General features: G+C 28.6%; 6 protein-coding genes and 1 long non-coding RNA gene across 8 annotated transcripts; 4 read left to right on the top strand and 3 right to left on the bottom strand.

Annotated features, from left to right (window-relative positions):
* Nucleotides 1-9,311: 9,311 nt before the first annotated feature.
* Nucleotides 9,312-10,631, bottom strand: LOC113554383 (chromobox protein homolog 1-like). The gene is made up of 2 exons (XM_026958203.1): nucleotides 10,332-10,631; nucleotides 9,312-9,540 (listed from the first exon to the last, which is right to left on the bottom strand). Exons 1-2 carry the CDS (start codon nucleotides 10,396-10,398, stop codon nucleotides 9,353-9,355), a joined length of 255 nt encoding a protein of 84 aa, XP_026814004.1. The 5' UTR covers nucleotides 10,399-10,631; the 3' UTR covers nucleotides 9,312-9,352.
* Nucleotides 10,632-11,357: 726 nt separating this feature from the next.
* On the top strand, nucleotides 11,358-14,130 carry LOC113551985. The gene is made up of 2 exons (XM_026954615.1): nucleotides 11,358-13,982; nucleotides 14,072-14,130. Exon 1 carries the CDS (start codon nucleotides 12,090-12,092, stop codon nucleotides 13,329-13,331), a length of 1,242 nt encoding a protein of 413 aa, XP_026810416.1. The 5' UTR covers nucleotides 11,358-12,089; the 3' UTR covers nucleotides 13,332-13,982; nucleotides 14,072-14,130.
* A 4,817-nt stretch (nucleotides 14,131-18,947) lies between these two features.
* LOC113553782 (protein HGH1 homolog) lies at nucleotides 18,948-22,031 on the bottom strand. Its single transcript, XM_026957304.1, has 7 exons — nucleotides 21,662-22,031; nucleotides 21,390-21,592; nucleotides 21,075-21,328; nucleotides 20,899-21,011; nucleotides 20,635-20,825; nucleotides 20,422-20,555; nucleotides 18,948-19,134 (listed from the first exon to the last, which is right to left on the bottom strand). Exons 1-7 carry the CDS (start codon nucleotides 21,765-21,767, stop codon nucleotides 19,035-19,037), a joined length of 1,101 nt encoding a protein of 366 aa, XP_026813105.1. The 5' UTR covers nucleotides 21,768-22,031; the 3' UTR covers nucleotides 18,948-19,034.
* A 154-nt stretch (nucleotides 22,032-22,185) lies between these two features.
* On the top strand, nucleotides 22,186-31,303 carry LOC113552148 (geranylgeranyl pyrophosphate synthase). The gene is made up of 7 exons (XM_026954864.1): nucleotides 22,186-22,365; nucleotides 27,268-27,422; nucleotides 28,501-28,645; nucleotides 28,718-28,838; nucleotides 29,357-29,496; nucleotides 30,571-30,673; nucleotides 30,831-31,303. Exons 1-7 carry the CDS (start codon nucleotides 22,321-22,323, stop codon nucleotides 31,049-31,051), a joined length of 930 nt encoding a protein of 309 aa, XP_026810665.1. The 5' UTR covers nucleotides 22,186-22,320; the 3' UTR covers nucleotides 31,052-31,303.
* Nucleotides 31,304-39,923: 8,620 nt separating this feature from the next.
* LOC113553579 (muscle-specific protein 20) lies at nucleotides 39,924-43,411 on the top strand. Its single transcript, XM_026956968.1, has 4 exons — nucleotides 39,924-40,085; nucleotides 40,261-40,472; nucleotides 42,521-42,641; nucleotides 42,796-43,411. The coding sequence occupies exons 1-4, from the start codon at nucleotides 40,056-40,058 to the stop codon at nucleotides 42,985-42,987; spliced, it is 555 nt and encodes a 184-aa protein (XP_026812769.1). The 5' UTR covers nucleotides 39,924-40,055; the 3' UTR covers nucleotides 42,988-43,411.
* Nucleotides 43,412-58,193: 14,782 nt separating this feature from the next.
* On the bottom strand, nucleotides 58,194-101,932 carry LOC113554503 (paired mesoderm homeobox protein 2B-like). 2 transcript variants are annotated; one of them, XR_003405270.1, is made up of 5 exons: nucleotides 101,560-101,932; nucleotides 87,900-88,105; nucleotides 68,469-68,691; nucleotides 59,169-61,393; nucleotides 58,194-58,871 (listed from the first exon to the last, which is right to left on the bottom strand). XR_003405270.1 is itself a non-coding variant. In XM_026958384.1 (4 exons), exons 1-4 carry the CDS (start codon nucleotides 101,930-101,932, stop codon nucleotides 60,981-60,983), a joined length of 1,215 nt encoding a protein of 404 aa, XP_026814185.1. In that variant the 3' UTR covers nucleotides 58,921-60,980. The 2 variants fall into 2 exon arrangements, 1 of the variants encoding a protein (XP_026814185.1); XM_026958384.1 differs by lacking the exon at nucleotides 58,194-58,871 and having other exon boundaries at nucleotides 58,921-61,393.
* Nucleotides 101,933-109,872: 7,940 nt separating this feature from the next.
* LOC113554516 lies at nucleotides 109,873-111,164 on the top strand. The gene is made up of 5 exons (XR_003405272.1): nucleotides 109,873-109,947; nucleotides 110,436-110,542; nucleotides 110,598-110,722; nucleotides 110,782-111,052; nucleotides 111,109-111,164. It is a non-coding gene; the product is annotated as an uncharacterized LOC113554516 (long non-coding RNA).
* The last annotated feature ends 7,302 nt before the right edge of the window (nucleotides 111,165-118,466 follow it).

Genomic DNA, 118,466 nt, shown 5'->3' with positions numbered 1-118,466 from the left:
ATTACTTTAATTTGATATTCGTTTTTCTTGAAAGACAACGGCTGATCAGAAATGGGATTCTATACATAACAAAGGGTGATTTTTTTTTATGTAATAGCAGATAATAGTAAATTATTTTTTTAGACAATTTTTGTATTGTTGAAAAGTGTATATAGAATTAAAATTATTTGTTTAGTTATAAAAATAACTATTTTTATTTTATTTTAATTGTAAGGTTTTATACTTTTTATATTTTGAAAAAATTTAAGATTTTTATTATATAATTTATTTATTTTAGATTATTGAATCAACTATATCTGAATAAATTATTATTTTAGACTTATTCAAGTTTAGATTAATAGATATATACATATAGTAGGTACCATTACATTTTGTAAAGTATAAAAAATTATAATATTATACAATAAATTATTACGATACTAAATTGTGTTTATCTATACCTTTTATGTCTTCCCAATGTAATCAATAGTATTTCGATCAGATCATTATTACTCAGCTGTGAGCTGTCTGCTAACTGCTAAGTATCTTTTATACACGTATATGCATTTACATAACTGTTTAAACTACGTAAGTACTGAATAGTTATTATACGCGTAGTAGGCGTTTAACAATAATAATATACCCAAAACTTTCAAAAATTGAAAAAAAATAAAACTGATTGGAAAACTAAATGTTTCGTATAAAAAAATCCTCTGTACATAATATTATATATTAAATTTATTAAGCGATAAAATATAAAAAAAAAAAAACACTTTATTTTTATTATGATAAAATGAGTATCTAAAATGTACCTCTTCGAAATGCTCAAATTGTTATAAATTATTAACTACCTATGTTTTTTACTATTGTTATTAATCAATAAACATATAATTATTAGTTGCTGCTCTCGAGTCGTTCGCCAAGTATTTAAAATCGTTCCGAATTGAAGTCACCGTGCTTATACCATAATCGCATCAATAGCCAGTTATAAGTGCCACAAATTGGAGTATTCCTGCCTCCTGCGATACCGGTTATAATGTATTATATATATTTCCCCGTCAGAAAGGTTTGGCGGGAATTCTGCCTGGTGATTTTATGTTCGTAAACTTATTACCGTATTGTTGGGGATTCTAGTCGTTACATAGATTCTATTCGGCGCAAAGATGACTGCGAAAAACTCCTCAAAGTTTTCGGGAATGATTCATGTACTATACACATCTTTCACAGATACTGTTCGTCGAAAAACCATAAAATATATAATTGGATAATGTCAAAAGGCCGAGCGCTCTCGGCTGGTACGATCAACTGAACCAAATCCTTGACCGGATACCGCCGAACGTCTTCAACGTTCTTTATGATTAATTTATAAGATCGACTTGACACTGACAGTGAATTTCTATAACGCATAAATCTACAAAATTGAATACAAAATTAATCGTTTCCTGTGTTGTTAATTGGAAAAATAAAAATTATGTAATATGTACGTTGTAATATGGATGTTTTAATGTTTTATGCGTTGATTGCATATGGATAAATAGATTACTGTTGATCGTATTAATATTATTATTTTAAAACAAAATTTAATATTTTTTCTGAGAAAAAAGTTTTAACACAAACAATTATATAGTATACGGAAACAATGACTAAAAATTAAAAAAAATTAGTACTCACATAAATAGTGGAACGGCGTTTTATCGACTTATATATTTGTATAGGTACATAAGATAAAATGCTTTTCTTTACACATAGGGGCTCATATAATATGCGTAAATTCTGCATAATATAATATAATTTTAGTTCGTATTAAATTGTCACCGTTAATTCGGTCTAAGCAGAATTTGCCAGCACTGTAGCTACTACACATTCGTCCGCAAAACCATTTTCACAGATTTTCATAATTATTATATGACTTTGGGTGTAGGTATATGCGTAGACGTTTTAAACACGTATTATTGGCACATTTAAAATTATCGTGACACCCGATCTGATCACTGTAGACAAAAAATTCAGACCTACACATGAAATGATATCCGTTACGCGTATCAGACTAGATCTGTATAACTTTGTGTTAGACTAAAACAACCGAATGAAACCTGCAATCGTAAATCATAATGTTATATTAAATATTACATTATATGTGCTATTATTAAAAATTATTATTTTTGTTAAATATTATTGGTTTTTAAATAATGTGAATATCTATTTAGAAAGACGCATCGATTGCATATCGTGGTACCGTGGCGCAGGCAAACTTTTGCACGTCGTAGACACTTGTAAATCTTACGAACAGACAAAAGAATGAGTGTTCGTGGTTTACAGACCGGCTGTGTAGTCAGTGCTTAAAATTGGGGGAAGACGTGGAGGGACGGAGTCCATCTTCTTTTTTATTTTTATTTTTTTTAGCATAACCCTTCTATTTATTTGAAACGGAACGCTGGAAACGCAACATTTGCTGTATTGAATTTGTAAATCATCAGTTCTTTCTGATGCAAATATACCTATAACCTATAGCCATAATATTTGTATATTTGTATAGACTATGAAAAAAAAATTGGTTAATAATAATGGGTAATTAATATAACCAATCGTTAGGCTGCGGCGACCACACCTAGACCTTTTTTCTATGCGACCGCTGCGATCCTAGATATTGTGAATATATGACTATTTTTTACTTTTATTATAATAATAAACAAAAGAAAAAGATGTTAAATCTATGAGTGTTTTTTCAACAAATTTTACACTCTCGTTTTTTATAGGAAATGTATAAAAAAAAAATATTCATATCTAGGTGTTTATAAATAATTAACTTAACCAAATGAACGTAGATATAATATGGTTTACTAAAAAAGATCTTGTATAATAGACAATTATTATACGTTACAATTTTACAAACACTACAAAAAAAAAAAAAATTGACGTTTTCGTAATATGTACAATAATGTTTCGAACAGATTTGTATGTCATTCAACGACGTCACAGCCACCGAATAATCGGATCAGAATAGAATTGCACGCGTTGGTCAGATCATTACAGTGGCGCACAAAACGGGCAGCTCAAACGAGAGCGATTGACCCGTAACACGGAACTCTGACGAGTCACTGGAACTGTAGCATATACTCGCTAGATCCGATGTACGCGCGTATAACACGGAGACAGAAAAAATGATATATACTTTAACGCAAATATTTAATACAGATGTGACGATCAGTGTTCGCGCAAATGTATCAAACCAACCACCGACGCACTGCCCGAACGGTGTCAGACTTATATTATAGGCCATGGAACAAGGCCCAAGGTCGAATTTTGTTTGTGCATACCAGAGCTTAAGCTAAGGAAATGTTAGAGCTGCGAATAGGTATGAATAAAATCACTGTTTAATAATACGAGCACAAGCAATATAATGTGCAGGCAATATAATATGTTAAAGATAAAAAAATATAGATACCAGATGCCTTCCCTAATCGCGCAAGTCTGCCCGGGGTGGGTCTTGCTACGACGGAGGACAGACAGTGAATGCTGGTCGTTTCGCCGGGCCTTTTATACTCGGTTCACTAGCGATTATACAGGACCGGTATCGTGTTCTGTGGCAGATAACAAGAACCTGTAGAAGCCCCAATAATGCAATCGCCGATAAACGCATAATTAAAATAAAAGTTATTATAAGAATAATTATAATAATAATAAAAATAGTAATATTAATAATAATAAGATTAGGAATAAGAATAATAAAAATGATAATAATAAAAAGAAAAAGAAGAATCTAGAACCTTATCCGTACATCCCCTCTACACCGAACGGAAAAATCCCCGCTCTCGGACAAAAAATTAAAAGTTAAAATATTAAACAGTTATTTATTATGTACAAACTTTTCACGGGATTTTAAAGCTTTTCCAGAGTTTTTTCCAACCCGTTCTTTTCGTATTCGCGTAGTTTGCGTCTTTTGAAAGCCGTGCGTATATACGATTTTTTCGCTGTTTGCGTTCGTAGTGGTAGCGATCGCGGTAACGAGTATGACCGCCGACGACGGTCCCCCGGACGTTTTTCTTCGTTCTTTTTATTTTCGCACCTAGGATCGCGGAGTCCGCGATAATGGTTTAACTCAATGGCGTCATTTCAGTTTTTGTTTGACTAGAGCAACTACTAACTGATTTGCCGAGTGCCGGCTCAAAATTATTTCCACGCAGTTCACATAGAATAGTGCCATAGTTGGTAAAGAGTGGGGAGGGTAAATTTTCAGGTATATGAACGTCACACACAGGATTTTGAAGTATTAAATATAAACAATTTTGTCAAACGTTTATTAGAATTAGAAAATCAAATATAGAATAATTGAGTAATGTGTGAATAAATAATAAATAGGTAATAGGTACCTTTTAATACTGCAGATTTACAAGTAAGCAGTATTTACATTCACATAATGTAAATACTAAACATCTTGATTAATAATATGTTATACTTCTTTAAAAAATACAACAACAAAACTAATAATAAATCTTTACTTAAAAAATATCAATATTATGATTTATAACAACGGCCTTTAGTATAGTTAAAAATAAGACTTATTATAATTTTAAATGTGCCGACCTAAGGTTGATGTAAAATTGTAAATGTTAGACTAGGGCAAATGCCTAAGTTTCCCCCCCCCTCTCCTCCAAATGACGCCACTGTCGCGGACGCCGATCGATGTACATGATATTTATTCTATTGTTATTGCTTAAATGTATACCGTACACGTATATATTATACGTTTGGTTCGAAGCCCATTTGTCGATGTACAATACTGTTTTTCTTTTTATTAAATAAATTGCATCATATATTTATATAATTTTTGTTGTTCTCGGTAGCTAGCCTTATACGTCATACTTATATCTTCAACCACGGGTTGTGTAAGCGTTTCAGACAGAGCGCGGACGGTGCGCAGCGGTATGTCGCCCTAACACGTTTTCCGGCCACTCGCGGACAGACGGCCGTCGATGCGGGCGCCCGGCAGCTTTCGGTTCGTGTGCGGAACGATGGTGGACGTTGACGACGACGAACGGCTAGCGGTACCGACGTGCGCAACGATGCCGCCCCGGCGGTACATCACTCTGTATATGCATCAGACGGCGGCGGAGACTTTTTGGCACGAGGTGAGTGACGATCTTCTATTGTTTCGAGCCAGGAACACGGACGTCAGCGGCGCCGGACCCGTGGAAACCGTGCGTTACACAGGATCCGGCGGCGCGCCACTCCGGCTACTATCGCGGTTGACAGACGCGGCCGACTGCGGGACGCGCCAGTGGCGAGAGGGAGGGCCATAACTCTCTTTTTCGTCGCGAGGCGAACCGAAGCCGGCCGGGTCGCATCCAACCGGTGGCCGCCGATTCCGCAGGCTCAGATCTTCTTCGCTCGCCCCGTGCCGTTATGGTCTCCGTCACTCGTCCAAGAGTCGCTGTGTGACGCGCGCACGACATCGCGCATTAGCCGCTCGCCGTTAACCATCGCTCCCGCAACCGAAGCTGTCGGGCCTCGCCTTGCCGTCTAGTGGTCGTTGTATATCGTGCGGCCGAGCGAAACTATCTTGTGTCACTCGTCTGTTCGTGGGCCGGTCGGAAAACGTTGCGGAAGTGACCAGTGGCCTGTAACACATTGCATTTTGGCACCGAATCGCCATCTCGTATCCCCCCTGCCTAGTTTCGTGTCGTCCTGTCGATTTTTTTCTTTCCCTTTTTTTGTTATTATCGTTTTCTTGTTATTCTTGTTCAAAATTTCATTTTTTTTCTTCATTTATACAATGTATACAAACTGTTAGCCCATATGGCAATTTTTTCCGGATTAATTTTTTATCTCATTATTTCATTGCGTGTTACTTACCAAAATTTTTTATTCCATTTTATACACTGTTTGATTTATCAAAATGAATTATATTTACTGTTAGCCCATATGGCAAATTTTTTTTCTGAAAATAATTTTTTGTTTCATACATTACACCGTTTTTTCTTAACAAAATGTTTTACATTATTGATAGCTCTTAGGGCAAGTTTTTTTCTATAGTTAATTTTTGTTTTATTTGTTTAAACTTTTTTTATAATCTAAATTTATAATATTGTAAGCCTTTTAGGCAAGCTTTTTATTTGTTATTAAAAATGAATAAATTGAAAATCATATTTACACAATGAATTACTGTTTTATTTGTTATTTATAAGCATATAAATCAATTATTGAAAATTAGCGACTTATAAAATCGTTTAAAAATGTCCTAAGCTTACTGCAAAAGATATTTAAAAGAAGAGGCAGCAAAATAGGTTCAACAATAACTAGTATAGTTAGAACCATCGAAAAGAACACTACTTATAAGAATACACCGAGAAGACTGAGAAAAATAAGCAACTAGATATAGGTACTAACGAATGTTGTAACACCCCACATTTTAAAGGTCTAGTTGCGCCTATGACCTAACTACTATATATAGGCACTTAACTCGCATATACAAGAATTAAATTATAGAAAATCAAAATTATTGCTGAATTTATTGTAACAATTCATATTAATAATATGTATAGATCTTTAAAAATGTTTGATTATTATAAAGATATTTTTAATGGTATGATGTTTGTTTGTTTTTATTTCTAAAATATCAAAACAATTATTATTATTACGAACGTCTCTACGACTCAAATTGTTCGTGAATAAATGTGTGCGTGGTTTCTCAGTTGTCAAGCTTTACTTTATTGAATGATTAAATCAAACAAAACTATTATGTTTAACAGATTTTCTTCATCACAATGCTCGGACAGTTCTCCAATGTCGTATATTGCATTAACAGCGGCACACGATAAAGGCTCGTTTTGGCTCGAAACTGTCCACATATAGCGAATTCCTTCCGTGTTATTATGCCTGTTCACAATTCACAATGCATAAACTATTACTTACTATATTAAGGCTATTGCTATATTGTGTATATAATATATAGACAGGAGTTCACAACATTATATTTCAATTAGGTATTATAGGCGTTAAAGTGAGCATATTACATATAAATATACTATATAGATATTATTATAATTATTGAAAAATATTTATTATGAATGTTTAAGTACGTAAAACCAATAGTTATTCCTGTGTATTACGTTTAAACACGATTTAAAATAAATAAATAAATGTTGTTAGATGATAGAGAATCGATAAACATTTCTTACCAAAAGAGGATGATGATTTTTTTTAATCGAGTTTGTTTTTTGAAGAGAGACAGAGATTCACCACCATACATTAATTGGAAGGGATAACATCTACCATTTCGAATGTGTCCATAATTTTCCTATCCAAATATAGATATTATTTATTATTTTGAATATTCTTATTATTACTTACTTAATTACTATGCTAATTAGATTAACTGTTGTCTGTTATACAAAATTAATATTAATTAATATTATAAATGTGGAAACTACCTAGCTTAACCACTCGAGCTGTGGTGCCTGGTATAGAGTAGATTTGTACATACGTACCTCGCCACTGAGTTATTCAATACAATATATATTATAAAGGTGTATGATTTTAATTTGAATTCAATGATAAATCACTGTATATAAAAAACAAATCTAAAAAATATTTAGATTATAGTTAAACTATTACATAATTTAATAAACAAAATATTCACTCCACTCTACTTTTTACGGTAAGAAATTGACTCTAAAATTATAAACACTAAAACAGACATTATTTTATACAAATATTTAAAGTATTATAATAACTAATAATATAATAAATGCAATTTTTATTTTAATATTTATTGTTTTTTTGTTAACGGAAATTTTTTAAGAATTGATTATTCAAATTTTAAATCTAAATTACTTCATTAAACGTATGGCATAACAAAAAAAAAATATATCGATGGTTCAGAACTGGTAAAAAGGATTGAAGCATATCGCATACACATTTGTAATAAATTTTTTTCTATAAAAAATAACAAAGAAAATGTCTAAGGAAGTATAATACACTATATTTCTACGTGTGAAAAAAAATGTAGTTTTTTAAGTTACCTCATAACAAATGAATTAGTTCTATTTATAGTACTATAGTAGTGGCCAAACGGCTCTAACGTAAAGCCTAGACACGAATCTTATTTAGGCTCTCTAGCTCTAACGTATGTGCGATCGGCAATTCCGCCTACCTTGATGCGATATTATATAAGATAATTTTAACACATCAACAGCTATTGACATGATATTATAAGCAAATATCTTTATTAATTGTTTTAACGCCTTTTTTCAATTCCATAAGGTAGTATTAAGTATTCACTTAAACGGAGTAAAAAAAAAAATTATTGAATTTAATCATATACATTTGAAATGCGCGCGCCTTTGGTGTGTGAATGTTACTTAAAATACCTGGTTTTAATTTGCTGGTACCTTGGCGGAGTCACAAACCACACATACATCTGACCGCTACTATAGTGATGGGTATTTTACCCATGTGATCAAGAATTAATTCTCAGAATATAAATATTTTTAATAATTACAAATGATTTGATGAAAAGTCATCATATGGTATGTTCCTAATTTTATAAGCTACTCTAAAGATCTATTTAACTATAGGTATATAAAAAGTATGAGCTGTTCAACCAAAGCGTTTTCAAACTGCAGATGAATTAAAAACAAATTCAGAATGAGCAAAGCACTGAAAGCCAAATAAATTTTTCAAATTAAATTGGTATCAATACAAATTATGTAGGTATTAAATGTTAAAAAAAAAGAATAGATATTTTTTTAAATTTTATATTTTGAGTCTTTGAAAAATATTGGTCCTGTGGTCTTAAAAATCTTAATTTGTACCATACAAAATAACTAATTTGAAAATGGTTTGTCCTTATACTCAGATTACCTGTATCTGATAATGGAATACTTTACCTGTTTAGTATAAATAACCTTAATTTAAAACCACATTATTTTATATATTATAATAAATTATGAGGTTTTATTGATTGACGATAATGAGTATAACTTGGTTATGAGGTTAAATATCATTAATAATCTAAAGAATTGAGATAGGTATTTAAATAACTATAAGTTTTTTGCTACTCTTCAATCCTCATGTTTGCATTGGCTTTATAGTTGTGGAATGTATATTATGTAACCATAAAATTAAGGAAAAATTAGGAAAAAACTTATAATTAGGTATCATAATTATAATCATTATATAAAATATCATAAAGATAGATATTTAAATTTTTGTACAATAATATTAACTACCTAATTAATACAACACTCAACCCAGAACAAATTATGTATACATTTTACATTTTGCATATCAATGTTTATTTTAGAAATAAAAAATACAATTGGCAGTAACTAAATAAATGGGATGGCATACTTTTTTCTTCTTTTTTTTTTTTTCATAAACAATTTTCAGTTTTATATTTTAACAAGATTTTCTCGCATTTTTCCAAATTTTCTTCTGGCTCCCATGTACATTGTTCCATACCACAATGTTTCCATTTGATCAGATAAACAGTTGAATGGCTTAAAACTTCATGGAAAATTATTTTGTCCACTTCATACTCTTTAGACTGTCTCTTTTTATCTGAGAAATAAATGATAATATTATGTGATAATTTGTTTTCTAAAATTGTCAATAACTCAACTTATAATTATGTATTTGGGTTAAATTTTAAATTTACTGAACTGAACATATTAGAATGATACTAATAAGAGCCCGAATTTGATTTCAATGGTTAGGTTAGGGTTTTTGTAAAACCTACATGGTGTTGACTTGTAATATAAGTGATAAATATAAAATTAAAAAAAAAAGTATACAAAATATTAGTTGTTTCAAGTCACCTATGTAGTAACCACTATACCTATGGAAATATATATCCCATCTTGTATGCTATCGATTACATACAATAATGAAATGTGAGGCAATTTATTTGATTTCTGATTGTGATTAGTGCCTCTAAAAATTTCACAAAATGTCTAAGCAAATCAAGAAGCAAATGCAGATAAAAAAAATAATAATAATAATTACTAAGTTCTGGGATGTCATTTCAACTTTTTAAAAGGTATGCTAAAAACTTAACAGCCAAAACAACTTTTAGCAGACCAATATATTATATATTATAAAATTATTACAAAAAAATGTTTAAATTTACATCTGATGATCTAATATGTTATGAATATTGTGTCCAATCATACTTTTGTTCTTATTATATTTCAAAACTTTAGTGTTTACTCCACTATTAATTTCATATTATGATAGATTAGTATTTTTTTTAATATTCACATAGAAACATAAAATAACCAAGTACAAGAGGAGGAGGGAAGCCACTTTTTACATCATAACATCTTAATATTCAGAATGAGTACTTCACAAACCTTTGGACTTCTTGGCGCCTTTTTCAGTTTGGCGATACGCCGTCGAGGTTTCGCCTGCTGCCTGCATATTTTGGTAATCGAAATTTGAGGTACGTCAGTGGTCGGTGACACGTTTCAGTAAATCTCCAGCACGAGTATCTCGTAAAGAAGTAGCAGCGACGTTTAGTGGTAAAGATGCAGTTGTCCACTGCGCACAACGTAAAATACGGACGTGCAAAAATCCACGTGGAGCTACTAATGACTAATGAGTAATAATTATTAGTAAACAGCGTGATTGGAAAATATTAAGTAAGAATGATCATGGTGTGATTAATGATTACTAACTGTAACAACGGCCAACACTGAATGCACATGGTATTGCCAAATTTTAAAATTATAAAGACCGTACATGGGTACTGCTGTACACGGTACAATTTTATCAAAAAGTTGAGTTTTTCGCTCAAAATTCAATTACCGTACCCGTATACCGTGGCTAAGAAATAATTGAACGGTATTTGGGAGAAAGGGTTCAAGTCCAAAATCATAGTTTTTCAATAAGCGAAAAAAATGTTGAAATGGTACCCAATCCAAAAATATTCAGGTCTTATATTGAATATAATTATTTTAAGTTATAATTATTGCAATTTTAAATTGTTTTTAAGTAAAAAAGCAATTTCTTATTGTTTACATGGACTTTGTTCATTAATTATATAGTAACGTTTCTATTATAATTACTGATTAAGTGAAGATATAGAAAATAAATGATTATAAAAGTCACAGATAAAATCTCAATTATTGTAAACGCATATACGAAACGAAACACTCGCACACACAAAAAAAAAGTTTTATGCAAGTGCAGATGGAGCACTTGCACTTGGTCCCCAATTTCTGGGGGCCCCCGGGCTCTGTAAGTTGTAGAAAATTGATCTTTTCTTTAAATTAATTCCACAAAAGTGTATTTTATAAAATGTAATACCAACTGTCAATGTTCAGACTTTAATATATTCTTATCATTAAATTGTCAGTTGAATTTTTAGCCCAGTCAAATTAGACCAAAAATCGACAAAGTTTGGAACTAATTCCACGAAAGCTGGAGTTTAATTTTTTTTTTAGATCATACCTTACTTATAAACATACTAAAAGTCCTGACACCTACCCCTTGTGCGTAGCCCCCCACCCCTCTTCAAAGGGTGGCGCACCCCTTTCACTTGTTTCGCTTATAACTCGTTAGATTTTTAACTTACGATAAAAATACCCATGACCAAAATTAAAGACCATACAATTTACCATAGACTTGTGCTACTTTTAATATATATATGTTGCGATAAGTGTTATTTTTTTAAAAAATATAAAAAATAATTTTTTTTTATCTTTTTTTTTATTGTGTTTTAGCCAAAACCGTCAATGATACGCTGAAATGACCTATGACAAAAGTTAACGAGCATATTATTTTACATAATGTAATGTTAAATTATATTAATAATTTTAATTATTGTAAGTCGTACATTTGAAATAGTCGTATAATTTTATAAAATTTACAGTATGAATAATGTCATTGGATTATATTAACGTGTATATTATATTATTTATATTATCGCAATGGTTGTAAAAGATATAATTCGTAGAATCGGAATTGTTGTGGATGGTGAGCCGGCCATAGTACACGTGTACACAAACAGGGTTTCAGTGAACGTTGAATCTTGAGGGGATCTATTGTTGTATTGTTCGGATTGTAGTGGCGTTCCGAAGGGCGTCTGGTATTTCGCCAGGTGGTGTCTGATGCATATACGTAGACGGTCGACAGTCGATGTTTGTGTAGTCAATAGTGAACACTGTAACTGTTACATTACAGTCGATATATTTATGCGAGTAAATATTATTTTTAAATTAACGTTCTCAGTTCAGAAAGTGTTTATAAAAATGGCCAATTTATGTTTTATATGTGATGAAGAACTAAGTGTTGAAAGTGAATGTGTATCTGTAAAGGCTAAGGGCATAGCAAATCTTATAAATTCGAGTAAAGCGCGATTCGATAATAAATGGAAGTCTTTAGTGAATTTAGAAAATGTACTTGTTCACAAAGATTGCCGAAAGAATTACACAAGACCAGACACCATAAGGAAATATGTTAATGAAAAAGAAGGTACGAGTAACATATCACCTGTCAAAGGTAAGCTACGTTCAAATTATATATTTAAATTTAAAGAAAATTGTTTATTCTGCGACAAAGAATGTTCAAAAGAATTGGAAAAAAAATTGAGTAAGGAACGTCGAGATAGTATAGTACAAGTATCTACCCTTCATTTTAAAACCTCAATTATGGACGTAGCGAACAAAAGAAATGATGAATGGGGTAAAGAGGTGCTCAAACGGTTGAATAGTGTGATGTGTTTGGTATCTGAAGAATCGAAGTATCATAAATCGTGTGAACGTAGATTTTGCTCGACAAATCCAGTCGATGAAAATAAGAAAAGAGGGAGACCACAAGATGAAGATCTAGCAAACGCTTTTTCCAATTTATGTGATTTTTTAGAATCTGAAAATGAATGTCAATTTGGTCTAAATTTTTTGCATGAAAAAATGGAAGGAACGTGCGATGAAAAAACTTTAAAAAATAAATTGATTGATAAGTATGGCGACGATATAATTATTACAACGAGCCGTGGAAAAAAGGCAGTAGTGTGTTTTAAAAATACAGGATTTAAAGTATTAACAAATGCGTGGTATAATTCAAAAAAAGCAAATGAAGAAGAAGAACGGTTAAGAATAGTCGAAGCAGCAGCTACTATTATACGAGAGGATATAAGGTCATTTGTTTATGAGATCGATTCATTTCCTCCACCAAATCAATTCATGGATAATGTAAAACAAGACGTACCAAAGAGCTTATTATTTTTTTTGTCTGAAGTTTGTGGTAAAAATAAAAAAACAAAATCTCAAAAATATGATAATAAATTTGTGGCTTTGGCGCATGCCATAATAAATTGTTGTAGGCCTCGCTCGTTCATTTCATCAAAATAAAACACCTGAAAACAGTTCAAAAACACCCGGAATTACACGATTCATTATTAATATTTAATAATGAATCGTCATCGCCCGAAGAAATTGAATGTGCTGGAGAAAAATATCTTTTAGCATTATATAAAGCTCCAGCCCATATTACATCTTTAAATAATTTAAGACATCATATTTTTCACAAAACCGCAGCTTCCAACAAAAAACAAGTACAACTAGCTAGACTTCCGCCTACTATCGATGCGGCACGAGAACATTTACATAGAGTGTATTTGCAAATACAGTTGTGGCGTGGTAATAGATTAAATCCACAGAATTGGGGATGGAAAGAAGATAATGGCAAACTAAATCCAGTTTTCACGAAAAAGCCACCAGCGCCGGATACTCTTTTAAAAGTGATCAGTTGTGCCTGCGCAAAAACATGTGAACAAAATTGTAGCTGTCGAAAAGCAGGATTGCTATGCTCGGTTATATGCAAGCATTGTCACGGAGGTTCATGTTTAAATCAGCAACCGATCATAGATGATGTAGAAGAGGACCATATTGATGACAACTTTGAGGACAATATCGATGAAATATTTTTAATTGGAAATCAAAAAGAAGAAACCAACACACCGACAATAAAAAAAATTAGACCCACATAATATAATTAATAAGGTACTGTATGATTTTAATAATTCAATACATAATATAATTTAAATAATTAAATATGAAAATATTAAGTATATTAATTAATTTTGTTTCAGGACCCAAAACCCAACACTATTTTTATATTTAACTTCATAGCTTATAGTCTGAAAAAATAAAAATAAATGTATAATTTCCAATTTTTGTAAATATTTTATAAATTACTGTATGTAATTAATAGTTTCATAATTAACTTTTTTTTTATTTCAATTTTATAAATATGTATGTAAAATAAAATAATGTATTTTCATTGTAAATTTTATGGTCTTTAATTTTAGTCATAGGTATTTTTATCGTAAGTTGAAAAGCTAACTAGTTATAAGCGAAAACAGTGAAAGGGGCGCGCCACCCTTTGAAGAGGGGTGGAGGGCTACGCACAAGGGGTAGGTGTCAAGACTTTTAGTATGTTCATAAATAAGGTATAAACTGCTCATATACCGAAATTCAGCTTTCGACATTTTTTTTTTAGTATATTGTAATTAGATTTCTGATTCTTATATTTTGTAATTGTCAACAAATTGTTCAATTACATCGTCACTTTTTATATAAAAAACATTTTTACTTATGCTAATTAAAATTGTTAAAATAATTTAACGTTATCTTATGTAAAATAATATGCTCGTTAACTTTTGTCATAGGTCATTTCAGCGTATCATTGACGGTTTTGGCTAAAACACAATAAAAAAAAAGATAAAAAAAAATTATTTTTTATATTTTTTAAAAAAATAACACTTATCGCAACATATATATATTAAAAGTAGCACAAGTCTATGGTAAATTGTATGGTCTTTAATTTTGGTCATGGGTATTTTTATCGTAAGTTAAAAATCTAACGAGTTATAAGCGAAACAAGTGAAAGGGGTGCGCCACCCTTTGAAGAGGGGTGGGGGGCTACGCACAAGGGGTAGGTGTCAGGACTTTTAGTATGTTTATAAGTAAGGTATGATCTAAAAAAAAAATTAAACTCCAGCTTTCGTGGAATTAGTTCCGAACTTTTTCCTAATTTGACTGGGCTATTTGGTTATTTTTGTCATTCTACACACCAGTGCTAATCAGTTACAATCACAAAACATTAAAATAATAGTAATAGAAAATTGTTTGAACATCGGAAATATTTGATACCTAATAACTAATTTTAAATTTTTTATGATAAAATGTTATGAAAATAGAAATTATAGATATTGATAATTTTTTATTCCATTTTAATTATATAAAATAAATTATTAAATTAATAATTTTAATTTTAATTCATCTAATAAAATTCATAAGTTTTTTTTAATATTGTAACATAGTACAATTTTGTTTTGTTATTTAATTTTTTCATTGTCCTTAATATACTAGATTAAGTAACTAAATTGTATTTATAGTACATGAAATAATGTACAAATATTTTGAGTTTTGAGATAGGTATTTTGGTATTTAACACTTTTAACATATAACTATATTTTTATTATCAACATTTCCCCCCCCCCTCTATGTAGATTTTTTCTAGAACATTTTTTTGACTTGAGGACCCCAAAAAAAATTATACACTGGGCCCTAATTTTATTAAATCAGGCCCTGGTTTTTTGTGACTTGTGCTCTTATGCACAAACAATATATTATAAAAATAACTTGTCCGTTTGTTACAATATAACAGTGCGATAATAATACATTATTCGACTTGGGCCGTTTCTCACTACACAAATATTATTTCCGTTACGAGTTGAATCAAAACGCACGTGTCATAGAGCAAAGATATACCTTTAATCGTGTAATAGAGTAATTACACTGAATGGCACATGTAAATAAATTGATAACAAATGATCATGGATGCATTACAGCTTGACCAATCGATGCGGCACAAAATTTCCTACTAAATCGACTATTTACATCAAAATGACCAAAAATGGACTTGAACCCTTTCTATCAAACACCGTCCAATTATAGTGCTCCAATAAAACTATAGGAGCTTCATATTTTATTCTGTGCTTGAAGTGTGATCGCCACGCACATGTACTTCGGCCAGCGGGAGACGAACGCTACTGGGCGACGACAAAATTCGTCATTTCGTCCGTTCTCCCGCATTCCCACCACTTAACATGACAAAACACAAATGTCTACCAGTACCACAGAAATAGATAATGTATATCTATATCTGTGACCAGTACTTACCAGTTGTCACGTGACACGCGATTACGTAGTGGAGTGTGAGGGATTTGCGTACGAAACCGCGGAGCTCTAAGTTCATTCATTTGAATGCGCCAAACTGCCAAAGAGTGGCGTACTCTCGCGGCTGGCCAGAGTGTAGTGGTCGTTTTCGTGGAAACCGAGTTCTTAATATTTTGGTTATTTGTGCGGCGGCGCAATCTTTTTTTCGAAATTAATATTTTTTATTATAGCGATTGCACACATGCGTTGAGACTGTTACAGCTATTTAATGAACAATTTTGAGTACTCTTCGTAGATGGTAGGAAAAAAAATACAATATTTTAAATTTTTCTATTCTGAAACGTATAGTATTACTGACGTATTTTTTTTATAATTATTGGCAATTATATTTTTTAATGTTTGTGTTATATACTTATTAGGTTTATTATTTCTTAATAATTATTATAATATTATAATTATACTAATTTTTTTTTAGAAAACATTTGCGGTTTTACAGAGTAATTGAGAGTACAGAGAATTTGTAAAAATAGCAAAACTATATCTTTTGGTGTTGAACTGTTTAAGAGAAGAGTTAGGTGTTGGAAGTTCTACGGACATTAAATTTCGATTAGGCACCTATAGAAAACGTTTTAGCCGTGGCAAATATTTAATTTTAATTCCAAAAATTTAAATATTTTAAATGTTACTATTATTATTTTAATAAGTTGGATAATATGATAATAAATAAATAATGAATGTGTTAAGTATACGTATACAGAAATATAAAATGTCATGTATTTATGATTATAATAAAGGCCCGTTTCATAGCCGCACTTACAAATGTACGATACGTGCGTAGCGTATAAAACTCGTGCATTGTGTAGGCGTATAGTATTTTACCTTTTTGAAAAATTACATTGTACGTCGCTTATAATTATTGTATTTATCCTTTTATTATAAATATTATTATTATTTACATATTTACCTCCCCTGTTTTATGGATTGGTATTATAATCACGTATAGTCATATATACAAATGATATAAAAATAAGTACTTAATTGATGTCATTATTTTGGATTTGCGGATCCGAAAAATATGAAAACCAGCCCAATAATTTAGTCTATTACATTTATTACAGGCACGTAATTAGGTGCTTATTTTTTGCTAGGGGTGGAGGGATTAACCTTTTTCATAATAATTGAGGCTTAAAAAATGTACAAAAACGGTTTTCATAGTAGTTACTTACGTTCGGTGATCATCATAATTCAATTTTTTTTATTAATATTTAGTTACTACAATATACGATATATTTTTTTTTGGGGGGGGGAGGAGGTTTATCGCCCTAAATGACGTCATTTTTTTTTTAAATTGTCATTTTTGTATAAAAAATGTATATATATTTTTTAAACGCACTGTGTTTTACTATATTTTTAGTGTTGTCATTTTACGCAAAAAATATTGTTTTCAATTAAAATGTATAGATGTTCTCTCCTGCTTTGAGAAAAAAATTATTGTTAGATATAAACACAGAACAAAAATAATTATAATAAGTCACCAACTCGTAAACCTGTTGTTGTGACTTGTAGTTATAAATGATTGATATTTGATATAAATAATTTACACATTTATTAATTTTTATTTTTTTGGTGGTTGGTGAGGATGAACCTTACCTCTGTATAAAATATGTACTAATTGATATGCTTATTAAAATATTTATTTAGAATTATAATGTATTACTTGACAGATATATTCATTTTTCTGTTCACATAACTTTGAATTTGTCAACATATAACTGTCAAAGTAGTAATTACTTTTTAATGATGAACTAAATATAACACAATTTTCTTCATCACTGAAGACTGTAGACCTTGCATTCATCAAACAACTTCTTAATGGTACTTTGTTACCTACCGTGTTCTATCTCATCCCATGATAAATCAATCTTTGTTTTCCATTACAACTCATCTAATTCTATATACAGTTTTATTACTCTAAGATACACAACCAATGTAACACTACTACACCAGTTACCAGCATAACTAAACTAAGTCTTATGACAGTTTCATCTACCTGTTGTTTAATTATAAAATGTTGCTAACCTATGTAATTCATGGCCCTTAGGGCATGTTTTTTTTCTTTCTTTAAAGGAAGAACTCGTAAGCAAAGTATATTGATACTAATAAAGTAATACACTATGTAAATAAAGTTTTATTTATTTTTAATGATTTTTCATTTTTTTTTTTCACTAGTGATTCAGTGAGATTGTGTTTGAATAATGAAGATTCTCATAATAAGGTTAATGTTTTTTTAATAATACCTACTAGCCTATATGCTTAGGATTGTGAAATAATTTTTATTTTTGTCATTTCTTAAAAATTATACATGGTTTGTAGTGAGTTTGTACATTACTTAAGGAGTTATCAGTTTTATATACTTCATCTGAATGTACACAATTCATAGATTGAATCAAATTTTAATTATATTTTATAATTATACAATAATTTTTTTGGTACACTTGTAATTATTTTTTTTTTCATATTTTTTATGTCAATTTTATTTACACTATTATATTAAAAGAAGAGAACTTACTTTATTTTTTCAAAACAGATTTTGTTTATAATTGTGTACATGTTTCCTCAATATAAAATCCTATTAATTCTACTGTTAGATTCCCTTGCTTTTTTTAATTTTACAAAAAATTGGGAATTAATATTTTGATATTGTGAATCTAATCATTTAAAAAATAAAGTATTTATGTTATTTGTATAATGAATAACTTAAAAAATTAAATTAAAAAATATTATGTTTTTCATTACATATATAACCAAATATATCCATTCAAAAAATTACAAATATTAACATACAATATTGAAATGATGTTGGAATAAATGTCAACTTAAATAAGCTTCATCCATTTTCTTAAATTTATCTATTAAATCTTCTGGTACATCTAAGTCATGGAAATTATCAGTTCCTATTTCATCTTCAGTCCTGGAAAAAAACAAAACAAATTAGTAATTCAGTATTTATTTAATGTAAAGTTTTTCAAAAGTCAGTACTTCAGAAAATAAAAACATCAAAAATACACAGTCACAATTTAGAATTTAAATTTTGACAAAAATTAAGAAAATTTTTAAATTGTTAAAAAAATATAAAATTAGATATTTAATCAATTTTGTTATTTTGTTGTAATTCAAAAAATAATATCTGTAGACTTTAATTTTTTTTTGTTAATAATTATAATATTATTTATTAACTATTATACTATACACATTAACATTTCCCAAAATATTTAGATTATTATATAGCTATTGGTTAATTATACCACAAATGTGAACATACCATTCTATGTTAAGTTGGAAATAACTCAAAAGTGAATAGCAGGTATAAATATATATAGGTACTATCATAATATTCATAATATTAATTAATAATATATTATATGCAATTTTTTAGAAAAATTAATTCAATCTACCCTATTGCTAATCAACTGTTAAATACATTACTATAGTAGCAACATAAATATTATATATAAAATAATTAATAATATACTTAATTATATTGGCTGACACAGTCTTTGTTCAGAGCAGTTTTTGGAATGCAATACCATTTTATCATTAAATTCAAATTTAACACATCCATTACATTAACCTATTTCTTCACTTACTAATTATTAAAGTACCATGTTATGTTCCTATATAATTAAAGTATATTTATATTTATTCCCTACCTGATGAATATTTCAAATTATTATAAACAAAATCATAGTTGAAATTAATAAGAAATGAATAATAAAGAATACAATATAAGATTGAATTAGTGTTATGTATTTATTTTAATTATTTTACATTTGTTTAACATGTAGACTACTATGTGATTGCTGGTGATGTTCACACAACATTAGGATATAATATTATTTTTATGGACCCAATATGTTATTATATATATATGCCACAAAGTCGCTGGTGACCATAAATGAATACTATTTTAGCGGTACAATAATAAACTAAAAAAAGCATAGTGGCATTAAGGAAATAATTACATTTTTTTTTTTTTTGATTTAATAAATATATTGTATTTTATACATACATATATATTTTTAAATGCTTTTTCAAATAAAATAGTTTATTCAAATTAGGAATAACATAGAAAAATATGTTTGGTGTGGTGATATGTATGATAATACATATCATATGACTGCCGGCAGTCATATGGAAGTCAATGTGTTAAAGTGGTTGCATATTAGATTTAAGAGAATAAGCAATTAAAAATACTAACTTGATTAAAATGTCCACTAAATTTTCACATACTAATTTCAATTCCATATTAGGTTCCCATTTGTGTAATTCCCTAAGAATGAGATAAGTTCCTTGATCTCTGATTATTTCTCGGCAGTTTCTTTTAGCGCTCAACTTTAAACATAATTATGTCAATAATCAGTTAAATATTTAAATTTTTTGTCATTTCACATTTTTTAATATAATAATTAACCTGAGTCAAAGCTTGTAAGAGTGCTAAGCGTAAATCTGAATCTGGTTCACGTTCTTTATCATCAGGTAGATATTGTAAATCCAATGGTAGTTTTTCATTATCTTCTTCATCAAACTGCTCAGGGCCAGCTAGTGGTAAAAGAAGACGAGGTAACAAATCTAGATCTTCACTTAATAACCATTCATGCTTTTCTAAATAAATTTAAGATAAATTATTTATATTGAATGAGATAAAAAAATATGAACTAAATTAATAAGAAATTACCTAATTCAAAGCAACAGTTTTTTAAAGTCATGATGACACCAGCTCTTCGAAGTGAATTATTTAAGTTTAAAAATGGAAGTAATTTTTGAAAATTATCACTATTCATTAACCACCTACAAACAAATCAATAAAAATATAATTTGAATATATTGATGTAAGATTAGATACCCACTTACATTCTTACTTCATGTAACTGACATAAATTGGATAGTAAATATGAAATATAGTCATAATTTGTTTCATGTTCTACATCTCGGGTGATGAATAACTTCATAAATGATTCTAATATGGTGATTTGATCTCCAAATGCTTCATACACTTGATTTGCGTGTTTTTTGTCACGGGTCAGATTGCACAACAACATCAGTACTGCATTAGCAATCTCTGGTGTTTTTTGATCAATATATCGTATTATTTTTGGTACAATTTCCTAATAATACATTCAAATTAAAAACTTTCAATATAAAATTAAATTTTGAACCAAAATATACCGAGTTATTTGAATTGATGTTACTATTTATAAAGGACATTATTTTTTTCAGACCATTTTCTTTTGACGAAATATTAACCAAACACAAACAGGCATCTTTAGCATTGGCTATATCGGTATCCAAAACATTGAATAGACCTTTCAATAATTCATCAATATTATCAACAATCGCCTTGTTTTCTTTGTATTTATCAGCCGTCAGCACTAGAAAAAAAACCTATTAAAACTCTTCGAACGGTTTTTGTCAAAAAACCCAAATAAATCCACACATACCCAGTAAATGTTGTAGAACGTCATTTTTAAATTTTGGATCGCCACGATCTATCATCAATGAGTGGACCATAACAAGCGTTAAATGATGTGGTATCTCCGAACCCATGACCGATGACGTTTAAAAAAAATATAATATAGGTATCGTTTACCGTGTCAAATCACTAGTTAAATGTGCACACCAGTGACAGACTGAGACCAACAATGTTTGGCCAAATGAATAATAATCGTCCTAGTAAAATTAACAAGCGAAAGAAACCGCAAAGGGGCTTGTATGTTGTGTTTACTATGAATATTCAGTAACGACGCGAAGCGAAACCGGCGAAACCAATAGGCTGCAAGCGACACGATCGCGGAACGACTTCGCAGTTAGCTGCTGTAATTTAACTTCATGATAACTTACACGTGCTCGTTATCAACACATACGAATTATTCCATGAGGTATAGATTCGTTTCCATATAATATTACATTTTTTATTCTTATCGGATGCACGGGAGATAACCGCTATCGATCGATAAAGGTTTTAGCGTTCAACAGTAATCAGTAATAACTACACTTAATAATTGAAAGTTCAAACCAGCCGACGCTACGCTGTTATTCAACATTCAACTCTAGTCTTTTATTCTCGTCCCACCAGTGAACTGCACAATAATACCTTAAGATGGAAAATATGTTTAGTACGTCCGGAGAAAAAGAGACTGATGAAGTGAGTTTAAACATTTTATGCATACCTACAGCATTAATATCCGTCCATCGATTTGTTTATGATTGTTGTCGACTTTAGTGTAATTGAACGACTGGACCGAGCCGCATTAATGTATATAACTTTTCCTTTATATTATCTCTATGTATTATTATTTTATTTTCAACGATTGTCGTCGATTCGTTATAAATACATTTAATGTGAGTGTTTGAATCGTATTTGTAATTCGTTCATTGAGATTTTCGTTGAATTATTATTTGAACGATCGTTGGGCCTTGTGTCTGGTCATACAAAATTCTGAAAAATCGTTATATATTGTTTTTCATTACACAAACAATTGCAAACTAGAAAATATTTTAAAATAAATAATACGCGTTTTTCTTTGTATTTATTTAAACTTTATACTTATAGAGACGTAGGTACCTATTTGACATTTTGACAATACGTGGCCGTCATTATAGCCATAGCCGCTATTACACACATGGCTAATTATTAGAATTATAACTCAATAGAGAAACTTAGAAAACATTTTATTTTTATTTTTAATCTACACTTATAAAGTTATAAAATAAATCCGTATTTAAAAATTGGTTTTAAAATATTTAAATCATATCCGTTATTCCTAAATATTTACACCAAATTAGCTGTATATTTATTTTTTTAGGATCCATTTATAAATTATTAAATAAACACTATACTAGGTACTATATGGATTTGAGCATAAACTAATTATTTATACCTGGACTAGAAACTCAAAACATTTCATATTTAACCAATAGGTATTTTATTTGTATTTGATTAGTATCTAATTATAATCAATTAATTGTGGGGGTTTTTTATAATACGTATGTTACAATGAATTGGGATGTTTACCTTGAAGAATTGATTTAAGTATGCAAGATATTTGGCATTGAAAACTGTTGCATAATAACGTAAAAATCTTCCTTAACAACATAGAATACCTACGTACCCTATATATAGTGTATTAGTGTAAATAGCTATATTATATAGAATTCAAACATTGACATATTCATATATATATAAATACTCCGTTATGATTAACTGTAATGTACTAATGTATATTATATTATTATACTAGTTAAAAAAAGTTCAACGTTTGTAATCGATACAAAATCATAAGAGAATGATAATTGTTTAATTAATTCGTTCTGTTAAATTTTACTAAAAACATATTTAAAAGAGAAATATTAATAACAATATTTAAATATAGGTACCTATATACTATACACCAGATAACTGCCCGTTTTATTGATTAATAGTTGTATAATACATATTTAGAAGAAGCGGAGGGCGGTACTAGATTTGATTTTGTACATTGTATTCTTCACTGTTTAGTGAATTTGTATTATTACCACTGGGCACTGACTTAGACGAATGTTAGCTATAATACAGAATTTGTTGAATTTATAAATATAAGTATATAACTAATAATAAAAAAGAAAAATCGAATCGGCAGAGGTGGTCTAAAACATAGGTAAACATTCGATAGGCCTTAACATAACATTGGTTAGCTTCTATTTGTATGTAATATGTATACAAAACTTAATGGAATTTAAGCAGCCACCGTGGTTGTTTTTATATTTATAATATTTTTGAAAATTTAGTTGGTACCTCTTTTTATTCTGTAGGTTTATTTTGAACTACTTAGAATTTTTTGGTTTAGCTTTTGTTTTGATATAATTCAAAAAGGAAATTGTAAAGGTTATTTATATATTATGCTTTTTAAATAAAAAGTTACTTTAATACATCGAATTATAGGGTCAAATTTTCAGAGGCTTAAAGCTTGTACAATAATTATTACTCGTAATTAAAAAATAATATTGACGGATATTTTTATTAAATGTTTAAAAATCTTTGTTTCTAATGCTCATTCTCCTCTCCCAGATTGCGAACTACTTGAAGATATTCGCGAAAAATATGTCCTAGACGAACATAGTTTCTTAGAAATTTTTCCCATTTTTGAAGTTAAATGATTTTTCCTCCTAAAAGAATTCTAGCATAGCAAATTTTAATGACATATTTGCAATCCTAAAAATTAATTTTAATTATTCTAAAAATATTAGCATTTTTTAATATAAATATGTTTTTAGGTTGTATCATATCTATGGTTCATAGAATTTCCTTACAGGAGAAAAAATATCAAGTAGCGTGCTACATTTTAGATTCTATGCGGAGTAATGAATGTATTGATTTTACAATTATGTGTTTTTTTTATCTGTCATCACTTTTTGGGACATTAAAAATCGAGGTATAAAATAAAAATGCTTCGATTTTAAAAAATGTCGATGATTAATGGGTCAAAATCCTTGAAAATTGAATACAAGATCCCATAACAGTTGTTTTTTTATATACATAAAAATACATAGGTATTTCGTGAAATTCGTCAAAATCGCAAAAAATTGAAAATCCTTTTGTAGTTAAAAATTCATAAAAAACTTTTTGTTTCATATTTAAATTTTGAAAATTTAATTCAAAATTTCTCATAAGTAGATCACACTGGAACCATAAAATCAAAAAAATATCTAAAGGTAATTATTTTTTGTAGAAACTTAAGGTTCAAGTTTGGAAGAAATCACTTATTTAAACAATAAATAACGATGTTAATTATTTTGTTATAATTTAAAAACATTATTCATGGTAACTTCAAAATTTTATAAATTTTATGTTTTATATTATTATGAATTTTACTATACGCAATGTCATTTTTAATTTATTTTAAGATATTATCTATTTATATTATGAATCTGTTCTTACTGTTCTGCGGTATTTTTAAAAAGATGTTATTAATTTTTGTTTTATATAAGTTGATATAATAATATTATATGGTATAAGTACATACATGGTATAAGTATACCCGTATTATAATAATTAAATACCAATTATATAATAAATGCAACATTTTCGAAAAAAATGTATCAATTTGTTGTATTGCTATATCAAAAATCAAATCATAAAATGTACTTAGATTAGTGATATTGATATAGGCTGACAGATTATCTCCACTCAGAATCATTTTTCGTATACAATGATATTATATCATTTAATTCAAAATTAAGACACCCATAATAGTTACCCACTCGATACCTAATGTACTGCAGACGTGTCTACTTAGGTATCACCTTTTTATTTTTTATTTTATTTTGAATCTATTGGATACTGTTGGGGGATGTTTTCGAACACATATAGCGAACCCGGTCATGATTACGACAAATTTACCACAACAATTTATAATAGTTAATAATTAATTCAAGATCTGCCATTGACAATGTCTAATTTAATAATTTATAAATACGTAAGTCATAGATTTATATAGTTTAAAAGTTTGAAATAATTAAATATGATATTATAAAATACGTTAAAAACTATATTATTCATTCAAAATATTTAAATATATTGAACCTATGTGTATTAGTGTATGACAAATATGTCTATAAGAGCACCTTATTGCGGTAGATCTAATAACGAATAAATAATTGTTTAAAATGCCTAATATATATAAATATGATAAACTTATTCATCAATTATGTCTAATAAAATTTTATACACAGGTATAAAGTTTATTTTCTATAACTAATTTATTGTTCTGAATAAGGTTTAGTCTCAATTTTTTGTTGCATAATATTATAATAATATTCAAAAATCAGAACATAAAACAGGTAAATTAGAAAAAAAAATTACTGCAATTATTATGTATTTTTATTTGTATTAATTGTGGTCCATAGATAATATATTATTTAAGATTATTTATTTTAAATAGTTTTTGTTCATAAATTAAATAGTCTCTTTTTTGTATTATGTTGTATTAATATTAAATAAACCGTTTATTTGTCTCTATTGTGATTTCCGTTGTATTAATTACTTTAACAAGTTAAAATGAATCCATTATTTTTAATATTAAGTTATTAATTATTTCATTAAATCAACGGGAGTTGGATATTATATTTGATTACAATTTATAAAATAAACAAATACTTTACATTTGCCTACACATATTATCAGTTAAATGCGATTTTACGATATTTTAATCAAACGAGTTACACCCGTATAAATAATATATGACTGACCTATTCTTAGCCATAAAAAGTCAATTAAGACCGGTGCTATATTCTTCGTTTTTCATCATTGTCGGATTCAATATTTATTTTTTTTTACATGAGTAGATACATTATGAAGGATGTTAATATGTGATCCATCGCATTTTTATTCGTGGCGGAAAACACCGAAGAGCCCGAATAATGTAGGATAATGCTGAATTATAATAACGTTAACTTTTAATTGCTTTCGTTTTAATGCCTTAATTGGGATATGTTTAAACCATAATTTATAATGTATATTATTTTATGAGGTTAAATACGTTAGCAGATATTCTCCTATAGTCTTATAGCTGTACAAGTGAAAAACGAACAAAAATATTGTGCTATAGCTTACAAAAAGTTGTATAGTCTGCGGAAACGCTAATTCGTGATCGATTTTCAATTTAACTATAAATATTATAATACATATATTTTTAAATAATATGTTAATAATTTATTAACATAGTATTTAAAAATAGAAAGGAAAAAAAAATATAGGTATATAGTATATGTACGAATTGTATAATATGTTATATTATTATACATTATTGAAAAATTGGTAACCAAGTCGAATTTTTGTCTGATTTTTTAATACATATTAATATATTTTTATACAAAATGTTTTGTATATATTTTGATTGTTATGTAGTTTTATTATACTAATGCATAATGATATTAAAGTTTAGTATAATTTAATTAGTTTACAACATTTGTGTATGTGTAATATGTTTGTTAATCATAAAGTTATGTTAACCTCTAAATTAAAAATTTGTATAATATGTCAATTCTGATTTAATGTAATTTTTTTTAGAAACTCTTGCAGCCTTTCACATATATTATGCAAGTGCCGGGCAAACAAATCAGAGCTAAACTTGCCCATGCATTTAATTATTGGTTGAAAATACCATCAGACAAATTGGCTGTTATTGGAGACATAGTGCAGATGTTGCATAATTCTAGTCTCTTGTAAGTATACACTGATAAAGTAGAAAAATGTTGTTTAAAACTGTCATTAAAAATAATTTGAATATGTGTGGATGAATTGACTATTGTGTTATATTTGTGTTTATTAGGTATTTAAAAATCAAAACTAAGGCTAAATAATTTTATATGTTACTATATCATTTAAATTTTTAAATTAAAATATGTTTTAACAATATGCCATTTTATTTATTACAATTTAAAAAATATGAATTAAATAAGTTCATGTTAGTTTTAAAGTTGTAAATAGTATTATTTAAATAGTAAAAAAATGAAGTTATTACATATGACACTGTATTTATGTATTATAGTATAATTAATCATTGAACTTGTTATTAATGAATGTTCCTCTATACATTTTGTAATAAATTATTATTATTATACATAAATATATCATATCTTACATAAGAGTTTAAAAATAATTATTACTTATTAATTGTTATACTCAGGTACATACATTTTAAAGTAAATCATGATTTATATAGGCATAAACAAATATTTAGATAACCTACAATATTATATAACTTTTTAATTAACTTGATAAATTGTTCCTGTATTGCTGTATATAGTATCTATTATATAATATGTTATAATAATATAATTCAGTGTAACTTAATAATTGTCTAGACTAAAATATAACATAATTAAGTCTTATTTATGATAGTATACTTATTGATTCATCATTATTTAATAAATATCAAAAGAAAATGTACCGTAAGCATAGAAGTATATATTTTAAATATCTAAGTGTTATGCTTCCTTACATTTATTATTCATTTTGATTTATTAGTACTCTGACTAAAGAATTTAAAAAAGACATGCAATTATTACAGACAATTGGTTATTCAATTCTTAACTAAATTGAGGCATTATTAAAATTACACCCATCAAAATTAATCTTATTTACTATTCAGTTTTTGTTTTTTTTATTCCTTAATTTTCTGCATTTATAGTTGATAAAATACTTTTGAAACACATTCAACATTTTAACATCTTTAAAAATTTATAATAATTATAATAGTTATTAAACCTAATTTATGTTTAATTATGTTTGGTATTTTAGAACTGATGATATCCAAGATAATTCAGTCTTAAGACGTGGGATACCTGTGGCACATTCAATTTATGGTGTTGCTAGTACAATCAATGCTGCAAACTACATGTCGTTTGTAGCATTGGAACGAACTCTGAGCTTAGGGCATCCAATGGTACACATTATTCTTATTATGAACTTAAGAATAGATAGTAATAGTTTATAAATTGTATTAATATAATTGTAGGCTACCACTGTATACACTGAACAGGTGTTAGAACTTCACAGAGGTCAAGGAATGGAAATTTATTGGAGAGATAATTATACATGTCCGACTGAAGATGAATACAAAAAAATGACAATCAGAAGTAATTCAATTTGTATATAAATTATTTTATAATATGTGCTGGATTTTTAGTTTATATCATTTTTTTAAATTAACTTTATTTAGACAGGAGGGGCCTAATGAAAACACCTAAAAGTACATTAAAAACTTTATTCCTTGCAAATTACAAGTCAGAATTATATGCTATTTAGTTGTTATTAAATAAAAACTGAAGTTTTTGTAAACCTTTTTAAAAATTATTCAATTAATTTTTTTCTTCTATTTATTCTTTCAACACTATAAATATACATAGACCATTTAATTGGTTTACACCCATTGTAGGCCGAAGTAAAGTTTTAACCCTTCTCAAAGTACTAAATGATCTTTTGTTTATTAAAATATTTATTTAAATCAAAATAGAGATTAAAATTTTCAACATTATATTTGAATTCCATAGGGGGGGGGGAATTCCTCATTTTACACCCATGCTTAATACATCTTCTTAACACTTAAGGTACTTATAAAATGTATTCTTATATTATTGTATATTTCATGTTTAAGAGACTGGTGGTTTATTTATGCTTGCAATCAGACTCATGCAATTATTCAGTGAGAGTACTAATGACTTCACCAAACTTACTGGAATATTAGGATTGTATTTCCAGATTCGAGATGATTATTGTAACTTATGTTTGCAAGAAGTAAGAAATATTGCGTATTTATTATATTGAATTGATCAGTTTTATTGATTCAATGTGTTTTTGCTTATGTATAATTAAAAATAGTTGGCCAAAACATTGCAATATACAGTAGTTAGATAAAAAATCAGTAATAGTTATAAATACATTTAAAAAATCTTATTATGAGAACGCTACATTCTGATTTATACTGTTTGTTATGTTCATGAAAAACTCAAAACTTAGATTGTCTATTTAATCTATTTAGCGTTATAATTTTTATCATCATAGACTTCTTTAGGTACTATACTAAATTAGGAATTATGAATAAAACAAAATATAAAATTGATTATTTGCCTATGTTGTAAATTTTTTATCATTAATGTTCTATCCATCTAAGATATTCTAAGACTTGTACTCAATGGGGTTTATTATATATTTTGTATTTCTATTCAAACATAATAATAATAATAATAATAAATAAAGTAATTAAAGTTTTCTGTTATATTTTACGTTGGAAAATAATAATATTATAGAAATATATAACATTGTATAGAATAATATTATATACCTACATCATAAGTATTACAGATTCATGTTTGTTTCTTAATTAAGAAAAAAAATTAAATTTTACACAAATTCCTTATCTATCTAGTGTTGTATAGAAGTGAGAAGTATGTATAATTATTATAAAGTTATTAAATTATTGAAAATCAAATAATTATTTTTGGTTTATTATTATTATTATTATTATTATTATTTAATTATTTATCTTGATAACCTCTAAGTATAGTATTAAATTAAATTAAAAGATTAAAAATTTATAAATATTGCATATTTCACTAAATTATTTTGCTTGATAGTTATAAAAAAAAAAAATAGTTTTTAACATTTTCTTTAATTTCATAGTTGTTACATAAAAAAAAACTTTAAGTTAATAAATTCTTAATGTTTAAATAAAAATAGATAATGGTATGTGATGATTTATTAAAACATACATTTGGGATATTATTTTTAGAGTAAATTATACAAATATTAAAATATTATTTTCATTGTTTTATAAATTAATCAAGACTTTACTTTAATATTTTATAATAGTATTCTGAAAACAAAAGTTACTGTGAAGATTTAACAGAAGGAAAGTTCAGTTTCCCAATTATACATGCAATCCATACTCACCCTGAAGACAAACAAGTGATTCGTATCCTTTTTGTATAATTAAGATTAATTATAATATTTTCTTTAAATATTTTAGTATTTTGTCATTCTTCCAAAATATTAACTATTTTTTTTTTAACTTAACATTAAATACAAAACTTTTATAATTGTAATGTTGTACTTAACCATAAAACTATTAGATATTTTGCGACAGCGAACAAGAAATGTTGACGTGAAAAAGTATTGTGTAAAGTTGTTGGATAATTATGGTTCATTTGAACATACAAGGAAGGTATTGACACAATTGGATGGCGACGCTCGTAAAGAAGTGGAAAATCTTGGTGGTAATCCATTGATGATTAAAATATTAGATGGACTTAGAAACTGGTCATATAATTTTGACGAAAAGACAAATAATTAAATGATTTCATTTTATTATTTTAATTTCAATTTCCACCATGACCAATTGTTGAAAAGTAGTTTTATTTATGTGAATTTTCACATGTTTAGTTGCGTATTAAATATTTTGCTGTACCAAAATGTAATGGGGACCCTCTTTTTGTATGTTTACTTATCATCAGTACTATCAGTTTATTATAATTATAGTATTACTATACTCTGTCATACTAAAAGAATTTAAACTTTATAGGTCTTATAATTAATTTTGAAAAAGTTTTTAATTTTTTTTTTTAAATATAATATTATATAGTTATATGGTTATATGGCAATCAATAACTGTAAAATAAAAAATAGGCCATAATAAAACCAATTTTGGCCAGTTTAATATCTAAGTACTTAAATTTAAAACATTGCCATAATAATATATATATGAATAATAATAAAGAATAATGAATATAGTCTTCCAATTGAATATAATATATATTAAAAAAAAAAAAAAAAAATGCAAGTATTGTATTTTTGTACTTTAATGCTATTATTTGATATTTATTATTAATAATTTTTCACTTTTTTAAACCATTATTAAGTTTCTTTTATATTATATTTTGCTTAATCTTATAAACCCAATCTGCTCATGGCCATTTTGTCAAACGTCTTTGCTAATTAGTGTCTTAAGATTTACCAATTGTTTCTAAATTTAATAAGTACTTATAATTTTTAAACATATGTATGAAAATAATAAATAGATATATATTAGTGAGATATTAATTTATACCTAGTTAATACTATGTTATATGTGTTATGTGTAAATTTTGTATACGTATAAAAATTAGTTACAGAAAATAAATGTCACTTGATTGAAATTGATTAGTGAGTTGTTACTTATTACCTAGTTGTTACTAATGATTGCATCCTTTACAATGTATGAATAACAACATGGTTATTATTTTAAAACAACCGTGCTAATTCATTATTAATAAATAATAATACATAGTAAATGATTATACTGGAAAAGTTGAGAACAATTAAAGGAAAGATATGTGAAACAAATAAGTAATAACTAATAACAAAATATTATTATGCTTACTCAATTAAAATAAATAGTGTAATTGTTGTACATTTTCTAGGAAGTATTCATCAATAAAAAAAACCTGGCATGTTTGACTAAGTCTATAATCATAAAAAACAGACGAATTTGTGACATGTATAAACAAAATATATACTAAGTATATCATTGTAGGATAACAAGTTATCTATTTAGACAAAAAATGTGAATTTATAGCTAAATAATTGTTCGTTCTTAGCAAGTTCGAAAAGCGGCAGTCTTATCAAATGTTGCGCGTGGATTTTGAATACAATTTTTTTTTTAAATACATTTTATTACTTTTATATGGTCTGAGAACACAATTTGTTGCTGCATGTATGGTCTACAGAGTACAGAGAGAAAACCTTGCCCAAAACCCAAATTTATTAATTGTATACAAATCCAGTGAAGATATTTTATTATTTAAATCGGAAACTGTACCGTGGATTAGGTACTTCTCGATGAAAATTGGTTTGCGGAATCACGTCTGACGTCATTAAATCTGTGTTCAATGGCGTCATTTGTGTGATGCAAGGGTGTGCAAATACATTTCGTGAATTTTTTTAACACACTTTTTGTGTACATCATTTCATAGAATAATAATAGTATAAAACAAATAACAATAAGATTTTTATGCATTCTATGTTCAATGGTTTTATTGCTATAAATAATAAAATGGTAGGTACTCGAACATCATGCGAGCGACTTTGGTATTAGGTGGGTACTTTAGATTTTCAATATTGGTTTTGTATCCTGTGAAAAATTGTGAAATGACGTCCTTCCACGTGTTTATAATTATAATTTATATATGTGGTTTGGTATACCTATTATGTACCCATTAACTCACTATGTATATATAGACACATATCTAGTATAATATTATAGTATGTTAATATTTTATAATAAATTATATATTATATTTATTTGTATGTAGGTATGTATCGTGTATGTATGTATGTATATTATATTGGCAATTGGAGATTTGGCGTACTGTACCTACTAATAATTCATTTGACAAAAAATAATTTTAAGTGGTAAGTATTTGAAAAAACGAATACAACAAAGTATTATTATGAAACTATTATAGTTATAGTTATAAGTAGAGATTAGAAACTATATTGCTTATTATATTATCATGACGATGATGCTTTAAATTGTGGGTGAAGTTGTACGACACCATGTTACATGTGTGCCTTACTGTATTAGAGTAGTGGCCGTACCATTTTCAAATACGGAGCGGCGCGACTCGAGATACATTTATTTTTACCCAAACCCACCTACCCACCCACGACCCGCATTTGTAAGCAAGTGTTCTCTTAGCTTAACTACTGAAATCGGCCGTGAAAATAACTAATATAATATTAAAACTATTAACAAAGACTACCTACAAAAAAATAATGTGTTATTGCAGTTATCTAGAAGAACTATTTTGACATAAATGTTACCAAATACTATGTACATTGTTATAGTTATAGTATATAGTATTTGATGTTACTTAAAATGTTAATTTTAGCGGTTTCATGGGATGATAACATAATTTTATTTTCATAATAAAAATAATCCACTCAAAAACCATTTTTCATGGAACAAGATAAAAGTTAATTTAATTTTTTTAAAAACTCTATTTTTAGGTTTCGTAATGTATTCGTACACATTATAATATAATAATATTCTTTATTCATGTAAAAAAAATTTCCAATTACCTAAAATAAAATATAAAGACATAACGTAAAAAGTTATAAAAGTTTAAATAAATAAGAGGAACGAGAAAAGAAGAAAATTTACGCCACTGTTTCCATTCAGTACAACTGTGGTGTAATCACATAATCACAACGAATTAGTGAGTTGCGTTTAATAACATTTTAATAGACGAGATTAATGAGTATGCGTTTTTTAATATTTAAATTAGTAATACAGTCAGTCAACTCTCGGTAATTTGGAGTTCTCGATAAAATAAAAAAATTCGACTTATCTGCAAAATCATAATAAATGTATAGTATGATATGTATCTAGGTATGTATTTATTTAAAAAAATGTAAACATTTAGTTTTCATTAAAGAAATGTTTTCTATAGAAATATAGACTATCTGGCTACACGGAGTTATCAAGGTTCGAGTTATCGACGTCGACAATCGACTATAATGGTTGTAAAAGTCTTACGAATTAAGCCATAACTTATAGGTAAGCATTGCTTGTTGGTCGCATAGGTATGTCGCATGTAATATTCATTGGGTTTCTCGTAGTTTAATGTTCTACAGGGGTAATATGTTTAATGTTTATGTACTAAATTTAAATAAGAAAATTTCAGATCTAGATAACTTGTGCAATTCGTTTTAAGTTAATACGATTATTTAAATTTTAAGTGTTATTGTTATTTGGAAGAGAATATCATTTATTCTGAAATATCAAGAATTTTAAGTTATCTAGGTTCGAGTTATCGAAAATTGACTGTATACAGAAATTTATAATAAAAATAATTTAACGTTTTTCTCTGAAAAGTTTTGTTATTATACTATTAGGTTAAAATAAAATATTAGGCATATTATAATAATTTGCATTAGTTCAATAGTTTTTTTTTTAATAAGTGGGGGATAGGGTAGGCATTACTTATCTACTTCCATGCCTACCCCCTTATACTTGTGTCTGATTCAAATTTAGATTATTTGAGTATACCAATGTAACCTATTATTACCGACCTGTAAGAACACTCAATGACTCGAAACAGAAAAAGCTAGAATTTGAGGAAACCGAATGTATTATAAAAATAAAATATATAGTTACTAAAGACAAAATATATATCATAATATTGTTAAACATAATGTATTATTATTTATTGTCTATTTGTATACCTTATTTATTAAAATTTTTAACACACCCACGATTCATCCATCGGCCGGACATCGATGAGTATTCCGTTGACGTTAGGTGTTTCTATATATATACACATCGAAGTCCCTACAGTGGCCGCGCGCCACTGAGCCACTGCAGTGCCATGGGTCTTTTGTACAGTGAACAACATAATATATATAAATAACCTATGATGTCCGTCAAAAACTGTAGGTATGCCATTATAATATTACTCGAGCACGCCACTGGTTGGGCCGTGGCCACTACTTATTATAATATTTGCGTGTTAGCGGTCATCGGGACACGCGTGTCGCAAAAATCGCGCAATATACGACTGGTTTCGCCCAAAAATAGAACGCGACAAACATATTTTTAACCCATCAACATCTCAGTGGCGTTGTTATTATTATTGTGATTGTTATTACTATCTTGAACGTCGGCTTTTAACTTATTATTATAACATAATGTGTATTTTTATTATGGGTGACGCGTGTTGTATACTAAGTGAAAATTACAAAATAGGTACCTAATATTAATAATGATGACTGTTGTAGCAGTTTCCATGACGTGCCCATTTATTACGAGTTTTTTTAAAGAGAATCATAAACATAAAATAAATAAACTACAGATCACTAAATATACAGGCCACAGGGTGATTCATCAAGGCGTCATCCTTATTCCTAATCTTATATTTTTCCAGTAAATAATGCATTTATTCAAATTCTGGTTTTTGATTTTTTCAGTATCCACTAATTAGGTTAATAAAACACTAGATAGATTATATTTTATATATAATATACTTATTAATTTATAATATATTTAAATACCATAATTTTAAATTAACACAGAATAAGTTTTATGGCAATACAAATATTTTTTTTTCAAATGAAAAGCAACCTTATAACTGTAATTTTGTTCTTTACAATTGTCCTTAAAAACAAAATATGCGTTCCATAAGGGTATAAAGCATATATTATCTCACAGAGATAAATTAAATAATTTATTTATCAAATTCATAAATTTTTCTTTTGTAATAATTTAAAAAAAACATTTATATCCAGGATTGCTTCAAGTTCGAGTTGTGATGGTGAACATTGAGACCTATATAGACATTGAGTTTGTTAATTATATTATTTTGAGCCTATTTTAGGTAACTCAAAATTTAGATTTATGATTTTTATATTAGTTATATAAAATTTGTGATCAACTATGAATATAGGCTGTTGTTAGTTGAGCAGGGGTGTCCCAATGATTAATGTTATCAATTTTTTAAGTTTAGTTATACTGACGGTGGCCATTATATCATAGATAAGTATGTACCATAGCTTTACGATAAACTAACTTAAATGGCTTAAACATTTTTCTTTATAAAGCTTAAAGCTTAGTATATATATATATATATACTATAATAGAGAGAAGTTTTATTAGAACGTCTACGTGTATAATATGCCCAAACTCATATAAAAACTAGTAAAAATGATTTCGCGGACGAATGCAGCTGCACTGCTGCAGTGAAAGCGAATATATTATTATGTATTATATTCCACTCGAGTTGGACCAACGTCAACGAAATGATATAATATATTATTGTTTTTCAGATTAATGCACATTATACAACTTACTACTACTGAAGAAAACATTGTATCTTAATAATACCTTTTTTTTCAGTTTTAAATCGACGATGCTGTGGGAACCGCTTGCGCATTACTTCCACGGATCTTAATAAAAGCTACATAAATAAATAGGTACCTAAGTCAAAATATAGCCATTTGCCTTTTATACAAGTACCTACTTGATATATTTATGTTTAATCGTTGTTTGCGTGTACCTCTATACAAAAATATTTTTATTTCGGATGTAGGTAATCATAGATTTCCTTATACATATATTGTAATACTATGATTATCGGTAATATAATTTATTATAATTTACCTATAAAGGCTATAAGCCTATAACCAATGCAAAATCATTCGCACGACAATAATTAACGGGATTTATTTTTCAATTGTATAACACAGAAAATTTAATATTACGTTTTGTATTTAATTTTATATTTTTTTTTACATTTTAGAAACTTGCATCTAACGCCTATGTTTATATTAAATTAAAATTTATGTATTTCGAATATTTTTAAAGGTCATGTGTATTGTATTATGCAATTGGCGACTGTAGCGACTCGTGGTGTCTTTCGGTGATCAGCAAACCAGTTCGATTGATCAAAAATCAAAATAGAGTGCTGACTTGATAGTTAGGGCTCCGATGTAGTCCAGACGATAGACATTGATTATCCGCGAAAGCCTACAATATGTCTTCAATAATTATTTTCGGCAGTCCACGGAGGAGACCTCATCATAAATGCAAAGTCTTGTCTCGCTGTCGATTTCCCTGCAGGTTTGTACATTTGAATTGGTATCCTCAATTGTGTGACGAGACGCATATAGCCATATAATATACTGCAGGGGCATATTTATGAGGGGCTGAGGGGGCTTCAGAAATAATATGAAATCTTTCGTTTTGTTATGAATTGTTTAATTTTTAAACATTTAAAAAATGCAATGCGAACAGTGTTTCATTTGATAACAACGATAAGAAAAATAATTTCAATGTAACTTAATATTGACATTATACTTAGTTAGGTTAGGTTAGACGCCTATTATTTAGTACTATTTGTCAACATTAATTGCTGTCTATTATAAACGACGTTCGAATAAAGGAAAAATAGATAAAAGATAATATGGTAAAAGTTGATTAGTGAGTTACGATACTTTGGTTAGTCTCACCTAAAATGTTATGAAATTTAGTATATCGTTGAAATCACAGTTTTGACCAATAAAAGGGTTACGAAAATTATAAATAAATAATAAATTTTAACCACCGATATATCCTATATACCTTACCTATATTAATCGAACACTGAATGACCGATGTGGCGATGTCCCCGTTAGTTGAGGTCCTTCCTGCTGCAGAAGATCACTAGAGTGGTATACGTATTTGATCGTGCAGAAAAGATTTTTAACATATATATATATATATATATTGTAAACATAGGTAGGTACGCTGGATTTAATAGTTTCGCGGGGATGGCGGGCGAGCAGTATTTGGACGGACCATAAATATTCATTTAAAACCGAACTCTGTACACGCGGGCGCTTAACTGCCGCGCTATTATATTATCCGCGTATGTACATATAATATATATTTGTGCAGTGTATCGCCCGTATTCAATTTTGTTTTTACACCCTCACGCGATTTCCCCCTTGTCGGGCCTGTAATGTCCACAGGGACTAGGTTTACGCAGACCCGTAAGCACAGGACACGCACACAATGCCGTTTTATCCACGCACCCACCACTCACGAGTACATGTATATAATAATAATAATGTGTATATACACGTTGAGATCGCATATTATGTAATACAATGTCACCGTGCAGTACATAATATTATTATATGTGTCCTTATATATATATATATATATATATATATTATATCAATTATATTATACGAATGATTTTTCTATCAACTGTACCTAAACTATAAACAACAACAACAAATAATAATAATAAAGAAGAACAATTATTGTTATTTTTTTTCGTGATTAATTATTATTATACATACTTACGCTTACTGTTTACTTCCGTCACAATAATGTACAGCTTCCGTTTATATACGTTTCCAAACGTTGGTACATCGTGTGATTGAAACGTATAGTAATCCTAAATTACCATTACATAGGCGATAGATGCAAATAGATGAAATTTTAGAGGAAGAAAGGGCAAAATAAAAAGTTTCTTAAAATTTTAGATGAATAAAAATTTTCCACAAATGTAACATACTATTATGCTGAGTATTTATGATTGATATTTATAAATTCTTAAAAAATATAATACAAAAATACAAACACAATAATTAGGTACAATGTATAGTCATTTTATGATTCTTAATTCTGGAGATATTTTTGTCGTTAACATAAAAAATTGGAAACAGATCCGACGAATGATTAAAAACCGATAAAAATTCAATATCGATTGGTATTCCTCCTATTACATGCTACATTAAAATACATTAAATATAATATGTACAAAATTAAGAAAGCAAGTCATGATTGAAAATCATAAAATTGTTTATATCATAATTTTCATAAGTATTTGTTTTTTTTTTTTAAATATAAATATAAAAAAATGTAAATGCCATATTTTTATTACTAATTATAAATAGTATTATAATCTGTAACCAATGTTAACCATTAAAAAACAAAAATCTATTGATATAACTATATAACTTTTATTGAAAACGATCAAGTCGTTCAGAAGATACATGAATTATAACAGACGCACAGAAGAGTTATGTTTATATATAATATAATAATTTGTATTTTTGTGTCGTTTACTATAGTTGGAAGGCGTGGGGCTACGCTCTATGTTTTTTTAAATCGCTATTAAATGAATAACTGTTCAAGTCCACCGAAAAGTGTATGCTATTTGTGCCTATATGTATTTTATGTACATTATATCTGTTTATTATAATATATAGTATAATATATATCTTTATGTATATCTTTATATAATATAAAGATAAAGTGACGAAAAAAGTATTCGCTAAGACATGACTCATCTGCGATATTAAATGTTATACCGCGCGTTCGAAAAGCACTCGCCAACAAAGTATGGTCGGTCTCGTTCAGCCAAGTCTCTTTTTCCCGTAAAAATTCACTTTTAATGTAAAAAACACACACACGTTTCAAGAAAACGGGTCATTCCGAGTGGGACGGACTGTCGTGCGATTCATTACGTATAGCACAATATAGCGAAGGAGACTGTGTATACCAATATGACCGTGGCCACGCATTATTTTTAGACGTGTGTCATATTCTATAAACGTATTAATATACGCATACAGTATGGTCAGTATGGATCTATTTCCGAGTTAGATATCTCCAGTTGCCGCCGCACCCGTGAGCGTATATAAAGCGACTACGGTTTCGAGCGACTTTCAATTTTCGTCCGTCAGCCAAAGCTCGAACAGACGTCCACCTGTTCCTCCGCGATAACGCATATTTTCTTTGTTATTGCAACGTGTGTATCCTCGTAATACTCATGTCTTTGGAACGTGCCGTTCGCGCTAAAGTAAGTCGTTCTAAATATTTTACAATATCGTCGTTATAGCGTAATTACATACAATATTATATCATATATATGTATATATTAGTATATTGTCGTGAATGTCAATGGCGATATTTAAGTTAAAATAGATATATTATAATGTGTAAAACGATTTTCATTTTTTTTTTACCCGACATAGCTCGCTTCCAAGCGAGACCCCCAACAAGAAAAGGAAGCCCAGGAATGGATGGAAGCAGTATTGGGATATAAATTTCCCAAAGGCTTTCCATTGGAAGAATACATTAAAGATGGCCAAGTACTATGCAAACTCATCAACACCATTAGCCCTGGAAGTGTACCCAAATACAACACTACCGGTGGACAATTCAAAATGATGGAAAACATTAACCTGTGAGTCATTATGCATCACAATTTTTAAACAGAATATTTTTCATTTAAAATTTTTTTTTCACGAGACTGTTTGCTATCGAATATAAAAATAGTGTAGATATGTATCCGGTTAAAGTGGTTTGACGTGTTTAGTTTATATTCTTGCATCGAAAAAACTACTCTAGGACAATTTTTTGATTCGATTACTGTAATTGAATATCAACAATATAGATTTACGTGGATCAAAAATTAAGTTCTTAGATCGATTCATCATTACAGCATACGATTTCATTTCGCGGTGAATATAATAATCAAATTCGAACAGTGTCCCACGGGTTTTGATTTTTTCACCGCATAAAGCTAGTAACATTATGGTAAATCCACCCCATCCGTATACAATATAAATAATATTATTATGTATACTGTAAATACGTCAATTAATCGAAAATCTTGTACTTTGGATATGAGTAAACACAATATATTACAAGCAAACTTTTGCAGAGCATTTTTGTTGTACACATTATTGTACTTAAATACGTATCATATTCGAAAACAGCTATGTATAAAGTATACACGTTTCGGGCGACAATGGCGACCATCAATAACAATTAAACGGCTTGTAGACTATTCGTTTAACTTTTGGCGTCGTGTCGGTTCTGTGTGTCCCTACCCCGAATCAGAGGTAATCGCGGGAGGTGGTTAGATGAAGGGAGCGGTAAGAACTTATTTGAGCCATCTCCTCCACGAACTTTTCGCTGTAGAAAACAATACTATATTATTATTATATTATTAAGTGTGCACGTGTTTATACACGTGTTTGGAATCGTGACCGATAGATACAACAGACAATAAACGGTCGAAAATTAAATATTATTTGTATTTTGAGTATAGACAGCTTATATAAATGTATAATGAACAAATCTCGACTAATCTTACGCCGTTGCTGTAGCGCGAAATTATGTATGCGAGTGTAAAATTTTATCGCAACTCCAACACGAATGTCGCTATATAAACATCTCAATATATTTTTGAAGAGTTTTCGGTGAGAGAACTCGCGTTCTTACATACCCATAAACGTTTCGAACGGGCATTTTCTGACATCAAATTATATTTATTTTCCCCTCTTCGCGAGTAATATAAAATATTTAAATATTTATCCATATTCCATATAAAATTATTGTATGTATACACACGTACTGAATACGAACCAACCACCAAACTGCCTGGACGGTTGAAACAATAATTTTACGAGGCGTTATTTATTCTGGGACCGCGCGTGCATTTATAATTTCAGGATCGTATATAGTGTATAGTGTCACGTTAAGTAAATTTTAATGTTTAGAGTTCTCGCGGCAGCGCAAACTTTTATACACGTTTATATACACGCGGTGAGATAAACTTTTAAGCGCGTCTCTACAGAGTGACGTTACGCGTGAAAGTTTTTCGAGTCATAAATCATAAAGTGCAGCGCGTACATAATAATAATATATAACGTTATACAATATGGGAATTGTGCTCGGGTGCGGCGGGCAAGAAGTTTCTATACTTCAAGTCTTACAAGTTATAGGTGCGAAGTCTGTCGTATATTATATATGTATATATACCAACGAACGCGCACCGCGTGTACATCTATATATAATATTATAGCAAAGTGTATTATATATATATATATCGATGTCGACATCGTATTATAATCATTTATCGATAATATATAATATTATATAAGTATGGCATCTGAACGTCGCGTACTTTACACATCGACATCATATACTTATACGATATATATGTTATAAGTTTTTATGTGTCTGTATAAAGAGTTACAACTTACGTTAACCGCAACGACGACGGTGTATGGTGTTGCTGTTGTGACGGCCGAAAAGAGGCGTAAACAATAATTTGCTAGCGGGAGGGTGTGTTCGCTGTATAATACAATCGACGGTGAGGGTGACAGATTTTTGATCGAAATACTATGTAATACGCAGTGTTTTATTTTTAGCCAGCGTGTAACCATATTATAACACTATATACGCGATATCGTAATTATTTATAATGTGTTTTCGCACTTGCAGTTTCCAGAAGGCCATCAAAGCATACGGAGTCGCCGACATTGACGTTTTTCAGACCGTCGACCTGTGGGAGTGCAAGGACTTCTCCCAAGTCATAATGACGTTGTACGCTCTGGGCCGTGAGGTGAGAAAGCCGATCATTAAATAATATTACTCTCGACATTGTCACATGAATAGTATTCTAAAACGGACTAGACTATATACATAGTATTATATATTATGCGCGTTGAATGACCATTATGTACTTATATGATACTGTTGATTGTGTGATCGTGTAGACGTACAGACACGCGGAATGGAAAGGACCTTACTTGGGACCAAAACCTTCCGAGGAAGCTAAACGCGAATTCTCCGAGGAAACACTAAAGGCTGGCCAAACCATCATCGGGTTGCAGGCTGGACAAAACAAGGGCGCCACGCAAGCGGGCCAAAACATAGGCGCTGGCAGGAAAATCATCATCGGCAAATAATTACACTACACGAGTACCATTTAATATAATATAATATTATAATAATAATTTATATGATATATTATTTATGTTCACACATTTATAAATAGAGTAATGCGTTGCGATTTATCATCTGGAAGTCGAGCTTACAGTCGAGGTGTAGGTCGTTGTAAGCGGTTATTATACTACTATTGTTATTATGGTGTGTGTGTCGTATTATCGTAATTATTATTAAAATAATATTATCTGAGCGGTATGTGTGTAAATGGTTTTAAAATAACGCATGAATTATGTCCCATTATATATTATATTGTTTCCACGCGGCATTATTATTAAATATCCTACTTGTTTTTTTTCGATAACCGTTTTTTACCTATATATTATATATATTATATTTATCTTGAATTAAAAAATATATATATAATAAAACAAAAGACGATCATTATACATTTTAATTTTATTATACTTTTATACCCATTAAGATTCTATGCCGTGAAATTCTTCATGTGCACTACGTTATTAAAATAAGTGAAAAAATACATTACATGATCAAAGTAAACCATCGTATATATATAATAATAATAATAATAGTCAATCTAATATCATTTTAATTATAATCGAGACACATCACATTACTCATATTGATGTATAGAGCATTAAACTATTTTTGTAGTATAACAATAATAATTTTGTACAATGTTTTATGATTTATGTAAAATGTAATATGTATGTCATATCGCACGTCAGTGGTGGTGAGCGCGTGTCAACAATTTCATTCACGCTTAAATTTAGAACCATCTGGGCGTCTGGCGAAGTAAACGCGGTGAAAAAGTCGACGAAAGCCGACAGGATTGCTACTATACTGCTACAGCTGGCATCTGAACGAGAATTGTCGATTTTCTGGCAATCGTCGAATAAATAATGTTTACGCCACCTACTCTTTTCACTCCCATATTATAGTAAATAAACTCAACAAAGACATTAAAAATGTATATATATAATTATTACTTTTATAAACATAATTTATTATAATAAAAATAAACATCATGCACAGTAATAAATAATAATGTCGATTGAGTGAATGTTATTTATACGCTAAAAATCAAAATAATACAATAGAAATGCAAAATTCACAGAAATTACATTTAACATATTAATACTAATATTACTATGTTACTAAGTTAATATTATTATTGATGTCAATTTAGTTTTTCGCCGAGGAGTGGAACAGGTTTAAACTGGAATAATTCACGCACATTGGCTATTGGGCCATTTGCAACTAGCATATAGCTAACATACTACCTATGTGTATGTACATAAATTACTATGCGTTATGATTTATGACCGCAGTTTAATCGTAAAAGAGGCAGGCAAAAGTATAGTCCTGTGAGCCGTCACATGAAATGCCTTTAATAATAATAGGCACCCATTAATCAGTGCCATGTACATGTTTTGTGCGAGCAAAATTCTAGAAAATGTTTGAGATAAACGCCGACATGTTTAGTTGGTGAGATTGAATAATATTGTAAACAATACGATTTTTTATAACTATTAAGCATATAATATTATATACTTATTAAAATAATGAAAATGATTGTTAATAGAATATTCATTACAATTTACAATACTGATTAGTGATTTGTTTACAAGCATAGAACAGGTCACCGATACGTATTAGTAGCACAATAATCATAGCAATGTTATATACTATATACTAGCTACATAGCTAGGTATAGGAGCTTTTTACAATATTTATTTATCCCTAAAAATATTGCTCTAGTTATGCCTATGGTTCCGGTATAAATGAATGAAAAATATACCAATGAGTCTGCGATCGAGAAACGGTAAAAAAAGTATACTAAATACTAATCTTGTCCACGCTCTCGATAGGAGTAAAATGCATCATCCTAGTCTCGTAGATTTTTTTATTTTGTATTACGCATTTCTATAGTTATAGTTCAAGTAAAACTATTAAAAACATGAACAGTCCATGGCTCAATTTATTTGGATATATCCATGGATCCACGTGACCATCTTGTTAAGAAAACATTTACTCACGTCTCACACGTATTATAATATACTGTTATATCCACCTTACAAACGTAGAACATAGCAAATTGTACGTTCAGAATATTTCATTTTACTCTGTTATTTTTCATATTATAGTACGTATTTGACATAAAATACAATTTAAAAGTAAGGATTTATTAAATCTTTTGGGCCTCAATATAGGTATTTTTTGATATTTTAATTTTACAGAAAGTTATGGGCGTTTTAAAATTGTTAATTTCTATCGTAAATCACAATTTTATATTTTATTTAATATATATAATTATTTTATTAAACTACATTTTAATGAAAACATCTTATTAAGTTAACATTTCAATGATGGGAAGCCATAATCCCACACTATTTTGAATACGGCACAACTGTTAATGTTTGCACGCAAGTAAGTACTTATTTATACACAACCATAATCATATCTAGATATGTACTTTTTGTATTCAATATTTATTAAAGTGGTTGAATATTTTGCTATACCTACGGTTTCATTTTATTATTTTTTTATTTTAGCTATTGCCGAGGGAAATATATATCTATATATGCGCTACGCGTACCTGTACCATTATAATATAGAGGTACGGTAATAATTTATTATTGCATATATAAAACTAACGAAGGCTAACGAAAAATAAAAAAAACCACCCGAACAACGTGTTAATCGTACGATATATTCCCATTCTCTCGCGGTCTGAATATAAATGTTAATTATACACACAAATACAGACTAATACACACACAAGCGTGAGTGCGACTCGTGTTTTTACCGACGAAAATATGGAGTGGAGGTGGCCTGCTACAGAAATTAAGGATGGGTAAATTAAAATTTTTGATTTATACGTTATATATACATATATGTATATACGCTATATTATATTGTATGTGTACACCTCTACAACAGGCGTGCATCGTTCTCAAAGGGATCGTATTTATACCTGTTTAGTACCTAGATATACCGCCCGTCGATCACTCATTATATTATAATGATATTGTAACGACCAATTTTCCTCAACTTGATCGTCGTGCACAGGTATCAATGATTAATATAGGTAATAATATAATATATTAATACTTGTACGCGAATGTATGACATAATATTATTTATAAATAGGGCTAGACACTTCATGCCCTTAAAAACCTTAAAATATGCATACATTTATGCCCTAAAAAATCAAAAAATATGTTATTAAAATATGAATTAAAAAAAAATTATATTTGTAATAAATAATTAAACTAGTAATAACTAATAATAATATTTTTAGATATGATAGATATTTGAGATAATTATTTTCTTTTTTCAGATTTGTTTTCATCTTATATTGAGTTTTTGTCTAAAACAAAAAATTTAAATTGTTTTGAAAACAAATTAAATTGAATACATTTTTTCTATTTTTAATATAGTACTAATTACCTTGAACATTACATTGGACTATAAGATATTTTCTTAAGTTGAAAATTTTAATGACCATCTGTTATCAACCAAAATATTTTTATATTTAGAAAAGGAACTTCCACGTTTACGAAACTTATTGGTATATGGTGCAAACTTAAAAAATGGTAAGTCACTTCTACTAATATTTGCAGGCAATCCGTCCATAGATTAATTTTGTCTATTTAAAATACTCGGTGTAATTTTTTTTATTTTCGTATCATTATAGGGAATCACGTGTGTGGTATATTGTATATAAGTAACAATACAATTATAGTGATTGGCGAGAAAAAACAAAAACTAATTTTAAAATATTTATATCCGGTTTAGGAAATCTATTTAAAATTAAGTTTTTTTTTCATAAAATTAAAAAACTTACTTCTTCATATAAAATATAATTGTCAAATATTCACTTATAAAATGAAAAATGGTCAAATATGCAAAATATGCAGCTATATAAATTTTAAATATAAACTTGTATTGTTATAAAACAAATTTCTATGTTACTATTAGCTATGTTTTTAATGATTATTTAAAAACATGCAAACTTCTAGAAGTCCCGAGCCCTATTTATGAATATAAATTCATAATATACTGCACTGCAGAAAGAGCCAATAATATTTTGATGAATAACTTATCCACCCAAGTGTTTTATACACCCCGAAAAAAGAATTTTTTAAGCAAGTGAAAATGTAGTACCATTGGAAAAAATAGGTTGACTTCGCATAATATAATATTTTATTATTCTCAGTTTAAAACTAAAAAGTCTAAGAAAACTTTTTAGGTATAATTGATTAATTATATGCACTTTAAATTATATCATTTAATATTCTAATAAGATAAAACCTATTATATGATTAATTATTGTTAAAAAAGTGTACATAGTTTAATCAAAAAGACATATTTGGAAAGCACATTTATATTATAAATTTCAAAAAATTTTCATTAAACTTTGTTCAACCAAAAAGTTTTGTCTTAATTTGTTATTTTAGTTTTTTATATATATAATATAGAAGACACACAAATGAGGTCATAAAACTTAGTCGTATTACACTATTTGAGACAAGAAATTCACTATTGTATATTACCTAGGTACGTAATAAATTAGTTTTTAAACAAATCACGTTTAATATGAATATCACGATAGTTGAAAAATGTGGAAATTGTCACCAGTCATTATTTATGTAGGCATAGAGCAATATTGTAAGTTCCACATATTTTTTGATAATCGATTTTAAGGCTACCGAACGATTATACTTTTTTGGTCGATTGATTGAGAATATTAAAAATATTAATAATATTCCCCACTAACCCAAAAATAACGAATATAATTGAAACAAATTTACATATATTTGTAGTCATATACTCATAGTTATAATTTATAGTTAGTAATTATCAACTTATAACAAAATATAGCTGTATACATAATAGGTTAACAAATAATACGGTATAATAAGTTACTTATATTCCAATTTTTGAATAACGTTAGGAAATATATTCTAAATACTTTTATAAATTAACTATATTTTGTATCACGTATCATAATTATTTTTAATGTTTTATATTTTGTTTTTTATTTGTTTGGTAATTTTTTTTTGTTTTTTACAAAATTCTACTCAATCATTGATTCGAATGCATTTTCGAATTATTCATAACTTTAAAATTCTATTTCGCAAACAACATAAAATATCGAAAGAACGTTTATAACGACGTTATACACAGTAAAAATGTGTTGTGTTTAAAAGTTATGTGAATGTTATAATTGAATTAAATAAATAAGGAGCTTAATTACTTATAATAGCTTAAAACAGATAAAAGAATTATAAAATTCGTATATAATTTTCAAAAAAAAAAAAAATTAACTGTAAGACAAGTATTCATTATTAATACAATATAAGTATATTGATTGATAATGACATTTATTGGTATAAAAGTATACATTTCTTTTTTGGAATAATGTATTTTAGCTGATAAGATTTATTCTTCTTCTAAAGTTTATAAAAATCCGTTTAGGACTACACTTTCTACACTCTCTTCCACCTCAATTTATCCAACGCTTCTTTCATAACCAGTAATGGGTTGGTTTTCTTCAAATCTCTCTCAACTACATCGTACCATCTCTGCCTCTTGGTCTTTTCCCCACTTCCTCGTTTTTGGCGATTTTCTTAATGAGTGATCCCTTTGCTCACCAGAGAATATTTATTGAAGTTCAGCAAATCATCGATTACCATACTTCAGATTACATTCATAGTCAATCGGTACAGGACAAAATATAAACATGAGGGTTACAATTTTAAATTTTTATTAATTTTATTGTATTTATTTATTAATTATTGATTACAATATTGTTGTATAGATACAAGTATTATAATAGATATTATTGATATAAAATGAAAATGACTGTGTCGTTAGTAACGACATCATAAATTTCTAGGTGATACTAATAAAAATGATGTGTATAACAAATAAAAACTATTAATAGGTACAAAATATAATATATTGTTTTACATACTAATATCATGTGCATAAATATTGTTGCCGGCGTTTAGTATAGGCAAAATAGGTACTGCAGTGTTCAATATTTTTATTTATTACATTTTAGCTTTTCACGTGTACGTTCGTATGTATACTCATACTCGCATTCCGGTACCTATACTGTATATTAGTGTATTACCTGCATTACGATACACTCAACTGGTTTCTCACATAGGTACTAGTAATTAGAATTATTCTCTAAATTCAAAATATTGAAGACATAATTATTTATTATATTAAAACAAATAATATAATATGTGTATATTACAGATTATAGTAGGAATATCGTACATGAAATTTTTAATCTAAATTCTAGGGGCCCCTTAAAACCGAGGGCCTCTGTGAATTGCACACTCAACACTCCCGATAATTGCGCCACATGCGGTTCGCTGAGAGATTGTGGTTCCCCATTCATCATAACGCGCCGTTCACCCATTCCCTATTAACGAATCTCCACTATTCAGCTCCAGTCATAGCGTGAATTACATTCTCTCGATGAATGGATTATAGTATTCATCCTATTTTGCATATACAGTCGAATACGGGATTATCTGAACAATATGAAAGATAGATAAGACAATAAATTGCAATTTTATCAAAATGCTTTGAATTAAAACAAAATATATGATAAATCGTCAAATAATTCCAAAAATACCATTATAGTTATGAATAAACTATTAGTTACTTATTATTTTTTATAATTAGGATCAGAGTAAACAAAATTTATAAATTTGAATATTATAATTATATACATTAGTTTTATTGTTTAATCAGTAGATCTATTTAACATTACTTTTTCAAGGGTGTTATATTTTTAATACAATAAAAATATAAATTATAGTAAGTAATTATCATCTTATAAAAAAAAATATGATTGTCTAAGTGCGTCTTGACAGTAACTTGAATGAGAAAATTTCTTCTACTGTGAAGCAAAATATATTCACCACATTTAGTCTCATCATAATTTGAATGTAGCGTGGCAACCATTAATAAAAAATAAACAATATTAAACTAATATAACATTTACTTTTAAAATATCATAAAGATATATTTAATTTAAAGTTAATTATAAATCAAAAACTAGTAGGACTTGTGCGCCCTAAGCGTAACAATAATTCATTATACAAACATGTTAAGAGCCGGTACCGGGAAAAAAATAGGATTGAGAAACAACAACAAGGTAAACCGAAATATGAATATCTAACGAGAATTAAAAAAATAGATTCAAATGACACATTAAAAAACACATAATTCAATATCCAGAAGATAAGAAATGATCGCGTACAATGGATTTCACTGGCTGATAAATTTTACATTGAGCTGTTGGATTACGATACGTATTTCAATTTTATAAATTTAATCTTCTACCTGGACGATAGACGACAGAAAAAATACAAAAAGTACAAATGTGGTCCCTCTATCATATCAGAATCTTCACTACTATCAAATCTACACGATTTATCGAAGTTCATTGAATCGCCGGTTGATATGCTTCAGGTCGCATTCATAGTCAACCGGTACAGGACAAAACCTAGCATAAAAGACATGATGAATCAATGGTTTATTTTACCGGAGTATAATTGGTTATGGGTGGCCGAAGTGATTATGCTTGGTGCTCTTGCATTTGACAGTAAAACCCAGAACGGTAACGATGACAGCGACACAATAGGCCAGAATCTGCTGTGTTCTGGTACGCGGGCGGCGTATTTTATTGCTGCAATGGATCTACGAAAATTGCTATGGAGTACCTTGAGAAGGCAAGAACCATTGCCAAGGCCCTAATAAATTGATATTTCCATCATATTGAAATGAAAGTTGGAAAATATGAACAGTTTGTTAAAGAGCCATACAGCGTGTGGACGTTGGCATGTCTGCATCTAAGTTATATACTAAAAAAAAACCGCTATCCGTCAAGAGTCAGAGAAGGCGCTGAAGACATTATATTACGCTCTAAAATTGCTAAAAGCGTCGAGTGAACCCGATAGTAAACTAAGGGTTTTAATTGCGGAAGTGTATTACGAAATAGGACTTAAATACAAAGAGATAGGGGTTCAACCAAGCTTTCAGTACACGCTTTTCATAAATGCGTCATATATTCTGGAAATGTTCATCATGAATTGGATCTTATGACGAAGTTCATGGTAATGAGGGCCAGTGAAAACCCACCGAAAAATTAGTCTTATTTGGAGTTGAAAGAGGAAGCAAAAAATAGGCTAAACCTTTGTGTGCTTGTCGAAGCGATTGTTGCGCTTGGGATCGTAGCACAGAAAAAAGAACGGTTTGAAGGTTTTCACCATTTTGGAGTGGCTAAATGGTTGAGCAAAAAAAAGATAATCGAGTGAAATTTTGATTATTTAGATATAGAAATTGCTATATTCAATATGGCTATCTGTTGAACGCAAAGATTATTTCAATTGTTTCCTGGAGTGAATGAATATGAAGCACGATTCCGGATGAATGAACGTGATCAGTGGACATATCCCGAAGAAAAAATGATGTATTGTAAAGTCAAAAAGGAAGTACGAGAGTTGCATGAGTTGTTTGAATTCCACTTCGACGATTCGGACGACTACGAGGAGTTTTTGAAAGAAGAAGGCGAGGAGTTTAATGAAAATGATGATGACGATCAGTTATCTATTTCTTTAAACTTCTCTATTTTTTTTTTTATTTAATTCTGATTTTTACATAGTTTCAAGTTGTTAAAAAAAACGTTTTTATTAAAAAATTATGTTTTTAAACATTATTATATTAATATAATAAATTAATTAATATATATTAATATTATTATTATATTATATTTTTTTAAATATTTTTTTTAATAAAAACGTTGTTTTTTAATAACTTGAAACTATGTAAAAAATCAGAATTTGAATATATATGTGTATATAATTTAAGCATAAAAATGGGGGTAAGCATGTTTTAAAAATCCCCTTGTATAATGAATCTTCCAGTATAGGCACATTACCACTGGGTTTTTAGTCAACTTCTTTTGATTTTTCAACCTGCTTGCAGCCACCAGCATATTTTTTTATTCACTTTAAGATCTACTTATAAATTTTGAGCTTCAGTCTGTAATTCAATACTATTAGCTACTCTAGAAATTATAGAGATAAATATAATTTTATAGTTTAATTATTATAAACTTACCTGTAATTTCTATTTGTCCGGAAAATAAAAAATAATTTATATGAATAAATATATATATATATATATATATATATAATAAATATGGTTAATATATGAGTATATAAATAACGTATAGTTTAGTAATAGTATGGTATAGTACGTTGTACTATTATAACGTAAATATTTTATTCTATTTTTTAAATTTTTTTATTAAAGTGAAACTTTTTTACAGAGGGTACAAAAAAAACGGCGGTCGGGTATGGTCGGGCCGTCACGATCGAAAATTCATACAAATCGATCCAACCGTTTAGGAGCTATTTTGTAATTAAAAAATACAGTTCTGTTGAAAATAAAATTGTAAAGTGTATTATTTTTTTTTTATTCCAATACACACCTAATATCAGTTGCATGACTATGACTGAAAGAAGTTTCACTTCATCCGCGCGTACTTGTTATTACTCGCACATTTTATTTTTATTGTGATATTATTATATAATATTTACATTGAAACATAGAAATATCTATCTTATTTTACCTTTATACTTTTGTGGTGGTGGTAGGGAGTTAAAATAACATATGAATAATTTAACTAGAAAATATAAAAACATATAATAATCTATAACATAGATTCTATATACCTAGACAAAAAAAATATTTTTAAGTATATTACTTATTTAAGAAATACTTTTTAATATAGATAGCCATGTCTGTATTTTTTTATGCTTGTAGTTATATGATTTCCAGACGTGTGGAATATATTTTGTTTTTTATATGTGTAGGAATTAAGTTTTAGTTATATTTATTGCATTTTTTATTTTGTATTAAATTTTGCAGTATTATTATAAATATAATAAGTATAAAATTATGCAATGTATATTGATAGTAAATTTGCGAATCAAAAAAACGTACAATAAGAAAAAAATTATTATTGAAAAGCATAGTGGTTTTTTTTATCAATATTTCATAAATACTAATTTATATAGCTAATTTAACATCATCAACTTTTTTTTTTATACGAATAAACCTAACCTATACGTGAAAATAGCAGCTTTCTTTTCTCGTTATTTATTTTAAATTAAATTAACTGTTGTTTTACAATAAGAGAACACCGCGACAACACGTCGCAATGATTTATAGTCTTTCTTCTCTTGCTGCAAAGAAAAAAAATTACTGCGTATACGTATTATATGTATATTTTTTATTTCAACGATAAAACTTTAGGACTGCGCTGCATATGCCCGTTGGAATTTACAAAGAAGCTGCCAAATCCTTGACACGATTTACGTAGAAAAACAATTTAAAGGGTTTCTGCGCCCATCTATTTTCGACGATTTCAAAACAAAAATATACTTTTTTTTAACACAATTTAATTATGTATAATAACAATGTATCATATTAACACTTATTTATTTACTTAATAGTTAATTTTTATATAATATTGGTTATACATTTTAAAATTGTACTATAAATAAGAGAAAAAAAAACTTAATATATTATTTTAAGAATAACATAGTTTGTAAAGATATAATTATATTAATTTTAAGTAAAAAAAAAGAAAACTTAGGTATAAATTCGTTTCTTTTTTAATGATAAAACATATTTTTTATATTTATTTATTTATGTACTCGTATTATTTTTTGTATTTCTTATTCTTATTTTTTTATACCTCATGTGGGGGAGGGACGGTAAACGCGGTAAGAGCCGCTAGGTGAGCACTACTTATTTGTAATGATTGAAAACACTCGAAATTAAATAAATTATATATTATTATATTATAAATTGGTAATATTACCTCTCCGATCCTTGTAGCGACTTCCCTGTTGAAACCGTGATCAGCGTCTGAGGTATAGATGAGGTAACCGATTTGTATTTTTAAAAAATTAGACCTTTTTCTCTGGATCACCAATGTTCATTTTATTTAACTTTTTAATATACGTCAACACACGTATTTTAAATTATTATGACAATCGTTTACAACTAATTTTTACGATTACGTCTCTCTGCATAACACAATCTACGTAGTCTTTTACGCTTGCCTTTGAACGTCTTGACAAAAAGACAATATAATAACACGTATGTGATCGTGACTAAAAACTGGGCTCTTTATATCTAATGTTGTGTGTGTGTGTGTGTGTGTGTGTGTGTGTGTGTGTGTGTGTGTGTGTGTGTGTGTGTGTAATATCTTATCGTTATATATTTTTTTCCTATTCAATAATTGTAACTTATTCTCAGAGCTTAAAGCCGTAAATTTTAAAAACCCTTAACCGGTTATGTAATATTTATTCGAGGTTTGGATAGCGGATATCGCGGGTAATCGATTAACAAAAGTTTATAAAGTCGTATACCAAAAACCATTTATCAACATTTCTGAAAATCGTTCTTTTAACGATACCCGGTAACCAGTACAACAAGGAAAACAATTTTTGTTCCAATTACCAATTATTTATTTTTATTTTAGTTTAATTTAGTGTTTGTACTTTATTTAGTAGAAAAATATTCTAGTCGTTAGTAATATTGAAATAATGGATTTATGATATAATTATAAAGAAAATACGTACATGCCACACGGGTAATGCCGTAATACTATAAATACCGTTTACGTTAATTATAAAATATATTGTACCTATATTATAAAATTTTATATTTTAAATTAAAAATCATAAATTTATATCTGAACTAATTATTTTATATAACCGGTATTCCCTTATTTGGCCATTTGTATAAAAAGTCTAAAAATATTTGGAAATTAATGCTACCATTATATTATATATATATTATTATAAAAAGCAATTAATTGCTATTAATGATTAATGGTAAGTATTACATACTGTTAAGTTATGAAATATGAATTGATTATGAAAAAAAAATAATATATTTATAAGTAAAAACTTTTTATAGTGGTGATGATGCATAAATATTGAATATCTCATATTGAAGAATTAGTTTAATAATCTAATAAATAATAATTATTATCATTTTTAAAAATGTAAAAGAGCTAATTGCTAAGTAGTGTAAAATATGAAGTTCTAAACCTAAGTTATACCAAAGAAGACGAGATAAAACCGAAAAAGATTAGAATGATAGATTTTCATTTTTCTTATTAGATATTTTAGATATTTAGATTGTATAACCAAGGCCTTAATTGGAAATTAATTTCGGGAGGGGTTTTAATCAAAAAAATTGTTTTCTAATTTTATTATAATATTGTATAGATTATAATTTTACTACCACATAATATAACATGAAAAAAATTGGAGAGAGGGCTTTGAGGTACGGCCTTGAGTATAACTCATTTTATATAAAGTGTAAACACATCGTTATAAATAATTCATATTTGATAAAAATATATAATGTGAAAAGCGATATTTAAATCGTTTAAAATTGATAAATGGTTATTTAAATTTTTTGGAAATCGTTAAAAATTGGTAACTGGCTACCACTTTTTATTGTGGTGTTGGGTAATCGGTTACTGGTAAACGAAGAAAAAGAAGAAAACAGGTAACCGGTTCTAAAAATTTTCGGCTCCTAACGGAGCAGATTACCAATAATTTTAGAAATGGTTTTAAGCCTTACAGTTATTCTTATCCATAATGGATAACAATTATTATAATTATTTTATTACACATTATAAATTTAAAAAGGATATGATGGCTTAGGTCCACATCAGCACATTCCTATGTCATTATTTAGTATACGATTTGTATGAATCTATCGACTTCTGTTTTGTGCCAATCACGATAACTAAAAATTCATGTTTCAGTGTTATAGTTTATAGTATTGTACGTCAATTTTACGAATTTGTACGATCCTTGTTCGGCGCCTACTATGTTTACTTAAAAAATGTTTGTCACTTATTCCTTAAAACCATACACAACTCGAGTAATTGAATTTGTCAGTTTTTTCATTTTTTCAATTGTCATTCTTTAGTAAATAATTTTTTTATAATATTATTAAGGCCTTTTTTTAAATTTACGTGACCGTCATAATTAGTATACGTACTAACGTTTATGTATTTCAGCATAAATAATAGGTTAAGCAAAAAAACATATTTAGAATAATTGTTTTTTTTTTCATGTGAGTTTTCTATAACATTAATATTAATTATCCAAATAATAATATAATAAGTATTACCGATAATTCTGAACAAAATACTAAACATTAATAAACATTACTTACATTGAACAGTTTTCATTTGATATTTTTTTCATTATTTTAAATACACAATATATATATGCTGTAAGGCAAGACTTCATATTATGATTTAAAAGGCTGATTAGGTAAATTTTTTTCTAAAAGTAATCTTCTTTGAGGTTATAATGTCTTCCATTCATCAGCAGAAAATGCAATTACAAATTTTTACTTGTAAAATTGTCATTACTATTCAACTCATCAGTAGAATCACAATAGCGTATAAGTTTTTTTTAACTAAGATATTATAAGTTTACAAATTAAATTTGAATAAATATCTAGCTAACCACCATTATCGTCTAAATTAACGAGTATATGAGTATATTAGTTTTGAGCGATACTATCTGGAGATGTAATATTGGTCAATTCAAGTTTTTCTTTTTTTTTTGTTGTATCCTTTGTAAACAAATACATGCAGATAATTGTTGAACATGCTACATACGATTATTTAATTCAGAACTTATAATTTGTCATACATGGTTTTAAGCAGTGGTGTAAGAAGAATCGTTAGGTTTATTTTTTTTCATTGAGGATAGTTTATTTCCACATAAATTGTTTGTGTGCCAATTTTGAAATTTTCTTTTTGAATACAAAAATAATTATGGATATATGTTATTGATGGTATTATAATATTATAACGAAATATAGTTCAAAATGACTATAATTTAAAAAATAATTCTAAAATTGTATCAATGTATAGGTATTGTACAGTAAAGTAAGTATACTACCATAATGATTAATGAAAAACATTTAAATGAGATTAACATTTATTTCTACTGTTACTATGACTGTCAGATGTCACTAAAATATTATTTAAAAATTGAATAAAAAATAAAATGTATCATTCTTATATTGATAACATTGTCAATTTCATAATGTATTTAATTTTAATACAAATAATTACCAGTATTTGAAAATTAAAGTTTTATCTAACAAGATATGTTTTTAAGTTACTACAATAGCCACTAAACGGTGATCGTAAAAATGTTAAAAACAGTCGAACAAATTCATATACATTTTGTACTAAATTATGGTGTAGTTAAAATTTAAAAATATATACTTTGTTATCATGGGTTGGGCTAAAATCACATCATCTTAACACCTATTATTATATCTACGATAATTGGAATACTAAGATCGTATACAAATTCTGAAAATTTTTATATTAACTCATATAAATTACATATTTAATATTGGTGAAGAAAATTTTCAAAAATAGTAAATGGGCGGACCAGATGTGATGTATGTGAAACAGCTTCTTTGTAAATTCCAACGGGCATACTTCAGTAGATTCTTTAAGTTGTATCGTTGAAATAAAAAAATATACACATTATACGTATACCCAGTAGTTTTTTCTTCTCAAGTTAGGCGGACTAATAAAAACTATAAATCATAGCGACGTGTTTTCGTTGTAGTGGTGGTCTCTTGTAAAACAACAGTTAATTTAATTTAAAAATGTATATTATACAAACAATGACATAAGAAAGATGCTGTATTCACGTATAGGTTAGGTTTATTTGTATAAAAAAAAGTTAATATTATTACATTAGCATATAATGGTATACATGATATATTAATAAAAAACCACAACAATTTTCAATAATAATTTTTTTTTTTATTGTACATTATTTGGTTCACAAATTTATTATCAATACATATTATATAATTTTATATTTATTATATTTACAATAATCCTGCAAAAGTAAACACAAAATAAAAAATGTAATTAACATAATACACGTTATAATATTATTACCTATATACTCATATATTAAACATATTTATATATTTATTTATTCGTCAAAATTATTTTCTATTTTCCGGACGAATAGAAATTACAATAATAATAATAATAATTATTATTATATATTATATACTATGCGTTCGATATAATATAATATCACTATATTATTAATTATTTTACCTAAGAAAAATTGTTAATAAAAAAAAAAAATTGTTACAACTACTACGATAATATTAGCGTTGTAATGACGAGGAGATACGATAAAGTTAATTAGTTTTAATTTTTACCTGTATGGCCTGTATGGGATAATTATATTAGTGATTAATTATTAGTCTCGTTTATTTGAATAATTGTATATAATAATATTTTATGATCGGTTATTATTTTTTCGCATATTACGGGTTGAAGTTTTAAACGTGTAATATCATGTGTATTCATTACTGCCTAGCATTTTCCTAAACATATTCGTTTTCCAATCAATCGTGTTCTTCACTCCGAGTTTCCACCCCACGGTAGTTACATACACTTTATGTTATAATATGATACGCCTATATTTGTGGTAATATGACGCTGGTCATTATAATAAGAAAAATTCAGGCCCGGATTTGGTGGTTGTAGGCTGTGATTTATGAATAATTTGTTGTCCTTATAATTTATTATAGCATTTAAAATAATATTAATGTTTTTTAACATGTTATTTGTGAGTATACATTTATTGTACAAGTTTTTACATTTCAAAACAATAAATATAAGCCCAAAATTATTCGTCTTGATAAATAATAAAATAATATTTTCAACTATTTTCGTTTACGTTTCACATACCTATAAAAAGTAAAACCATATAAATTAATTGTATTAATTAACATAGATATATTATAATAAATTTAAATATTCTATGATTCAAATGACATAAAAAATTTTAATTGAATGACACTATGCCAAATTGCCAAGTACGATAACAACATGATTTTAGGTATGGATGCAATGATATCATACAATAATACGATACAATAATTACGACCATTTTTTTTAAATATGATTTTATAATATTATATTTATAATATTATTATTTTATAAAAATAAAACATTGTGGATAATAGCAGCCTATACTGCTTATACCTTAATCCGAGCCTGATAAAAGCATTATCGTTCAACACCACCGCTGATGAATGATGAAAGATTGTCGCCCACCACAGTAGCTGTTCCGCTAAAAACTATCTGTTTGGATACCTTTATCGCGTAGTATATACGGCTACTTTGTACGTATTTTTAGATGTTTCCTAATCCTGTCGTATAATAATAATAATATTTATTATTATTATATGACGACACGATAGCAGTTCGTTGTACCCGTATGATATTGGGTATTAATAAAAAGATGAGTAAAAAAAGAAAAAGAAGAATTCCAAAAATATCCAACAAACCTATGAATACTCTTGCTACGATTTGGCAACAACACTATTATTCTACTACAGTGGATAAATGCAACGGACAATAATGGTGTTCTATAGAAGTCTTATAACAAATTTTTTTACGCGTATGATGAAGTTTTTTACTTTAATAAATAATAAATAGTAAACAACACCTTCTCTGTTAGTCGATGCACCCAAAAAATTGTCCATTTGAGGCAATTGCCTTTTTTTTTACCTTTTCTCCCTCGCTTTACGTGACACTGCAGAGAGCGGCCGAGAAGATGATACTGCAGTTATGTATTATATTGTATATACACTCGAACGATTAACCCCTCAAAACATTGCATGGGTGACGTATATCGGCCACTGAAGTGTACTTTGATGTGCTTAGTTTTCTTCTAAACAGATCGAAACACACACACACACACACACACATACACACACGCACATATACATACACATAAATATATATAACAGGAAATTTGAGAGGCGTGTTTAGGCATATACTTTTTTGGGGTGGACCACCATAGTATACCCGCCCCGTGTCTATGTAATATATTATACATTACATATTATAGCATATATATATATATAGATACAGATTTATTGTAAATCGTTGTCGCGCTGTACAAGACCAACTGAAAATAGTTCTGACTACAATTATTATAAACGTGTTTATATAAGCACTTGGTGCTGTGATCATACAATACATTATATCATAATATTATTAAGGTCGTTATTATTTTTGAATATTACACACTATATGCGTGATAATATGGAACAAAATTATAAGCCCGGCAAAACCGCTTTATATAGTAAACACGTAATGACTTTTCGGCTACATCAGGCAGGTATGGATATGAAAATTTGAAATCGAGAGGGAGCAATAAAACACCCTCCTGGACCCATCTTAGTGCAGCAACTGTAGCCTCGTCATTTTTTGCGGTGATGGCCACGATTATATAACTATATTCTTATGCGCACCCAACCACACGGCTTTTAACGATTTACATTGATATGATATCGCATCCTTTCCCGCTATTTATTGTTATGTATTTGGTATTTAAAATTATTTATACCGAATCGCATATTATACCATTTATACCTACTTGAATTATTATTATATTTGACGAAAGAAAATTAAAATATACATAAAACAAAAAAAAAATTGAAATAAAAGAAAAGTTACGATATATACTTTATGGTTTATCCTCACAACGCGAAAGACAATATTTTTCTTATATTATTACCTATTAACAACACTGTTTACAATATATAATTTTTTTCGTATATTATATATATATATATATATATTTTATAATAATATTAATATGTACAAAACGGTGAAATGCGATCGTCGATAATCGTGTACGACGTGTATTATAGGTACCAGCTATTATTGTGGCGAAATAATATTCTGATGTGTACCGTCACTCGTATAATTGTCATGGTTTAATATGCCTAATATTATTATTTTAATATAGTGACCAAGTTTGCCCGCGGTTCATTGCAGCGTAGTTCAGAACAAGACGTGATTGGACCCGGCCGGTCCGCCGCCCGCACCGCCACCGGTGACCTTGAGCGAGTCGGAGCCGAGCAGGTAGCTAGCCGGTCCAGCGGCGCCCAATAAACTGAACGGGTGGTGGGCGAACTGTTGGTGATGCGACGTTGGCGAGTGGTGATGATGATGGTGATTGTGATTGTGCGTACCGCCGCCGCCGCCGCCGCCGTTCATCTTGTGAGCCGGTGAATTGTTTCCTGGTGACCCGTTTCCTCCACCACCACCGCCACCACCGCCCCCACTGCCACCACCACCACTTCCACCACCACACTGTTGCTGAAGCTGGTGGTGGAGCTGCGTGTAGTTCTGGCCCTGGCCCAACAGCCATTTGTTGTTGTTCACCCCTTCCGATTGCTCAGACATTTTTATCGCTGCAAAACAAAAACAAAAATATTTCTATAGAAAAGCAAAATATGGTTATTGGTTATTTAAAAATGAATAACTTATAAGTTATAGATAATAGGTAGGTAGGTAGATATTGCTACCGCAAAGTGCAAACAATCTTTAGAATAGCGCGCCCTATTTCTATTATTCAGGTATGGCATAAGATAATATATCATCAGACAACGCATATACGATATACCCAATTCACCTCTAATGAAATTAATATCGTATCACCCAACCCTCCGATAGATATTGTAGCGATATAGCATATTAATATCAAACTTCCTGGAGAGATATAAGTCACTATAATTATCCCTTTAATTATAACAATTGAATCACTAACACCCACAGAATGCATTCAGCTAAAACTTTCTAAAACTTCCATAATCTGTACAGATACCTATTAGTTAGTAAAATACTAAGATAGTAAAATGGAGTAATATAAAATGTTGAATACTCTGTATTATAAATTATGTACAATATGCATAAATGCATACACAATAATTTAATGCATCGTTAAACTTAATTTTACGGAAATCAAAAGTATCATGCTACAAATTAATTGTAAATTGTTCTGTTTAAAGTGTATACATATTTCATAATTCTATAATAGTACAATATGGATCTTGTCGCGTGCGTAATAACTATTATTGTAATAAATTATTAAATACTATGTTCGTAGATGAACTACATGGCGCCTATACAAGAATAGAACAATAAATATAAATTAAAATAGCATACTTAAGATTTAAAAAAAAAAATATTTGTATAAATATTATTTTAGTTAAATTTGTATTAATCTTTTTAATAATCAATTATGCGTATTGCATACCTACTCTTTAATTTATAATAACTATAGTATTTTTTTTCGAGTATCATAAAATGATTAAAATTTTTCCCGTGTCATGTTACGTGCAAATATTCATATAAAATGAATTATTAAATAGAGAAATAACTTTAAATCATATATAAAATAAATACTACAATGTAAATGAAATATAATATAATAATGTAATATATATATTAAACATGAAATATACAGCATATTAAGTATTTAAAAAAAGTTTAGCCTCGCAAAAAGGGCGACCTCACCTATGTTGTATACAATATGCACATTATGTAGCTACATTGCTACAAGCTATATAGCCGTCCGATAAAAATCATGAAAGCGTACAATTTATAAAACATAAATTACAATGTTTTTTGTTATAACAAGCCAATGAAACTTTTTGAATTTTTAATTTTGATAAAAACGCGCTCGTATAAAAAATATACACATATATGCACTCGACTTTTTCGATTAAAACATGATGTGATGACTTTATTTGGCCGTGCAATGTGTAAAATATATTTCATCGTTTTTATACCACACCAATAATAACGTAACTTATTACTATTATTAAATTGAGTTGAATAATAAAACTATTGATTTACTTTTCAGCGGTGCGTTAAATTATAGAGAAAAAAAAACTCTGACGAATTAATATAATAAGATGAACAAATATAGGTATTGCTAAGAATACTTCGTCAAACGGTCAAACATAAAATTAATAGTTAGGTATATAAGTTTATATTTTTATAACAGTTTGCAGATGATTTTATCAACATTTGAAACCCACTTTTAATATAAATAAGTCTCCTTTGTCCTATACTCCATATAATACTTACAGATACACAGTATCCTATATATAATATTATTTAACAAATTAATGAGACTAAAGGTGATATATTTTTCTGGCACCATCATAATTAAATTTTGGATTTAAACCAAGGACTTTTGTTTGTGTCTAACGCTTTTTATTTATCTTTTATTTTGATGCACATATAATATATTATTACGTTTATGTTATCTTATGTTTGTTCTGTATTATCACTACGGAGTCCCACAATCCTATTACACCAAACTATTTTTCATTATTTAATTAAATTTACAATAATAATAATGTTTTGATTTGTAACAGAGTAACACGAAGCAGTCAGGCCTCAATGACACTAGACCGTTTATTGCTATCACGTCATCAGTAAAGTAAAATATTATATTGTTTACATTTTATTTTAATATAATTATATACCTGCGTTAAATAATTGTACTCAGTAAAATGTAGTGTCTTGTCGAATCGAATAATGAAATCCTCTCGTATTCCCTTATTTTGTATTCATCAGTGACCAAGGGATAAATTTAATATACTAAACTACATTTGACTGTTTTCTATCATACTATTACCGAACGATACACGAGTACTCACGTCTAACATATTTTTACCTCACACACCTTTTTCCCATGCCATAATTAGGGGAATAAGTAGGCTGTGGATTTTTCTTTTCTAGACATTTAAACTAAATAAAAAATATATGCGTCGCCACCAGCCACCAGGCGCGTAATTCTGCAGTGCACGGCAATGACAACACAATGAAGTGTAAAATGCCACTAAACCAGTAAACCATAAAGGTACCTTACATATTCGTATTGATAAAACGAATATGATTATTATTATTTTTCATATTATTTACAAACATTAATTTTATAATGTAATATAATAATTATAGTCGATATACGATATACGAGATATATAGATTACGAGTAATAATATACGCACTTGCGGTAAAGGTTAAACGCAAGCGGTCTCTGACCACGGTTCTAAACTTCTATTATAATATTCAAGAATATTATCCAGTGAGGTTATAAGCCCGTCTGTCCCGTACAGATCGACCGCGGTATAAACTGCGATTACGACCGCAGTGGTCCAGTGAATGGCATACAGTCATCTTTATTGTAATAAATAATAATTTATGACATAATATTTTGAATTTTCTGTCAGTCAGTTTTATGTGAGAGACAGTTTTCCGTCTGTTTCACACGAACAAGTTTTTTTTTTTATTTAATCTCATGATTATGCAATAACCATTATTGGTACAGACATGAAACCACTTTTAGATTACTTTGAATTAATATTTAAAGACATTAATTTAGATAAACTATTTTAATTCTTCTTAAAATTTCATTTAAATTGCCTACACTAACCTTCTTAAATAGAGAGGGCGTATGGCGTCCTTTTAAGTAATATTATATTAAATGGTTATTCAGTGTGACAACTGATAGAAGACGTTCCGACCATACGATATACATAGCATTTGAAGCTTACCCGGAACCCGTTTTCCATGGATCGTGTTCCGGGCCATATAGACGTGTCAAGGTAATTTGTTTATTGATATTACTATTTATAGATTTCTTTAAAAAGGGTTATATTGAGAAGCGGTTGACTTACAAATAATAATAAGAATTTCGTTAAATATACCAAAAGCAATAATAATATGGCCATATGGGTATACTTTCATTTCGTTGCCGTAGTTACCAACATGGAAATTGACAATATCAATATAAAATATTGATAAATCGGATTTAACCGTGTAAGTATTTATTGATTATTCATATTCAATAGATTATTCAGTTATATAGAAACCATACTTTTGGATGCATTTTGTAGTGTTTATTTTTGAACATTTTTATCTTTCAGTTCCAGGGAATTTTGGAATTTTAACATACTTATTTTAGTGTCTTTATAAAAAAAAAATACAAAACATTTACTCTTGTAAAGATTTTTTGGCTAATTTTGAAGTATAATAATATGCGAGGTCTAGAATAGCCCACAAGGCCACAACTACTAAAGCATAAGTTATGGACACCATAACTTTACCCTTAACCCACCTATAGGTATTTAATTGAGACTTTTTTTTATTATTATATATCAATTATTATTTTAAAATAATTATACAATATTTTCTTTTATATTGTATCAATATTTAATGAAAATTGTTTCACGTTCGAAGTATAACGCTCTAGGTTGCCACTGCAGCAGTCGTTGGTCTGTAATACAATATTTATATAACAACATGTCATTTGTCCGGATCAAAGATTGCTTGTTTAAATATTAAATTGCAGTACTGATCCTTTGGAAATACTAAATAATACGTATTATAAAATATAATAATGTAATGCCAGTTGGAGATCCTAGTATTTTTTTGAGAGGGCGAATGTATATTTTCAAAAAATATTCATAATAATATGATAACCAATTGTAATGTTATATTATATTTATGAGGGATTTGTATTTTGTATTATATAAAATACTATTGTTGAAAAATATATCTAAATAATGTCTAGCACATAATATTGAATCCATATAATCAATATTATAAAATATTAGAATAATTACGTAAAATAAACGCGGCCTTAGCGAGGGAGGGCTTGTATACTCGTCGACTATACAAATAGTACAACTGATATACATATATACATTGCACTTAGATTTTGTTTGTTCAACAAAAACTTTCGCAAACCTGTTCGTCAGCGTTTTGGTCGGTCTATGGCTCGAACACAACGACTTACACGCTGCGTAGACGCGTAGTGATTTATTAACGCGCACTCATAGGCACTGCTGTATAGCTTCAGCGCACCTCGCCCGCCGAGCGGCGATTAAATGTATAGAACCATTTCACGGGGCGCGCGAGCGTGATTTAAAACGTTCGGCTTGCGAGGGGTGGTGTGTATAGGATTAATCGCGCCCGTCCGTGATATTCGGGGAGAAAAATCTATTATCTTAGTTAACTTTTAATCACCGTTGCTACACCGCCGCTGGATTGTTGTTCGCTGTCAAAGTGGATCATCGACGACCGCCGCCGTGGCACCGGCCAAACAAAAACACACACATTCACAGTTTTTACTCTCCAACACCCTTCTTTCCTTCTTCGTAACAATTTTTCTTTCTTTCACCCCCACCCCCTTCCATCTCCGCCGACCAACACAAATTATCGTCTGCGCTCCTCTTCTCCAAACGATCTGTAGCGTCATCTCTCTCACTTGCTGTCTCGAGCGTACTACTCGGGTATATATATATGTATATGTGTGTATGTGTGTGCGTGTGTGTGTGTACAGTACATATGTGTCCTACGGGTCGTCTGACACTAATGGAAACGAACGACGTAACCAACAGCAATTTTCTAGATTAAACGTCACGGGGCTGTAGTACGCGTCTCTCCGGCACTGCACGCGCGCCACGCCGATCGTTCGTTTTAATGCGAACGCGACGCGCGGGTCGGGCGGGCAAAGGCGGAAGAGGGCGAATTTTGCCGCAACAGCAGCCGTACCGTGTAATGTTTAAGCGTGTGGTGTGGTTGTGTGCGCGTGTAAGATTCGCGTGTGGGTGTGGCCTCAAGGGGTAAGGGGTTCGCGAGCGAAGAAGTCTGGACGGGTGGAGGCTCCGGCGAGGTCGGTCGGCGCAGACTTTATCCGTGTTTTTGTATATATATATGTTTGTGTGATCGGCTCGCCTTTCTTTTTTGGATTTATATACCATACCGTCTCTCATCCCGCTATTGCCCACCGCCCCACACCATTGCCCCATTTGCCGACGTACTCGCTCCCCGTGCACCCGACGTCTTTATATACTACTTTTCAGATTTATCCCGTCGGTCCCACGAAAATAATCAGTCATCTGCGTTGGAGTAGTCAGACCCAAACCCTCGAGAAACGATTTTTTTCCACTCTATTCGCGTCTGCGGCTCTATCGTCCCACCGCCCGTCTACTGCTACAGCGATACCGCGAAAATATCGTAGAATAATGATATATTATAAACATCATTTTGTACGTTTCCAATCTTCTACCACAACCATGTCCATTTGTCATAACCCTGTTGCTGCGTTCCGTCCGTTACCCCCGATATTCCTATATATATAATATATATACATTTCGGCTTAAGTTCCGCCTGCGCGCAACCAGTAGCCGATTGAAAAATGTAGTATATTTGCCACCTGACTGCACACATTCGATTCTAAATACATTTTAAAACACATGTGGTACACATTATATTATGTTATAGTTAAATTTGTTTGCTTACCTAAAAAACTTCTTACCGAAATCCCGAAACTATACTGCGAGTATACTGTATCTATACATATGTAAGTTTAATGCGTATAACATATTATATTAATAATAAGTATATATTTTAATATAATATGTATAATGTATATTATGTAATGTATTAAATATGTTGTATACTTATTTTAAAAATTCAAGTCTAATAAATACTACCGTCGTATGTTAATATTATATTATTTATTATTATAAACACGCATTCTATTACTTCATTTTTGTTAGTTTTTTTCGAACTCTTTCATATTGTAGAGTATACAACTTTTTATGATATGAGCTGATGTCCTAAATACAGAACATATCAGGAATATTCAATCATTTTATATTGAATAATTATATTTCCATAAATTGTAAAAGTCAGATTTTTGTGACACGTTATTCTAAATACATCTATACATAAGATTACGATAGTGCCTGATTTTAATTATGTGAAATCGATATCCAGTCCATACTCCGTTCGAAGTTTGATTCGAAGTATATTTATATTTAATTTAAATATCATTTTACCATCTATTCAAACATTTCAAATAGGCTAATATTTACAAGTATTTTTATTTTTCCTTTCTTCTATCTAACATTGAATTCTTTTATTCTTAGTACGTAAACTCTACTTCAATATATAATATATAAGGAAATATCTATGAGGACACGATGTTCCGACTCTACAAAGTACAAACCTTCGGTTCATAGTTAGATATATGAGTGATATGACCCAAATAATTTAGCCAACTATCGAGCACTATATACTACATAATAATTATACGTTAAGTAAGAAATCGTAAAACGCCTAGTATTATTTTATAAAATGTTTAATTTGTTCAAATGGAGGGGAGGACACCTTAAAAAAATTTGCATTTTTCGACTCTTTCTGTTATCCCCGTTAAACTAAGAACTACCTACATCACTGTAAATCTATATAATATTATATTTGTTGTATTCAAATATGGTTACATAAATAAGCAATGTATTACATATTATCGCGCATGCTTTTATATAAATCACAACCTATTATACCGTGTGCATATACGTATTAAGTTGGCGTTGATATTTTGTATAGTTTATACTGGCGACATTTGTGCTATGTATATTTATATATTCACGCTAAAATGTATCATCTGTTTATAAATTTTACCTGATCCATTGACTGATTTCATGTCGGTAGAACCGTTGTTAGAAGATATGCTACCAGGCGTGGACGGTGTGCCAGGCTTCCCGTCTTTAGATTGACCGCATTGTTTCGGCTCGGTTTTTATGCTGGTCGCATCTACCGTGCTACTGCTGCTGGATTGCGACGACTTTTGCTGGGCTAGCCTTTCTTGTTTTCGGAATTTTGCCCGGCGATTTTGAAACCACACCTGTAAAAATAAGTTTGATTAGTTTCACGATCACCAACTGTCAAATTGTAAATCTATATTTTATATATTTGGTAACATAGTATAGGTACTATGACATGCCATTATAATTGATTATGGTTGTGGCTTACAATTAATTGTTAATATATTTTGGTTATGTACTTATATGATACATATTACTTTTACATAATTATAGTGAATTCCGATCATACAGACCATATTTCATAATTTTAAACCAAATCTGTTGATATATAATAATATATATGTATGTATTTTAGAATATATGGCTTATATTATATAGGTTATTTTCATGTATCGTTACTTGTTCTTGTTAAGGATCCTTGAGGCTTATTTTAAGCTTTTTAAAATAATAACACAATAACATCTATATAAAGTTGAGTGTCTTTAAACATTCATATATAGTACGTATAAACATTGTGTATATAGTATACATAGTCACATGTATTATGTATGTATAATATATTGCATATGGCAGAATAGCGTCAGTAAAAGTCCGTCTCTATTTACCTCTATCACCAACAACCGCACCACTCTTCACCTACTGTTAATCAACGGGAGCGCTGCCGCTAGTATTCGGTCCGTTTTTAAAAGGTTATCTTTTTGTCCTAAACAAACAGCGCAAAAACCCCTTGGCGGATAAACTTCGTGCAAAAGTCCGTGGGTCTTGTGTATACTTATGACTGCTGTTGCTGCTGCCGTTGTGCAAAGAGAGTGTACGTCCTACACTCGCAGAGATGCGCGGGTATATATTGTTTTTTCTCTCGTTTTTCCCCCTTTTTTTTTGTTTTTCCATTGCCTTCTCTGCATCTTGTGTATACACCACCACACTTTACTCTTAGTGTTGTTCGGCCTTGCATCACAAAAACCTACTGCTTTTACTATATATATATATATATATATATAAAGTAGTTCGACATTAGATATAATATATATATATGTGTGTGTGTATGTTTAAATGTAAACGTGATGTTTACTTTCCACCTCTTCAATTCAATAAAGTTCGGTTCCGTTTAAACACGCGCGCACGCAGGACCTTTGATTCGTTGATGGAGGCGGCATCGGCCTTTTAAATAAACGCACGTGCAAAGGCCGACGGCTACGTGTATATTTACTTGTCTTTTTACTTTTTTTTAAAAATTTCTACCCCTCTTAACCTGCACCCTTCTCACATGATTATTATCATTCATTCTATATGTAGTAAATTTGTTTAAATAATTATGAAGGTACATATTATACTGTATATATATATTTATACACTAACCATAAAGTCGAGTATTTATATAATTTTTTTTTCTTTTTTTTTTTCATACCAGAGTTAAATATTCTTAATTATATATTACATTTCAGTTGTCCAAAAAAGACTATATAATAATTGTATACCCTGATAAATTAAAAATTTTTAGACATTTAATTTAAAATTAAGTATTTTAAAGTTGTATAAAAGGCCTAATGGGATTTGACCTAAATATACGTTGTTTATTGTTTTTAATTATTAAATTATACTACTATAATCTATAAGTCTATCGTTTAAAATTCTGTTTTATAGCTGCAAATGTTATTTTTTGTCGTAGTTCGTTATATTTTCCATATAAATTAGTAAATTACATTCAAACGAGATATTATTGCATTTTTAAATATTTTAGAATTAATTTGCTAAATTTCAAAAATAAATAGATATTAGTAATTTAAATCATAGTATATTGTCATTTATTTTTATCTAAGTTTTCATTACCTTTCGAATGAAATTACATATTACAGTTTTTTCAAACAATTATGATATAAAATGATGTGTAGGTATATAGTTTAATAAATTCTTATAGTTATAATTATAAATGATGAAATATCTCAATGTAAATTTTAACAAAAAAATGTATTAACCACAGAGTGCTTACAGGTATTCAGGGAATGCTATAGCAACATCTGTGGGCTGCGAATAATTATTACAGTCTTCACTCTTCACTCACAGTTTTTATTGTTGCTTACTAAATATAGTTAGTACTGTTAAAAGTTATTATTTACAATATAACATCATATATTAAATGAAATTTCTTATAATATTATTTAAAATATTTAATCAGGTTATTATTTATATCATAACTTTTAGAAAATATGTTCTTATGACTATATTTGTTTTTAAACTTTACACCAAGCATAATACGTATTGACGTATTGTAAAAAATAAATTAAGTTTTTGTATCAGTCAAATATAATTTCAAGATTGAAGAAAAAGTGCTACTATTATTATATGTGAATGCTCTTTTCTGAAAGCTTAATTCTCAAACATATAAATAAATAATTTTCAGCAACACCTACCACTAAGTTTTGCGCATACCTGTGGTATTAACCAAAACTAAAAAGGGAGTTTTAGTCAAAAAGTACTGTTTATCATACTATAATGATAACATTAATATTATCTATATATAATTTAAATATACATTGTAAAAATTATATAGTTAATAAATTTAATTTTTAGTTAATTATAGTATTTATATAATATAATTAAAATACAATATTGATAATAATAATATATGGTTTATATATTATTTCAATCCTGTCATTGATTATATTATATATTATATTATTTTGTTTTACCAAGTGGATGGCCATTTGATGGAAAAAATTACATGGTATGAAATTTTAGAATCCATTTCGTGAAAACATATCCACTTTATGACATTTTTAATTATTTCACTAAGTGGAAAAAAACGGTTTCCATTTCATGAACTGGATACATTTTCATAGAATGGACAATTTCATCAAATGGATGCGATGATATAATTAATAATAATTTATGTAATGCAATTTTTAATTGAATAATAAATATTATAAATATAATAAATAATTCTACGTAATATAATAATGTACCGTCTCATATTCGTGATGTATGATTGACGACAGTAGCATATTATGTGAACAGTACCTACTTATTTTAAACGAACACGTCGTATTTGTTAATATTTCCTCCAACGCGTTCATGGTGATGTACGTCGTATAACTCAACAGATGTGATCATTCGCTACTTTACGTCCGGTGGCCAATGTACCGTATAGACCTTTGCCGGGTTTTTCGGTGCGATTAATTGACCGTGTCTCTCTTTCTCTCACCCTCTCTCTCTCTTTCTCTTGTGCTATATCACTGTAGTTTCTATGAATGCGCCAGGGTTGTATTCATGAGAGTTACCCGCGCTCGAAATCCCGTCTGAAGTTAATTGAATATAAATAAATAACATCCCGTTTTGCGTGTGTATATTTATATAATATATTGTACAATGCACTGATGTATAGTGTCTCTTTTTGGTGTGTCATCATCGCCGAATGTATCATCCAACAGTGTTTAACATGGTGTTTTTCCATTGTTCAAACGAATATCAATAGATTTATAATAATATAAGCCGGTCCCCCGTGGTTCTCGCATCATTGTTGCTACATTAATAAAGTATACGATGGGCATGTTTTTTACTATTTCAAAACTCGTCCAACCCTGATGTAAACCTGCTAAATCATTCGATTTCGTATTGTGTATCGCATCCAAACAAAAGACAGATAAAAACAAGTGTTTACGAATTAATAAATGTATATGATATAGATCGCGCCTAGTTATATATAAATACAAGTACTTATAGCAGGCGGGGTGGCAATTGAACGCTACGTGCTAAGAATTACCTTTTTTTTTTTTCAAGTATGCCATGAAAAATATTATATTTATTATAATATTCAATATTGTAAAAAAAAAAAATATAGTAATTTGTTGTATAATTTGTTTATTTGTTTATTAATTTACGGAATAAAAATTCTTGATTTAGTACAGCACACAACAATAATACAGTAATTTAACATAATTAACATATACAAGGGGCGATGGCCCAAAAATACAGCAGTAATTATATATAATTAATGTGTTAATATAAAAAAAGGTAATTTAAGTACATAAAAATTAATTATTAATCATAATTACTTTGTTAATTTGATTTTTTTTTTTTTTTAATAATTTATTGATACCATTTCATTGATATTTGGTTTATAAAAATTAAAAATATTTTAATAAGGCTTAATGATTAATCCTACCTTAAATATATACATTATATACATACTATTTTAATTAAGTTGATTCAAGTTTCAAGCCATATTCACTAGACGTGTAATTAACCCAAACTCAGTATTAAATTCTTATTAAGAAATTTAATTTTTTTTAAATACAAAAAAATTTAGCAGTGTAGTGTTAAACATAATATATTTTTAAAATTATAGTACTTATAGACATTTGCCTGTTATAAAAAACGGAATATTACTTTTTATGGGATAAATTTAATTGGCACTGGGCCGAAGACAGCATTACGTTCGAATTCAATTTTGATTTTGGCAACTACAAGTTTTAGAAAATGAATAATTTAACCAAGGATTTATGATACGTGTTTGTATACCTTTATAAATTGGCACAAAGCCTAAAGTTTAAGAAAGGTACATTAAAGTTTTCTAAGTAACCAATGCGCGTTGATACAAATATAGGATGTAAGACCGAGATTGCGGTTATTAAAAGTATAATATTCCATGAAATTCTAAGGTAATAAATAATAAGATTATGCGGTTTTACTTTTTTTAGGAAGTTTAAAGTACGTCATTGTCGGCCGATGATGGCAAGCAGTGACATATATATAGGAATCAACATATGTTTAACGCTCGAGGGATTTGTGAGGTTTTTTGTATTTTCAATTTGCCAAAAAACCAACAAAACCCGATATAATAAAATGCGTAAACAAATCTTCTGTCCGGTCACAGTTGTTTTCGCGTGGCAATGGCGACGCGAAAAGGTAAATATATATATATATATATATATATATTTATTATATTCTGTTGTGGAAAGTAATCGTGACGTGCCCAATCGGTCGCCTTAGTTCCCCCACCCGTTTTATTCACGTCCTACCAAAAATACACTCGTAAATTCTCAAGGGAGGTTCCATATAGACGGTCATTGCTCGGGAAACCATCACAAGCAGGGGCGGATCCAGAAATTCATCAAGGGGGGGGGGTAATTAAAATATATCCACCAGATACTATTCATATCTACTTAATAACATACTTATTAATATAAACATTAATTACTTATATTATTTACTTATTATAATATTCACCATTTAGAATTTATTCTTACAAACTGGTATCAATAACAACATTTTTATACTTTTATAAGTTTATAAAATTTAAATATCATAAGCTCAAGGGGGGTATTTAGCCTTTTACCCCTCCTTTGGATCCACCACTGATCACAAGTCTGCATTTTATCCACGCTACAGCATATAATATTGTATTGTATTTATATATATGTATATGAGCCATACAGTATAATATAATATAAATATATTATATATAAAAATACACAATAATGATATATATACTGCCGTATACACTTAAAATATTCACAGCGGGAACACGTCTACTATAATACTCCTATGCGAGCAACGATTTCATTTTAAGCGGTTGCTTATATACAAGTAACCGAACATGTAATATAATACAAACATGTAGGTACTAGGTAGATAATAAACAACAGCAAGCCGGATGATTGACGTGAATTTTTCAAAATTAATATAAATATTGCAGTAGGTATACCACCTAGACCTATAGGGAATGTATATATATATTATATAATATTGTGTATAAAACGTTGGACATTGGTACACGTTGGAAGTTTTCAAATTTATCTCTCATTCGTCAAATACTTAAACTCGTTAATTCTTAATAATTTTCCCCGAGGAGATTTTAGATACAATGGTACTTGTATTGATTTTATTTCGAATATCCATCTGCATTTAGCGCGTTAAGAGTAATCGTATATTTTGTTTTATATAATTACTCATTATTTCATCGTGTAATACGGTGTATAGAAATAATATGTTCATCTATTTAGTAATATTGTAAATCCTATTGGATGACGTTTCACACGATTTTTGTATATTATTATTATTCATATCCGTGGTTAATTTAGTTTTTATTATTATAGTTATAAAACCGGAAAAAAATGTATAATTAATATAATTATAGTTTATATTAATATATTTTTTAAAAATGCATAATGTTTATGACTATATACTCATAATATTTTTAGACAGAATGCTTACAAAATATTTATAGATATTCTATTAAATAGTTATAATATAACTACGTAAATAGTATGATGATCAAATTATTAAACTAATTTTATAAATTAATTATTCAATAATAATACAATAATATTATTGTTGTTAATTTAAAAAAAGCAACAAAAATAAAATAGCAAAATATAAAAACTACAGTTCTAAATTTTAAATAACCGAAGGTATAAATACGTTTAGAAATCTGCAATAACAGTCAACACTCAACATTGAATAAAAATATATTTACAACTACAATTTTATTTTGCTCAAGTACTATTTATATATTACTATATTAGGCATATGCAAAAATCATATTTGTATATATTTTTAACATTATTCAGACATAGCAATTTTAAAAGTTTGATATTTCTATCCCTCTGTGTATGAAAAAAGTCGTAGTATCTATCGTATATTGTATATTATATTTCATAACTTGAAAAACCGATAAACTTTTATGTTTTCGTATTTCGGCTAACGTATGATACGAAATTCTACAGTATTAAACTGTTAACAAAATCGACGCTTGTAAAATAATATGTATCGATATCTACAGTTTAGATTCTACACCATTCATGTTGCGTTCACATATTTAATGTTTGTATATATATTATAATATTAATTATTCCATCACGGCGTTGCCCGTGTATTAGATGCGATAATAATGTGCGAAACTCACGTCGATCAAACAGTTTTCAAAGTGTATTCGGATAAATACGTGTTTAACAGTCGCAAGATGTAATGAAAGTGAAATTCGGCAGCGACGTTATTATTAAGAATGTACTATTATATATTTATTAGTTTAATAAAAAATTCCAATCGACTCTATCCAATAGTTGCATGTATTCTTATGATTCCTCAAAGGAAAAACATATTCTCATTTCTCAGTATAACTTTATCAAAAAATTTGGCCACCCCTGGACTCTAAAGTAATCTATTTAATTTCTTTTTTTTTAGTTATCTATTTATTTATCTTTTTTTTTATCTATTCAGTAGTTCACTCATCAACGCCGACACCGAACCGCTGGATCTAAAAACTTGAAATTTTGTACAGAAGTTACTTAAGCAATGTACGGGCACACTAAGAAAGGATTTTTCAAAATTTGACCTCCATAAGGGGGTAAAAGATTTTTTTTTATAAAGCTATAGATATATGTATTTTTTAATTGTTTAATAATTGTTTGTTATTTCTTCTAAGCGGTTGCTAGGATACTAAAAATATCAAAAAAAAACATATTATCTAAAGTAATTAGACATATTTTTAGTATCCTATCAAGTATCCTAGATTCAGTCTGGGCGTTGATGAGTGAATAGGGGCGGTTAGATGTATATAGATTGTTTTAGTCAATTGTAATTCGAAAATAGTATATTTATTTAAAATAACACAAAATAGTTGTATAAAGTGTACATCAAGACGTGATTGTGTCATAGACTCAATAGCTCTGGTATATCTGATTATGCTGTGTTGGGTGCTTCTTTGTATGTGGCTACCCTGGTCTTCTTTCCTATACTTGAGGTCCATAATTCAGCCATGATCTCGCTATTTCGTCTTTCGAAAGTTGTTATTGTCGACCTACGCGCGAATAGTCATACTTCTTATACGTACTATTATAGTTTAAGCTGCTATTATATGATGTGTTAATAAATCTAAGCCAATTTCACTAGATTTTGTATTTAATATTAATTGTGATACGGCATTTAGAAAAACTTTGGGTGTCCGATAAAATATATTTGAAGAGTTCAGAAAATCGCTTAGAATATTAAATATGCTTAGTACCATATTTTAAAATCATTGAGATATTTGTACTAATTAAGGAGCATCCCACCACTTTTTCAAATCAAAAATTCTCTATTTTACCCTAAATCATTTATTTAATTGAAGATTGTTTTGAATATACGTAATTCAAAATACGAACTAGTAGTTTCACGGTTATTAAAATATTAATATTAAGGAATAAGGATAATAAAATTTTTAAAAACAGTTTAACAAAAATATAAAATATAATATTATATAACCTTGAATCTAGAATTAATTATACTTGAACCATTTTTGAAAATTATAAATGTTCATAAATTAATATTAATTGTATTAAAATGTTCAAATTACCATATTCTCTATAATATACTATTATTTTTCGTATACAAAGTAGTAAATAACGCAAAAACTACTCGTTTACATTTTATACGTTGAAATTTTCAGGAAAATTATCTGCTAAATAATTTACAATAATAAAGGAGGTTTTTATTTGAAAATAAAAGTTTGTATCTCTACAGGACTCTTCATAAGTAATAAAAAAAATCTCAAATAATAATAATAATATACAGTCAGTGTTGTTACACGGCTATTGATGATAGGCACGTGTGAACAATTTGCCACGAGACATTTTGTCGAGCCTGGTACAGGAAACCGACGAACCGGGTGGGGTACAGTGCGTGATGTGTATATTATCGTGGCTTGCAACAATGTTATATACGTTGCGACATAATCTCGCGCGACGCCAAAACGCCGGAGAATTGACACCATCACCGGCGGCGGCGGCGGTTGTTTCGGTCCGCTGGGCCGTTATTAATTTAATATAATAATATATATAACGCGTTCTTTTTCATAGTATACTATCATGTATTCCCCGCTGTCTGCGAACGCGCGTGCACGTCTTATTTCAATCAGCCGCACCCCTGCACCGGCTGCAAAGTCCCATTTTATATTCTTCCGACGCGACGTCCACACACATGTACAATGTACATAATTTATATTTATATAATGTATGTAAGTACATGCGTGTCATACGTATATTGTATATATATATTTCTGTATTATGTATATATTATATGTTTTATAATATAGTTGCCGGAATGATGTGCAACGCGCCAGAATGGCGGCAAGAGATGACAACGCGCAAAATGTGACCACGATGATCGTCGTTTTTTTTTACCACTCCAGTGCTGCTGATATATATTATAATACAACCATGACGATTGTTTTGTTTTTTTATTGAACGAAAATAATATTATAAGCGTTTACCTATCGTGTATGATTAACGTAAAACCACTCATTATTGGTGTGTACATAATATTACAATAATTGTATGAATAAAAATTAATTTTGGTTCACTTCGAAAAAAAAATATTTTGCTATTATAGGTTAATATTGTTGGACGTTTAGGGTACGATTTTTAAAGATATTTTCCAGCTAAAAACTGCTACTGTAGTGTACAACAAATCAACATTTTTAGAATGCATAGTAAAATATGAGTACACAGCTATTTAATTATTTTAATATTAAAATTAAGAGGACGTAGTACCCGCATATGTTGTCTCCGTCTTAGACACGTGAGACATAGAAAATTTTCGTTCACCAGTTTCAATATTGTGCTGTTAGTTTTGATATTAGAATTAGAGTGAACTGACCTATTATAAAATGTAAAGGTAAAATTATTATCCAGAACCTCACGTAGACTTTAATTGATATTATTATTTTTAATTAAGTTATGGTCTTTTTGAAACTGTACATATTAAATTGTTCTTAAGTTATGAATCATAACTTACTTAAAAATAACAATACCAAAACTGGTGAACAAAAATTTGGCATGTCTCACGTGTGTAAGACGGAGACAACACATGCCGGTACTACGTCCTCTTAAATATACATTTTATATAGATCAATGCATAATATTAAATCGAATAACAAATGAGTTACGGTTTATGCAGACTCCTCTGGCTTTAAATTTCAGTGTCTACCTATACGATCCTATTGATTGCTGTGTTTTTAATCTGCATTATTTACCTTGAGCACGATAGTTACATTACGTATCTTATTTTTGACAGTATTAATATGTATAATATGTATGTTGTGTTTTTATTATTGTCTCGTATAAAATATGTCGCCTGCGCTTTACATTCTGTATTCATCGTGATGATTTGTGATCGTTGTCCCACTTTTATGCACTCGTAACGGTCCATGAAATTCGGACAATACGACACACCGGCGAAGCCCTTTGGCGACGACCGAATAATATATACAATGGTTAGCTAGTGCAATATTGAATATAACATTATATATAATAAATGGTGCACAAGGTGAATATTATAATATTATATTATATATAAATAAACATGTTGACACGTTACTTTGCATATACGCATGTAAAATATACATACAGAGTCATCTTTAGACGAACTAGGCTCAAAGTGTAAACAATAATTACGAGCCCCAATATAAAAACAATTGCAATTGTAAACGTATATTTACTACATGCTTTTAAAATACCAAATATTTTCACTATTCGTATTAATCAATTCAAAATTAACCAACTTAAGAAAAATTATTCATCTTTCGGTAGAAGTAAAAAATAATTTGGTTTTTGAAATTCACCAAAAATGGCATATATAGTATAGTTGGTATGTATATTATCATAAAAGTAAAAAAATTCTATTACCAGTATTTATCAGTGTACGGAACAAAAAGATCTTTAGCGTTTTTTGGAAGTATTATCCTTTCTGCATTATATTTATCTCGTTATAATATTATTATATGGTTGACCATCACTACATCACTACTTTATTTCTAATAAATGTCTTCTTTATTTCTCTACGAAATATAACGTTTTTAATTCTACAAAATAATATAATTTTTGAAATCAATTTTGTTATTTATTTTTTTCAAACAGAAAAGAGGCCAAGAATGTACTTAAATATTATGTAGAGTATAGATGCGGACTTTAAAATCGTAGGAATAAAAAGCCCATCACCAGCGACGATACTCTGCATTATAACATAGGTACTGCTCGTGTTTATATACCATTCATATGTATATGTAGACCAACGATAATAGTTTAGCGGATAAGCTGCTATAAACGTCGTAGGTATATAGTTAGGCGTACACACTGCACCGCGACGATGTTGCACAAAGGCAGCGGAGGGGATGTATTATATTGTAATATAATAGACATCACAATCGAACCCTTTACTATGACTATACGACACGTTTATGTATATAAATAGCTGTCCCGACGCGTGTACAGTTCATTAAACCGGTAACAATAACGTCACAGTGCAGTGTATAATGTTATATATTACGATGTGTATATAGGGCATAGGTGCACCCGAAATCATGACCGTAGTTCGCGTATCGGAGAGGTCTCTAAATTGTAAGGTACCTACTGTATAGTGCTGGTCGGCCGGGCAAACGAACAGCAGACGGTGTCAACTCGTATTATAATAGTAATAAATGTATAATAATAATATAATATATTATTTATACGCACTGAAACTGCATTGACGATTGTATTTATTATACCTACCCTTCGCGCGTGGTGTTTAATAACGTTTATTGTTATGTCCGGTGCCTGGCTGCAAACAGCGACGTGTAAAACATAATATACCATCGTATATATATACATATATATGTTTATACATGTAAGCACGGCCGCGATACGACAGAAGGCTAAATACTTATTTAACACATGTTAATGTTATTATTATTATTTTTTTTAACACTCCCCCGCCACCAGGGCGACCTTTTGCGCGCAACTGAGCAAACAGAATAAATTCGCCCCACTGATGCAGTGAATGGACGGACGGACGGACGGGACGAGACGTGCCACGTACAAATATATACACAGGGATTATGGCGCCAGATTCACGCGGCGTTTACAATAAATCAACGCAATATTGTCCCTTCATTACCCGTCGGCCGTCGTTGATGCGCGCGCTGCATGTATGCCCGTGTGGCTGTACATGTATACGTCGTGTATTATAATATTGTGCCGACGTGTGTATTTGGGGATTCGTTTTTTTTTTTTGTTCGTTCTGTACGATTGATTTTGTTTTTCCGTCATACCGCGGCCGACGTGTCGTATAAAAGGCGATTTTATTGTATACTATAACAGTCCATATTATCATATTATTATATATTATGTTATTTTGAATGCATCCACTATAGCTACAGTCAGCTAATAAATATATTTATAAAGTGGTACACGCTATTGTAGTGGTAACCTCGGAATTATAAACGGAACGATACGACGAGTCACAATAATAATATATAATACAATGTATGCATAATACCGTACAATATTAATTTATCGTAGCGATTGCTAATTTTGAATAATAATGAATTTACGTTATCTTATTCAACAACTTTGATATTATATTATATTACTATACATGATGATTTTTATAAATGGGTTACTAAAGATGGCAATCATGAATTTCATTATTTGTGCAAAAAAAATTGTATATCAATGATCAATCGATGGATTTCTAATTGACCGATTAATGTCATTGAGACAAGCTTCTATTGTCACGTATAATTTATGATGTAGATAGTGGGCATGTGGGTAAACGCGATATTAATTTTAAGTCGAAAAACACCTCAAAATTGTGTAGTCAAAATTGTAAATATATTGACATTTTGTAAAATCTTAAATTTCATGAAAGTTTGCCTTTTTGCAATAGATAAAATTACTAAAATTAAAATGTATTAATTATAATATTATCGTTCTAACAGTCTTTTAAATAATAATTTTCGTATAAATATAATATAATAATAGATCTATTTAATAATATCGATTAAATTTTTCAACTAATCATATAATATATTTTATTTTATAATGTATAATTGTATAATATGTACACTTATCAATATTTTTTACGTACCTCTGTCAACATTTACCGAACTCATGTTGTGATGTTAACATTCACCAAAATTATCATATAGATGTCGACATTCACATAAATATCGAAAACGATATGTCAATATTTACATTTTTTAATTCGTCAACATTCTCTAGTGACTGTGCACATCATTTACTATACTCCGGGCATACACAGTAACGTTTATTAGGTATATACTAAAGATAAAGACATTCACGTATATAACTTAATTAAACACTAAAATTTTTCGATTCATTCACGTGTGTCTTATTTTAATATATTCGTAATTATATTACCTTCACATTAACCAATCAGCAGATATGCACTTCATACAGGAATTTAAGAACGAGAATCGTAAATCTAAATAAGACATTTTTATGTTTTTTATCATATAAATTCGCATCATTTTTTCATTTATATTTTTCAATATATAAAATACTGTAATTTTTTTTTACGATCAACATATTTTGATAATTTTGAATATTTTATATCGGTTAAGAAGGCATAGGTACTTTCGTGTAATTGCCTACATTATACCTGTATTTGTATTTTTAGTATTTTATTTGTTAGTCGATTGTTTTCTATGAATACTTGTTAACAATTATTTTAATTTTAAGTTCAATCAATCTATATACTTTATAACGTAGGTTTATTTTACACTTTACTTATACCTACGTGATACGTTACGTTGAATAATATAGCTGTACAAACTATTTAGTCAACTCAGGCTTTGATGAATGATAATATTCAATTTAAATAGAATTTATTTTTGTGTACAATGTATACGAGTAGTTGCATGCATTAGTACGTTAGCTTTAATTTTGATTTTATAAAATAAATTGTTTTTCTTTTGAATATTTAAATAATTGTATATATTAATGCCTTTGTGTTTCAGGTCATCACAGCGTTAATATAATGAAGAATTAACAATAAAAATAATAATATAATACACTTCAGAGTAACTATTGCAGTTGTCATCATATTATATTAGTATAGGGATGGGGGCGAAACGACCATTTATGCATTATATGAATTAAGTTGTCGGTGTTTATGAAATAAACGAACTCCCGCGGAGCATAATATATCGGTGACAGTTTAGTTGAACATGCCGGGCTACTGAGACCATTATAAATGTTAGAAATGAACGATGATGATAACCACGTCGTTTTATAAAATGAATATAACATAAAATATTTTCTATGATTAATATTTACTTAACCGGAATTCAACAACTATTAAAATAATGTGGCCATGTCCAATAGCACGCACAAAAGTAGTTTCTACATAATAAATTTATAATAATATATATTTGGTGTCAAGAAAAAAGAGCTTAAGTCAAAATTTAGAAAATAAATGTTTATCGTGGAAAAATAGCTAATTTTTCTCTTTTTTTCATATAAATCATACTTGTTTTAGATTGTTATTAATTTATTGTAAACGTGATAGTAATGATAAAATAGCTATAGACGTACATTATGTTTGTACGTTGTCTGTTTAATATTTTAGTAACAAGACGTGTAAATCGTTTTTATTAATATCATATAATGAGCCATAAGACAAGATATACGATTTGAACTCATTTTACCATTATATTATTATCTTTGTATCAGTCGCACTTACATGGGACGTAAATAATTAAAATGATCTCAGTTTTATCTACCTTCAGACCTATCTAGGCAAATTATCAAATACGGTCCTAGACATACCTATATATGATACATAATGACATCACAACATAACTAATATAACGTAACGACGCATATAACTACATCGTCGACACGCGTCCAATATCGTTATCGAAAAAAAGAACGACGACGGTGACGGTGACAGCAAAAGCGACAGCGGATATAATGATAACATAATATTTTATTATATTGTTAAATTATATTGTGATATCCGATCGCTCGCGTTCGTGTATAAATGTACTATGTACATAATAGCGGCGACCAATGTTCAGAACGCGCCAGACAACAACGATAACCGGTCGACAAATAATTAGGGTTCCGGTTGCGCGTGTTGTCGTCAAGTGGCCGACGTGTGCCGTGCAAAAAAATAAAAATGTTCACACCACTTACTCGCACACATCGCTTACACGTGCACACACTACACACAGGAGTATCTCATTTCCCGGACGTTTAGCGCGGCCAATCGTACGACGCGCGCGGCTGAACGGGATCCGAAGAGTCAACGACAGGCGGGTGGGCGCGATGATTACGGCGATAATAGAGAGACGTGCACGCGCCGCGGAACCGACTCGTTTTCCTTTTGACCGGACAACAACAACGGCGCGGGCCTCGGCGGATTACGCTCGTGAGTTGTTGTGATTCGATACACTTGTATAATAATATAATAAAACGATCAAATATTTTTATTAGAGACGGTCGTCGTTCGCGTGGATAATATTTTGCTATAATATCTATATCGTCGCAGCCATAGATTTTTATCGTTATTATTATGACGGTGATGCTGTCTGACGTGACCGACAAACACAATAATATTAATATATAGTATACTATACGATATACCTAATAATGTACTGTGATGTTTGTCGAGTTCGTACCCTAAAAACTGTTGTTTGTGTTTCGAGTGTGGGAAAACTTCCGTTTCTCGCGGCAATCGCTCCCCACTTAACCCGACAGTCTATTGGCTCCGAGAACGTAATTGAGGCGGTCGTACATTTGAACCACCTTATACTGCACTATAATAAGTAGGCACTTTCGTATATAGTTAGGTACGTATTACCTGTAGGAATAGGTATTACGTTATTATTACATAATTTACATCATTATTACTGCAGCATATTATAATATTTAGTGTATATTAGGATTAGTATAATATGTATATGTGCATTAGTATGTTTTTATTTATATATTTATTATTTTTTTTTTGCAACAAACTTTTTAAAAAAAGGGTTAGTGGTTCACAAATCGCCGTTGTGGTAAAAAAGTAAATAATTAATAAATATAAACGTATATTATTTTAGAAGTCTTGTAAAAAAATGAAAAGTATTTAAGAAAAAAACATAAATACTTGATTCGAAGGTATTTTGTATTGACATTTTTAACAATTTTCAAATAATATTTTAATATATTTTTAATACTGTTATAGTAAGTACTAAGTAGGTTAAATTAAATTAAGTAGTCTTAATGAAATATTAAATAAAATAATAATGATTAATGACTTATTAAATAAAAATTAATTTTATTTAACTACAATTAAAATAATATCATGATTATAAAAAAAATTTCTGAAATATTACAAATAATTCTTTTGATAGTATTTACATAGGTAAAAAATATTTGATTTTAAAGATTAAATATGTACATTGTAAAAAGTAATTGACAATAATACATACCTACAATAAAGCCAATAGCTACTAGGAATCATCAAAGAAAAACATACATTTATGGATGCAATTTGTAACAAAATTTAAAAAATAGTCTGAAATGCCCAGAGACAACACGCAGAGAGCTGCATAATATAATTATAAATAGGCATGACTGAAGTCTAAAGAGAAGAAACTACAGAAGACATTCTTGCAACTGCCCAGCATAGGATAAATTAAAAGTATTGAAAAGAGGCAAAAACTTTTAAGAAATTAAAGAAAAAGCAAACAATCGATTAAAATGAAGATTCGAAACAATCTAGGAATTTAAAAAAAAAAAAATTAAATAAATAAATAAAAATTAATAAATGCATATTTAATATTTATGCCGTCTTATGAAAGAACGGAAACGCAAATATTTTATACATTAGAGCTGTACACGTAGATATATTTGACATATTTACAAATTTGTTGTAACTTGTAAGATATGACTCAATATAATAAGAGGTTATGGTTTCACAAGATTACCTCGTGATTACTTATAAATATTTAAGATCGACTATATTAAGTACGTTGTATAATCGTTCTGTCGAAAAGCGGAAAAGTGCCGAAAGACTTAACAATTAATTAATCTAATTAGTTAATGTATTAAGCTGTATCTAATATCTATGATATTATAATAAGTATAATTTAATGCTCTTCTGATTTAATCAATCTACCGAAACGTTAGGTATAACTTATTATTTATAAGACATAACATCTGTAAAATGCCTTATACATTATAAATCAGGATATTTAAAAAATTCTAAACAGTATACTTAAATAAAGTTAATGTAAAAAAGAAGTATTTATGAGTTGGGTTCTAGTAATAATTAGTTAGTTTCTTTTTAAAATACCCTCTGTGTCTTTTATAATTATGAATATTACGATACAATGAATAAATTATTGTTCAGTATTCAATTTACGATATATATACATAAATCTATGATTTGAATAATGGAATCTGTTTTAATTATAATTTATCTTGATTTTTGGTAATGCGATGTTAGAACAGTAAACATAAATTATTAAAATATAAATTTAATACTTATTCATTTATTAAGACAATGTTGTTACATGTAGTGTATAATATGTTTTATCTTCCACCATTACAGAATACATAGACAAACGCATTATGCATAATAATCTTACGGTTTTCACATAATATACAATTAAGTGAAATACCTGTTAACAAAATGCTATTGAATAATATTTTGGAGGGTTTGAAATATCATTTTGACTTTTTTTCTAAATACTGTTTTAATATCTATTTAAATGTATAAAAGTATAAACATTTCTTTTTCTTTTTAAAGTTGAATATGAAGTAAAATAACTAATATTTCTAAGTTTTTAACCCTTCAATATATTATACACGATCATATTTGAAGTAGGTGATTTCGCTAAATTGATAAAATTAAATACTCAAAAACGATATTATTATTATTATTTACGTAAAACGTAAATGTGTTTTGTCTATACGTCGCAATTGCAATTGATTAACTGAGACAGACAACAAATATTGGGCGATATCCTCTTAAGTCTAAGAATTAATATTTGTCTATCTAATTCAATTTTATTTATATTATTTTAATTGTTTAAATTAAAATACACCTAAATCATTTATGGCCGAATTCAACTTTTTTTTATTTCTCTTTAAAATTTTTAATTGTTGTTTTTTTTTCCTTTTTAAGGTTTTTTAAGAATATAACTATAACAATAGATTAAATTCAACAAAATAAACACTTCAGTAATTAATCAAAATACTTATCTAGTATAATTATTAATTTTCAAAAAAAAATTATGTGAAAGTTATAAACTTGCTAATAATTAATGAAATTATTAAATTATCTATACGTGCCATGATTTTAAGAATTAAAGGAGTATACAACTATTATATTAAGTTTTAACAGCATGCTCAGCGAATACTTAGATTTTCACGACTGCTACAGAATATAGAATTTACTATTAAAAAAATTAATTGATATAATATTATTTATTATGTAACCTTAAGTCTTAACCTCAAAAATACAAATTAGATATTTTTAAAAGCCATTTACATCTGATAAAACATGTTCTATTAAAAGTAAATTGACTAATTAGATATATCCGATTTTTTTTTAATTTGGTTAATTAATTTGAATCACTTGTGCATTTAAAACAAAAATAATTATGGTTATAACAATATTTTTAGTATTTAGACTATGGTAGAAACTTAAATTATAGGTACTTATATATATTTGAATGAAATGTTTCTCAATATTTATATGTCACCATGACTCAAATTTTCTTCAGAAAATCTATCAAAGCGCACTTAGTTCAAAGTAGTTCTAAAAAATTACTTAATACTGATTCATTTTTATTTCCATAGTTTCAAAGCTCAAAGGGGTAATCTTGTCAGATGGCACTGTTGAGAGCTTTCCTATTCCTGATCAACTGGTACGTAATAAATTTGTTTATCAGACTTAATAATTATACTTTTTATATAGATTATTAATATATTATATTTTCTTTGGTAATAATAATAACAATAATTAAGTTTCAAAGTTGAATTGGTGGTAGATTTAGAATATTCAGTCGCCGTATCTCGATAACGGCGTACCGATAAATGTTATCTGAATAGCAAACACCCTAAATTTGATAGTAGGAATATTATGACGGCTTCCAGGTAATTTTAGGGACTTATAATATTTTATAGTTTTTATTTTACGCAGTTTAAAAAACATTTTTCACGATCCAACAAAAGTTTGAGGTAGATACTTAGGTGCTTAATGAATAACAGGCATAATATATTAATATAATATTCAATATATAGGTGCATATACAAGTTAAGCATACTCCACCTTTATGAATGGCTTATATTTTCAGCAATATTATAATACAATAAACAATTTAATATTTATTTTTCTTTTCTTTTACCAACATTATATTATTGCATTGAAAAATATGTTTTATTCGGAATAATGTAATTATATAGATACATAACATAGGTAGTTATTATTTTTAAATCTAATAAACATCCATAATTTTACAACGAACAAGACATACCTGAACTCTGGCCTCGGTAAGCTCTATGTGTTTGGCGATCTCTTCTCTGGTATATATATCAGGATAATGTGTTTCTTGAAAAGCTCTTTCCAATTCCTTCAACTGTGCTGAAGTAAAAGTAGTCCGTATTCTCCTTTGTTTTCTTTTTTCCGTTAGAATACTGTCATGAGTAGTGTACGGAAGACTTTTATATGCTGCTAACCCACCTGTAAATTTTTAATTATTCGTTATCGGGATTAAAACTATAGGTAAATACATAAATAAATATATTTTTATGTAATAAACAATAGCTTAATCATTTAATTTATACCACGATATTGTTATAAATAGTGTATTATACACCTACTTACAAGGACGATTACATAAAATTAATGCAGCAGTAAGTGTGTGAAAAATGTATATTGCTCAATATTGCTTACCAATTATTGTTTTATTACCATTTTTTTTTATAGTAAAATCGACGATTATCTATAAATTATTCTTTACTGTTGTTTTTATATTTTCTTCCTTTTAGTTAGTCAATAAATAATGATTATTAATTATATAATATATAATACTGAAGATAATATTGCGATTTTGATACTTTTATTCATATGACTAAAACCAGAAAGAGGTAAATCGTATTATCATATTAAAAATTACATAATAATTAAAACATGATATTTTATTTTGTATGTTGTATATCACGTTTAAAAATGATTATTTTTAAAATTGACATAAGAATAATGTATTTATTATTTTATTATAATATTGCTCAAATATAATTTATCACTGTATATACTATTTTAATTTCTATTTACTATTAATAGTATATAATCTTCTATAGTTAGCAATTTTATAAAAGTTATTTAAAGTAATACCTAGATAAAATTGTTTAAATTTACCACTTATTCCATAATTTACAATATTCATTACCAATCATCTAGATTTTGGATTTTTATTATTTTTAAGAATTAATAGGATTAAACCAATAAGATATTTAATATTATGTAGGTATAATGCATATCAAGTCATTAATTATTAGTCACATTGGAAGTTTTATTAGTTCATGTTTTGTGTCAAGCTCGTATAGAAGATTAAGTATTTTAATGCTATACATACTAGATTATTTAAATAATAATTTGTATCATATTAAACATTTTTAATCACATAATTGAATTATAATAGAAGGTATTTCATAAACATGTTATAGTGTGTATAATACATAGAAGATTGTATTTATTGTTTTTCATCAATTCTACGATGAAAATAGGTGATAGCACATATGATATACTGTCAAGTGATAGGTTATTTTTTTCTGAATCCAGGAAAATCAAATTCTCAAAATCGTAAGTTTGGCTCATAGGATGTTTTATTGTGTCAACGACAATATATTATATTAACCAGTGAAGCAAATCGATCGATCGGCCGACCGGAAATATTTCTGCATAATATTATGTTATTAAAATTTATAACACGTTAAAACGATAATTCGTTTTGATATATTAACAATGAAAAACTGTAGCAATATTTTTCTTTTTTTTTTATCGTGCCATATACATCGTCTCTCTCCGCGCGGCAGTGGCGTCGGTGGAATTTTGCGTGAATCCTCCGCGAAGCGTCTCATAATGATTTATTGTCAAGCCCTTTGGTTGACGCCTAATATATTATAAAATTATACGAACTGCAAAAGCCACGGTATACGAATAGGGGTTGCTGGTATTGGAGTTAGTACATGTGAAAAAAGAAAACCTCTAACTCACAGACAATGAGCGAGCTACATAATAAAGTGAGAAATGCTTGAAAATATTTAACGGACGGCCGCGAAAATGAGATAGGTAGTTTATCTATGGTTAAATCAAATTAATACCTAGAATAGAAAGGTAGCAAAATATTGATATGTACTTAAAATTTAAACGTCACAATAAATATAAAAGAGCTTTGAATTTAATGTAAATATAAACATATAATTAAAATTTTAAAAATGATCTTATAAAATGAACCATAATTGTGTATTAAAGAATTAAAATATTTATGAAAATCATTTAAACATAAAATATTTAAAATTACTTAATAGAGTAATAAGACTGATACAATAATTTATAAAAAAAAGGTCTATAAAAAGTTTTAATGGAAAGAAATTATTAAAAATATCAAAAATAATGCAATTTCGAGATTGAATTAATCACTTATAATTCCAACTTTGTGTTAAAAAAAACTAAGAATAGTACATTTTTCTACAAATTCAAAGCTCTATCCCCACCATAATAATATTAAAATGATGTGGTGTGATAAAACGACTATAGTGGAATATATAGGCGTATTACGGTTTATAATAAATATAGGAACGGTGGCAAATCACGTGCAGTGAGCGGGTTGCAAAAAACAAACGAAATAAGCATAAAAAAAACTTATATAGGTACACATATGATATTCGTCGCACGCGCCGTCGTGGGGTAGCCGGGGAGGTAGGTATTGGTACGTACATACATATGATAATATTGTTATTATTATGTGCGCGATGATCGGAAAATACATTTTTTATAAATATAATAATATATAAATGATAGATATACGACGAGTAGGTATACATGTGGGGCGACGACGTTTGTGTGCGCGTGTGCGTGTGTGTATTATATTTATATACGCGTGTTCGAGATTATGGAGGTCGGTTTGTTCGCGGTAACCGCGAGCTCGGGAAGCGGCGTAGTAGTGGGTAGGACGTAGGTATGGATGAGGCGCGGCACGAGCTTTTTGTAAAAACCGTCGCGTGTTTCGCCGAACCGTAGTGTAGCAGCTATACCGCCGCCATTTTTGCTCCGGTCTTCGCTCAGTCCGGGTTGTGCGTTCGTATTATATTGATCGGAATCTCCCCGGGTGGCTGTGTATAAACTCGGTACACCATCGCGATGCCCCGCCAGCGAGTGTGTGTGTGTGTGTGTGTGTGAGCAGGATATATCCTGCCTGCGTGCCCATCCTCCTCACGCAGTCCTCGTCGTCATCCCCCGGCCAACCCTCCGTAACAGTACATATATATATATATATTCACGTCCGCCGTCCATCCGTCGTATCCTCGTGATATATTTTAACGACCCCGCCGTCGCCTACCGCTCCTCCGATCCGATTATTATTATTATTATTATTATTATTATTATTATCTACACGAACGCGAAATACGACGACGACGATGTACATTGTTGTTGTCGCTGGTTTTTAATCCCATTAACCGAGATGCGCTTTATATATTATGTGTGTGTGTGTGTGTGTGTGTGTAATATTGTTCGGTCGGAGAGAGCATTTTTTCTTTAATATACAAACGCATCGCGCCATTTTTTACGATATTCTCTATATATTTTATACACTGCACCGCTGCACCCCTCTTGCAGCAGATGCACCCTCCCTGTCTCTATACCGTTGTAATAGTGGTGCTGCAGGTATATTAATTATTATATTTACGCGCGCGAGAGGAGATAAATAAAAAAACGAAAACTATACAGTGGGGAAAGATGAAAAGTATACGTTTATATATATACACATTAATATAGCAACTAGCAAGGTAATTATTTAATCACTGTGGATATATTATACAGGGTGATTTACCGAGCATGCGGGTGGTTTCTTTGTTTTCCTTCAATAATGAATTTATTCGAATTCCGATTATTAAAAGAAAGCTAAATAATTCTTGAGGTATAATGCCTAATTTATAATTTATTGAACATTTTAAAGTATATTATATATGTCTATAATTCATAAAATGCATTCATGTGATATTTATTTTTCATGAACTTGACTTTATCTGACTATATCGAGTGACTATTCTATCAAAGAACGTTAATTATTTCAAACACTATTTAGGTTTTTGTAAATATTTTTTTTAAATTATAAAACAATATTTTTGAAAAAATTTTTTGAAATTTTTTACTTTGTTTAATAACAACATACATTTTTAACTTCCTTATTGCAAAACAATATTTTTCGGAGTACAAAGATATTTAAAAATTGAATTTCAGACGAGTGTAGTTTATGAGTTATAAATATTTAAAGTTTAGATGGATGGTGACCTGGAGTAGATAGGTTCAAAGATACTCTGCCAAATGTTTCTTCACTACTCTCCGCTCATCAAAACTAACATTTATAACTAATTAACAATCACATAGTCCGAAGTTTGATTTTTTTTATCTATAATTATCTACTGTAAATAATATACTGTTTTGGAATATAAAATTAAAAATGAATGTTACTATTAAAAAAAGGAAAAATTAAAAAAAAAAATACAACGATCAAAAGTTGTAAAATATATATTTTTTTTAAATGGTTATTTATCTTGTTTTTCCAAAAATGTCTGTTTTATATTTTTAAATAATAATATTTATTTATATCGTTACATCAGATAACCACCTAGTGCTTATACATAATATTATTATCTATCTACGGTTTAGAAGAATATGCTGCTATAGTTAATAAACAAAATATACCTACTCCTATATATTTTAATACATTATTTTGTTAATACCTAACCCAATTAAATCGTTTTTAATTTTTAATTTATTTCAACTTCAACATTAATTGTTTTTAACTTCTATATTTCTTTAATCGGAGTAAAATTGTATATTGATATTCTAATAAAATAAATAAAAATTATATCTATTATAAGAACCAGATTAAATATTATTAATTAAAGGATAGATTAATTCTAATTAAAATACATAATATGTCAACTATTGTAACCTTTTTTCTTTTTTCTTTTTTTTTTTGACACAAGCTTAAAATATAATAATATGGTCAAATTTCACTTTAAGTAAATTTAATGACATTATACAAATTTGTATTAAAAAAAAAAAATGATTTTAATTCGATTAATATTCAAGTTACTATTAAATTTAAAACAATTATTCAAAATAACAATATAATTTATAAATAAAGACCATTTATTTAATTGACTCGCAGTTATTAAAGCAAATGTAAAACAAAATGAAATAATTCAATACTTAATTATAATGATATATCATATAGGCGTTTATTTTTAGATTCGTGAAGAGCATCGATAAAGGTAATTTTGTAAATTATTAAATAATAGTTAAGTTTTTAATATTACTTGGTTCCAATATAAATGATGAAAGATACTTTAATTTATTAAAGTTTCGAGATTTAAAATAAACTAAACATATTAAATGCTTATTTTGTTTCGTTCTACATTATTTTAAGCTTAAAATCTACCAACGCTAAGTCTCACTTATTTCACTCGTGTTTAGTTTCGTGGTTTTAGGAACTTTAATCTCTTAGATAACACAATCAACTTTCTATTTTTTTAGCACACGTCATACGTGTGCTTTTTTATTATATTATTGCAACCAGCACCCACGTGCAAATCGAATAACATGTATGATATTTATATCCTAGAACTACACCGTACCCCATGTGTTCGCGGTAAATATTTCCAATATAAAATTTTTTATTCCTCAATATATTTTATATATTATGTAATATGTCACTTTGTCGGCAGTTATAAATTCTAATAAAAAAATATAATTATTAAATAAACACTACGATTTAATAGTTATAGTATTCAGTGTTTTTTATTCATATTATTATTATTATTATAAACGATTATAACAGTACCTGATAGTACGTGATTTTTAGTGACACAGATAGTTCCTGCAAGAGAGAAACGATATAGAGTATAGACCAATCACATATTGATGCCATAAGTTTGGGCTAAGGATTATATTTTAGAATTTCTTATTATAATTTTATACTTGCAGGTTAAAAACATTTTCTAGTCGCTAAAGTCACGACATTCACACAACTGCAAATAAATAATTCAACATTTCGTACACTGGTATTATATTTTAATATTAAAATATATTATAATACTTAATCACATAAAATATAAATAGTTAAATAATTATAGTTATTAAGTTATTTTTTTTCAATGATTAATTTTAAAATATTTTTTTATATGTACTTACATAGAATCAATAGATTTTAGAATCGGGATTGTAACATTTTAAACCATGTTTTAATTCCACACATTTCAGAAAATTATCAATCACGTGTTGTGCTACTCACAGGTATATATTTATAGGTGTAGTAATATATTACAGATTATTATAAAGTAATATCTATTAATTAACAGTTAATAATAATGAATATTTTTTCCAAATTTCCATCGTAAACTATTAAACTTAAAATCCAAATAAGTTATGTATAAATTGTAAATAAATTAAAATATATTTGTGTAAAACAGTAAAATTGTCAATATAATTATAAATACAAAAAATGGTATTGATTTTTTTTTAATTACTTAAAAATTAGGGCGAGGAGGGGTTAAAATATAAATAGGGAAATTATTCCTTCTTTTAAGTTTCTTCTAAATTGTCCCACTGATGGTTTTGTTTAATAATTCCGTAACGTTTTATTTTGTCACTTTATGTAGATGGTTTCTTTCGCGCGTCTCATTATGCAAATATGGACATTTTATCTGTAGGTGACGTCATTATATTATTGGATGGAATGCAAGGGCGCTGTGCATTTGCATCCAGTAACTTTTTTCAATACCTCTATATATTTAATATTAAAAATAAATATTATGTAAAACTACAGAGTGATTTTTCGATTGTATGGGTATAGATGGGTAGGTATTGAGATTACGTCCATCGGACAAAATATACTATATGAAACGGTCCCACAGATTTAACAAGCCTGAAAAAATATGTACTCTCATTGTTTTCATATCACCAAATTTCCATAAAGTTTTTGATGAAATAACAAACTTATTTTTTCAATATTGACGGTTTATGTGTTATTCAAAGTTCACTAGCAGGAATTATCTTGATTTTTTTCAAGTGCAATTCATTAAAATAGATTAATGCATCAATTAAAATACCTGTATTATAATTAGCAAAATATATTTTTGCTCATTTGAGTAGGTCATCTGCCCAAACATACAACACTTATTGTTTTTTATTGTTTTTAAAGATCATTTTGTCGCTATTGGTTTTCATCAAACTCTACGACACTGAAATACATCATTAAATAGATCAATCGCACTCGATTATCATTTATACACTTATTGTTTTGAGCGGATTAAGTGCGTTAAAACACGCGTAAGGAGTTTATATATTTACAATACACATACTACATACTACATAGGTATATATAGATTTACACATTATACGTTATACGTTTTATGAAGATATCTATGCATTATATATATTATATACACGGAACGGAATTGTACTTTAACGACTTTCAGAGTCATAAAATGTCACGCAATACTTTTATCTAATATAATTCAATGTGTATTGGGAACTATATATTTTTTATCGTTCATAAAGTACATTTAGATTCTTAAATTCAGGATCAAATTTTAGCCTGATTGCTGTAGTATATGCGAGTTACGTGTAAAACTGTCATCGTATTTAATGGTATTTCTTTATTAATAAAAAATTATGAAGTACGAGTAAATGGTAGTACAAACTATATTATGTAATTAAAATTATAGACACTACAATTCATACTTAAAATTCATTAATCAAAAATATAATTTATGCTGCGATCAAAATTTCAAAACTGTAGTAATATAGTTTTCAACTAGCCCGATTTCCTTCATATTAAAATTAGTCTATAAATCTATTGAAAAAAAAATATATATATTATATAAATCAACATTGAAAATGGCAATATTCAACAAAACAACAATGATAATCATTAATTTTAGACGTGATCACTATCGCAAAACTCTAAGGTCTCAATTCCTAATATCCACAAAGCACTGCAATTTGAAAACCGCTGAAATGTACGATCGAATTAAGATTCAAACGCTTTCCATAGTTAAGGTTTTGGTCTTTTTTTATTCTAACAGTATTATTGTGTTTATTAAATTCAATATTTTTTTCCGATAAAATTATATTGATGATACCTGGTTATAGCAATATTATAGTATGCGTATATTATTTTAGTTGTATACCAGCACTTGGCTGTATTCGTATTCAAGATCGATATTCTTCTTTAAAAAGAAAAAAACAAACAAAGCTTTTGAATTAAATAAAGTTATTCATGGCAGCAAGCGCAACGGCATAATATTTAATTGAGTTACATCCTTCGCTTCTGTAATAAAGTCGTGTTCTTTCCTAACTTGACCGTAGAACGTTAAATTATTTATAACGTCAGCTATTACGATCATTGTAGCAATTATTGTCCTCGTTATTATCATTAAACTTAAGGGGCCTTTTGATACCACAAACTATAAAATGTTTACAACTATCGTTGTATGTATTAGTATATTATATTATCATTAATTATCGCAGCTAAGTGCTAAAACGTATAATTTAAATTTCTGAAAAATTAAACAAGTAGAACCAATATTGAATATTATGCTATGTTGTAATGTTAGTTTATTTTACACGAAAGATTTTATAAAATGTGAACCACAATAAGATATTGATGCGGTTAAATTTAGTTAATGGTCAACATTTATTTACCTACTTAACCAATCTGTTTGTTCTTTTAAGTATGTGAATATAATATGTTATATTATGAAATATGCAAAAACAAGTGAGATTTTAAATTTAATTTCAGATTAAATACCATACGAAACGAGTTTATTTCGTATCTATAATACACATTATATACATAGTAATTAATATGGAATACTATAGCATAATACAGATAAAATAATTTCCGGTCACGATTTATGTAAGTAAAATAATAATCAAAAATCATAATTATACAAATATAATATATACCAAATCTATATGACTATATCCATATGCTATATTTTTATTATTTATTACTTCATAAAAATATTTCCGTGGTTATAAAAATGAGCTGGAAAGTATATATTTTTTGGGACGAAAAAAAATCTATTTGTATAGGCTGTCATATGCACTTAACCAGCCAATTTCTCATAGTTCCCCCTTTTCAGGCCGGTCGTTTGTCTTCACACTTGTCTATCACGATGTCCGACCCCCTGTCAAAACTTCCCTCAACTGAAATACATCACAACTTATGTATTCTGTCAGAACTATTTCCCTAGAGAAACCTTATACTCATATATATACAAAATAAATAAAATAACTATTAACTTTTTTTTCGGTCAAAAAATTATGAACTTGGAACACTTTATACGACAAAAAGCACATTTGCCAGTAACATGCATTTGACGCAGCATGTTTTTACCACGATATTACCAATACGTTACGCTTTAATAAGTGATAACATTCTGAATATGTTTAATTACGTATAATACATATAAATATATATATTGTATCATTTTATAAGTTACATAATTATATGCACATGAGATATGTATAGTATATACATTTATATTATATAACATTTTTCTAAGAAATCGTGATGTGTTGTTTAATATAATATATTATACTATACGTGTGGTACAAAAGTATATATTTAATTCTTTTTTAAATTCATATTTGTTTGTTATATTATAAATCTGAGTTAACAAATATCTTCTCGTAGTGCATTGAAATAAAAATAAATAAAGTACAAACCACATGTAGTATAATATTATTTAAAAGAAGTCGGGTGAATAAAATGATATAAAATATTATGTACCCATTCTAGAAAACATTAAATAAAAAAACGCATACATGAAATTTAAAAGACATTTAAATATTAAATTTTAACCAAAATATCGTATGACTGGTAAAAAAATATTTCCGCTTGAATTCGTTCTGATAAATAATACGATCGTGTGTTTCCCAGATTCGCAGTAAAACATTTTTACTGTGTAATGTATATACATTACTACTTAATGAACGTTGTAGAACCTAAGAATGTCTCCATAAATTGTTAACTATATTAGGATCCATTAATCGTCCAGAACTCTTATTTTAATTAGTTTTACTAATTTGACTAAATACCTACTAGTATTTCAAAATTATTTTATTTAATATTTTTCAAATAAAAATTATATTTCAAACTCTTCTGCTAACTTCTTGATTGTCTCTGGTAATAAATATGTTTTGGATTTTATTTATCTTTTATCGTTTTTATTTTGTTTTTTTCATTATATAAAATTTAATAAGGTAAGTACAGTAATATCAATCATGCTTATTGCTTATATTATACAAAATGTATACTCTGCTTCACAGTGTATAAATGTAATGATGATATAGAACTTACGTACTTACGTTTGTATATTCAATAAATAAATATATATGTATATATATATATTGTGTATAGATAACAAGCATCTAACTTATATACATGATTTGGAGGTAAAGGTTACATTTTCTAGCTATTGTTACAAGACTAAATTATATAGACTTTTAGGTACCCTTTTTCACTAGTAATAATCGTTCAAAATCAGTAATACAATATTATATAATTCTAGTACCTATTTTATTAATGTAATTAAATTATTACGTAGATACATATTTATTTTAACCTATTAAAAAAGAATAATTAATTAACAGTGCTAATACCTTAACAGGTATTACGGCGTATTATAATGGATAATTATATTATATTTTAAATTTCAAAATAATAACATACTATTCACGCACGAAGATTCATGATCCAGAATTTTGAAAATAATGATAACTTTTTTCCAATATATAAAGTAGGTCTTAATTATTTAATAAATAATATCTAGGTATATAATTAGCATGATGAATGATGTTGTAATTAGAAATAATTTACTAATTTATATTATTATTCAAACTAAGAATTAAATTTTAATCATTAGAAAATTTAAATTATAAATATTCTTAGACTTTTTAATTATTTTAATCTCAAAGAATCTAGCATTGTCTAAGATTTATAATGTGAACTCGAATACATTTCAAAGTAGCTTTGTGCCATTTAAATCAAAATAAAATAAAATATATTAATGTATAAAATAAGGTAGTAAGTATCTCAGAAATGAAAACTAAAATAATTTATTATACCAATTATAAGTATAACCTAAATGAGATGTCAAACCTAACCCAGCACCCAGCTAATTATACATAGTATTATTAATTATTACCTTGTTTGAATAAGCCACAGGTATAGTGTAAGTGAATATTTTCAAACGTGATGAGTCAAATATTAATAGAATGGTTATCATTTATTAGTTATTAGTTTATTATAACTTATCAATTACAAAATATAATTCTTTTTTTTAAATATGTCAAACTAATCAAAAAATACCTACTAAAAATTTTAAATGTTAGATTAGTATATATTGCATTTAAAAACTAAAATAATAGTGTTTAACTATAGTGTTAAATTTTGAATTTAATGCCAGTGAAAAGAGCTATTTGAACATGTTTTAGACATTTTATTATAATTATTACAATATTTTTAAGTATGGATACCTTTTATTGAAATGCTGCAATATTGAAATATTAGAGATAAAATTTAAGGGTTGATAATGTATGAGTATTATAAAGAGCTATTCATCTGGTAGTAAAAGATGTGTGTAAAAATTGAATACTAGGCTCCTACTTATAAATTAAAAGTATACATGTAATAGCTGGATTCTAATTATTTAAAAAAAATGATTGAACATTATACAAATACCTTCCAAATGTATTTCATTTTTTTCTTCGTTTAATTCAGTAACTTTTTTATCTATTTATATAATTTGTTTTTATTTTAAAATAATAGTTTAAGATTTATAGAATTATTAATTTTCAGTAAATAATAAATCATCATGTTCATTATACGTAAAAATTAATTTAATTTATACTTTATTGGTCATATTATATTTTTGATCGTGTTTTACCTACTATAAGGTTTGATACGATTAGTGTGAGTAATTTTATCGGGAAATTGTACCAAGGCTGAGCTTATATAGCAATAAAGATAATCCCGAACCAACTTTTCAAAACATTTATTAAGTTCATATAATTTTTTTTATCATTTAAATATTATTATAATCAAAAATAAATTTATTCAATATTTTTTTAATATAGATATACGTATTATAGCTATGTTCATTAGGTAATTAAATACAATGTATAAAATGATAAAAAATTTTAAATTCTAATTTTACATAGATAGATACGTTTATAAAATAATTTTAGTTGAGTTAAGTCAACCTTATAAGTTATAAGTTAATATTTAGCAAACAATTTTTTTTTCTTTAAAAGTTTAAATTTAATATGAAGAAAATAAAAAAATATTAACTTAACTCAGTGATATATGTATATATTTTTTAATTACCATCTGAATCATGTATATAAAAGTGATTGTGCAACTTTCAAATTATTAAAGAATAACTAAATAAATACGTTGTTTATATTCTATTCTCTTGCATAGAAACTATTAACTAACTATAGTAGTTAAGAAAATTACACGGTTATGTCAACATAAAACAAAGTACGTATTTTATTTATTTATTTCATTATTTGTATATTTAAGACCCGTGTATAATACAAAGCGATTAATAAAAAAATGAATTAATTAGTTTTAACTAAAGCAGTTTTACATAAAACATATTTAATATAATTTAGGTAATTATTTTAAATTAACTATTAAATGCTATAATCAGTCGTTACACTGAATTTTTAACTAGTTAAAAGGACACCACACCACCATGGTTTTACGCAGAACAAACTTACCGAATATTCACAATATTCTAACCAAATTGTTATCATATATATATTATACATATTGAGACTTTTTTAGTTTTTTTATAATATACCTACAGCAATCAAAATTATTCATTTGTATAAATCAATTAATTTTTTTTTTTTATTTGTTTACTCATATTTAAAATTATTGTGTGTTGATATCTATAAAATAAAATGCAACACAGGTAAAATTCCCTTCTGTGTTGTGTACAAATTTGGTAAATCTACTGTAAACTATGTACTCGAAATTTAATTCCGTGTGAATCCATTTTTCTATTTACATTATTTCATTATTACGCAACAACCATTGGTATCGGCACACGAGATCGCTTTAAAAATACTTAAATGATTAGTATTTAAATATATTAGATACTACTCCTTGAATAGAAGGTGCATGGTGTCTTCTTATGTTATTCAGTTAATTAATTAACAGACTAGTTAGGTTGAAAAGTGTAAATCAACTCAACTTTAAATTTTTAACAAATTAGTCCGCACAGCCTACCTAATATGAAGGTATATAGTGTATTTGAAAATAATAATGAGTTCAGAGTTGGGTAATGAGAAATTTAAAAATATCAGGTGTTTATCGTATGCATACATAAATACATAATATTCATAAATTATGATTACATAACTTGTAAATATCTATATATATATATTGTTTGTTGTTTATAATTATTAAATTTCACACAATACGTGCTATGATCGTTAGTTCACAACTATAGCTACTTAAGTTAAATTAACGCAATAATGTAAGTATAGATCAATAGATTATATATATTTTATTTATATTTTTCTTCCTACCTATATTCTTCTCTTTTATAAATCCACGACCTATAGATATTCTACGATAGTTCAATAAACAATGTACCTTAAATGTAAAAATATTCATTAAGTTATTGTTTTTTTAGTTTGCGAACTATACGGATTTAACTTTGATCGTACGATATTGTTATTGTCTTATTGAGTTTTAGAGTCCGTTAAATTCTTATTTAATTTTTAATATTTTTTCAAATCATTTTACGAATTAATCAAAAAGTGAACTCATATCGATGAGTCGTCGCAAGCTACGTAGTCATATTGAGCGCATCGCTTACCTGGCAAATTCATTGCGGTCGAGAACATTGTCGGCCGCCCCGGGTGATGGTCCTGGTGATGTCCGTGGTGGTGTCCTCGGGCGGCGGCTGCGGCTGCGGCGGCGGCTGCGGACGTGACGCCGCTGCCGTTGTGGCCATTGCCGGACGCGACAGCCGCGGCGGCTGCGGCAGCCGACAGGTGATGGCCCATGGCCGTATTGTACGACCGAGCGGCCATGGACGCGGTGGGACCGAACCGGTACGCGGCGTGCGTCATCTGGCCGCACGTGGTCAGGTCGCCGTATCCCATGGCCGCGTGGTCCATGTTGGACGCGGCCGTGGTAGTGCCGGTCAGACCGTCAAAGTTGGCTTGGTTCAGGTACGAGTAGTCCATGATGATTGTGCGTTATCGCGTACCGTTATCTCATCGGGCGGCGCGCACGTGCGTGATGACGTACCTATGTCTACGACTATTGACGATACGACTGCTGCAGTCGAGAAAAACTGCAGTCACTGCAGACGTGTGCGCGCAGTATCTCGATGAAAACCAATAAGGTCTATTAAAGTATTGTTGTTCGGTATGTTTTACTGCTTATATGCAGTTTTGCAGGTCGAATACGTGTGGCCCGCCAGAGCGAGATCGAGTGATGTGGAGAAAAAAGACGTCCGCGGAAAACGAGGGATGGCGGCGGCAAAAATCAAAATAAAATAATTATATTATGTATAGATAGTAACTATACGTGAGTACAATATTGATATTATTGTAATAATATTGTAATGCGCTGCAGTGATGCTACGACGGTGATGATGATGATCTAATAATAATAGTAATAATAATAATTTTGTGTTCGGCGATGTTATAGTCTCGTACGTATTGTGACGGCGAGAAGTGGACGGCGGTGGACGTGGCGGCGGCGGACGCGGTGGCGGACAGTAGAAGAGGACGATACGACAACGACGACTACGACGACGATGATTACGGTGACGCGCGCGCGGCGGTATATACGACGGTGTCGTCGGTTCCAAATCAAATGATGGCCCTGCGTAATTCAATAACTGGCCGTCGCGTAGAAAAGTGCGAATAACCCACCCCCTTTATTCGGGCGGCGGCGCGCGGCGTGCTGGTCACCGCCGCCGCCGGAGGGGCGCATACGGCGACGGCGGCAGCGGTGACTTTGCGGCCCCCGGGTTGGGCGGGGCATGCCCGGCCGACACCCTCGCCCCCGCAGTGCCATTGGTCTCGCGGCGCGCGCGCAACCCCTCGCCCACCACCGCCGCAATCCTCCCCCGCGGGCTTCGCAACCACGACCACCACTCGGCGAAAGGTGCGCGTGTGCGGGGCACGACGTACGCCCGTTTTTTTTTCGTATATTTTTTCGCTAGCGCTCGCGACGGTTGACACCACCACCTCCACCGCCGTTTCCGCCGCGGTAAACCGACGCGCGAACGAAAACACCCGTGTAATGTAGTATAATATTATTATATTGTTATTATTATTGTTATCGTTGTATTACCAGACGAATCCCTTCTTATTATGTGTGTGTGTGTGTGTATTATATATAAACGGCCATTCCAATCCCTCTTGGAAGACGTGCGCGATGCATCGTCTGTTTTTTTACCGTTTTTATAATATATAATATTATTACAGCTTCGGCGATACATGCGCCTAAATCCGTGGCGATTTCTTTCGTTAAAAAAAATATCCTTCGTCACTTTATTATATAGTATATACGACGTACGTATACGATTTTATCAACTAAAAAATAGTGAGATCGCCTAATCCAACACTATATACTTAATCTTTTATCTATGTACCATATACGTCTATACCAGTGCCATTTTCGTCATGCGAAATTTGAAAGATCTTGCAATCATATAGTATTCTTCATTTTCTAAAACTATTTTATATTTGCTGTAGTTTTTTTCGTTTTATATATTTTAAGTATTATTATTATATGCTGTATTTATATTTGTATTCATTTTTACATGAATAAACGGTAAAAGCCTATACATATATACATACATAAATTCTATATTACATAATATACATAAGTACTATTGTGTAACATTGGTTTACCAAATACGATCAACTACATTATAGCCTATACGCTTAGACGTTTATAAGAACAATTACAGTTCACAGTAAACACTAAAACTATTCACATTATTACTCAGTACGGCTTTAATACAGAAACCGATAAACGATCGAAAACACCTGTTTAATGTAGCATGCTATATTATTATTATTACCATCGATGTAATTTGAATTACCAGACAAAATCCTCCTTATATAGTTATATCTATTAAATGTATATATGTGTATGTATATATTATAAACGATTCTTCTTGTTCCACTTGAGTCTTAAACAATTATAATTAACAAGCTACTTATTATAAATCAAATACTCTGAACAATATCTTACTTTAGAGTATAGAAATATATATATATAAATGTTGTTGTCATTCACTAGAGTAAAAACTTAATAAATAACAGACTAAAGGTCGACTCATCGTTGTATAATCTGGTTATAGTTTAGTTACATAGGTACCGAAATAGATAAAAATAAATACTACTTTAATTTTTGTTCAAAGGTTATTACAATATATATATATATATATAACTTTGCATTTTATCAAAACAATATAATTTAATGTTTTGAGTAGTCGTTATTATGTAAATGTGTTAGATCATTGATTATAAATACTATTTATAATCAATTCCTATACTTTTTATAATAATCTAGTATTTAAACAATAAATAAAGATAAAAATGATTAGCAAATTTCAAAAGATAGAAAACACAATTATATCTATGGTACCGGCATCTTATCCTTCTTTGCATATAATTCTATGTATATTATTAATTATTATACATCGTTATTTTGTAAAGTAGCATACACAAATTAATTTTATATATTATAAATCATCTATATTTTGTATTTTTCTGATTCGTCCCACGTTGTAGTAGTAATAAATAATAAAAATATATCTTATAAACATAAATCAATTTGTCATAAAAATAAGAATCATGCGTGAAGTTTTGGAAGGTAATATAACAGCAGGAAGACCATAAGTATTTATCTCTATGCTACAGTTTTTCGTAGAACAGTATGTAATGTGCGTATTCATGTATAATATACGGTTAGGACAAGAGGGTGAATGAATGTGAGAGAGATTAGTTGGTATTGGTACACGAGAGGAAAAGAAAAAGCACGATTGTCTAATGTAAACGAAAGGCGATAAATTGTGTAAACACTTATTGGAATTTAGATACACGTTTGCAGGAAGTAGCTGAATATAGTTTAGCACAGACAAGATAGAAAGAGAAAAACTAAAAACGTCGGACAAGAAAAAAATGCATCAAAACATGGTACTGCGTTGGTATACAACGTACAGTCAGTTATCATCGTTATTTATCATGTGTTACTATTACGAACATATTATTATGTGATGTGTGAGTTCAATTACCGGAGTAATAACCACACACACAAGAGCTGCCATATCTATTTGGATTATTACAAAATTTTTCCCCGGGCGAATAACAGATCGTGAATAATTAAGTGTAATGTACAGTGCAATTATGTAATTATGCAATTATACGTCTCGAATGAGCGGACAAAAACACAAAAATTTGCAGGCTGCGACTTGCCGAATTTTTTAAATTTTATCTTGCCGTGAAAAACTATCATACGGTTTTTCACATTACTCCTGCTTATTATTATTATTATAATTATTATTATTTCAACCGCAAAATTTAAAAAAATCTTCATAACCGTTACGTCACGCCATGGCATAGTCTCATATTATATTATTATACACTCTCGCGGAGACGATCGCGCGTGGATATGCGTACGTATATATTATATATTATATATAATAGTGTTTGACATCGCATCGTTTTGTGCGTGACAGATGCGCGATATCCGTCGTCGTGCATGCGTATATAATACAATCTTCCACCCCACGAAAAACCGCTCGTAAATAGTGTATACACTGCACACACACACGCATACCCACGCACACGTCGTGTACACTGTGTTTGTGTAACAGCCGCGGGCAGAAAATGAATTTCGCCTAGTTGCCGACGACTACGACGACGACGAGTACAGTAGTAGTCGTATTCGTCGCCTTGTTTTTCCTGCAATTTAGCGCGTCACGCGCGCGCTCGTGTGCGTATTTGCAGTGTTTGTTAACCACCGCGACTGCCACCACTAACGACACCACCGCCACCACACACAATTCATAAATATAATGTATATATATATATCCTACATATGAGTGTGTTTGTGTGTTTAAACAGAAACAGTATATATGTATATGATAATAATATTCCTGGTGGCGGGCGAGATGCGATGTCCCGAGGACACACGTACATATATATATAATAGTGTGCAGCCTGTCGATCGTTCGAATCTAAATAATTTAGCCCCTCTACGTGTATATTATATTATTGAGGTCGGCGTACGTGTCGAAATGACGCGATGTTTTTTTGCACCGCCGCCGGCGACGAATATTTTCCTTGTTCAACAGTTCCTATTTCTTTATTTTTATAATCAGCAGTTATTGTAGGTATATAATATATATATATACCCGTGTGCACGCGCGAAAATAAAGTCACTTATTGCAGTCGATTCTGAAATATCGTCAACGCTATAATAATCTTAAACGAAAAAGTATTTGCCTCGTGATATAATATAACTATTGGTCTTACAACGTCTATATGTGGATAGTCTGACGGATACGACGAAATGTATTTTGTCAAAAGATATTCTGCGAGAATCGACAGCACACTGTACTCTGATTTTCGAATATTGCAACAATTTATTATTTAATTGTATAAGAAAAATAGTCATCCATTGTGTATATATTGGTTCTTAGATAATAACGAAAAGTTCAGTATTTTTGCGAAGGATTTTTTTTTATTTATAATTTAATGCAATAGCAACTAATAATGACATTTTTGAAAAAAAAATATAATTATTTAATTTTTCACTTTTCTGTGTGATAATATACTCGTATACATTTTTAATTTCGTATTCTCTCAAACTGAATATTTTTCGAAGAATTTCTGTATAGTTCAATACATAAAAATCTAATTTTTAATGAGTAGCTAATTATGTAGCGTTATAGATGTAGAACGATAGCAAATTTTACATTATACATATTGCTGGAACAATAGAGCATCTATATCGATTATAGGATATATGCTATTTATACTATTTTATGTTTGAAAAAACCAATAGAAAATTATTCGATAGGTTAAGTGATTGAAAGAGTCTACCGAGAAAAATTATAGAGGATAGGGCTCTAAAATAGACTTATTAGTGCGACACAATCGATCAAATTAAAGCCGAGTTATGTGGGTAAGTCGAATTTTCGTTCAAAAGTAATGAAAATACACAACACTAAATTGGTGGTAATTTATAATATTATTATATTAGGTATAAGCATAGGCGTAACTAGGAGGAAGCTTGAGTGGGCTTCAGCCCCCCCCCCCAGAATTTTTAGGTAAATGTAGGTTTACATAAACAAATTTGTATTAATTATATTTTTGCCTATAATATAAAAAAATATAATATTTTATGTAAACGAGTAATCATTCAAATCAATTGTAAACATCAATAGAAACAATAAATAATAATCAATTTAAAATTATTTTTTAGAATTTAGCCCCCCCCCCTAACTTAAAATACTATAGTTACGCCTATGGGTACATAACAAAACGATATACTCATCAATAGTTTTATTTTATGAATCTACATATATGTATATATCACAAAGATACGTAAATCATATGACATACATTTGCAATCTTGCAAATAACCGATAAATTGATATCTAAATATTATGTCAACGACTATTGTAATACTACTACTGTAATAATTGTAATGCAATTTTATTTATGTACAGTGGTGATATCTGCAGTATGATTATGTGTATCGAAATCTGTATAAAAATACAAGCACATAAATATGACAACGTCGCTTAACAGCGTATTTTGCAATAAATCGCAACAATGCAAATTTTGGATATTAATTCTTTGATGCGTATTTATGCGCAGTGATCAATTGTTCACGACGTCCTGACTACATATTGAACTTTGTGATATACTGATATATATATATATATAAATTAAAATCGAACGAGTGAGTACAATATTTTAATTTATAAAACATAAGCAATTCGATTTTTACAGTCGAATTTCCCGTGTATTAAAGTTTGAATCTAAAATAATTATTAAATCAAATTAATTATCACTTACCTATACATAATATATTTTTAAACTTAAATTCCTAACGTAATTATTTTGTAAAAATAATTTGATAAACTCAATGTTAAGTGCCTATGTTCTTATCTGATAAAACATTATTAACATATTATTAGGATGTTTTACCATTTACCGTGATGATGTTTGTTCACGCATATTATAGGATTCACGCACCATCATATTACACCCTCTGTCTCTATCAATTTATCATTCAAATTTAAAAATTTACATATTTAAATGCTTAATAAAACACCTAACTTTTATTATGTTTACATAATATAGTTAATTTTCAGATCTATAATAATATTGATGATCTGTTATTATAATATTATACGAGGTAAGAATAACATTATCATTATTTTACTTAATAATATTGTCTATTTCAAATAAAGCAGTTGTTAATTATATTTCAAAAATATTAAATAGTACCTAAATAAGTTACCGAGGGGGGGGATAAGAGCTAACTCAGCCAAGCGGGGTGAAAACTCTAGTATACGATAATGTATTTTAGATATGATTTTATTTGACGCTATTATTAGAAGTTCACTTAAAATAATGAAGTTTATTCACTGCAGTATATTCACCCTTTTCACGCTCTTTTTCACCGCGATTTGTGTCCATAAACTAAGTATAATATAATAATACAACATATTAATATGGTGGTTGACGTTAAGTCATAGTGCCAATAATAATTTTATCATATTACGCAAAAACATAATTAGAATATAATAATATATAACATATTATTATGGAATAAAATGGGTACCAATATAAATTAAATACTCATTATGCTTTAAAAAGTGATAACCCATTATATTATAAAGTATGGTCTGTATGGCGTTAGGAACTGCATAAAGTAATATACTATAATATAATACACATATTTTTATCCAAGCAATTATATACTCGTGAAAGGATCTTTTAAATAGTACCCTCATAGGGGTTTAGCCCCCTAATCCTTTCCTAGCCTCGCTTGTATCTACTTCTGAAAATAACTTAAGTAAGTTCATAGGGTGCACAGTCGGTGCCAGACGATCTATATACATATTATATATACATCGAGCTTTTGAAATGTTTTTTTCTTTCAATTATTTAGTTTTGTAAGTTACTACAATAAATTTTCAGTTGTTTCTCATGAACTACGAACACATAAATTAACTTAACAAAAACTTGAAATAATTTCTACGAAATACTTTTAGAGGAGATTAGCGTAATTGTATCAAGTATATATATACGCGTTCCGTCTTCCGTAACATAATAACCTCCACTTAGTCCACTTACCCCAACCCAACAAAATACTCGACTATGGAAAATAACTTACGATTGGAAAATAGTTGCTAAACAGTGTAAAGATTTGTGCTTCCGTACACTGCGCAGTTTATGAAATTTTTACATTTTATAGTAATGTCCAACTTAAAAGAATATATTTTATAGAATTGAAATAATAAATAATGATTGTGCGTATATTGAAAAACTACGAATAGGGGACATGAAAATATTTTGATCGTAAATTCAGATGTACATAATATTTTCCATAAGAAATCGATTCGAGTATAGTTATATAATGTAGATATATCAACATAATTTATGAGTAGATACATAAAAGTACGTGGTCGAAAGTCATTACACATTCGTGTGTGAACACTGTGACTTGTACTTTTACAAGCGATTACAGTCCACCATGATCTTGAATCGTATAAAAGTAGATACACGTATGGCAGCTACTAGGTACTATGGTGTTATAATTTTATATGCATAAAATAATATTCCTTCAATCGATGTGTAACACTTGCACACTTTTCTCTGGTGATAGTCATGTAATAATATAAATAATATTTTAAAATACTATCATGTAGCACAAAAATATTATATAACAAGTACATTTTTTTTATTTTTTTTTAAGTTGTAGAAGGGGTTAGGTTTATAATATTTTGGAAATAGTTTTAAAAACCTAAAGCGAATAACGTGTATAATTTTTTAAGAGGTTTAGATTTCATAACAAATACTTTTTAGTTTTTTTTTATATTGACCGTATTTTTTCTCCTATGTTTATAGATTTGCAGAAGTGTTTGAAAAGTGGAATAATTATTATAAAATACATTTTAAATATTGGAATTTTATAAGCTGCGTAGAAAATTGAGGTTTGTTTTAGAAAGATTATTATATTATAACATATTGAATTCCCACGAATCAATAAAATCAGTTAGTATATTATATTTTGATTGTACTCGTATCATACATAAACATTGCATTTTAGAGTTAGGACTATGCAGAATTGAGTATAATATAAAAATTAAATTTAAGAATCGTAAATGAATATATGATTTTTATAGATAGAAAACAAAATCTACATGTTTCCGTTAATATTATTATTATGGTCTAAAATTATTAATCCATTATTATGAATACAAAAAAGGTGATTAAGAAATTCATCCTGTTTAAATGTTGGCATTCTTATTAAAAAATTCAAATTGTGCTACTAATTATTATATTATTTTTATTATGTTAGTCTATATTAACTACTTATGGAGTTTTTTGAGGCGTTACAATCTTTGGTTTCTAAAATTAGAATCATCCCCTTTCATTTTATATAGTTAATATTTTAAATTATTTGCTAAATATTTATAAGGATTTTCAAGGTAGAAAAGGAGAATTATCATTTGAAAAACAGAAGTTTGTGCGTTGTGCTTATTTCCACGGGATAGGTAATACAAAAATCCCACGACTAAAATCTTTGTAAGTATATTTGAAAGTTCCACAATACATTTATTACATAATAAAAATATAATAGAGGTGAGCATTTCTGGGTGAATCACCCTGTATTATATCATCGTATTCGAGGACTTAGAGGACGGCAATCCGATCGATTTTCCTGGGGCCGGAGAATCCTGTCGATCCGTTGCTGCGAATCATCCCGTACGATACTATATTTATAGACACCGTGATTGATAATAATATTGTTGTACTATATACAGAGATAAAATGTGCGACATCGTCGGGGAACGGTCTTCGTCGTGGCTGCTACAGTAGCATCAACAGCAGCCGGACCACCCGGCGGTGGCGGATCGCGACATCAATCATTACACGCGTGGCGGCGGTCCTGCGCACGTGCACGCTCAAGCATCCACTGGACCATCCGCACGTGCCGCCCCGAACACGCCACATGGTACTCAACCGCGGCCCGAAGCGTCGCACTGCAATCCGGACGTAATCATTTCAAATGGTCCCGTACACGTGTAATCCCCGGTACGATAACATTATCGTATTATATCATTATATATATTATTATATACGTTTTATAGGTCCTGTAAAAGCGGTCCGCCTTTTATTCGCCAGACAAACGACGCGTGACTTACTGGTATACTATATATATATATATATATATTATCTATACATTGTTTGTGTATTGTTTACGTAGACTTATATGATTTTTTAAACAATTTGTATTGTTGTGCGTAAATTTGTAAATAGAAACTTTTTTGTATCTATGTGATATGCTGCAATGATAATCTACTATCTGTCAGATAAATTCTATCGCGTTCGTTGCCGGAAGCCGGGTAAAGACATTATGAGTCTGCAAGTCTGCATAAGCACTAGGTATCTCTCAGGTACCTTTCCAACCACCTCGAAATACATAACAAATGGTTCTAAATATTATGCATTTTCTTTATTATAAATATAAAAAAATACAAATAAAAAACGATTAACTAGTATTACATTTTATTTTATTGATATTAAATAATGAAATATATGTTAAATAAAAGTACATGATTTGATTTACATTGTTAAATAAAATAAATAAAAAAAAAAATAAAAAACCATAATTATATATTTACACCAGAAATATAATAAATATGAACTGTTATCGGTTAGAGAAAGATTGTGATGATGCTAATGATCTCCTATGTGAAAATGTTATGAACTTTGAATTTTAGTTAAATATAAAGTAAACTAACTATATACAAAAACAAAATAATTTTTACATTATAATCATAGGAGTAAGTCCTGATACGTTCATGACAGACCTTATTATTCGGATGTTTCATTTTGTGAAGTTGTGGAACCGAAAAGTTAGCGGTGTTATTAACGATGATTTTTGATCTGAACCATCTAATCTATCAAAACGTCAACTATATTAAAAGAAAAAGACACATAGGTAAGCATTAAATAATGTATATTTTGAGTCTTACACATGTATTAAAAAATGCATAATATAGTGCATAATAGTACTCGAGTCATAGGCGAAACTCAAATAAGTCAGGTCAATCAAAGCGTAAAAAGGTAATACTTAGATATTGCGTAATGTTTACTGAAGACTTGTAAACTTGCCATTGTATAAGACATACGGAGAAAGAAAAGACTTTTCTAAAGAATACAGTTGAAAATATTATCTCGTTTCACATATGGCTTGAATAATTATCTTGACTGTATTACACAGTCTGTGTATATAAATATGAATAGTTAATAATATAAGGATATTATAAAATACTACACACACGCCAAGTCCTACTTAAAGAATAGTTTCTAACTAAAATCTCTCCTAACATGAAAAAAAAATATAAGAAACAGTAATAATGACGTAATATAAATATTATATATAATGCAATACGTACTGTATTTTCATCGGCTGCTCTTTCTTCAATGTTATCATAATCACTACGGATTGCATTGAATATCAGTTTATTGCACACTGCAATACTGCACTTGCATCGAAGCCATAAGACGATGACCATCACATAAAACGTCAATAATGGAGCACTAAAATTATTTATAACGGATAAGCTCAAGGTAAACGGATAATTCATTTTTATACAATACAAATATAACTAATATATTATATATGTAACATACTAATATAAACATTACGTACTGCGTGTGAACAGCCATCCTTTTTTGAATTGTCTCGCGTTCACTAGTGATGGTGCTTTGAGTATTATGAAACTCAAAAAAATCTTTTTGTATCACATCTGACCAATATAAATTAAATGCGTCTAATCTGAATATATTACGATTATTGAATTTTGATGATTGAATGAATATAGTGTAATATTATAGGTCCGTAGTTCACAAGAGAAGAATAAGTCATAATAAAGTATGTACCTAAAATCAAAAGTTTATAGCAATTTATAACATTATAAAGAATTAAAGAGTAAGGCAATTAATTTGTATATATTTTCATATATTATCTAATAATGTACATGCATACTTACAACATGGACAAAATGTACGTATATGTTATTATGTTAAACTGTATTTGCTTCGGTTCATATCGTTTTCATATAGAAGTTCATCATCATCATCATAATCTTTCTTTAAGCGATCACAGTTCTTATTCCTTACATCTCAGAGCCAAATAATATAATAATGACATTTTTTACATATGATGATTTTTAAAGAGAGAGCATAACAGACAATTAGATAGGTACTTATTGAATTATAAATTCATACTGAAGCAATATTGTATACGTACAAAACAATATAATATAAATAACAATAAACTGTTAAATTTCCATGGTTACGTATTCACAGCCGTACACGTAGATATATTTTTATAATATATTTTATCGAAATGCTCGCAAACAAAATAAAATTGAGGAAAACCGTCGGAGATTCCAACATTGAAAATTTGATTTGCTACTAAAACATTAGTATTGGGTTAAGTTATTGGCGCAACTAAGCTAAAAATCATTTATATAGCCTTATATAAATAATACGCAGATACGATTTTGCAATTTTTTTTCTTTTAATACATAAAATATAGCAGTTGGCCACTAATAAATTTGTAATATTACTTTTAAATAACAATTGAGTGGCTAGCCTAGCTACTATTAAATAATATTTGGTCAAAAAATACGTATGTAGGGTGGTTAGGGATTCAACACCCCCCCCCCATAATAAAATATATGGTTGGTGTTAGTACGGGCATTGATTTTGGTTGTATAATTTATTGAAATTTAAGAATAGAAATAATTTTGTTTAACCCCCCCCTCCCCCTGAAATTAATTTCTATGCATATACATCATTGATTATAGCCATTAGTTTTTTTATATTTTATTAATAATACGAGATGTAATTCGTTTTCCAGAAAGGAAATATTTGTACAGTATTATGGCGTAATGCGTTGTAGGTACGCATGTGAAAATTCCCCACTATGATTTTTAACGCTAGGTATCATAATATAATAATATAGTATTAATTATTAATTGTAATTTGTGATGAAAAAACAAATAAAACATTTTTAAATCATTTCTTTTAAACATTGATTATTGATGTAAAAAAAAAACTTCGGCTACATTAGCTAATAACTATTAATTATATTATAGGTAAAAATTTTGTTTTTTAATTATATTAATATATTATGTATAATAATATAATATAATATATATTATTATATATTTTTTTTTTTTTGAGAATAATTTTATTATAACGCATCAAAGGTGTTGGAAGTTGGTGTGTTACGGATTCATCGAGATCCTCTCTGTGATTGTGAAATTCTATCACTAATTTTGTATTTTAACCATTAGTATTAACCTCCGTAGTAGATTTCGCATATAAATGAATCTTTCTTAAACATTGCAAAACTACGAAAATATTAAAGTCAATAATAAACTATTATATAACTTGTAATATAAGTGTATTCAAATCAAAAAAAAAAATCAAATTCTCAAAAACCTATACCAAAAGTATAATACTATTATGTCATTTATGAATAATATTTGTTTGAACTATAATTTATAAGTTATAACACAATATATAAAATCGTTATTTTTTGTTTAATTATCCAATTTTGTCGAATTATAAATAGATAATATATCTATAAAAACATATTTATACATTTATATCATTTATATATTCAAGATTTATAGGTTTCTATAAGTACAGTGAATGAGAAACATTTTTTTTTGATGTTCAAGCCTTAACTATTAAAATAACAATTTTATCTACAATATAATTTACAACATATGAGCACTAATAAATAAAAATTGTATTATTTTTTAATATTTTTAAATTGCTATAAGGAACACTTATGTGAGTTATTGTACTAATATTAAATTTCTAGCTATTTGACCGAGTTTTAACAAAATACTAATATCCCTGGATCCATTAAACCGTTTTAACGCTATCATAATATAATATAAACGTACAAATTGTTTATTTATTTTAATAGGTATAGATAAAGATTAACTTCATAAGTTATCGTTATTTTCACATGAAAAGAAAATATAGTTAATTCATTGAACCGAATAACACTGAATGGCTAAAAATAAAAACAACTCGTAAATACGAGTATTATACAGCATTTGCATAATTTCAAGAAGACCTTTTTCGCAATAACTTAATGTTGTATTTATTTTTCCTTTTTTTTATTTTTAATTCACTCATACAACATCCAAGGGGATGAAACGTATAAATTAATGAGGATAACCAAATGTGTCCGTTTTAAGTTAACTGCGTACCCACCTTCGTTACTTTCCAATGAAAACGTTTGTGCTTGAAATAATATTTTTTTAGGACTAAATGTTTAAACAAATAAACTATAAGCTTTTGTATAAGTATTCTGTGTATAGGTCCTTATATAAGCCGTTGTAAATATCGATTTTCGTGCACAGACTATAAGTATAATCTGATAATAACTAAAGCAATATTTTTTCATTAAAACACATTGACTAACAGACTTATTTTAGCCTTTAGATAAAATATTGAATAGTATAGCGTGGAGTTTGTCAGCAATACTGACACTGTGTCTATTTTTTAGTATCGCGATGATTTTTATTAAGACGTAATGTCTCTTGACTATCGTTGAGAACAATTTAAATATTTTAAAATATGGACGGGAAGTCGGGAACATATATTTAGAATTTTAGCACCTTTCTCTCTTTAAGGATGGAAGGAGGGAATAGGTTCCAGCGATATATGAATATAAATGCAGAGTATACAAAACTTAATATTATAATAACAAATGTGTTGTTTATTTATTTAATAATATTTTAATAACAAATTATTGTAAACAGTAATAATGACAATAACTTTATTGTAGGTATGTCATTTGGAATTTACTATTGATGATAACACCCAGTATGGGAAAAAAGTATGATATTTAAAAAAAAAAAAATTATAAAATGGGGATACATACAATTTTATACAGAAATAAGTTTTTTTCGTTTGTCGATAAAATGAGAAATTATATTTTTATACGGTTTTTGATATAATTGTTTTTGACAACGTATATATTAGGTACTTACCTATATTGAGAATGAGTAGATCCGAGAACAAAAACACGAAAGAAAATAAATAATATTGATCATTTACGGTAGATACATAATATTATTATATTATACAATAGTAATTCGAAGTAAGTACAATATTATAATATGAAAAGTAAAACATCCCAGCTTTCAAAGAAATACGCTTTTTTTTAGAGGGACGTGTGTTATTATTTTTTTACAAGTTACACCCTTCACCGTTTATTTACACGTCAGAGCTCTCTGCAGGTCAGTATGAAATATTTAACTAATATTTAAATTATATAACATATTATGGAACGTCTCAATCCACCACCCCTCAAAAAAAAAAAAAATAAAATAATTTTCCAACTACCTATTGCTATTTCAAAATGTCCAATGATACCGATATACTAATATACCTAAATGATATAAAAAATATAAAATTTTTATATTTATTTATTTATTTAATGAACAAAACCACAAAAATAAATTTAACTTAACCAAACCCATCATGCATAATTATTATATTATATAATATATCTCTGTTTTTAATGAAGATAAAAATAAAGAATACATATTATGTACAACGCTCGTACCAGAAGGCGGTGAAAAATTCTCGAATCCGCTTTTGTTAGCTGTTTTTGATAATCACTCGCGTAATACATATTATTATTAAAATCATTATACATAGGTAAACTTAACAATGAGCGGAGGTGTTGAATGTGTCGGTTTGTCTTCGTTTTCTGTGCCAAAAATTGTAGCAAATAATATATATTATAGTATGTAAACAGAATAATTCATCAAGCATGCTTACGTCCACCCCCATTTTTCCTTAAATCATTTATTAATGTATACTTATTTATTTAAATTTTAATTTTTTGAATTTTTAAATTCATCTACCCAAAAATTATTTTATCAAATACATCGATTTAATGGAATTTAAACAATTTATTTTAGTGTAAATTATTAAGCAGATGATTTTTTTTTTATTTGAACATCAAAATAAATTGTTCTTGTATTTTTATAATATTTCACGGATAAAAAAATAATAACGTACCTATTATGTGGGATCTTAAATTAAATTTTATTGACCAGCAATACAATTTTATCGTAATTTATAGAAAACAAAATTAAAAAAATCGAAAATTTCTTATGCTTATAAAATAAGCTTAAATATAACTTTATATAACTTAAAAAATTAAAAATATTTTCAAAATTATACCATGTATAGAAAATAAGAATATAAATAATTCGTGAAATTTTCAAGTTTCTATTCGTTTTTTGACTACAACAAATAATAAAAATCGTTTGAAGAAAATTTGTTATTTATATTAGGTACATAGGTGAATCCATTATCGTAAAAATTTAAACTTCGCACGATCATAAAAAATAAATTTGACTTGCTGAAATTTTATTTTTTAAATATTGAAAAAATGACTTATATATTTAATTTTTGATTCTCAGGTGAAACTGGATTTTTTTTATAAACTCATCTAAATTAAAATACTTATAAACAACTTTTGCGACTAACATTGTTTATATTTTTCAATTAGGTAATTAACATCTTACATGATACAAAGTATAGTATTTTAGTATTTATAACAAATACATTTTCAAGCATTTTTACGCATGCAAATTTTTTATCAGCATTTAAAAAAATAATTCAAAATTTCAATTATCACTATAAATAGCTCAAAAATATTTTGAAATTTTGTTTGTATAGAAAATAATAATATAAATACTTGATGAAAATTTAAAGTTTCTATTGTAATTTTTAATAAAATAAAGAAATCTATTTTGTAGAACAATGGTTTCGTAAAAATTTCCGTTTTTTGTTAATTTTAAATGTTTTTTTTTTTCAAAGTTACTAAGAAAAGTAATAAGAATTTCTTTACTTAAGATTTCCTAAAATATCAACTATTTGATACTAGAAACTATCCTCAAAGTTAAAAATCGAAACCTTTTTATTGCATTAAACGGTGATGATAGTAAAAACACATCGTTGTAAAATCAATACATTCAACGCTCCACTTAGAATTTAAAATTCTGAACGATGATGGTCTAAGTTTTCGGTAAAATAGTAAGCCAAATAATAATATTAAATTGTTAACAAATTTTCATTTTTTTTTAGGGGGGGGGGTGGAAGATTTCTGATTAATTGAAAATACTTACAATATCCAATTTTGACCTCTCAAAAGTACCAAGTTGATCTAATAATTTTCTACCAGAAACCTCTGAAGATGTAGATGGTTAGAACATTTTTTCTACTAGAAAAAGTGTTTCCAGATACAAAAATACAAATATCTAAGACACACATTTTCGTAAAATCTATGGGGGATAAAAATAAAAAATCTATCAGTATAAACCGTCAATTTCTTTTAACAAAATAATTACTATCTATTTTCAATAATACAAAAATCGATTTCGAAATATCT

Source organism: Rhopalosiphum maidis, chromosome 2, assembly GCF_003676215.2.
Source record: "Rhopalosiphum maidis isolate BTI-1 chromosome 2, ASM367621v3, whole genome shotgun sequence".
NCBI lineage: Eukaryota > Metazoa > Arthropoda > Insecta > Hemiptera > Aphididae > Rhopalosiphum > Rhopalosiphum maidis.
Note: the sequence above shows the minus strand (reverse complement) of the source record. Positions and strands in the feature narration are given on the sequence as shown.

Excerpts from the sequence above, each read along its gene's own strand:
- LOC113554383 (XM_026958203.1), bottom strand. The coding sequence starts at position 10,398 with ATGCAGGCAGCAGGCGAAACCTCGACGGCGTATCGCCAAACTGAAAAA. Across the intron at positions 9,541-10,331 it reads AGGCGCCAAGAAGTCCAAAG|ATAAAAAGAGACAGTCTAAA; the intron begins GTTTGTGAAGTA and ends TTTATTTCTCAG.
- LOC113551985 (XM_026954615.1), top strand. The coding sequence starts at position 12,090 with ATGCATATACGTAGACGGTCGACAGTCGATGTTTGTGTAGTCAATAGT.
- LOC113553782 (XM_026957304.1), bottom strand. The coding sequence starts at position 21,767 with ATGGGTTCGGAGATACCACATCATTTAACGCTTGTTATGGTCCACTCA. Across the intron at positions 21,329-21,389 it reads ACATCAATTCAAATAACTCG|GAAATTGTACCAAAAATAAT; the intron begins GTATATTTTGGT and ends ATGTATTATTAG. Across the intron at positions 21,012-21,074 it reads CAGTTACATGAAGTAAGAAT|GTGGTTAATGAATAGTGATA; the intron begins GTAAGTGGGTAT and ends ATTTGTTTGTAG.
- LOC113552148 (XM_026954864.1), top strand. The coding sequence starts at position 22,321 with ATGGAAAATATGTTTAGTACGTCCGGAGAAAAAGAGACTGATGAA. Across the intron at positions 27,423-28,500 it reads TTGCATAATTCTAGTCTCTT|AACTGATGATATCCAAGATA; the intron begins GTAAGTATACAC and ends TTGGTATTTTAG. Across the intron at positions 28,646-28,717 it reads TGAGCTTAGGGCATCCAATG|GCTACCACTGTATACACTGA; the intron begins GTACACATTATT and ends ATATAATTGTAG.
- LOC113553579 (XM_026956968.1), top strand. The coding sequence starts at position 40,056 with ATGTCTTTGGAACGTGCCGTTCGCGCTAAA. Across the intron at positions 40,086-40,260 it reads AACGTGCCGTTCGCGCTAAA|CTCGCTTCCAAGCGAGACCC; the intron begins GTAAGTCGTTCT and ends TACCCGACATAG. Across the intron at positions 42,642-42,795 it reads TGTACGCTCTGGGCCGTGAG|ACGTACAGACACGCGGAATG; the intron begins GTGAGAAAGCCG and ends GTGATCGTGTAG.
- LOC113554503 (XM_026958384.1), bottom strand. The coding sequence starts at position 101,932 with ATGGACTACTCGTACCTGAACCAAGCCAACTTTGACGGTCTGACCGGC. Across the intron at positions 88,106-101,559 it reads GACCGCAATGAATTTGCCAG|GTGGGTTAGCAGCATATAAA; the intron begins GTAAGCGATGCG and ends AAAAATTTACAG. Across the intron at positions 61,394-68,468 it reads GAAATCAGTCAATGGATCAG|CGATAAAAATGTCTGAGCAA; the intron begins GTAAAATTTATA and ends TTTGTTTTGCAG.